We start from the raw sequence: 144,179 nt of genomic DNA on the forward strand, positions 1-144,179 counted from the left end.
ATAGAAAAAATGGTTAAATTGAGTTTTCTTTTTCCTTCTACACAAGTAAGTTGGAGTGGGGAGAGCAAAAAAAAGGTGATGGCAAAAAACCCCTAAAATTAGACACGGAAAAAACTACTACTGGAATACACCTTTAATTCTGATGGGAATAGGACATCAATCATACTTGAATATAGTAAGACCAGTCTAGCATTAAAGGCATATTGTCATCTCAAAAGATCCTATTCCAATATGTAGGAGGTATAATAATGTTAGCAAACCGCTACATTTATATTGCAATGTTCTGCACATGAGATGAGTGACATGTAGTAATGTTCTGATTTGCCATGTCTCTTACCTCATGTGCAGGGCATTGCAGTAGAAATGTAACTATACTACATTTCTAATTACAAGTATTATTACACCTACTACATATTGGGATAGGATCTTGGAGATGGGAATACCCCCTTTTAAAGGATGTTATCTAAACTTTCATATCATCCTTTTCCACCTACCAGTGTACATAAGCATGCAATCATATTCTAGAAGAAGTCACTCCATTGCATACGGCAGCATGCACAACAGTATTAAATGCATACAATTATGATAAAACAATATAATACCATTTATTCTGCAGTACAGATATAACATCCATCTGACTAAAAATAAAGTCCATTTTACTGAACAAAGAAATGAGATAATCTGGGTAGCCAGTGCGTCACTCAAGCAAGTTGCCAATTAATACAGCAACTTCACTGCGTCATAGTACCATTTTTCTCATGCTTCACTTTCAGGAACTCTGCCATGCTGGAAAAATATTTCTGATTCGCCTCAGCCACCTTCTTCTCTGCAGCTTGTGGGTTAACAATCTCCAGACCCTGAAGTGATATAATAAAATAAGTAGGAATACATAATACCTGAAACTGACCAACAAGAAACATCAGCATAAGCTGAAAAGAAAGTACCAGCTCCTATAGTGCTGGCAAAAAGCAGAAAAAGAGCAACCACTTACTCAAGACGAGAGTGAATGCACTTAATATAAATTAACAACAGTTGGAGGTTTTTTTTTTCCTCTAAGCCAGGGGTCCCCAACCACTGGTCCGCGGCCCATCACCAGGCCGTTGCAGTGCTCTTGCCGGTCCGCGGAGCTGGACACAAGGGGAGCCGGCGGCTGTAGCTTCCAGACCACATGGATACTCACCCTCAGTTCCTGCATCCCTGTCGGCGCGGCGGTTTCATCCAGCGCTGAGCGGTCACGTGGTACCGCTCATTTAAGGTCATGAATATGGATGCCACTCCTCTCCCATAGGTGTGGCGTCCATATTCATGACCTTGATGAGCGGTACCACGTGACCGCTCCGCACAGGAAGAAGCTGACGCACCGCGAGGTGCAGGGAAGTTCAGCGACGTGAGGGTAAGTATGATGGGGAAGGAAGGGGGGAGCCCAGCCATGCATACACGGGTGGGAGCGGAGCCATATATACAAGCGTGGGATGGTGGGAGTGGAGCCATGTATACAGGATGGGAGGGTGGGAGAGGAGCCATGTATACAGGATGGGACAGGGGAGCCATGTATACAGGATGGGAGAGTGGAAGCAGAGCCATGTATACAGGATAGGAGAGTGGGAGCAGAGCCATGTATACAGGATGGGATGGTGGGAGCGGAGCCATGTATACAAGATGGGACAGGGAAGCGATGTATACAGGATGGGAGAGTGGAAGCAGAGCCATGTATACAGAATGGGAGGGTGGGAGCGGAGCCATGTATACAGGATAAATGTTATATTAAATGATAAGTATGCACTGACGACTAATCTACAACCCTGTCCATAGCCCTGCCCCCTTATGACCAAAGCCCTGCCCCTGACACCTCCATCCCCGCCCTGCCAGGCCATGGAAGAATGGTCTTGCTTGAAGCCGGTCCCTGGTGCAAAAAAGGTTGGGGACCACTGCTCTAAGCCAATGTGGTCAAGGGTGGATGCAAAAATAAAAGGATATTTCTCTCCACAATTCTTTTCCAGACAGTGAACATCCAGCCTTACGGACTAGCAATGCAAAATATAAAGCGAAGATAATGAAGTTTAACAAAGCAAGGCTTACCTGAAGGGGCGTAAAGGCTACGCTGGAAGCAGTACCCGAAGATCTGTCCCTTATTGTGGACTTTCCTCCATAAACCATGCTCTGCTTCTGAAGTGTACGCTGTTTAAGACGAGAAGATTGGAGGGAACGGTGAATGCAATTGTAAGAAGGAACAATCTAACGGTAAATGCCTGCATTTCTCAGTTTACCTGTAATGTTTTCGAGATTCTGGCTTTGGTTGCTTCATTAACTTGTGCTTGCCGTATTCTTCCACTTCCAGACTTCCCAAGATGTCCTAAGCTGAAGCCCAAGTCTTCCTGATATGCATCTTCTTCAATCTATGAGAAAGTCAAAAATCACAGTTATGTATGGTTATATATCATAGTGAACATAAACAAAATTATTAGCATGGTATATTTAAGTGGTGCTGTGCATGATAATGCTCGCTATGAATACCAACAGGAGGTATAAAAATTGACCCTAGGATAGAGGTTAATATGGTGACTGGGCCACTGTGCTACACTCCATCATATGGTTGCTTACCTGGTCAACTTGATCTCATTTATCACATTATTAATCTGCAAATGACTGGACAATGGCAGGAGCAACAAGCTGGGAAGTGAGAAAAAGAAAGCACCAGCTCCTATAGTGCTGGTAGAATGCTAATAGAGAGTAACTGCTCACTCAACAAGAGTGGATGGCAAGTTAAGGAGCAGGAGAATATGCACTGTTCCTGGACACAGATTGGTGAGTGCATGAAAAGCAGTTTTAACTTGTGGATGAAGGCACAAATACCATGTTTTTCCACAGTTTTAGTGTAAAATAACAGGTCCACTTTAGGCTGTGTTCACACGCTTTGCATTTGTCGAGGACAAAGTGGATGGGTTTTAGCTTAATGCGCTATTCCCATATCCATCCATGCATAGAGTCAGATAGTCTTCTGCAATTTACTGCTTAATAATAGAAATGAGCAGATCACTTCACGCAACAGCGACCACCGTCCAGGTCAGTGCTCTCTGGCCATGGACAAGAGCTGTGCGAATCTCCTGACCTGCCGGCATCCCACGCTTACTTATGATTGGCTGGCCTGGCAAGATGTCACCAGAGGATATCATGCCAGGCCCAGTGAACCAAATGCAATGCCAGAGAACCAGGACGCTCATGCCCATCCCTGATGTCTAACTCATAAGCACGGCACTGTTTTTGAGACGTTTCACAAGTCTTAGATTCCCTTTAAGGCTGTCACCCATATTTAGTGATATCATGTAAAGATACCACTAAATTGTGCATCCCATAAGGATTCTAGTTGGGCTTTAGACTCCCCCCGACCCCGCACCTTTGAGGCATAAATACCTTTTTAGCTTGTTGGGGATGCATGCAAATTGCCGCGGTCCGATGGGAGTGGCTTAGTGGTCTTCTCCCCCCCCCCCCGGCTTGCTTCACGTAATCTTCGTCTGTGAATACCACAGATGCCGTTGGTTTCCGCACTTGCGCAATGTAAAGGCCCCCGGCGCCTGCGCAGTATGCTTTGTCCAACTGCGGGCGAAGCATAAAATCTCTACTGCGCAAGCGTCGGTATCTTCCAGCGTGGTCTATGCCCCGGAAGTGTGTCCTGCATGTGAAGACTTTTGGGGCATAGACCGCGCTGGAAAATACTGCGCAGGCGCCGGGGGCCTTTACATTGCGCAAGCGCGGAAACCAACGGCGTCTGTGGTATTCACAGACGAAGATTACGTGAAGCAAGCCGAGGAGGTGGGCGGGAAGAAGACTACTAAGCCACGCCCATCGGATCGGACAGCGGCGATTTGCATGCATCCCCAACAAGCTAAAAAAGGTATTTATGCCTCAAAGGTGTGGGGTCAGGGGGGAGTCAAAAGCCCTACTAGAGTCCTTATGGGACGCACAATTTAGTGATATCTTTACATGATATCACTAAATATGGGTGACAGGTTCCCTTTAAGGAACTGGGTAGCCCGCTCTCCCACTGTCACATTGAAACATCATTGTGGGTAATATGGCAAGTATCCCCATTGAAGATACCCAAAGACGAAATTGTGCTATCAAGCAGACAAAAAAAAGCAGGGCTCACAATAAGTGCTCACCTCTCCAAAGCTCATTCTATTAGCCTGTTTACGGATTTCTGTCAGTCCAAGTCGTTCTTTCATTTTACGGTACCTGGGGGGGGAACAAATATATAATAACTAGATGAAGAGCCTGGGCATAGTAACTAACTGTCCTCTCACTCTCTCCCTCCGCAGCCCAGCTGTCCACTCGCCATCCCGCTCTCTCCCTCCGAAGCCCAGCTCTCCACCCGCCGTCCCGCATTCTCCCTCCGCAACCCAGCTCTCTATCCACCGTCAAGCTCTCTCCTTCTGCAGCCCCACTCTCCAATCGCCGGCCCGCTCTCTCCCTCTGCAGCCCATCTCCACTGGCCATCCCGCTCTCTCCCTCAGCAGCCCTGCCATCTCCCTCCACAGCCCAGCTCTCTATCCACCGTCACGGTCTCTCCTTCCGCAGCCCCACTCTCCAATCGCCGTCCCGCATTCTCCCTCCACTGCCCCGCTCTCTCCCTCAGCAGCCCGTCTCCACTGGGCGTACCCCCCCCTCTACACCCGCAGCCCAGCTCTCCACAGGCCGTCCTGCTCTCTCCCTCCGTGTCCAGCTCTCCATACGTGTCCCGCTCTCTCCGTTGCAACTCCGCTTTCCACCTGCGTCCCGCACTCACCCTCTGCAACCCCGCTCTCCACGTGAAGTGGGCATGGCGTGATACATACACACACACACTCAGAGAGATATATATATATATATATATATATATATATATATATATATATATATATATATATATATAAATAAAATATACTGTATATTTTTTTTTTTTCTCTTAAAAAAAAAAAAAAGTGCACCACTTACCGGCGCCCACCACGTTTCTTTCGCTGTCCATCAAGAGGTGCTGGCAGAGGCTTCACCTGCTTGACAGGAGGAGGTTCTTGCCACTTATCAAACTTCCTTTCAATCTCCTCTTTTAGATCATAGCCAACCTGAAAAGAGGAAAATCCACGTGGTCAAAAGCTACAAAAGATTATATATCTGTACATAAGAAAATATAACTCATGACACACGAGGGGACACAGGCACAACTATTATAGTTTGACAGCAAGTCACAAACTATAATCAGACAGTGCTGCCACCATGACAAGGGTCTTTTGTCACAACGTCCACTCTGTATTACATGGATGTAACCAAGGGCAGGGGTTAATATAAGTGTAGTAAGTCCCTTTAATACCAACCTTTCCCTCGGTACTCTCATGAAAGCTATCTACTCGCGCGGCCAAGGTGCATTTTGCAGACACCAATCGTGCTGCCTTTCGATGCAAGTCCTAAAATGACATGAAGGCAAAATACGTTCAGCCTCGACCACTACAGCTATAGCACACAAAGCTTTCCATTTCTTACCGAGGGCAATAACTGGACGATGTCACTGTGGTAAATATAACCTGTATGAGGAAGGACAGAAGTGCTAGAAAAGCCAGATAAGGTTTTCCTCTGAGCTCCCAGGAGCATGACATTGCAGGCAGGCATTTTAGAGAGGTTTGTAAGACCACCAGCGATACCTGAAGAGGACATGATGTTAGTACATCTAAGGCTATAAAATTATGCACATACAGTTGAAACCAGAAGTTTACATACATGAAATCAGAATAAATCTTTCCTGCTTAGGCCAAGTAGGATTACCATAATTACTATTATTTGCCATATGCCAGAATAGTGAGAGCGAGAGAATGTTTTAAGGCATTTTTATTACTTACTGCAAAGTCAAAAGTTTACATGCGCTAAGATTACTATGCCTTCAAACAATTCTGGACTGCCCATATGATGAAGTCATGTGTTTGTTTGTCATGTGAAGACATACTGATATGGAATTTAGGTTGTGAGCCCCATCGGGGACAGTGAGGATAATGTGTGCAAACTGTAAAGCGCTGCGGAATATGTTAGCGCTATATAAAACATGGCTTTTTGTGATAACTCACCGTAAAATCCTTTTCTCCGAGACACTCATTGGGGAAACACAGATACTGTGGGGTGAATGCTTTTGCCGCTAGGAGGCTGACACTAAGTGAAAAAGAAAGGTTAGCTCCTCCTCCGTCGTATACACCCTCGCCCCTATTGCGGGCGGAACTCAGTTTGGTGCCAAAGCAGTAGGAGGACAACAAAATCAGCCTTAATACAGGTACAACATGTCCAGAAAAGGACCACCCTTATATCACATAAATGTGTATTAACTAAACAAAAACAGAGCCAACTGGCTAATAGGGTGGGTGCTGTGTCCCCCAATGAGCGTCTCGGAGAAAAGGATTTTAGGGCGAGTTATCACAAAAATCCATGTTTCTCCTTCGTCTCATTGGGGGACACAAATACTGTGGGACGTCCTAAAGCAGTCCCTGGGTGGGAGATTGACTCACCGATCCAAGCTACATGCACCTCTTGTCTAAAAGGTGCGCCACCGCTGCTTGGAGAATCCTTCTACCCAGGCTCGCATCCGCCGAGGCCTGAGCATGGATATTATAATGTTTGGCAAACGTGTGCAAGCTGGACCAGGTTGCTGCCTTGCAAACCTGTTCCATCGAAGCCTGGTGCCGAAGCGCCCAAAAGGTCGCCCACTGCCCGGGTAGAGTGCGCTCTGATCCCTGCTGGAATCGGCGTGCCTCTAATGCGGTAGGACTCCTGAATAGTGAAACGAATCCATGTGGCTATGGTCGATTTTGAGGCAGCGAGTCCCTTCCTGCGCCCTTGGGGAAGCACGAACAGCGTGTCCGTCTGACGAAAGGGTGCCGTCCGCGACATGTACCTCCGGAGGGCTCTTACCTGGTCTATCATGTGAAGAGCCTTTCCCACACAGTGCACCGATGCTGGACAAAATGAAGGCAAAACAACATCTTCATTAATGTGAAAAGAGGACACGACTTTCGGCAGAAAAGGAGGGGCTGGTCTGAGGACCACCTTATCCTTATGGAAAGTGAGGAATGGAGCTCAGCAGGATAGGGCTGCCAGTTCTGAAGCCCGCCTGATGGAAGTGATGGCCACTAGGAACACCACCTTCCAGGAAAGGTACCTCAAAGAGATATCCTGAAGCGTTTCAAATGGAGCTTCCTGCAGAACACTTAGGACCATGTTAAGGTCCCAGGCGTCCATAGGCGCCTTAAAGGGAGGTACCAAGTGGGAGACTCCCTGAATGAAAAGTCTTCACCTGCAAATTGGTAGCAATTCTGCGCTGGAACAGGACGGATAAGGCTGATATTTGTCTCCTGAGGGAACTTGGGGCAAAGTCCGAGTCTAATGTTCTACCGACTGAGCTATCCGGGCTCTCTCAGCCCGACTGGAGAAAAACAAAGATGTTGGGGATTGAGAATCTCAGCGGAGAAACACCGTGGCCTCGACACCAAGCAAAGAATACCTTCCAGGTGTGGTGGTAAATTCGTGCTGAAGCAGGCTTCCGGGCGCTAATCACTGTAGCGACCACCTTGCTCCCGAACCCTGCCTGGGTTAGAATCCAAGATTCAACGGCCATGCCATCAAACACAGGGTCCCTGAGTTCGGGTGGCAAATCGGCCCTTGAGACAGTAGATCTGGGCGCTCTGGCAGGCGCCAAGGAACGTCGGCGAGCAGCTGCATTAGATCTGCGTCCCACGCTAGACGGGGCCAGTCTGGGACCAGCAGAATCGCCGGCACCCGTTCTGTCTTGATCTTTTTGATGACTGTCGGAAGTAGTGGCACTGGGGGAAATAGATATGGGAGGCGAAACTGGGTTGATGGTAGAACCAACGTGTCTACAGCGAATGCCTGCGGGTCCCTGGCCTGAGCGACATATGTGGGCACCTTGGCATTCACTCTGGAAGCCATCAGGTCCACATCCGGAGCTCCCCCCACAGTTGACAAATCTTCTGAAAACCTTCGGGATGTAGAGACCATTCTCCGGATGCAAGACCCTGCCGGCTGAGAAAGTCTGCCGCCCAATTTTCCACACCCCGGAATGTGGACAGCCGAAATTACTGAGTGGTTTGCTTCGGCACACTGAAGAACGAGCCCCAACTTGCGCATGGTTGCTCTGCTGCGGGTGCCCCCTGATTTATGTAGGCCACTGCCGTGGCGTTGTCCGATTAAATCCGGACGGGGCGGCCTGCTAGAAAGTGATGAAACTTCTGCAGAGCCAGCCGAATTGCTCGTATCTCCAATAAGTTGATCGGGAGGCGTGCCTCCTGTGACGACCACCGTCCCTGGGTTGTGTGGTGGTGAAACACCGCTCCCCAGCCGAGGAGACTGGCGTCGGTTGTCACCACCAGCCAATGGTCTGGGGGAAATGGTTTCCCCTGGGTCAGAGAGGAACTGGTTATCCACTATCCGAGTGACTGCCTGACCCGAGAGGACAGACGACACTGCCGATCGAGCATGAAAGGGTTCTTGTCCCAAGCTGACAGGAGGGCGTGCTACAGGGGGCGAAGATGGAACTGGGCGAAAGGTATCGCTTCCATTGTTGCCACCATTTTCCCTAGAATCCTCATCCCAGATCGGATGGTATGAGGGACTGGTTGGCGAAGTGCCCGGACTCCCTGCCGGAGAGCCAGTACCTTTACCTGAGGGAGAATCACCAACCCTCGGCAAGTGTCGAAGATCATTCCTAAGAAGGAGATCTTCCGAGCTGGCACAAGGGATGACTTCTTTGCATTGCCAACCCTTAAGCGGGCAAGAGTATCTAGCGTGATGTTGACCTTTTCCTCACATGCCCATATTGACGGGCCTTTGACCAAGAGGTCGTCCAGATAAGGAAAGACAACTATGCCTCGAGAATGCAGTGTGGCCATGACAACTGCCATAACCTTTGTGAACACAGAGCCGTGGCTAGCCCGAAGGGTAGCGCTACGAACTGAAAATGTTGATCGCCGATGGTGAAGCGTAGAAACCTCTGATGAGGAGGAAACATGGGAATATGCAGATATGCATCCTGGATGTCTATTGAGGCCAAGTATTCTCACTACTCCATGGCCACTATGACTGAACGGAGAGAGTCCATCCGGAGTGGAATAGAACCCCTGAGCTCTTTCGTGTTCCGGCACTGGAAAAATGACTCCGTTGTGCTGGAGCGTTTTGATGGCTCCCAATAGAGCCCTTGCCTGGGTATCCTCCCTGGGAAGCCAGGAAATAAAAAAAAAAAACCCGTCTTGGAGGATATCTGACAAATTCCATTTGTAACCTGAGGCCACCCATTCCTTTCCCCATGCGCTGTGAGCGACATTGACCCAGACGTGGTGAAACCAGAGTAGGCGATCGCCCACCTTGCTGGTGTCGCCTGGTAAAGGCCTGGAGTCATTTGGCCGACGATCTTTGGGATCTGGATCCCCTCTATCTGGGCTGCTGAGTATGCCTTCTCCCCAATCGGTTGGCTCTATATGAGCCCTGCCGCTCCCTATCCTGGTTGGGGCGGCCTGAGCCGGCGGAATTGGCGCTATCGTCCACCCGGGGTTGCGAAAGGCCCGAAAACGTGCCTGAAAACGGGTGATGAAAAAGCGTTTTGACCTTTGTTGAGGGAGAAACCCGCTCTTTCCTCCTGTGGAGTTGGAGATAAGTTGATCCAACTTCTCCACAAATAGGTGGCCGCACTGATAAGGCAGAGAAGTCAAGGACTTCTTAGAAGTAGAATCGGCTCGCCATGTCCTTAACCATAGGGCTCTTCTGATAGAAATTGCATTAGCGGCAGCAAGTGCCGAGCAATTGCCCGCATTCAAGGACGCATTGATTACATAGTCTCCGGCCATCGCCATCTGACCTGCGACCTCCGAAATCTCTGCAGGTAGATCCTGCTCCTGCGTGACCTTGTTTAATGTTTCTGACCATGATATCATAGCCTTGGCCAAGTTGCTGCGAATGAGGGAGCGAGCGCGGAGCCTGACACCTCATATACTGAGCGAGCTAAGCTCTCTATAAGGCGATCCGTGGGATCCTTAATTGAGGAAACACCAGGGATGGATTGCAGGGTCTTAGTGGCTAGGCGCGAAACCGGAGGACCCACCATCGGGGATTCCATTTCCATCCATCTTTTACGGAGGTCCGGAGCAAACGGATACCTTGCTTCAAGTGCCTTTTGACCCGAGAAACGCCTGTCTGGACGCTCTCTGTGCCGCTGCACTATGTCCTCAAACTCCGGGTGAGAGGAAAAAATTCTGTGCGGGCACTTCACGCCCCGTAGCCGCTGCGGATCATCCTCAATCCCCAACGCCTGTCTGGACGCTCTCTGTGCCGCTGCACTATGTCCTCAAACTCCGGGTGAGAGGAAAAAATTCTGTGCGGGCACTTCACGCCCCGTAGCCGCTGCGGATCATCCTCAATCCCCAAGGTCTGAAAACGGGTGATGAAAAAGCGTTTTGACCTTTGTTGAGGGAGAAACCCGCTCTTTCCTCCTGTGGAGTTGGAGATAAGTTGATCCAACTTCTCCACAAATCCCCAAGGTCTGATTGACGGCTTCTATGAGGCTGTCCACTGTTTCACGTGACGCTGGAGTATCCAGGTCAAGGGGCTCGTCTGAGTCGAATTCTGAGGTCTGCTCGCTATTAACCACTGGTGACGGGGAGCGAGGAGCAGAACTTACAGATGCATGCCAAGGCACCAGATGGACTGGGCGACACCGTGTGGATTCGTTTCCCTTGGGTCTGCCTGAAGTGAGAGCGTCCCCTGCAGGCGAGAGGCTCTTGTGAGGTGGAGGTCCCCGCTAGGGCCGGCGAGCCACTGTCCCCCATCTGAGGCCTGAAGGGACTCAATTGCATGACCTAGACAGTGATAGAACCCACTCTGGGGGGCTTGCTTGGTCGCAGAGGAGGACGGACACTGAGGTTCTGCTAGGCGTCAGGCTCTGGGCGCTGCACAGCGGGAATCCCGAGCCTTGTCCTTTGCGGTCTGCCCACACCAGCTTTGTGGGTTCGATCGCAGGGGAGGGCTCCTGGGCGCGTTTGGCCGGCTTTGCATAATCGCTTGCTCTGCGCCCGACAAGAGATGCATGATGCTTCTTCGGACCTGCCTTCCTGTGCCCCCTACTGGGGATAGGGGGAAGGAGGTAGCACCTCGTTTTCCCTGTGGTCTCCCGGGCAGCACTTACCCCAGTCCTGTGCCCCCCCGTTCCTGGACGCCTCCACACAAAAATCGCGCGCCACCAGCTGTGGGGCGGACCGCCAGCATGTAAACCGGTCCCGGGGCGGTATTTCCAGGTCTGCGGCCTAGCCGCGCTCCGAAGCCGGGGGGGGGCGGCCACCGGAAGTGACGCGCGGCACGGAGGCGGAATTTCCGGTCGCAGCCTAGTTTCGGCTAAAGCCGCTGCCTCAATTTGTCCCCTGCCCGCGACGGGGGGGGGGGCATGGAATGGCGCCACAAAAAAACCGCGCTGCTTACTGGCGCGGGCTTCTCCGCACCGCTCTGCCCCCAGGGAAAGGATACGCGGAGGCAATACTCAACGCGTGCTCGCCCGTTGATGGTTTGGGGAAATCGGACCCTTTCAATAGGATCCGTTGCCCCCGTCTCATCTTCATGGGAAAGAAAAAAAAAAGAAAAAAAGAAAAAGTCTGGAGCAAAACCAGACGTGTGTGCCTCCATGGACACTAAGCAAAAAAACTGAGTTCCGCCCGCAATAGGGGCGAGGGTGTATATGACGGAGGAGGAGCTAACCTCTTTTTTTCACTTAGTGTCAGCCTCCTATCGGCAGAAGCATATACCCCACCATATCTGTGTCCCCCAATGAGACGAAGGAGAAAATAAAGATTATTATTATAATGTGTTTGGAAGCTTCTGGTAGGTTTTTTGGTAACATCTGAGTTAATTAGAGAAACATTAGTGGACGTATTTCAATGCACACCTGAAATACACTGCTTCTATGAGTAGCATCATTTAAAAGTGTAAGAAATCAGCCAAGATATCAGGAAGAGAATTGTGGACTTGCACAAGTCTGGCTCATCCTTGAGTACAATTTCAAGATACCTGAAGGTGCCTCGTTCATCTGTACAAACAATTAAGCGCAAGTACAAACAAGATGGGAATGTCCAGCCATCATACTGCTCAGGAAGGAGACGGGTTCTGTGTCCCAGAGATGGACGTACTTTGGTCTGACATGTACATATCAACCCATGGACAAAAGAAAAAGGCCTTGTGATGATGGTGGAACCTGGTAAGATGATGTCAATATCCACAGTGAAACGAGTACTGCAGCAACATGGGCTGAAAGGCCACTCTGCCAGGAAGAAGCCACTACTCCAAAAGAAACATAAAAAAGCCAGATTAATATTTGCTAATGTACAAAGGAACAAAGACCTTAATATTTGGAGACATGTCCTGTGGTCTGATGAAACTAAAATTGAACTTTTTGGGCATAATGACCATTGTTACATTTGGAGGAAAAAGGAAGAAGCTTGGAAGCCTAAGAACACCATCCAAACTGTGAAACACGGGGTGGCAGCATCATGTTGTGGGGTTGTTTTACTGCAGGAGGGGCTTGTGCACTTCACAAAATAGATGGCATCGTGACAAAAGAAGATTACTTGAGAAGTTAAAGCTTGGGCGGAAATGGGTCTTCCAAATGGACAATGACCCGAAGCATATTGTCAAAATGGAAACAAACTCAATGTTTTGGAGTGGCCATCACAAAGCACCAAGCTCAGTTACACCAGTTTTGTCAGGAGTAATGGACCCAAATTCCGATCAACTATTTTGAGAAGCTTGTGGAAGAATATCCCAAACGTTTGACCAAAGTCATTTGGTTTAACCCCTTTCTAACCTTGGACACAATAGTATGTCCAAGGTCAGATCCCCGCTTTGATGAGGGCTCCAGTGGTGAGCCCGCATCAAAGCGGGGACATGTCAGCTGTTTTGATAGGTATCGACCCGCGCCTATTAACGAGTTAAACGCCACTGTCAAAATGCTGACAGCGGCATTTAAACCAGCACTTCCGGCCTCCCAGCTGGAAATACGTGCATTGCCGACCCCAGTCACGTGATCGAGGGTCAGCGATGTGTTGCCAATACAAACCAGAGGTCTCCTCAAGACCTCTGGCTGTTGATGAGGCATTGCTATGAGCGCCACCCGGTGGTCGGCGCTCATAGCAATGCTGTAATTCTGCTACATATAGACAATCTGCTCATCGCCTATATGTAACAGAGCCATCAGGTTGTGAATGATTCTAGCCTCCCATGGAGGCTATTGAAGCATGCCAAAATTAAAAAATGTTTTAAAAAACATGGAAAAAAAAAAAAAAAAAAAAGTTTAAGTCACCCCTTTTCGCCCCATTCAAAATAAAACAAACAAACAAAAATCACACATACACATTAGGTATTGCCGCATTCAGAATCGCCCGATCAAATAAAAAAAAAAAAAAAAAAGGATTAACTGGATCGCTAAACAGCATAACGGGGAAAAAAGTCAAAACGCTAGAATTATGGTTTTTTGATTGCCGTGAGATTGCATTAAAATGCATTAATGGGCGATCAAAAGATTGCATCTGCACATAAATGGTATCTTTAAAAATGTCAGCTCGGCGCACAAAAAATAAGCCCTCACCCAACCCCAGATTATGAAAAATGGAGACGCTACAGGTATCGAAAAATGGCAGTTTTTTTTCTAGCAAACTTTGGAATTTTTTTTTTTACCACTTAGACAAAAAAGAACCTAGACATGTTTGGGGTCTATGAACTCGTCATGACCTGGAGAATCATAATGGCAGGTCAGTTTTAGCATTTAGTGAACCTAGCAAAAAAGCCAAACAAAAAACAAGTGTGGAATTGCACTTTTTTTTTGCAATTTCACCACACTTGGAATTTTTTTCCCATTTTCGAGAACACGACATGCTAAAACCAATGATGTCATTCAAAAGTACAACTCGGCCCGCAAAAATAAGCCCTCACATGGCCATATTGACGGAAAAATAAAAAAGTTTTGGCTCTTGGAAGAAGGGGAGCAAAAGTCTTAGTTACTCACCGGTTAACAGTATTTTTCGGAGTCCATGACAGCACCACCTGAGAGAGGGGATCCGGCCTTCAGGAACAGGAAACCTACAGATACCAAAGGGCGGCACCTCTCCCACGCATCAGTTGGATTACAGAGCACAAGAGGACCTCCAAGGTTAATGGCATGATTTATGTACAATACTATCACTACTTAATTATTTATCACCAGTGGGTATATACAAGAGGAAGACGTGCACACCCAAATTAAACTAAAGGGAGGGAATATACGGGTGCCGTCATGGACTCCGAAAAATACCGTTAACCGGTGAGTAACTAAGACTTTATTCGGTCGTCCATGACAGCACCACCTGAGAGAATTACAGAGAGTAATAACTACTTTAGGGAGGGACTACAGCCTTCAGCACCCTTATACCAAAAGAGCGGTCTGTGGAAGCACCCAAGTCTAGCCTATAATCACTATAAAAGGTGCTCGGAGAGGACCAAGTAGCCGCCTTACATATCTGGTCAATGGAGACTTCTGATCTCTCGGCCCACTAGGTCGCCATGGCTCTGGTGGAATGCGCCGGTCTGCCTTTTGAGGTGTATGCTATTGAAATTGCTTCTCTAATCCACCTGGCTAGTGTATTTTTTGACACTCTAAGCCCTTTCCTAGGGCCTTGATGGGAGACAAACAGGGCATTATCTTTCTTCCAGGGATCGGTAACTGCGAGATATTCTATGAGACATCTCTTAACATCTAGGGTATGTAGTTTCTCCTCTTTCTCGTTAGTTGGATTAGGGAGGTAGGATGATAGGACTATTTCCTGTGAAAGCTAGAAACTACCTTAGGTAAGTACGCTGGATCAGGTCTGAGTATTACCCTATCGTCCTTGAACTGTATATAAGGAGGACGCCTAGATAATGCCTGGATGTCGCTTACTCTACGAGCTGAGGTCAGAGCTACCAGGAAGGCTACTTTGAGGGACAGATTTTTTTATGGAAGCTGATGAGATGGGTTCAAATGGAGCTTCCGTCATAGCCGTGAGGACTAGGTTCAAGTCCCACGGCATGAACCTATCCTTCACTATTGGCCTGGATCTACCTGCTGCCTTAATGAATCTACTGACCCAGTAATTACCCGCGATGTTGCAGCTAAAGAGGGCCCCCAAGGCTGATACTTGTACTTTAAGGGTACTAGTGGAAAGCCCCATGTCCAGACCTTTCTGTAGAAACTCTAAGATTTGATTTATAGGCGCTGAACCCCCAGCGATTATCCCAGAGTTCTGAAGGAATTTCTTCCAAATTCTGACAAATTTTGGTAGTAACGGTTTTCCTACTTTTAAGTAGGGTGCTAATCAGGTCTGGGGAGAAGCCTTTATCTTTTAGCAGTGTCCGTTCAAACTCCACGCCGTCAGATGTAGGCCAGCCACCTGAGGATGGAAGACTGGGCCCTGGGATAGGAGATCCGGGATGTCCGGAAGAACCCAAGGATCGGACACAGACATTGTCCTGAGGCATGAGAACCATGCCCTCCTGGGCCAAAATGGAGCGATAACTATAACCCTTGCTCTGTCTCTCCTGATTTTCCTCATCACCAGGGGTAGTAGCAATAGGGGAGGGAAGGTGTAGGCTAGCCTGAAGTCCCACTTTATCAGAAAGGCATCTACCGCCAGCGGGATCTCTCTGGGATTTAGGGAGCAGAATTGTCTTAATTTTCTGTTTTCCATGGTGGCGAAGAGATCTACCTCTGGTTGTCCCCACTTTTGTACAATCAGGTCGAAGATGGAGTTTTTTTAGGGACCATTCTCCTTGCTTTAGCAGATTGCGGCTTAAGAAGTCTGCCGTGATGTTTTCTTTCCCTTTTATATGTAGAGCTGTTAAAGATAGAAAATGTTTCTCTGCTAGCCAGAACAACCGTTCTGCCACATTCATCAGGGGTTTGGAAAGAGTCCCACCTTGGTGGTTGATATAAGCCACGGTGACCTGATTGTCAGAGAACACTCGCACATGATGGCCCTGTAGATACACAAGTAGCTTCTTAGCTGCCTGCTCTACTGCTGTCAACTCTTTCAGGTTAGATGACATTTCTATCTGATGATGCTCCCATAGGTCCTGGACCAGGATCTCACCCATATGAGCCCCCCAACCGGAAGGGCTAGCATCCGTGGTGACTATGCGGCGTATGTCATACTCCCAGGGAACCCCTCTGGATAAATTATCCTTGTCTAGCCACCACTCTAGGGACTCCCTTGTGTTTCGGGACAAGATTAGCTGGCCCTCTAAGTAACCCCCAAGGATTCTTTGAGGCACTAAAACCTCACCCTGTAGTGTTCTTGCATGAAACTGGGCCCACTGGACCGCCGGGATACAGGACGGAAGAGAACCCAGAAGGGACATGGCTTTCCTGAGGGACAAGGTAGGGTTAATGGAAGCGTTCAGGACCTGATAATGGAGGTGAACAAGCTTCTCCTGGAGGCAGACGGCATTCCTGTTTCTCAGAATCCAGGATCAGGCCCAAGAATTGTTGGACTCTCATCGGCTGTAACCGAGATTTTTTGATGTTAAGCAGCCATCCTAACCGCTCTAGGGCAGACATTGCCCTTTGTAGCTTTTCCAAACAATGTTTTGCCGTTTTCCCTACAATCAGGAAGTCATCTAAGTAGGGGACTACTAGAATGTCTGATTCACGTAGATGGGCCATAACTTCCGCTACCACTTTAGTAAACACACGGGGAGTGACTGCCACCCCAAAGAGGAGGGCCGCATATTGGAAATGTTGAACTGACCCATCTAACTGAACCGCCACTCTGAGGAAACGCTGATGAGCTGCATGAATGGGTATATGGTAGTAGGCATCTTCTAACACAACCATAAAGCAATTTTGAAACAGCAATTTTATTGTTGAATTAATTGTCTCCATCTTAAACGGGCATATGACCAAGAATTCGTTGAGGGACTTAAGATTTATTATAGTCCTAAAGGAGCTGTCTGGCTTGCGGACCAGGAACAGAGGGGAGTAGAAACCTTTCCCCCTTTCTCCCTCTGGAACCACAGTTAGGACCTTCTTGCGGCAAAGATCATGCACCTCGGCCTCCAGGGCAGCTTGTTCTGATGTGGAAGACCTGAGTGGGGTGACCTTAAATCGATCTTGGGGAACCCGGGCGAATTCTAGTCGTAGACCCGCAGCTATCACCCCCAGTATCCAGTTACTACTAGAAAACATGGACCAGGCTGGGTAGAAGGCAGCTAGTCTCCCCCTACCAGAGCAACTAGTCATTGGGGCGGCTTTTTAGTGTCACGTGCTGGACCTTCCTGGCGCCCCCCTCCTCCGAACATGAATCCTGTACCTTTCCTTCTTTTGTCATCCCATCTGCCCTGATCCCTGGACGGCCTTCTACGGAAATATCCTTTCCTGGTAAAGGGACGTCTATAAGAAGGGTTCGGCAGACTGGGGAACTTCTTTTTATCATCCCCGGCTTTCTCTAAAAGTTAATCCAGGACGGGGCCAAACAGATATTCCCCCTCACACGGAATGGAGCAGAGTCGTAACCTGGCCTGGATATCTCCTGGCCAGCATTTTAACCAGAGAGCCCTTCGAGCTGCGTTGGATAAACCCGCGGTCCTAGCCGCCATCCTCGCAGAGTCTGCCGAAGCATCAGCCAAAAAAGCAGCAGCACTTTGGATGATCGGTAGAGTTTTTCGAATGGATGCTCTTGAGGCTCCGTCCTTCAGCTGGGAATCCAGTTGATCCAGCCAGACCATCATGGATCTGGCCGCACATGTGGCAGCTATCACTGGTCTTAGAGCGCCTGCTGACATCTCCCATGTTCCCTTTAGAAAAGAATCCGCCTTTTTATCCAGCGGGTCTTTTAAGGAGGCCATGTCGTCGAAAGCTATGGAGGATTTTTTGGAGGCTTTGGCTACTGCCGCGTCCAGCTTAGGGTCCTTATCCCATCTGCTTACAACTGGGTCATCAAAAGGGTACCTCCGCTTGAAGGCAGGTGGCAAGGAGCCCCTTTTTTCAGGTCTTTTCCATTCCCTATCTATCAGGCTCTGGACTTTGTCATTTAATGGAAAGGCCCTGCGCTTTCTGGGATCTAGACCCCCGAACATCATGTCCTGTGCCGAAAGTTCTGGCTTTGTGTCTGCTACCCCCATGGTGGACCTTATAGCTTTAACTAGCCTATCTATTTGGTCTAAGGGGAAGAAGAATCGGCTAGAGTCTTCCGAAGAAGACGAAGTGGAGGCTGGGGAATCTGAGGAATCATCGTTCCTAGGGGCGGCCGAGGACTCCGAACCCGAGAAACTAATTTCTCTCCTCCTAGAAGAATCCCCTTTAGATAGGGCCTTCATCTCTGTCCTATCTCCCTCAGGCTTGTGGTGAAGTCTGGCGTTTCTTCTGCTACCTGTATGGACGGGGGAGAGTGTAAGGGCCTGTCAATCTACCCCTGGGTCAACGTCCCCTTTCAACCCCTACCGTTTGTTGCACGCATGGCTGACAACTTTTTAGGGTGGCCATCTGGTAAGGGGCAACTACAGAGGGCACATTCCCTGTGCTTCTGTTTTCCCGTAGCTTTCCTCCCCTGCGAAAAAACATAAGGGAACACTGCATCAGGGTACATTCACGGAGATCTCTTACCCATGCAGATGAGGCAGGTACCGGATCACGGAGGGAGGCAGGAGGGTCCGTTAGTCTGGAGGAACTGCGGCTCTGTCCGCTCGTTCGTCTCGGTTTCTTCTGCTGGCCACTCGCATGAGGCTTCACCGTGGCCTGTTTCTGTGGGCGCTCCTGCACCTCGTCCTGCTGCTCTATGGGGGCTTCTGTCGTATCCACTGCTGGGCCTTCAGAAGCACCCCAGCAGAGTCACCTCCTGCCTTATAAGGCCTCCCGATGTCTGGGACAGCAGGGTTCTGGCCCGGCACCTCCCACCCGGGACCCCCCCGCGACCTCCCCGCCCATGCTCCGGCCCCTCCTTCCCGCCCCGGGCGCCATCTCGGACGGCCGCGCACACCGGAAAGCCGGCCGGCACCCGATTTCCGGTTTCGGCGTTCCCGGCCCCACCCCTTCCGCGCGGAAAGGAGCTGGCACGGCGCCCCCGGCTCAGACATGCCCGCAGCCCCCACGTGCGCCGCCCTGCGCCCGCCGACCGGGCGCAACCGCCGGCCCGGACGGAAAGGGAGACCGGACCCCGGGGGAGCGCACCAGGAGGGGCCCGGGGCATATAGTCATGGCCAAAAGTTTTGAGAATGACAAAATATTAATTTTTACAAAGTCTACTGCTTCATTTTTTCTAATGGCAATTTGCATATACTCCAGAATGTTATAAAGAGTGATCAGCTTAACAGCAATTACTTGCAAACTCAATATTTGCCTAGAAAATTAACTTTATCCCCCAAAACACATTTCAACATCATTGCAGCCCTGCCTTAAAAGGACCAGCTAACATCGTTTCATTGATTGCTTCATTAACACAGGTGTGGGTGTTGATGAGGACAGGGCTGGAGATCAATCTGTCATGATTAAGTAAGAATGACACCACTGGACACTTTAAAAGGAGGCTGGTGCTTGGCATCATAGTTTCTCTTCTGTTAACCATGGTTATCTCTAAAGAAACACATGCAGTCATCATTGCACTGCACAAAAATGGCCTAACAGGGAAGAGTATCGCAGCTAGAAAGATTGCACCTCAGTCAACAATCTATCGCATCATCAAGAACTTCAAGGAGAGAGGTTCCCTTGTTGCCAAAAATGCTCCAGGGCGCCCAAGAAAGACCAGCAAGCGCCAGGACCATCTCTTAAAAGTGTTTCAGCTGCGGACCGGGCTACCAGCAGTGCAGAGCTTGCTCAGGAATGACAGCAGGCAGGTGTGAGTGCATCTGCACGCATTGTGAGGCGGAGGCTCTTGGAGCAAGGCCTGGTCTCAAGGAGGGCAGCAAAGAAGCCACTTCTCTCCAGAAAAAACATCATGGACAGACTGATATTCTGCAAGAGGTACTGCTGAGTGGACTGAGTGGACTGCTGAGGACTGGGGTAAAGTCATTTTCTCTGATGAATCCCCTTTTCGATTGTTTGGGACATCTGGAAAACGGCTTATTCGGAGAAGACCAGGTGAGCGCTACCACCAGTCTTGTCTCATGCCAACTGTCAAGCATCCTGAAACCATTCATGTGTGGGGTTGCTTCTCAGCCAAGGGAATGGGCTCTCTCTCAGTCTTGCCTAAAAACACAGCCATGAATAAAGAATGGTACCAGAATGTCCTCCAAGACCAACTTCTCCCAACCGTCCAAGAGCAGTTTGGCGATCAACAATGCCTTTTTCAACTTGATGGAGCACCTTGCCATAAAGCAAAGGTGATAATTAAATGGCTCAGGGAACAAAACAGAGATTTTGGGACCATGGCCTGGAAACTCCCCAGATCTTAATCCCATTGAGAACTTGTGGTCAATCATCAAGAGACGGGTGGACAAACAAAAAATTCAAATTCAGACAAAATAAAAGCATTGATTTTGCAAGAATGGACTGCTATCAGTCAGGATTTGATCCAGAAGTTGATTGAGAGCATGCCAGGGAGAATTGCTGAGGTCCTGAAGAAGAAGGGTCAACACTGCAAATATTGACTTGCTGCATTAACTCATTCTAACTGTCAATATAACCTTTTGTTACTCATAATATGATTGCAATTATATTTCTGTATGTGATAAAAACATCTGACAAACACACACAAAAACCAGAGGGCAGCAGATCATGTGAAAATATAATATTTGTGTCATTCTCAAAACTTTTGGCCATGACTGTACATACCTCCTGGTGTCGGCACTCTGGAGGCGGCTGTCCACCGGACCCTCTGCTCCAACCACTGCCGTGGCGACCTACCCGGCCCCACCGTGGCGCTTCCAGGGACCCCGAGCTTGACCGAGGTAGGAGATCCCCCCGCTACCTGGGTCGGTCAGCTGGCCTGGGAATCCCTCGACGACTCCATGACAGACGATCTGAAGGAAGTCCCGTCTTCTAGGAACAGGAAACCAACTGATGCGTGGGAGAGGTGCTGCCCTTTTGTATCTGTAGGTTTCCTGTTCCTGAAGGGCGGATCCCCTCTCTCAGGTGGTGCTGTCATGGACGACCGAATAAAAACGAAAACACAAAACCGAAAAAAGCTGGGGTCATTAAGGGGTTAAGGGCAATGGTACCAAATGAAATGTATTTAAACTTTTGACTTTGCAGTAAGTAATGCAAATGCCTTAAACACACTCTCTCGCATTATTCTGGCATTTGGCAAACATTAATAATTATGGTAATCCATATTGACCTAAAATGGGATAGGTTTATTCTGGTTTCTTGTCAAATATTGCGAAAAACATGCAAATGTGTGTTTTTAAACAGTGTATGTAAACGTCTGGTTTCAACTGTATGTATATATGGATAATGGGAAAGTAGTACAAGACAAAAAGCTTCATACATTACCCATTATCTTGGCTGCAGTTGAGGCCCCAACAATAATGGAGAGATTTGGAGCAATGAAGGACATGCGAGATTCCACATACTCATAGATTCGGTGTTTGGACTGGTTCAGCTCCAGAGCCATGTCACATGCTTCTTCAATGCGTTCCAATTCCTCACAAGTCAGCTGCTGCCTGCGTACAAACCAGACATTAAAAAAATATGGCAGGAAGCACAGGATGGGGATACAGAAACAACTGCGAGTGTATGGGCTTACCCCTGGGTTGTGGAAGCTGTTACACTCACAACCATGATGGTGGCATTGGTCAGAATTTGCTGGAGATTCTCATTATTCTTACATTTATCCAGATTGTTTCCCAACTCCTGAAAAATAAGAGTAAAATAAGGTTCATGTTAGATGCAAAATCAGCTTTCATACAATGTCAGGGAACATTATAAATGGATTTACTCTGCATCCCCATCCTGAAGAAAAAAAAAAACAGAGGTTAGCCGACACCCTTTATAGTCTATGGGACTGACTGTTTACGGCAGTCCCATGGACAATGAATGGCGTGAAGGCCACACATGCACACCTCTACTCCATTCAGGATGAAGCTGCAGAGCCCGGTTCTCTGGATTGACAGGGGTCCCATTGAACAGCAAATTATCCCTCGGTCCCATCGACAGAAGAAAACTTCATATTTTGGGAATAACCTTTTAAAAAGGGATGTTGCAATTTTAGCAAATACATATTTGCAATTTATTTAGAATTTGTAGTGAAAAATGAGCAGATGTTACACACATTTCACCCTTTGCTGACATCCCTCAACATTCGGATGAGAGGTCAAGAAATTAAGTTTACAACATAGCTATTGTAATACGCATTGGAAAAGTTACTCTATAGCTGGATTCAAACATCCGTATTTCACTGTCTCTCTATGGGCAGTAATGCCTGGACTGGCTGTGGGTCTACTGACCTGAAATAACTCCCTCAAAAAGCATATATGACCTCCTGAAGTAGCAAGACAAAGACACGCTTCTAGGTGTCTGTGGTTGGTGCACCAGAGCATACAGGCAGCACGTCTTTAGGTAATATTAAACTTTTAGAGATGCTGGCTGTAATGTGGTGATGGCCATAGGCTTAGGTTGATCAGCTTTACAGGCCCACCAATATACATCCTTAATATAATCTTAAAGAGATTAAAGTCTTCAATCGCTCTGAATGTTGAATCCTGACAGCGTGCAGTGTTGGTGGCGAGAACGGGCGGTCATGTGGCGGGTATGAGAATTATATATTTCTGACTAATTGTGCAAGGCCTCACACAATGCAAGAGAATGGAGTGAGGCTAAGCACATCCAATTGGCACATGATGATGCCAATCGTTTACTTCTTGCCATATTATTGTCCGTTTTCGCACGTAGAGCGCATGCTGTCACGATTGAAAAGTCTGCAATCACAACCCAAACCTGGACAAGCCCTTTAATTTTCTGGTATAGGAATATTGTGACGATTTATAAGACAATATTGCTATTGGCATTGTGTTATATAATCAGAATTGTACGATATTCATATAGGGATCTGTCATTCGTAGTGAGGACATATTGTCATCTTTTGCCTTTTGTAGTGTTTATATATGAAATGTCCGCTATCACACACTTATTATTTGGACTGATCTAACCTTAAGTTATGATGTGTACTGGTTTGGAATATGTATCTGACCAGCCTTTTGTACTGCAGGTTTTCTTGCTATACTTGTGTTAATACATGCTCTTGTGATTTGCTATTTGATGCTAAATAAGATGAGATATATTGGTGAATATTCATCGCTTCGTTATTACACATGATACTGTTTGGGTCAGGAGCCCCATTATTGGTCCAGACACTGCAGTCTACTTACAAATATCTGAATTTATCCCCCCCAAAAAGTGAACCACGGATATGTGCAACTTTTTGCCCCCTCACATTACATGGCACATTTCACCACCTACCTTCACTGTTCTTATGTAGTCCAGGGCATTTGGAACCAGAGACTCCAGCTCAGGAAATCGCTTTGAATACTTGTCTCTGATGAACTTGTGGATAATATCTAAATAAATAAAAGAGAAAGTACCTTACAATTCATAAGCTGAATTTGGCTAAACTTGTGGCTGTATGAGTATATTAAAGGGGTTGTTCAGGACCATTTTTAATATGGACCTAAAAACTAACAGGCAGGTACTTAGAGGCAACCACCTGCCTGTTCTACTCGGCACCGGCTCAGAGCAATCACTGACTGCTCCACGTCAAAAGAACAGCTCTTCTCCAGGGCAGCTCTGATGATGGGGCATGACTGCTGAATGCAGCTTTCTGTCAATCAGCATGACGTTTCACGAAAGAGGAAAAGAAGCCGCTGCTCTGTTAGCGTGATTTCCGCAGAAGCCACTGAATTATCCCGGCAGAGATTGGCGCCGGGCACAACACACAGTTAGCAACTACCTGCATGTTAATTCTAAGGCCCATAGTAAAAAAAAAAAAAAAAAAAAAAAGGGGGATTTTTGGTACTTACCGTAAAATCTCTTTCTTGGAGCCTTCATTGGGGGACAAAGGTTACCATGGGTGTATGCTGCTGTCGCTAGGAGGCTGACGCTATGCAAATAAGAAAAAGTTAGCTCCTCCCCAGTAGTATACACCTACCGACAGGCCCAAATTAACTCAGTTGGTGCAAAAGCAGTGTAAGGAGCTACTATAAGAACTCAACCTATGTACCAACCAAAACAACGGCACATTGGCCAACACGGTACAATATTAAGGGAGGGTGCTGTGTCCCCCAATGAAGGCTCCAAGAAAGACATTTTACGGTAAGTACCAAAAATCCCTCTTTCTCGCTTCATTGGGGGACACAGGTTACCATGGGACTTCCAAAAGCAGTCCCAAGGGTGGGAAAGAAATGCTGAGAGAAGGGTACTTAAGTCGGCCGGTAGGAGACAAACGCATGCAGTATCTTCCTACCCAAGCCTGCATCAGCAGAGGCGTGAGTATCTACCTTGTAAAATCTCACGAAGGTATGGAGGGATGACCAGGTATAAGCCTTGCAAACTTGCAAGGCCAAAGCCTGGTGACGAACAACACAGGAAGCTCCCACAGTCCGGGTAGAGTGAGCCCTCACCCCCGGAGGAGGCTGTTTGTCCTGGACGCGGTACGCCTCCAGAACCGCTGAATGAATCCAACGCGCAATGGTGGATTTGGGGGCTGGAAACCCTTTCCGACAACCTTCAGAGACGACAAACAGGGAATCTGACTGACGGAAGGGAGCAGTCCTAGCAAGGTAGATTCGAATTGCCCTGACCAAGTCCAACTTGTGAAGGGATCTCTCCAAGGGATGAGCTGGAGAGGGACACAGAGAGGGGAGGACGATGTTCTCATTGATGTGAAAGGCGGAGACTACCTTTGGCAGAAAGGCAGGAACCGGTCTGAGGACTACCTTATCCTGGTGCAAAACTAGGAAAGGGGAACGGCAGGACAATCCTGCCAACTCCGAGACCCTCCTAATAGAGGTGATGGCGACCAGGAAGGCAACCTTCCACGAGAGGAGGGAAAAAGAAATATCCTGAATCAGCTCAAAAGGCGCATGCTGGAGGGCGCCCAAAACAAGATTCAGATCCCATGGGTTGACCGAAGACTGGTAAGGAGGTGCTATGTAAGCGAAGCCCTGAAGACAAGTCTTCACCTGAGGAAGAGAAGCCAGATCCCTTTGAAAGAGGATAGCCAGAGCGGACACCTGACCCTTTAAGGTACTGAGGGAAAGGCCGGAGTCAAGACCTGTCTGCAGAAAACCCAGGATGGAGGGAAGAGAAAAAGTCATAGGAAACAAACTGTTGACCTCGCACCACCGAAAGAAGGCTTTCCAACATCTCTGATAGATGCGAGATGACGCTGGCTTCCTTGCATTAATCATGGTCTGGATGACCTTGTGAGAAAAACCTGCGTCCCTCAGGACCGCGGCCTCAACAGCCATGCCATTAAATTCAGAGACCGAGAAATTTGGTGGAAGAGGGGCCCTTGCGATAGAAGGTCTGGACGGTACGGAAGCCTCCAGGGAACGTCCGAGAGCATGTTCACTAGCTCTGCTTACCAGGCCCTCCGTGGCCAGTCTGGAGCTGCTAACAGAACGGAGACCCCTTCTGCCTTTATCTTTTTCACTATTCTTGGGATGAGGGGAAGAGGTGGGAACAGATAAAGCATACAAAACTGGGACCACGGGATCACAAGCGCGTCGCAACCGACGGCCATCGGATCCAGAGACCTGGCTACGTACCGGGAAACCTTGTGGTTTGTTTGAGACGCCATGAGGTCGACATCCGTAACGCCCCACCTCAGACAAATTTGGTGGAAGACGGCGGGGTTGAGAGACCACTCGCCTGACACGAGCCCCTGATGGCTCAAGAAATCGGCTTCCCAGTTGTCCACCCCTGGAATGTGGACGGCTGATATAGTGGGAACATGGCTTTCCGCCCAATGCAGAATCTTTGCCACCTCCAGCATGATCTGCTTGTTGCGAGTTCCGCCTTGGTGATTTATGTACGCCACGGCCGTGGCGTTGTCCGACTGGATGCGAACCGGCTTCCCCGCGAGGATGGACTGCCAGCGGATGAGGGCAAGAAGCATTACCCTGATCTCCAACAGATTGATTGGGAGAAGAGCTTCCTGAACATCCCAGCGGCCCTGCGCTGTGAGGTGGAGAAAAACCGCTCCCCAACCCAGGAGACTGGCATCGGTTGTGATGACCTGCCATCAAATGGGAAGGATCTCCCGCGTAGGACCGAGGTGGAAAGCGTCCACCAGGTTAGGGATTGCCTCACCTTAAGAGGTAGAAGCACGGGACGGTCCAGGGAGATCGTTGTCCCAAGAAGACAGGAGGGCCAGCTGGAGAGGGCGTGAGTGAAACTGGGCATACGGCACTGCTTCCATGGAGGCAATCATCTTCTCCAGGACTCTCATGCAGAGCCGAAGGGGAAGAGGGACCGGGCGCTTTAGGGCTTTGATCCCCTGTCAGAGGGACAAAAATGAAGCGGATTGGTCTTGAGCAGTAGCATTTTCCTTTTTTATTTCGAGTGTTTGAACGATAGCCGAAATAAGGCCATCTACCATGTCCTGCGTTCTAGAGGTGTGATCTGCACCAGAATCAAGACTCTGACAGAGAGGCCACGTGTGACCCGACGTCTGCCTCCGAGAAGGGGGAACGGGCAGAGAGGGGAACCCTTGGTGCTGTAGAATCTGAGGAGGAGCTAGACAGAGTCCGCTTCCTAGTCCTTTCTCCTGATCTGTCCCTGTGAAGGTCGTGGTCAGGTGCGTGCGAATCATCGTGAGAGGTGAGAGCGCTGGTGGCGGTAGAGAGATGCAGCATACGTTCCAGGACCTGTACCAGGGACTGTGATATTTTAGTGAGGTCTGATATGGACTGAGACATGGCAACAGTCAGACCTGATACGGACTGGGACATGGTAACAGCCCACTCCGGAGGTGGAGGAGCGCTCTCACCCCGGGCGTTAGAGGTGTCCTGAGGGGCAGACATGGTTGGAGGATTGCAGGACGGGCAGAAAGGGGACGGCTGGCCTGAAGCTCACTTTCTCTTACAGCGGGCACAAGCATAGTGAACTACCGTAGGGATATAGCCAGAGGCCATGCAGGGTTGGGCATAGGTAGAGCCTAAGTGAAAACTGTAGCAGAACGCTATGGAGGCGATACTGCTGAGGGGAGCTAACAGATGGCCAGGGAAGAGCAAAGCAGAGCCTACCAGACACCCAGCGATGCAGCAGCAGTAGCGCAGGTAGCAGTGTCCACCTCCGGAACTCTGATCAGAAGGCAGGTATGAGTCACCCGGGAGAGAGAAGACGCTGCAGGAGCTCAAGATGGAGGCTGTGCACTCTGAGTCATGAGACACACTGAACGGTGGGTGGGGTTATCAACTTAGGGACTCCCTGTAATTGGCCAGTCAGGCTGAGCGCGCCGAAAAAGAAGGGGGAGTGCCCGGCCGAAGAAACTGAAAGCGGCGTCCCGATAGGCTGGCACGCCTGTGGGGGTGTAACCAGTCTGCTATGAGCATAATGCCAGAGTCGGGACCTACGAACAGGCAGGGGCGTGCCCGGCGCTGGAAAATGAAAGAAAGGCGCCGATTGGCTGACGCCGGCGAGAAAGCGTGCCCGAGCAGGGAAGAGGAGGCCGATGATAGGGGGGAATGCCGGAGGGGGCGTGTCCTAAACGGAGAACAGCCTGGAGGATGAAGGCTGTAAAAATGCCGGACAGCGAGCGCTATAAGGAAACGACACACATACTACCTGTTTCTTGGATCCAGCTTCTCTTCATGGCTGAGGATGACATCAGGAGCCCTCGGGATGGAGAGGGTCCTGGGAGTAACATCCTCCTTCCCGCACTGTCTCCTGACGGTGCAGAAGACGGCGTCACCCCTTAGGAATAAGCGGGATGGCCACCACCGGTGACCACCGTCTTCCTATCAGCCCTCTCTGAGGAGAGGGGTGAGGAGGGGATAAGGCAAGGACTGGCCACCGAGAGTCGCCCTGAAACACCCCAACGTGGGACAGGGGACAAAGTCCTGCCAGCGGGTCCGAGAGTGGGCGATGTGGGTGACACCACACTGCTCTCTCGGTCGCTTAAATGTGGGAAAACAGGGTGAGAAATCTGCACCCTGTTACCTGACGAGCTGTATCTGAAAAATAAAGGTGAAATGATTAATAAACACATACAAAACCTGTAAGGAAAAACACTGCGAATCTAGTGTCAGATCCAGGTCCGCCTCCTTCAGACACTAAGCAAAAACTGAGGTAATTTGGGCCTGTTGGTAGGTGTATACTACTGGAGAGGACCTAACTTTTTCTTATTTGCATAGTGTCAGCCTCCTAGCGACAGCAGCAAACACCCATGGTAACATGTGTCCCCCAATGAAGCAAGAAAGAAAAATTAAATGGTCATGGATAACCCCCTTTAATAGGCTGCACATGTGACCGCCCAGAATAAGCTGTCATGTGCTTACATGAGGAATAACGCTTTCAGGCCATTACATTACCGTATATACTCGTGTATAAGCCGAGATTTTCAGCTCATTTTTTGGGGCTGAAAGTTGTCCCCCCCCCCCCCCTCTTGGCTTAAACACGAGTCATATACCTGGGGGTCAGCGGGGGTGTCAGATCATACTTACCCCCTCCTGGCGCGGTCTCTCCAGCCTCCCCCTGCTTCTCCACGGTCTCCCTTCCTTCCTTCAGCAGTCACGTGGTACCGCTCATTAAACTCATGAATATGCGCATATTCATGAGTTTAATGAGCGGTAACACGTGACTGCTGAAGGGAGACCGTGGGAGGATCAGGGGGAGACTGCAGAGACCGCGCCAGGAGGGGGTAAGTATATTCGATATTCACCTGTCCCCGGTCCACCGCTGCTTGCTGCCGTCTGCTGTGTCCTCTGTCAGTGACGTTTAGGCAGTAGAGGGCGCAGTGACGTGGTTAGTGTGCGCCGCGCCCTCTGCTGTCTGAACGTCACTGACAAAGGACGCGGCAGACAGCAGCGATGGATCGGGGACAGGTGAATATCTCAGGTGCTGGGTCCTGAGCCAGCGGCAACACCGGCAGCTGTCCCCCCTAGTGCGCCGGTGTCCCTGCCTGCTGAGGACTCAGCACCTGGCCCCTAGGGACAAGAGGTGAGTATGTCATTTTTTTTCTTGCAGCAATATATGGGGCAAAATCTATTGAGCAGCATATGGGGGCAGCAAATGGTGGACATAATCTATGGAGCATCTTATGGGGCAGCATATGGGGGCATAATCCATTGAGCATCTTATGGGGCAAAACCTATAGAGCATCATATGGGGGCAGCATATGGGGTGCATAATCTATGGAGCATCTTATGGGGGCAGCAAATGGGGGCATAATCTATGGAGCATCTTATGGGGGCAGCAAATGGGGGGCATAATCGATGGAGCATCTTATGGAGGCAGCATATGGGGGCATAATCTATTGAACATCTTATGGGCCAAAACCTATAGAGCATCATATGGGGGCAGCATATGGGGTGCATAATCTATGGAGCATCTTATGGGGGCAGCAAATGGGGGTATAATCTATGGAGCATCATATGGGGTAGCATATGGGGGTATAATCTATGGGGCATTTTATGGGGGTATAATCTATGGGGCATTTTATGGGGGCATAATCTATGGGGCATCTTATGGAGCAGCATATGGGGCATATTATTCTATGGAGCATCTTATGGGGCCATTATTAACCTTTGTGCAGCATTATATGGGGCTCCTGATTCAATATGGATATTCAAAAACATTTAACCTACTGATGTCTCAATTAATTTTAACTTTTATCGGTATCTATTTTTATTTTTGAAATTTACCAGTAGCTGCTGCATTTTCCACCCTAGGCTTACACTCGACTCAATAAGTTTTCCCAGTTTCTTGTGGCAAAATTAGGGGGGGGGGGGTCGGCTTATACATGAGTATATATTGTACTACTAGCCTGCAATTTTTTTTTAAGTTCTCTTATTCTCTAGAAGCTACAACCTTTCTATTTTTACCCTCCAGTTTCTCTCCCTCCCTTTTCCATAGGGTTATTTAGCAGGAGTAATTTTATCCCTTGCTGCTGACAAATTTGTAGACATATTTGAGCAGTTTGAGAATGAATGATCAAAGCAGTAGACAGAAAATTATTATTAAGTGGGAGTAAAGAAAAAAAAAAAAGCACATTTCTCTAATAAGAGATTACCAAGCTTTATTTTTTCATCTTCACTTGTACTGTTCAATTATGTGGAAATAAATTAATATTTAAATTTGTGGCTTCATCTCTTAAATAAATATTTTAGGTCCACCCTGACAAACTTACTTAATTCATTTTCTATTTCCACAGTCAAATTGTTTGCATCCACGATCACTTTATACTCGGGTGCTGCTTCCACAGGTCCCATAACTGCAAGTCAGAAAAGAAAACCACATTAATACATAGATATAAACAATCGTAATATCAGAATGCTAAATCCTATTGAGCATCTTTGGAAAGAGATGAAACATGCCGTCTGGAAAGGGCAACCTTCAAACACGAGACAACTGGAGCAGCTTGCTCTTGAGGAGTGGGCCAAAATACCTGTCGAGAGGTGCAGATGTCTCATTGACAGTTACAGGAATCATTTGATTGCAGTGATTGCCTCAAAAGGTTGTGCAACAAAATATTAAGATAAGGGTACCATCATTTCGGTCCAGGCTTATTTCATGAGTTTTATTGTGTTAAAAATTCTGTGGAAGCATGGTTGAAAAGCAATGTCTGACTTTCATTTGTTCATATTCATAGATTTTTGATTATTACTTTTGTCAGATTCAAGTTATTTCTGTGACTATTGTGGGCTTTACTGTCATTAAACGAGGGGTACCAACAATTTTAACCACGTGTGTAATTCACACTGAATAGGAAGCAATAGCAAATCTTAAAATGCCATCACATCAGGAGAGGATTAAAGCTCGATCACCTTATATCCCCAACCTACTACAATGCAGGATATCAATAAAGGAGTTTTGTCAGCTTCGTCTGCAGGAGCACAGCTACTCCCCAGCCTCCTGCTCACAGACATCATCACATTACATGCACGAACAGTGCGCTCTAAGATGCGGCAAAAAGAAGCAACTTTACCTCTCCAGCTTCAGAAAAGTGCAGTCACAGAAGTTGACCGACTACAGAAATCAGAGGAGTGATTACAAGCTCTATAGAAAAGAGTTTACAAGCACTGCACACTCTGCCTATGAGTCTGGCCACAAATGACATTGCATCGGTGGCCAGTAACCTTGGGTACGAAAATAATCCGTCTGTTCTTGAGAATGAAGACCATCTTTAAAAGGAGTTGTCCGGTCCAATATGATAAGTTTGCAGTTACTCTGTGTGACTGCAGACTTATAAATCCTCCCAGTGTACGAGCTTCGGGAATTTGCTGGTTTCTGAGTCGCGACCGGAGAGTATGTTTGCATTATACATACTCTTGACCAAAACCCAACTAGTGGACGCGGCCTCACTCCATACACTTATATTGAGCCAAGCTTGTGGCCACTAGTCGGCCACGTCCACCAGACGGCTGCGTCTCCAGTTGGGGTGCGGTGTCGGATCAATACAAGTGTATAGAGCGTGGCTGTGCCCATTAGTTGGGTTCTGGCAGGGGGTATGTATAACGCATATATACCCTTTGGTCTAGGCTCAAAAACCAGCGAATCCCCACAGTCTGCAGTCCGTGTGCTGGGGGGGTGATTCATAAGTCTGCAATCACACAGAGTGACTGCAGACTTATTATTTTGGACCGGACAACCTCTTTAATAAGTACATTTCAAAGTTGCTTGTCTTTACAAGAGCTTTGCAATTGTCACCACTTATGATGTTGGGGATAACCATTTAACAATACCTTCAGATGCTTTTGGTTGTCTTTTGACATATTCATCGATCTTGTCAAGAATGTCTGAAAACTAAAAATATTAATCAAATTAGAATTCATTTTATTTTCAAACAGTTTGCTTTTAGTGGCTGATATTTTTCAAAGACAAAAAAAGAAACATCCAGGAGCCAATGGAACAAAAGTCACGGTATTTAAGGGTGTTTTCACATTCTTTAAAAACTTGCCCGAACGCACCAATAGAAATATTTAATATCCGCTGTCCCAGCTCAGGTCTTCCAATTGCCAGATTGCAGCAGTGCCATCTAGTAAACCTCATGCGATGGTCGAAGAAAATCACTGACCTCAGGGGTCTTGTGCCAAATACAATGAATGCAATTTTTGCTATTTTGTCAGTATTGGTGGGTCCATGGTCAAGCATTTTAACTTTTTTTTTTTTTTAAACTTGCTACAGTGAATCATGATGATCATTAATGGAAGTAGTTATTAATCTTGCACTGTCTGAAACACTAATGAAGTGAAAAAAAGTCTACTCAATAAATAGGTTTTCTGTACAACGCACAATTCTTCAGAGGATGGGCTGCCATATGCAGGCACTCTTCACTATGGTTAACAAAGGTTTAATCCGGGAGAGTCCCAACAATGTATATTGCACAGAGTTAGCCTATGGCTAACACCTTCTAAATCCACATCCAATAATCCAAAAAACGCTCACTATAATGTGGCAACTGCTAGGACTTCATCCCAGATTCCCTAGATAATTCTGATGGTCTAACTACCCGCATTAAAGCACCACTCTGTCGTTTTTTTCTTCTTCTCATGGCTGGAGTGGTGCTACTAATCTAAGATCCCTGACCTTAGTCTTCTACGTACTTCACCTTTTATCGGCGCCTCTCCAGCCTTGTGGAGAATTCTTTTAACCACAATTTCTGACTGCCTAGAATTCAGGAGTAACGGTAACAAGAACTCAATGTAAGAATATAAGCGCTAGAGTAAAGCTCTCATAGACAAATTGAAAAGTGACCTCTGGATCACCCAGCAAACACTGGAGCGAACTGGCAGGTCACAAACTGCTGGAGACAGAACGAAGCGGCGCCGATAAAAGGTGAAGACGGTGGCGGGTAAACATAAGACTGCGGCAGGGACCTTAGATCAGGAGTACCACTTCAGAGGTAAAATAAAGAAAACAAAACGCTGGAGTGGTGCTTTAACAGTGTAGAGAAGCATCTCAAACTCTCTCTTTCCAGTTATGCCCACTGGAGGGGCGAGGCAGTCTGTAAATCAGGGTGACAACTATCAAGACTACTACTGAGATTACAGTAACAGCCATTTGTCTCTAGTGCTATTGTAATGAAGGTAAGATGTGAGGGCAGAATAGGAGTGTTTGAGAAGGGGGCAGTCTCTGCCTCTGCCCCTCCACATGGTGGCTGTTGCCTGGAACAATAGGACTTGGTTTATAGAAGTCGGAAACCTTTATTCACTATGGTGATTATGATGAATTTTGGTTCTATAACTATATTCTGAGGTTAATGTAAGAGAATGAAATATAAACATAAAGGAAACTGTTACAATAGGCTGCATGTGCTTTAAACAGTTTATTATACAGTTCACACCAGACAAGTCTCATCAATTCCAGAAAAGGTTTATAATGGCACAGACATTTATAATCACACTTGCAAGTTTTGAGAAGGGCTCTCTGGTACACTTCAAAGAGAATAAATAGTAATGTGCAACATTTTTTGCCTTGTCCTCAATCTTATGCTGGGGGCCAGATGCACAACGTCCTGGGAAGGAAAGGGGTGGAGGTTGAAGGCCACATACTTCAAAACAGACCCTCTGCTCCTTGGGGGCAGCTGCGGAAAATAGTGGCGACTCATCAAAGCTTTCTTGCCAGATTTCTGTAGAAAAAAGGCTTTGAAATGTCAAATTTTTTTTTTTTTGCACACTGCGAGATTACCCAGCCCCAGATATGACAAAGGGAGCAGGGCTTGGGCAGAATGGAGTATGATGACCCCAGCCTGTCAGATTTAGGAGGAATGGCATCTTTTGCTACACCACAAATCTTACTCCACCAGAAGCACAGAGGTGCACGCCACTAAACGACTTGCCCAATTCACTGTGCGTCTCTTATTTGCTCAGGAGCGTCCGTCCCAATTCGCTCCCTGATCAAGTCCAGCAAGAAAATCACGGATCTTGATGAATCGGGCCCATTGCTCTGAGGCTTCTTGGTGTCTGGATATTGTATATGATGGTGCCCAAAGGAAAGCCCAAAAATGGAGAAAAATGAGCACGTGGAGTGCTGGTGTGACGCTCGTCACTTCTCATGTACAAGTCATGAGGCTGGGTAGTCAAGAGGTCAAAAACCAAGAGGATTCATCGTAATCAAAGGGACAAAACAAAGGCATACTCAGGTCCAAGGTCAGAATTCCTGAAAAGATGGTCAAAGGCAAAGTCCAGAGTCAGGCAACAAAGATCAAGTGCAGGAACACAGAACAGAGCAAGCCCACACCATTTGAGCAAAACTGCCCAACCTTGACATTTTGCCTTGATCCACTTCCTTCCCGGAAGTTTGACTTCGGACTGTGACCTGACTAAGCCTTTGCCCTGTCCCTTTGTATATGATGATCCCTCTTGGTATCTGACCCCAAACATCATGACTACCCAAGCCACAAGGGTTGTCCGTGAGTAATGACTAGCGTCACAGTTGGGACATTTACCAAGTGTTTTTCGGCTTTTCTGAGACTCACCTGTTTGCTATCCCATAACTTTGCTATACTTTTCACTGATTCAGCATTAAGATCCACCTGCATCTCTTCCTGCACTTCTTCAATGGTATCCAAGTCATCCTCATCTATTAAGTTGTCCTCTTCTTCCTCTGCAGCCTCCTCCAGATCAGCTAGCAATTCATCCGCCAGAGACATGTCTTATCACTGTGAAAAATGGCAAAATTCATAGCAGGATTAGGCGCTATAGCATTAATTCACTCATAGAAATTTTTTTTTTATCGTTATTGCTATGAATGCAGTAATACATCAGTAACCAGAATATACAGCTTTTATGTTACACAGAAACCCTACAAAAAGTGTCGCAGCACCACACATCATGTAGACAGTGCAGCAGCACCTCCACATGCGTCCTATAACCAGGGCAGCAGCACCTCCACACGCGTCCTGTAACCAGGGTGCTGGCGGCGGCAGCACCTCCACACGTGTCCTGCAACAAGGGCGGCGGCTGCACCTCCACACGCGTCCTGCAACAAGGGCGGCGGCTGCACCTCCACACGCGTCCTGCAACAAGGGCGGCGGGAACACCTCAACATGCGTCCTGTAACCAGGGTGGCAGGGGGAGCACCTCCACATTCGTCCTATAAGTTCTAAGTCTTATCCTCCTATATATTCAGACATAGCTTGGGGATAGCATTTATGCAGGGGGCATTTATGCACACTTTATCCAAGTACAGTTTATCAAAGTACTGGCAGTTATAACATGGCAGTTAGACAAGGCAGGAGACAGGTAAGACATTTATATACATCTACTCCCTGTACATTTGGAGTACAACAAATATATACCATATGCATTTGTGTAATTTTAATCCTGGCCGCTGCATTCACACACATCCACCGCCCTGGCATTAACTCTCTACACTCCATCCACATTGGCCCCTCGCTTCTTTCCTCTCCTATGTATAGCACTCATGCTCTTTTCACGTTGTTAAACTGCACAGATCCAGTCAGTCCCACCATTCAACAACAGAGACGCTCTCACAAATCACTTAACCATCTGCTCACTCTTTCTATCCTCCTTCTCCTAGTCGCAGGAGACATTGCTCCCAACCCTGGTCCCCCATGTTATAGAAAGTCAAACCTCCCGACTGCTACACTCAGAAACCCCTGTAATCTTATTAATATTCCCTGCATGCCATCTGTCTCTCTTAATTGTGCACTTTGGAATTCTCGCTCAGTGTGTAACAAACTCTCCTTCATTCATGACTTTTTCCTTTCTAATTCTCTTAACCTCCTGGCTCTTACTGAAACCTGGATCCAGCAGTCAGACACTACCGCTGCTGCTGCTCTTTCATACGGGGGGCTTCACTTCTCTCATACCCCAAGATCAGACAATAGAGCTGGTGGAGGCGTTGGTCTGCTCCTATCACCAAAATGTACCTTTCAGGTTATCCCTCAAGTACCCTCACTTGTCTTCCCTTCTTTTGAGGTCCATGCCGTCAGACTCTACACCCCCTTCTCCATGCGAGTGGCGGTGGTGTATCGTCCTCCCGGCCCCTCCCATCAGTTCCTGGATCATTTTGCCACTTGGCTTCCACATTTTCTCTCCTGTGACATCCCTACCCTCATCATGGGTGATTTCAACATCCCCATTGCTCTTCCCCTCTCACCATCTGCTACTCACCTTTTATCTCTAACCTCCTCATTTGGCCTTTCGCAGCTTACTAATTCTCCAACGCATGAAGACGGAAACTCCCTCGACTTGGTCTTCTCTCGGCTTTGTGCAGTGGATGATTTTGCAAACTCCCCTCTCCCGCTCTCTGACCACAATCTTCTTTCATTCTTTATCAAGAACTGCCATGCTCCTCAGGTCACCCCCACTGTCCATACTTATAGAAACATACAGGCCATTAACACCCAGAAACTTCTGAAGAACTTGCAGTCTTCATTGGCCCCTATCTCCTCCCTCTCCTGTCCTGATTCTGCATTGAAGCATTACAATGAAACACTTCAAAGTGCCCTGGATGAATTTGCACCCCCTATAAATAGAACACCACAACGCAGACGGCGACAACCCTGGCACACGGTGCAAACACGTTTCCTGCAGCGGTGCTCCAGGTGCGCCGAACGTCTGTGGAGAAAATCCAATCTACCCGAAGATTTCATCCATTTTAAGTTTATGCTTAGAACATACAACACTGCCCTTCACCTCTCCAAACAAACCTATTTCAACACCCTCATCACCTCACTGTCCAATAACCCGAAACGTCTCTGACACTTTTCATTCTCTACTCAATCCACCACGGAGCTCCGAGCTGACGATCTGGCCAATTACTTAAAAGAAAAAATTGACCAGATCCGACAGGAAATTATCTCCCAATCACCTCATACCATGCACTGTCCTCCCTCCCCCACTGCATCGAACTCACTCTCTGATTTTGAACCAGTCACAAGTAAGCAGGCTCCTTGCATCTTCTCGCCCAACTACTTGCACCAGTGACCCATTTCCGTCACAGCTCCTTCAGTCCCTTTCCCCTGCTGTCACCCCTCACCTAACTAAAATATTTAACCTCTCTCTTCTGGTATTTTTCCCTTCTCATTTAAGCATGCCATCATACATCCACTACTTAAAAAAACCATCCCTCGACCAAAACTGTGCCGCTAACTATAGACCTGTCTCTAATCTTCCCTTCATCTCTAAACTCCTGGAACGCCTGGTCCACTCCCGTCTTATCCGCTATCTCTCAGAAAACTCTCTTCTCGACCCTCTCCAATCCGGTTTCCGCTCTTTACACTCCACTGAAACTGCCCTCACTAAAGTCTCTAATGATCTGCTAACAGCTAAATCAAATGGTCACTACTCCATGCTAATTCTCTTGGATCTCTCTGCAGCATTCGACACTGTGGATCATCAGCTCCTCCTCACTATGCTCCGTTCCATTGGCCTCAAGGATACCGTTCTCTCCTGGTTCTCCTCCTATCTCTCCGACCGCTCCTTTACTGTATCTTTTGCCAGTTCCTCCTCCTCTCATCTTCCCCTTACTGTTGGGGTCCCCCAAGGATCGGTTCTAGGTCCCCTCCTCTTCTCCTTGTACACTGCCCCTATTGGTCAAACAATCAGTAGATTTGATTTCCAGTACCATCTCTATGCTGATGACACCCAATTATACGCTTCTTCTCCTGACATCACGCCAGCCTTTCTAGAAAACACCGGCGATTGTCTAAACGCTGTGTCTAATATCATGTCCTCACTATATCTGATACTGAACCTGTCAAAGACTGAACTCCTGGTGTTTCCTCCCTCTACTAATTCATATATACCCGACATTGCCATTTCTGTGTGTGGTTCCACTATTACTCCCCAGCAACAGGCCCGCTGTCTTGGGGTCATACTTGATTCCGAGCTTTCCTTTGCCCCCCACATTCGATCACTGGCTCGCTCTTGTCATCTGCACCTCAAAAACATTTCTAGAATTCGACCTTTTCTTACCTTTGACTCTGCAAAAACGCTTACTGTTTCTCTTATTCATTCTCGTCTCAACTATTGTAACTCTCTTCTAATCGGTCTCCCTCTTACCAAACTCTCCCCCCTCCAATCTGTCTTGAATGCTGCAGCCAAGATCATATTCCTCACCAATCGTTACACCGATGCCTCTACCTTGTGCCAGTCATTACACTGGCTACCCATCCACTCCAGAATTCAGTATAAACTTATTACCCTCACTCACAAAGCCCTCCATGGCTCAGCACCACCCTACATCTCCTCCCTTGTTTCAGTATACCACCCTACCCGCGCCCTCCGTTCTGCTGATGACCTGAGATTAGCATCCTCTATAGTCAGAACCTCCCACTCCCGTCTCCAAGACTTTACACGTGCCGCGCCAATTCTTTGGAATGCACTTCCCAGGTCAATACGATTAGTCCCCAATCCCCACAATTTTAAGCGTGTCCTGAAAACGCATTTATTCAGACTGGCCTACCACCCCAACACATTAACCTAATCTATCCCTGTGTGGCAGAGCCAAAAGTTTTACCATAACCAGGTTCCCCGCATCATGTTCCCACATGCTTTATGCCTCCATTAGCCCTCTGTGTCTGTACTGTTACACACTTAACATTATGACTGGTCCATACAATCAGGGTAACTGTTACCACCCACCTTTCGTGTCTCCCTCTTTCCTCATAGACTGTAAGCTTGCGAACAGGGCCCTCTTTCCTCTTGGTATTTGTTATAATCTACGGTATGTGATTATTGTTATGCTGTAATGTCTATTGTCTGTACAAATCCCCTCTGAAATGTAAAGTGCTGCGGAATATGTCGGCGCTATAAAAATAAAATTTATTATTATTATAACCAGGGCGTCAGGGGGAGCACTTTCACATGCGTCCTGTAACCTGGGCAGCAGCACCTCCAACGCGTCCTGTAACCAGGGTGCCGGCGGCAGCACCTCCACACACGTTCTGTAACAAGGGCGGCGGCGGCAGCACCTCCACACGCGCCCTGTAACCAGGGCGGCGGGAACACCTCCACATGCATCCTGTAACCAGGGCGGAGGCGGGGGGAGCACCTCCACATTCGTCCTGTAACCAGGGTGCCGGCGGCAGCACCTCCACACGCATTCTGTAACAAGGGCGGCGGCGGCAGCACCTCCACACGCGCCCTGTAACCAGGGCGGCGGGAACACCTCCACATGCATCCTGTATCCAGGGCGGCGGGGGGAGCACCTCCACATTCGTCCTGTAACCAGGGCGTCGGGGGGGAGCACCTCCACATTCGTCCTGTAACCAGGGCGTCGGGGGGGAGCACCTCCACATACGTCCTGTAACCAGGGCGGCGGCAGCACCTCCACATGCGTCCTGTAACCAGGGCGGCGGCAGCACCACCTCCACATGCGTCCTGTAACCAGGGCGGCGGCAGCACCTCCACATGCGTCCTGTAACCAGGGCGGCGGCAGCAGCACCTCCACATGCGTCCTGTAACCAGGGCGGCGGCAGCAGCACCTCCACATGCGTCCTGTAACCAGGGCGGCGGCAGCAGCACCTCCACATGCGTCCTGTAACCAGGGCGGCGGCAGCAGCACCTCCACATGCGTCCTGTAACCAGGGCGGCGGCAGCACCCCCACATGCGTCCGGTAACCAGAGCGGCGGCGGCAGCACCTCCACATGCGTCCGGTAACCAGAGCGGCGGCGGCAGCACCTCCACATGCGTCCTGTAACCAGGGCAACAGCAGCACCTCCACACACGTCCAGCAACCAGGGCAAGAGCAGCACCTCCACCATCATCCTGTAACCAGGGCAACAGCAGCACCTCCACATGCGTCCTGTAACCAGGGCAACAGCAGCACCTCCACACCTGTCCTGTAACCAGGGCAGCGGCGGCAGCAGCACCTCCACATGCGTCCTGTAAACGGGGGCAGCAGCACCTCCACACGCGTCCTGTAACCAGTACAGCCCCATATTCTGCCATGATAACGCTCTGAGGTTATATCCCACCAGCAGACAACAGCGCAACATTTACCAATAGCAAGAAACCTGGTAAAAGATGGCAAAATTTGTCGCACTTCTCTCTTCAAATAGAACCGGAAGTTGAGGCACCAAAATATGACGCCACTGCAGCGACAGCATCCGGAATGCTATCTGGCTTTCCTATTGGTCAGCACATGCGCATTTGTACTCACACGAACGCCGAGAACGATTCCATTGGCGTATCAATTGATGGTTTTCTTTTTGTATAGCATAACTTTATTTGTATAAATCAGTGTTGTTTCTATCACGCTGCACTTGGGAAGAAGGATAGACAATGTGAACAGGTACGCGCGGACACAGCGGAGGAGGACACGGTCTTGTCCTGTGATGTCAGGGTAATGAATGGAAGTGGCTTTTACCAGTGATGCTGCTCGTGTATATCACAGGGACGTTTGTTGTGTCTGGTTGTCACCCCGCTGATACATCTGTAGTAATATCCCCCCTAGTGCCACTGTTGAAGAACGTGACCCCATAAAAGTGTGTATGGATTGGAGCACGTGGGAGAGTAAGGATAGATCCGTACGGGATTATCACGATTCTCCGCATGGATCTGTACAAGAAAAGTCTGCAGTGGGTCCTGGTGCCGGCTAAGTAGGCGAGAGGGGTAACATCCGCTGTGATTACCAGGCCTGTGGAGTCGGTAAGCCAAACCTGCGACTCCGACTCCTCAATTTCCCTTACACCGACTCCGACTCCGACTCCCACACATATTGCTTATATTTAAATGAAAAATTTATTGTAGTACAATGTGAACCTCAGACATTTAATCATTTTTATGATCCAATAATCAAGATATTTAGATAGAACAGAATATATATTGGTGTACTACCCGGTTTTCATTCTTTTTGGTACAGATACGATATGGATAGACAGATATGGATAAATGGATAGATAGAGCAGATTTCTAATCTGCTTTTGCTATTGAAAACATTATCTATGAGCTCAAAAACCTTTCAGGTGATGCGGTTTTTTAAAAAGATGATCAGCTTTTGCAGCTGAAAAACGTATCCTCAAAAAACACAGGAAAAACGCTGTGTGTGAATGTAGCCTTAGATCAGGAATAGAACAGCCATTTATAGGACATTTCATAACTTTCCCAAACTCCTATGAAAAAATATTCAGCACATCCTGCATTGAATTACTGTACCCAATTTATTATATATTTTAGGAGTCGGAGTCGGTCCATTTTATACCGACTCCAACTCCGACTCCACCAAAATGAGCACCGACTCCGACTCCACGACTCCGACTCCACAGCCCTGGTGATTACCGCCACAAATCTGCAGCAAGATGTGAATTAGTGGCAGGATTCACAGGAGGATTAGTTGTGGATTCTTCCATTCTATTGGCGCCACAAGTAATGTCACCATGCACTGAACACATATCTGTGCTATTCCTTCATTTGCCTTAAGTCACACAGATTAGAGGTTGTCAGTCAAGCAGGAGGATATAGAGCAGGCGTGACAGAGGCTTCCGATCTACCGTAGCTCTTCATCCTCATTTGCATATCAATTCCAACTTTTATTTCCTCAGTAACTGAGGAACCATGTAAAGGTATCACTGGACTTGCCTTTAAAGGACTACATTCACATATAGTTTTGGAGGTGAAATCCTGCTAACAGATTCCCTTTAAATCACCAATTCACAGGATACTTACTAAGAGCATGATCACTTGGGGTCCAGCTACTCAGACCCCTGATCCCAAGAACAATGTCAATGAATGGGGTTGTCTGGTTACAACTTATCTCCTATCCACAGGAATGGTTGGCAACTTGCTGATTAGCTTGTGTCTCATTACTGGAATCCCCAACCAGAACAGGGAACTTTTATTCAGAGGTAAGATGCCCGACTGCAGCTCCATTCATTCTCTCTGAGGCTGTTGGAAAAAAGGTGAGTTCGGTGTCATAAAGAATGAATGGAGCAGCGGTTAAGCTTCCACACTGCCGATAAAAGTTCCCCATTCTATCAATAGGTGCAAGGGTCTGTGGATAGTTAATAACTTGTTTTCACGGGACCCCCGTTTTAAGTCTAGAAAATCCCTTTAATTGTTAAGGTGCAGGTGTGTCCACTGCTGCACTCACTATCGATTTAGACAATGAACTGAGCAGCTGTCACATATGCTCACTAAACTAAATAGATTCTGGTTTGGCTTTTATCCTAGGTCATGTGGCAAGGCTTCTTGAAGGGTCAATATTGATTTGTAGGATTGCTACTTCCAGTAGGTGGTGCTAGAGTTGTAATCCTCTTCCTCTCTTAAGAGGCAGTTTGCATATTTAATTTCCCAGAGGGGCATTGCATGGCCTATAAGTCTCCTTACTCTGACATGCCAGGCCTTGCTCTCTACACAAGGAGAAACCTTACAACTTAAATCCCAGTTCAGAACCTCTCACCTGGCCAAATCAGATCTCATACTTTGCATTGATGAGGGACAATACACCGAAACGTGTACAAATAGAGATTCTGATTTGGCTTTTCTTTAAAAATCACATGGCAAGGCTTGTTGAAGGGTTGATATTGACTTTTAGAATTGCTACTTCCAACAGGTGGCACTATAGAGTTCTAGTCCTCTTCCTCTCTGAAGAGTCAATTTTTGCATAGCACCTTTCAAAATCCAAATTAGTGAAGCCTTCAGGAAGATGAAGGTTGTGTTGGTCTTCGCACTGTATAACTCTAAAATTCCTTTTTTTAGTGTTTTAGAATTTCCTTCATGGCTGCTGTAAATTTCGAGGAGTTTTCTGTGCCACCAGGATCTGAGCTTGCGCTTCCACCTCTGTTTGGTGGTAATATATTAGAAAGTGAATTGGAGACAGAGGTTGAGTTTGTTGATGGTGGCCTGAGCGGCGACAACATACAAGACGAGGAGGAAGAGGAGGCGCAGCAGCACATGAGAGAGCTCAGTAGGCGAAAGTTCCTCGCCTTGAATCGCCGCTGCAAAGAAATTGAACAGGTTCGTACATGACGATGCTGTTGCTGCCGTCTTGCTTTAATTTAAATGTATTGATTCATCATTCGTGTATGTGTGTGTGTATATATATACACACTTGCTTCTCACAAAATTGGAATATCATCAAAACATTAATTTATTTCAGTTCTTTGATACAAAAAAATTAAACTCATATTAGTCATTACAAACAGAGTGATCTATTTCAAGTATAATATATATACAGTGCCTTGCAAAAGTATTTGGCCCCCTGGAACTTTTCAGCCTTTTCCCATATATCATGCTTCAAACATAAATATGCCAAATGTAAATTTTTGGTGAAGAATCAACAAGTGGGACACAATTGGGAAGTTGAACTAAATTTATTGGTTATTTTAATTTTTGTGGAAATTCAAAAACTGAAAAGTGGGGCGTGCAATATTATTCGACCCCTTTACCCCAAGGGTGGTTTGCACGTTCATGACCGCGCCAATTTTTACAATTCTGACCACTGTCTCTTTATGAGGTAATAACTCTGGAACGCTTCCATGGATCCCGGTGATTCTGACATTGTTTTCTCGAGATATATTGTACTTCATGTTAGTGGTCAAACTTCATTCATAAAACTTGCGTTTATTTGTGAGAAAAATGGAAATTTGGCAACAATTTTGCAATTTTCCAACTTTGAATTTTTATGCCCTTAAATCACAGAGATATGGCACACAAAAATTAATAAATAACATTTCCCACATGTTTACTTTACATCAGCACAATTTGGGAACCCAAATTTTTTTTGTTAGGAAGTTATAAGGGTTAAAACTTGATCAGCGACTTCTCATTTTTACGACACCATTTTATTTTTACGGACCACATCACATTTGAAGTCACCTTGAGGGATCTATATGATAGAAAATACCCAAAAGTGACACCATTCTAAAAACTGCACCCCTCAAGGTGCCCAAAATCACATTCAAGAAGTTTATTAACCCTTCAGGTGCTTCACAGGAATTTTGTGAATGTTTAAAAAAAAAAAAATGAACATTTAACTTTTTTTCGCAAAAATTACTTAAGGTCTAATTTTTTTTATTTTAAGCCTGTTTCACACTTCCGTTTTTGTGTCCGCCAAACGGATCCGTTTCCGTTTTTTTGACGGAAACGGATGCAAACTGATCCGTTTTTAAAAAAAACGGATCCGTTTTTTGACGGATCCGCGGTAACCGCTAATGGAAGTCTATGGGACCAAAAAAAACGGATCCTGCAAAAAATGGCGGATCCGTTTAACGGAAAACAACGGATTTTGACGGATTTGAAAAAACGGAAGTGTGAAACAGGCCTTACCAAGGATAACAGGAGAAATTGAACTGCAAAAGTTATTGTGCAATTTGTCCTGAGTACGCAGATACCTGATATGTGGGGGGGGGACCACTGTTTCAGCGCATGGCAGATCTCAGAAGGGAAGGAGCGCCGTTTGACTTTTTCACTGCAAAATTGGCTGGAATTCAGATTGGACGCCATGTCACGTTTGGAGAGCCCCTGATGTGCCTAAACAGTGGAAACCCCCCACAAGTGAGCCCATTTTGGAAACTAGACCCCCCCCCCCCCCCCCCCCAAGAAACTTATCTAGATATGTGGTGAGAACTTTGAACCCCCAAGGGCTTCACAGAAGTTAATAACGTACAGTCGTACAATTAAAAAATCATATTTTTTCCAAAAAAATGATCTTTTCACCCCCAATTTTTATTTTCCCAAGGGTAACAGGACCACAAAAGTTAATGTGCAATTTGTCCTGAGTACGCTGATACCCCACATGTGGGGGTAAACCATTATTTGGGCGCATGGCAGAGCTCGGAAGGGAAGCAGCGCCATTTGACGTTTTTGGCTGGAATTGAGATCTGACGCCATGTCGCGTTTGGAAAGCCCCTGATGTGCCTAAACAGTGGAAACCCCCCCACAAATGACACCATTTTAGAAACTAGACCCCCAAGGAACTTATCTAGATGTGTGGTGAGCACTTTGAACCCCCCGTGCTTCACAAAAGTTTATAACGTAGAGCCATAAAAATAATCATTTTTTTCCACAAAAATATTTTTGCCCCCAATTTTTTATTTTGCCAAGGGTAACAGGAGAAATTGGACCCCAAAAGTTGTGCAATTTGTCCTGAGTGGGCTGATACCCCATATGTGGGAGTAAAGCACTGTTTGGGCGCATGGCAGAGCTTGGAAGGGAAGGAGCACCGTTTGACTTTTTCAACGCAGATTTGGCTGGAATTGAGATCAGATGCCATGTTGCGTTTGTAGAGCCCCTGATGTGCCCAAACAGTGGAACCCCCCCCAACACACTCCTAACCCTAATTTCAGCCCTAACCCTAGGGAAAATGGAAATAAATACATTTTTTTTTAATTTTATTTTTCCCTAACTAAGGGGGTGATATAGAGGGGTTTGATTTACTATTTATAGCAGGTTTTTATGTTTGGCAGCTGTCATACGCTAAAAGACGCTTTTTATTGTAAAAATAGTTTTTGCATCACCACATTGAGAGCTATAATTTTTCCATATTTTTACCCACCGATTCATGTGAGGTCTATATCTAATATATAAAGCTCAATGTGGATGTGTATGTATGTCCGGGATTGGCATCCGCACCGTCGCAGCTACAGCCACAAAACTTGGCACAGTCACACGTCTGGACCCCGAGAGCGTCATAGGCTATGTTGTGAGGCGAAATTTTAACCCCGTGCGTTCCAGTTCACCAAACAATTTTGCCCATATCTACAGTTGTGGTAACTGAGGCCTATTATTATCGTTTCTATGGTGTTATCGTCCTTTGGTAAAGCTGGAAATAACACAATTTATTACCGTGCCAACACAGACCACCCTCTGACACAGACTGCAGGGGGAGCCCAGTATCACACAGGATAGGATTAGATACACGGCTCAGCAGTAAGTTTCACACAGGATAGGATCAGATACACAGCTCAGCAGTCAGTGTCACACAGGAGAGGATTAGACACATGGCTCAGCAGTCAGTATCACACAGGATAGGATTAGATACGCAGCACACAGTATCACACAGAATAGGATTAGATACACAGCTCAGCAGTCAGTATCACACAGGATAGGATTAGATGCACGGTTTTAATGTGCAATATAATCATTATAATTTGTTATAACTAACCACAGTTGGTTACTATGCCGGGCTCTTCAGCTAGTACTGTGTGTGTGTGTGTGTGTGTGTATATATATACACACACACACACACACACACACACACAGCTCCAGGATAAATTAAGGGACCACTGCAAAATTTTTAGTTTGTCTGATTTTTCTCTTTATAGGTATATTTTTGAGTAAAAAGTAAATGGCTCTTCTATAAACTACTGGCAACATGTCTTCGAATTTCCAAGCACTAAATTCTGTATTTTCAGAAAATGAGAAATGGCCAAAATAACGAAAAAATGCAGTGCTTGCAGACCTCAAATAATGCTAAGAAAACAAGTTCATAATCATTTGGAAACAACAATACTAATGTTTTAACTCGGGAAGAGTGCAGAAATCAGTATTTTATGGAATAACCATGATTTTTAATCACAGCTTTCATGCGTCTTGGCATGCTTTCCACCAGTCTTTCACACTGCTTTTGGGTGACCTTATGCCACTCCTGATACAAAAATTTAAGCCATTCTTCTTTGTTTAATGGCTTATAACTATCCATCTTCCTCTTGATTACATTCCATGACGCTCACTGTATCCCTCTGCTAGTAAAGCCAGAATTGAGCCCTTCTTTGCCTCACTCAAGACTTTTCTTTTCAACTCCTTTGGCATGGTTGTTATTTTTCATTCCTATTACTTTTGGGATATTAATAGCACTTATTTTGCCATCCAGCTTCTCCTATTGCAAGAGGATTGTGAACACCACAGCAGGGTTTTTTATACTTTCCTTCGTTAAATAAGATTTGTTTCAGGTGATCACCTAATCAGAAGCACATTAAGTAGAATGAGGTGTACTCTGGTAGGAATTCAACTGACACTGGAATGGAATGGCTGTCAGACATGTAGAGAAGCTGATTTTTATGTAACTGTGCAGTGGTCTCTTAATTTTTGCCAGAGGTGTGCACACATACACACCTCTGGCAAAAATTATTTGAGATTATTTTTTCGCAGGTTGATGAATTTTGTTGATGAATTTTTTTTCTTCCACTTTAATTTTTTTTTTGTGCCTTCTAGAACAAAAAAGTGACACGATCCTTTAGATTGCCTACTTGAAGATTAACATGTGACAAACATAAAACTAGACAGATATTTCTACTCCACTTGGGTATTGTAAAACAATTGTGCCAAAAAAAAAACAAATAGTGACATTTCAAAAAGAATGAATTAAGCAAAAAACATCCTTAAGGCTGTGTGCACACGTTGCGGATTTTGATGCGTTTCCGCAGCGTTTTTGGACGCGCGGAATTGCATCAAATCCGCAGTGTAGTGCACCACTAATGTTAATCTATGGGAAATGGAGATTTCTTTTGCACATGCTGCGGAAAAATACGCGGGGATTTGCAGCGTTTTATTTTCTGCAGCACATCAATTCTTTTTGCGGATCTGCAGCATTTCTGCACCCATTGAGTCAGGCAAATCCGCAGCAGAATCTCAGGTTTAAAAGATCTGCGGATTTGCTGCGGATGTGGGTGCGAGAAACACACTATGTGCGCGCGGGGGTCTGCGGGTGTGTGTCTCTATGTAGGCAGTCATTGTCTGATGGGACTACTAGTCCCATCCGGCTATGCCTGCTACAGTGACAGCTAGCCGATGATGGGACAGTAGTAGTCCCATCATCAGGCTAGTGTGTTCAAGTGTGAAAAAAAACCAAAACATATACACACAGAGTATACATACTCACCATATAGCTAATCCCCGACGCCCTTGATCACCTGTAAAAAATATAAAATAATAAAGCAATAGCAGTAGTAACGATTGGGAATGAGGGATGGTCACCACCTGAGCCTGTCCCTGCACTCACCTAACGCCCTGTGCGGGTCCTTCCCCCCCACCAAACTGAGGATCAGGCGACACTCATTACTGGTGGAAGAAAGGCGATTCCAGCAGCTAAATAGGAAAGGGTTCTGTGGAATGCCGACCACTAGAGGCAGTAATAGCAGACACTATAACAGCTGTTAGGAAAGGGCTGGATGTTTTCTCCCAATAAATGGCATTGTGGGTAATAAATCTATTGATACAGAATGTAGACCTGATGGAGAATGGTCATTTTTCAACCAATGTAAATAATTTCCACAGTAATACCCCTGATTATATAATAAGATGCTGTTTGGTTTTCTAGGTCAATGAGAGAATCCTGAACAGACTTCACCAGGTTCAGAAGATAACACGAAAGCTAAAACAAGAAAGGAGGTTGGTACTTTCCCATCACGCTAATAAGAGTAGACCCCGTACACACCACGCTGTATTCGTCTGTCCAAGAATAGAAGACCTCTGATGGGTCAAGGTCCTGCACACAGGTCATGTGTGAGGCAGATCTCGATTCCCTCCTGTCTTTCCATCTCCTCCTTCGATCCAGCAAGTCGTTATTTTTTTTCCCCCAAGTATGCTGAATTATTGATCCCACCACCCACAGAAGAGGGGACCCTTTTGGACACATTAGTGGAGGGCTATATTGCACAGATCTCATTCTCTCTTACTTTATACATATTTCAGATGTCTCATGAAAATCTTGGACTCCTATGGAGATGATTACAGACAGAGCCACCTCACCTTCCTACTTGAGGTATAACTTAATATGAAAAAGTGCATGCTTTATTTAAGCCATAATTAAGTGTTATCTGACTTCATCCAAGATAGCCACCGTCACCTGCAAACCATCCTAGGCATAAACAAAGACAAGCTGCAGCCTGAAGAAACAGCTCCAGATGTGTCTTGACATGTCAGGCAGAAGAGCAGCATTGCAATCTGATCTGCTCACTCCCAACTAAATAGGAGATAGAATGGCTTTTTTCCATCTCCTGGTCACTGTTCCCATTGTAACCCTGTCAGGTGGAGTGTGCAGATCTATTATTCTTGGTCACAATCTTCCTCCTTAGCCTGACAAGGAAAACACAGTAGTTTGAGCTGCAGCCTGTCCTAATGCATAACGGCTCCCCTCTGCACACGAGAGACCAGGCACATCAAGAATCCGGTTTTTCCCTCCCCCAGTACTGGATTCACATTTACACTGCTCAGTACTGCTGTATAATGTCCTAAATGCTGCTTCTCTTGTCTGTACTACAGAAGGAGGAATCCCTCTGTTTGCTGTGTATAGGAGACTTCTTCACTCCAATGCTGGATTCACAGCTAAGCTGTTCAGTACTCCCGTATAATATCCTAAATGTTGCTGCATCTTCTGTCTGCACAGCAGCAGGAATCCCTCTGTGTGCACTTTGCATAAGAGACTTCTTCATTCTAATGATGGAGTCACAGCTGCACTGTTCAGTACTCCTATAGAATGTCCTAAATACTGCTGCTCTTCTCGGTCTGTACTACAGAAGCAGAAGTCCCTCTCTGTGTGCTGTGCATAAGAAACTCCCTCATGACAATGCTGGATTCACAGCTACGCTGCTTAGTACTGCTGTGTAATATCTTCCTTGCTGCTGCTCCTCCTCAGTCTGTACTATTGAGAAAGAAGCAGGAGTCCATCTCTGTGTGCTGTGCAAAGGAAACATCATAGCAGCTAGTCCCATGCATTAGCTCAGAAAGAAAGAGCTGGAGCGCGCAGTGAAGATACAGGTGCCATTCAAGCCAGTAATCGTGTTTCTCTTCACGTACACTACAGATTGTTATAAAAAGTTATCGGAAAGTGAGGTGCTTTTTCAATTTTAAACTAATTAGTATTCGATTTCTATACATTTACTAAGTTAGCTTGATTTTTTTTTTTTTTTTTTTGCAGGATGAAGGCACCCAAGCCTGTAATACACCCACCCCAATAAACTCTGAAAATGAATTCCCAGATAATGAGGACTTATCGAGGTGTCTAAGCGGACCTCCCCTTGGCTTAGAGGCTACCAGTCCAGAAAGCTCATCTCTTGTAGAAGGACCACCAACTAAAAAAAGGAAAAAGTTCAAAGAGGAGAAAGACCATAGGAAAAAAATAAGTCCATCTCTTCTTCCATCAGAGCCACTTTTAGCGCAGGTAAAGCTTTGCATGGTATACAGTAGGCTTTCCCCTAAAAGAAATGTCATCAGAAAATCACTTATTGTTTACATCAGGTCTTTATATTGCATGTAGATTTTAACCCCTTCACGACATGACATATATTTAAGTCATATGTCGTGTTCCTCCCTCTAGCTGTCACGTGCAGGTAAAGATGTGTGTCCTGATTTAATCAGCTGTCATGTGCCTTTAACAGTCTCCACCCGTGCCTGTTAACCAGTTAAATCCCGCTGTCAATCTCTGTCAGCTGGATTTAACATGTGCCAGCCGGAAGAAAGTCATGAATCCCACCCTTTGGCGCCCGCGTCAAGTGATTGTGGGGCGCTAATGGGTTGTCTTGACAGCTGCAGGATCTGCAGAAGACCCCTAGTGCCTGTCATTACAATACTCCTGTGAATGCTGGCGTTCATAGATCGTAATTTTTGCTATGTATAGCAGTGCTGGAGCACAGGTGATTGGATGAATGTAGATTCAAGTCTCCTAAGAGGACTATTAAAGTTTAAAAAATTGTTTTTTTTCAAAAATATGAAACAGAAATGTCCAGTCTATCCAAATATAAAGTAATCAGATTGGTAAATGCCGAAACAAGAAAAAAAAATTAAATCGCCAGAATTATGTTTCTTTTGGCCGCCGCAACATTGCAATAAGAGATGATTAAGAGATCGTATCTACCCCAAAATGGGATAAGTGAAAACATTGGTTCAGGGAGCAAAAAATAAGCCCTCACACAAACCCATATTCCGAAAAGTGAGAACACTACAGGTGTCTGAAAATGGAGACAAACGCAAAAATTTATTTTCTTTATTGCTTCATTGGAGGACACAGAGAACCATGGGTGTATGCTGCTGTTGCTAGGAGGCGCTGACACTAGGCAAAAGGAAAAAATAGCTCCTCCCCAGCAGTATACACCCACCGACAGGCACTAAGCTACCCAGTTTAAGCTTAGTGTCTAGGGCATCACGCCAGGCGAGTGGTCGCTCACCACCACCGTCTTCAACCAAATATGTCAGAAATAGGGCACCTCGGACGTCGACCTCATGGCGTCTCGGGAGAACCACAAAGTTCCACTCTTCGTGGCCAGGTCCCGAGAGCCTTGGGCTGCGACGCCCTGGTGATTCCATGGTCCCAGTTTCACCTCCCCTATCTTTTTCCGCCTCTCCTCTTGATTCCGAGAGTCTTAAAAAAAGATAAAGGTGGAAGAAGTTCCAGTTCTTCTCATTGCTCCAGACTGGCTAAGACAGGCCTGGTGTGTGGCGCTAGTGAACATGCTCATGGACGTTCCCTGGAAGCTTCCAAACCTTCTCTCGCAAGGCCCCCCTCTTCCACCCGAGTTCTCGGTCTCTGAGTTTAATGGCATGGCCATAGAGGCCGCAGTCCTAAATGAGGCCGGTTTTTCTTCCAGGGTTATCCAGACCATGATTAAGGCGAGGAAACCAGCATCCTCACGCATCTACCACAGATGTTGGACAACCTTCTTCCGGTGGTGCTAGGATAACAGTTTGTTTCCAATGTCCTTTTCTCTTCCGTCCATCCTTGGCTTTCTTCAAGCGGGCCTTGATTCTCATCTATCGCTCAGTACCCTTAAGGGTCAGGTATCCGGTCTGTCAGTCCTCTTCCAGAGAGATTTGGCTTCCCTTCCTGAGGTGAAGACTTTCACTCAGGGGGTTGCCCATCTGGCTCCTCCTAGCCATCCTCCTGTCGATCCATGGGCTCTCAATCTTGTTCTAGACGTCCAGCGAGCTCCCTTTGAGCCCATCCAAGATATCTTTCTCTCTCCTGTCTTGGAAAGTGGCCTTTCTAATCGCCATTACGTCTATCAGGAGAGTTTCCGAGCTAGTGGCACTGTCGTCTTGTTCTCCCTTCCTGAATCTGCACCAGGGCAAGGTAGTCCTTCATCCTGTTCCTTCCTTTTTGCTCAAGGTGGTGTCTACCTTTCACATCAATGAAGACATCGTCCTTCCCTCTCTATGTCCTTCTCCTGTTTATCCACTGGAAAAGTCCCTCGACAAACTGGATCTGGTCAGAGGTATTCGGGTGTACCTTTCTCAGGCCTCTAAGTCTATGACTGCCCTTTGGATTCGCTCAACGATACTGGAAGCATACAGTGTTCAGGGCAAACAGCCTCCTCCGGGAATGAAGGCTCACTCCACCTGGGCTGTAGGTGCTTCCTGGGCCGTTCGTCACCAGGCTTCGGCCTTGCAGATCTGCAAGGCCGCAAGCTGATCGTCGCTACACACCTTCGCAAGATTCTACAAGGTTAATACCCAAGCCTCGGCTGATGCAGGCCTGGGTAGGAAAGTTCTGCAGGCGGCAGTTTCTCACCCGCCAACCTAGGTTCCTTTCTCTTTGCTTATATTTTCCGTTTCCCCACCCTTGGGACTGATTTTGGACGTCCCATGGTTCTCTGTGTCCCCCAATGAAGCAATAAAGAAGTTTGTATGAAAAGAGGGATTTTTGGTATTTACCCTAAAATTTTTCTTTGAGCCTTCATTGGGGGACACAGCACCCTCCCTGATTGTTTGTACTATGGTTGGCCTACGTGCCGTTGTTTTGAGTTGTTACATATGTTGATCTTCTGGTTGTTTCTCCTACTGCCTTAACACCAACTGAGTAGCCTAGTGCCTGCCGGTGGGTGTATACTGCTGGGGAGGAGCCATTTTTTTTCCTTTTGCCTAGTGTCAGCGCCTCCTAGCGACAGCAGCATACACCCATGGTTCTCTGTGTCCCCCCACTGAAGGCTCCAAGAAAGAGATTTTATGGTAAGTACCAAAAATCCCTCTTTTCATACAAACTTGGGAATTTTTTTCACCACTTACCATATATACTCGCGTATAAGCAGAGATTTTCAGCCCATTTTTTGGGGCTGAAAGTCCCCCCTCGGCTTATACACCAGGGGGTCAGCGGGGGAGTGGGAGCGGGGATGTCAGATCATACTGACTCCCCCGGCGCGTCTCTGCAGCCCTGCCGCTTCTCGCACGGTCTCCCTTCTGCGGTCACGTGGTACCGCTCATTAAAGTCATGAATATGCACATATTCATGACTTTAATGAGCGGTACCACGTGACCACCGAAGGAAGGGGGACCGTGGGAGAAGCGGCAGGGCTGCAGAGACCACGCAAGGAGAGGGGTAAGTATAAGCAGTATTCACCTGTCCCCATTCCAACGCAGCTCGCCGCTGTCTGCTGCGTCCTCTGTCAGTGACGTTCAGGCAGCAGAGGGTGCGATGACGTGGTTACTGCGGGCCGAGCCCTTTGCCTGAGCGGTCACTGACAGAGGACCTGGCAGCGAGCAGCGTTGGACCAAGTACAGGTGAATATCTCAGGTGTCGGGGTCCTGAGCCAGCCGTGACACCGGCACCTGTCCCCCAGCAACGAGAGGTGAGTATGCCTTTTTCTTTTTAATTGAAGCAGCAGCATCTTATGGGGGCAATCATGAACTGTATGGAGCATTATATGGGGCTCCTGATTCAATATGGATATTCAAAAACATTTAACCTACTGATGTCTCAATTAATTTTGCTTTTATTGGAATCTATTTTTATTTTTGAAATTTACCAGTAGCTGCTGCATTTTCCACCCTAGGCTTATAAGCGAGTCAATAAGTTTTAACAGTTTTTTGTGGCAAAATTAGGGGGAGGGTCGGCTTATTCACGAGTATATACGGGTAAATAAAAAATAAGTATACATATTTGGTGTCTATGAACTCGTAGTGACCTGGAGAATCATAATGGCAGGTCAATTTTATCATATAATGAACATGGTAAATTAAAAAAAAAACCTGAACGATTGTGGAATTCCACTTTTTTTTGCAATTTCACAGCACTTGGAATTTACCTGTTTTCCAGTACACTATATGCTAAAAGCAATTGTGTCATTCAAAAGTAGAACTCATCCGGTGAATAGTAAGCCCTCATACGGCCATGGCATGAAGGGCTTAAGTTTTTATTTTCCATATCACAATCTGGATTAAAAATAAAAGTAAGACACTGCAGTTTTCACGCCGACCACTAGGACTATTAGACTTCCTGTCTTTAATGAATATGTTATATTAATTAGACATTAGTCAGTGTCCCCTACCAGTCTCAAGAACAGTAGAATCCAATCTCGCTTTCAATGATAAGGATCTACAGGACTAACTCCTTAATGACCCAGTGATTTTTCTGTGTTATTCTTGTGCTTTCATCTTTCTCTTCCCTATTTCAAAGAGCCATAACTATTTATATCTTTCCTTCAACAGCCATACAAGGGATTTCTTTTTTTTTACAGGATGATTTATAGTTTTCAATGACACCATTCAGTTTAACATCTCCCAAAAATTCCAAGTGTGATGAAGATTGTGGAAAATAAAAACCCAAAAACCTACAAATAACATTTTTACATCTCATTTTAACTTGTCAACTTGATACTCTAGTTGAGGACAATGATAGCGATTCCAAACTTTTAGGTTTATTATTTTAATTTAAAGGGAAAACTTTTTCATTACATGCACAGTTCTTACCATCCTTGAGTCCAGCTCTGAATCTCTGCCGCTGCCCCAATGTCCACTGTGTGGAGACCCACTAATGCACGTACTAGTACATCCAATGTCATTGTTGAGAGATGCCTTCCATTCTGCACAATCATTGTCATTTCGATCAAGAAGAACATATCCAACAGTGGCGCCATCACATGATAAAAGGATGGACGTAGAATAAATCTCTATATATAAGGCCGGTTTCACAATTCCTGATATTTCTGGTACCAGAAAAAACGGTACCGGAGTCATCCGTGTGTCAATTTGTCACATGTGTGGCATCTGTGAGCTGTTCGTGTCTTGAAACAATTTGTTTCAATGTTAACCCTATGACTTTTGAAACGCACACGGATGGCCATCCGTGTGCGGTACGTGTTTACATGGACCCATTGACTTGTATGGGTCCGTGCTGTTGCTCAAAAACGGACGTCAGCGTGTTTTGCACATGGACACACGGTTTGTGAAAACACGCTGACATCCGCATAGACCCATTCATTTGAACGGGTCTACGTGTGTCAGTGTCTCCGGTACTTGAGAAAACTGTCACCACACATCCCGGAGACACTGACGTGAGAAACAGGCTTAAATGTCAGATTATTGAATAAGTAGTCAAGTTATTCAAGACTGGACTCATCCTTTCTTACCAAAACCACTTGATTGACCAGTGATCTTAAAGATTAGCTGCAGCTTTTGCCTGAGCCAATTAAACAGTAATATGGGTTTGCTCATGATGGGGTTTTCAGTAACCCTCAATTCTGCCTCGCAGAAGTTAACTTGTTTACACTGGTGAACCCCTTTATCGCCTATCCACAGCATAAGTGATAATTGAGTGGTCGGTGTGGATCTGCTCCAATCGGCAGAACAGGGAGCTTTTATCCCTGTTGCAAAAAGTTGGATGCCCGACCGCCGCGTCATTCATTCAGTGATTCTGCCAGAAAAAGCCACACATTCCATAAAGCAGCAGTCGGACATCTAACCTTTTGCAATGGGGATAAAAGCACCCTGCTCTGCCGCTCAGCGCGGGGCTCAGAGGTCAGACACCCACCAAGCAGTCTGAATAGGGAGCGTTAATGCATTATTTCCTTCCTCCAATCCTCCTGTCTATATCGCTCTGTTCCAGGTTAAGATTGAAGAGGATTATTTATGTGATGGAGAAGAGGAGCTTAATCTTAGTTGGCGTCCTCTCAGCCCACGAGACAAGATTCTGCAATACACAAAGTTTTCCAGCCCGGATTTCGATTGATACATAAATCTACAATGTGATTACTATAGAAGTTGTGCCTTCAGCCGCCCGGCAGCCATCGTTCAGACTGGCAAGATCAGGCGGAATTCTGAATTAATGAACGAATGCGCTAATTTCTAGAAGTCTGTGGTCGGCGTCTCTGTACCCGGATTATATATGGACGGTGTCAGACAAGAGAAGCCTCCAACGCCTCGTTGTGACGTCTGTACATAACTGATCCCCTGCTGCCCCTCCAGATACATTTCACTTCCGATGTGCCCTGTTATTTCAGCCATTTATCTGTCCGCTATTTCAGTACTATGAGAGGGGATCAGTGCGGTGCAGATCCGGCTTTTATACTTTTCTATGTGGATGTAAATGTTTTCTGTGCAGTAAATGTAGAGCGTCCGTGTGCGCACATTTCATGGTGTCCAATCTTATTTCTGTACATTGCGACTTCCCTCCTGGTTTAATGGCCATACATCACTATGCAGAACATTTTCTTATAACTACCGTATATTTACAGAAAGTCATGACGCTATAAGTACAGAGATTAGAGTCCTTATACTATATAACAAACCTCACGCAGCCAACTGTGCATTAAAGGGGTTGGCCGCAATTTTTTTTTTTACTTAATTGCAAGTATTTGAGGCAACAATTCACTTTTGCAATTGGGTTTGATTAAAAAAAATTTTTGTACCATTTGCCTTCTATCGCCGCTGTGTTGCACTATTTATTTCTCACTGCAGAATGAGGTAACTGAGAATCCATCAGTGAGCTCATTCTGGCAGTCCAATAAGAGAATTTCTAGCTTTTTTTTTCCCCTCAAATTCTCAGCTGATTCATGACCACAGACCACATCAAAGTTGTGTCCAAACAGCAACTGAAGGGAAAATGGTGCAAAGATTTAAGTAAAAACCCAACTGCAAAAGATTTTTAGGCCCAACTATAAATAAGTTTAAAAAAAAGTTATAATCCATCAGTAGGTTAGGTGATTGGTGGGGGTCTGACCTCTAGGGTCTGTACCAATCAGATTGTGGATTTGTATCCCCATTATAAAAAGGAGCAGTACAGAAAAAAAAAAAAAGCTGAAAATGGATGAATGGAGCAGTGGTACATTTATACCTTTGAATGCAATGGTCCATTTGTCTAATGGATGGATATTAAACAAGTTTTCAAAGAGTGTCTGTCTGGAACAATCTGACCAGGCTGAAAAAGCCCTTAAACTAGCGCAAAGGGTACATACACAGAGGATTTGATTAAAGCAATTAAAATGTTTAGAGATGAGCAAAACCAAACTAAAATTCAAGGGTTGTGCCAGACAGCTAGTGTCTGCTGCTGAACTCAATCCCAAAAAACGGTTTTACTGTTTGGCGTTCCGGGACGAGAGATTCCGCTTTGTTGGCAGCTCCCTCGCCCTTACTGTGACCATTTTACAACACCAATGTTTGGGTCTCCTTTGACTTTTATGGGGTTTGGATTCTGAAGTTCTGGTACCAGAACCAAAATTTGCACTAAAGTTCAGTCAAACCTGAACTTCAACGGGTCCGCTCATCCCTATAAACGTTAAGTCTTCCAGTGTAAAACCACTTCAGTGAACGCTCCTCTTTTGGGAAGTTGTTTTTTTTATCCTGAAGCATTTCGGGAAGTTCTGGATGATGTCTAGCTTGGGACGGAGTCCATCAGGAGCCGCTTCAAAAAAGAGGGATATGTACTTTGTTTTCTCCCACCAGGTATTTTTCAAAACAGGAGGGGGGGAGGGCAATGAAAAAAAAAATTAACATATGACCAGCAATTTTTAGGATAATATGAGGCGTTTAAAGGGAACCTGTCACATCATTTGTAGCATCTAACTGTCCCCAGTGTGTTGTTAGTGATGTAATGTTCATAGTCGGATCGTACCGGCTCATTTAGTCATAGGGATGTGGCTTCATTTTCGTTCAGTCATGGGCATTGTCACCTCCCACGCAATTTGATTGATGTTCCGGGGGCGCCAACATCACTCGAATCCGCTGTAAAATCCTGCACTTGTGCAGTGTGGAGCTGCACTTGTGCGGTGTGTAGCAAGCACGTCTCAAGGCTCAACACTGCACAAGCGTGGCTACAGGAAAGAAGGCTTGTATTGCCTTGCATACAAGCGTGGCTAAACACTGTGCAAGCGCAGGATTTTATAGCGGATTTGAGTGACATCGGCGCCCCTGGAACGTCACGTTGCGTGGGAGGCGATGATGCCCAAGAAGCACACCCCTATGACTAAATGAGCTGGTACAAACTAATAAAGTGCTTTTTGCACATGATTACAGTGCCGTTTTTAATTAGCAAAAAAGGTATTAGTGATGCACATTGCATCACTAACAAAGCACTGGGGACAGTTCACATGCTAAAAATGACGTAACAGGTTCCCTTTTAATATTTTTTAAGGATTTTTCAGGCTTTTTATTATTTTGAAAGGCACCAATCCTATAACTCCTGAAAAAACTGTGTGCACATTCACTAATAAGAGATTTGAAATTTGGTTTAGAAAACCCAGACAGTCCAATGAATGAAAAGATGCTACCACATTCACACAGGCCAAAATGGATTCTTAAGATCCCCCTCCCCCATACATAATAGGCTAATGTTGGCTGCACCTGTATGGGAGCCTCAAACAATTTATTGTTGGGGGAAAAATTGATATGTCTGATTTTGGACTGCCGATCATATTGTCTCCCAGACATAAGCCGCTGCCAGATTTCGCTCCTGTATAAGGGAGAGAGAGCGGGTCAGCGATGGATCGTCCAACAGCAATGTAATGTATATGGAGGTCTATAGAGCATACACACGTCAAAATTGTTGGTACCCCTCGTTTAATGACAGAAAACCCACAATGGTCACAGAAAAAACTTGAATCTAACAAAAGTAATAAATAAAAAATCTATGAAAATGAACAAGCGAAAGTCAGACATTACTTCTCAATCATGCTTCCACAGAATTTAAAAAAAATAAAAATAAAACCCATGAAATAGGCCTGGACAGAAATGATGGTACTCCTGAAAATAATGTGACAGAATGGACATGTTAAATCACGGTGTGTCCACTAATTAGCATCACAGGTGTCTACATTCTTGGAATCAGTGAGTGGGTCTGTATATAGGGCTACAGATACTCACTGTGCTGTTTGGTGACATGGTGTGTATCACACTCAACATGGACGAGAGGAAGCGAAGGAAAGTTGTCTCAGGAGATTAGAAAGAAAATTATAGACAAACATGTGGAAAACTGATAAATCAAAGAGACGGATAATACGAATGGTAACAAAAGAGCCCAGAAAAATTTCTAAACAGATTAAAGGTGAACTTCAAGCTCAAGGAACATCAGTGTCAGAATGAACCATCCGTCGTTGTATGAGCCAAAATGGACTTCATGGGAGACTACCAAGGAGGGCACCATTGTTGGAAGAAAAAAAAAAAAAAAAAAGCCAGACTGGAATTTGCCAAACTACTTGCTGACAAGCCACAAAGCTTCTGGGAGAATGTCCTATGGACAGATGAGACAAAAATTGAACTTTTTGGCATGGCACATCAGCTCTATGTTCACAGATGGAAAAATGAAGCATGTCAAGAAAAGAACACTGTCCCTACTGTGAAACATGGAGGAGGCTCTGTTATGTTCTGGGGTTGCTTTGCTGCATCTGGCACAGAGTGTCTAGAATCTGTGCAGGGTACAATGAAATCTCTAGACTGTCAAGGGATTCTAGAGAGAATTGTGCTGCCCAGCGTCAGAAAGCTTGGTCTCAGTCGCAGGTCATGGGTCTTGCAAAAGGATAATGACCAAAACACACAGCTAAAAACACCCAAGAATGGCTAAGAGGAAAACATTGGACTATTCTGAAGTGGCCTTCTATGAGCCCTGACCTAAATCCTATTGAGCATCTTTAGAAAGAAGTGAAACATGCCGTCTGGAAAAGGCAACCTTCAAACACCAGACAACTGGTGCAGTTTGCTCTTGAGGAGTGGGCCAAAGTACCTGTCGAAAGGTGCAGAAGTCTCATTGACAGTTACAGGAATCGTTTGATTGCAGCGATTGCCACAAAAGGTTGTGCAGCAAAATATTAAGTTAAGGGTACCATCATTTCTGTCCAGGCCTATTTCATGAGTTTTATTTTCTAAAAAAATTCTGTGGAAGCATGGTTGAAAAGCAATGTCTGACTTTCATTTGTTCATATTCATAGATTTTAGATTATTACTTTTGTCAGATTCAAGTTATTTCTGTGACTATTGTGGGCTTTTCTGTCATTAAACGAGGGGTACCAACAATTTTGACCACGTGTGTTTAATATAATAGCACTCCAGAGTAAAACAAAAAGTGCATTCTATTGGGAAAGTAGATTTATTGTGTTAACGATACCACAAAGGTAATTCTGGAAAACCGTATGTCCTTTACACATCGTTCTTCCAGAAGAATAATTTACTCATTTCTACATTCCTGGCTGACGCGTTGCAATGTGTGACCATCTGATGTGACAACAAGCGAGAGTTCATAGAAGATTTCTGATGAGACACAGACTGGGTCTTCACAATTACAGGTTCTTCAGCCAATCCAAATTAGGCCCAACTTTGTCACAGGGATGGCTGGGAATATCCGGCATGTTCCCGTCATCCCGAACTGGAACTGATAGAAAAGTACATTAATGAAACAATTATGTTCATGTTTGAATCTTACGGTATCCCTGCAATAAGGCGATCTGGTCTTGTAGTTGTATGATAAGTCCAACACCAAAAGTTTTCTTTATGCAGATGCCTGGGAAGCACATTAAAGTGCATCTGTCAGTAAGATCAGGCTGTCTATATAGGCATGCAGGTCATAGGGAGCTAAATAAAATGACACCTTGATATCGGAGATCCGATGTCTTATTCCAGGGAAATCCATGTTTTTCTTAATACGTAAATGGGATGTTAAGATCTATGGGCCAGACATATTCTTGGGTGCTGGTGCCCTTAGTACTGTCCATCAGTCAGAGACATGAGACCTCTTACCCGGGTAACTGTAGGGTACAGCTCTGTTGTACATGGAGGCGTATTTCGTATAAGGACTGACGAAAGGAGTAATAGCGGCTGCAATGACAAAGATGACAAGTTATTGTCTGGTCAGGACATGGCACACTCATGTACAAGGGCAGTATGGGAAATACTGGAGCACTGACAAGCCCCCACACCTGAAAAGAAAGGGGTTGCCCTCTTTTAGAGACAATTTTTTTTTATTAAATGCATGCAATTGGGGCTACAAATCCTTTTTGCAATTTGGTTACATTCAAAATTTTGCACCGTTTACTTCCTATAGCCTCTGTACTGCATTGTCTATGGCTGGCTGTAGAAGGAGTTAACCAAGAATCTGTCAATGAACCCACTATAATGGTCTGCAGGTAGTGTTTAACTCTTGTCAGTCTATTCTTGAGCTGATTTGTCAACACAAACTGCATCAGGGATGAGTTTGTGGCAAAAAAGAAGAACGGTGGAACATTTTTAATGAAATCCAACTGGCAAAATGACTTCTCCCTAAACACATGAATTTAGATATAAAAGAAAAAAAAAAAAAAAAAAGGAGGGAAAGAAAATTTGTCCCCATAAGTGGAAAAAAAAAAACTTTTACAGACAATCAATTGGGGCACACCAAGAGGTCTCTTTCTTTTTTTTAATACTCTGCTATTGTTAGTAATCCATGATAGAAATGCCAGTGGCGTTCACAGAGTTCAGCACCACTAATGATATGACATCAAACTCTTATGTTTAAAAGACAAAAAAAAAAAAAAAAAAACACACCTTAAGATGTCAGTAAGATGAACCCCCTGCAGCCCCTTCCAAACTGCATATATGGTCATTCAGGTCTTTGAAATGTAAATCTATTGATACCTTTATATCTTCTGTTGCTGTATTCCCAAATAACTAGTGTTTTCATTCATATGAATATGAAGCTTTAAGGCTAATGTGCAAACTTGCGCAATTGCGGAAATTTCCGCGGCAATTCCGCAACTCCCTGCCGCGGGAAAGACGCTAGAATTCCACATGCGTAATTCCCGCAAAAAACTAGTGTTTTGCAAGCGTAATTAGCTTAGAATCATGGAATCGTAGAGTTGGAAGGGACCTCCTGGGCCATCTGGTCCAACCCCCTGCTCAAAGCAGGATTCGTTAAATCATCCCAGACAGATGTCTGTCCAGCCTCTGTTTGAAGACTTCTATTGAAGAACTCACCACCTCTCATGGCAGCCTGTTCCACTCATTGATCACTCTGTCAAAAAGTTTTTTCTAATATCTAATCTGTGTCTCCTCCCATTCAGTTTCATCCCATTGCTTCTAGTCTTTCCTTGAGCAAATGAGAATAAAGATGATCCTTCTACAATGTGACAGCCCTTCAGATATTTGTAGATAGCTAATAAGTCTCCTCTCAGTCTTCTCTTCTGCAAGCTAAACATTCCCAAATCCTGCAACACTTCCTCATAAAACAGGGTTTGCAGATCGGTCACCTTCTGGTCGCTCTTTTCTGAACTTGCTCCAGTTTGTTGATTTATTTTTTAAAATGTGGCGCTCAAAACTGGACACAGTATTCCAGATGAGGTCTGACCAAAGAGTAGAGGGCAATAACGACTTCACGTGATCTAGATTGTATGCTTCTGTTAATACATCCTAGAATTGCATTTGCCTTTTTTGCTGCTGCATCTCACTGATTCATATTCAGTCTTTGATCTATTAGTATACCCAAGTCTTTTTCACATGTGCTGTTGCTTAGCCCTATTCCTCCCATTCTGTATATGCTTTTTTCATTTTTATTGCCCAGATGTAGTACTTTGCATTTTTCCCAGTTAAAAATCATTCTGTTTGCTGTCCACAGCTCCAATTTATTTATATCATTTTGAATCTCATCTCTCTTCTCTAGTATTAGCTATCCCTCCTAGTTTTGTGTCATCAGCAAACTTAATCAGTTTACCCTCAATCCCTTCATCTAAATCGTTGATAAAGATGTTGAACAAAACAGGGCCCAGGACAGAGCCCTGTGGTACCCCACTTGAGACATTCTTCCAACTGGATGTGCAGCCATTTATAACCACTCTTTCGGTCCGATCACTAAGCCAGTTATGAATCCACCTAACAGTTGCCTTGTCCATTCCATACTTAGCCATTTTTTCAATAAGGATTGTCTGAGATACTTTGTCAAATGCTTTGCTGAAGTCAAGATATACTATACAGCATTTCCCTGATCCACCCAGTCAGTGATTCTGTCATAGAAGGAAATTAAGTTAGTCTGACATAACTTATTAGCTACAAACCCATGCTAACTGTTTAATTACTTCATTCTTATCCAGGTACTTACATACATGTTGTTTAATAATTTGTTCAAAGATCTTTCCTGGTATAGAAGTCAGACTCACCAGCCTATAGTTGCCTGGGTCCACTTTCTTCCCCTTTTTGAAGATAGGAACAACATTTGCTCTTCTCCAGTCTTCTGGGACTTCTGTTCTCCAAGAATTTTCAAAGATCATGGAGAGGGGTTCCAAAATTTATTCTGCTATCTCCTTCAGCACTCTGGGGTGTAATTCATCTGGACCTGGAGACTTGAATTCATTTAGGTTAGCTAAGTGTTTCCTCACTATCTCTATTTATAGATATCCTGGATTCTTCTATTCCCTTTATAGGACAGTGAAGAACAGTTGATGTTACATTTCCTTTCTGAGAGAAAACAGATGCAAAATAGGAATTTAAAAGTTCGGCCTTCTCAACATCCATTTCATCATTTTCAGCCTGTAAAAATCCTATAGCATCTTTGACTTTTCTTTTAGTTTTGACATATCCCCAAAATCCTTTATTATTGCTTTTAACATCTCTTGCAAGCCTCAATTCATTATCAGCTTTAATAATCTGATTTGTGCCCTACAAGTTCTGCAGACAGCATTATATTCTTCTTTAGATATGCCTCCCTCTTTCCATTTTATAAACATTTCTTTTTTCCTTTTTAGCATGTGCTTAAGTTCTGTGTTCATCCATCCTGGCTTCCTTAAATGCTTCCTATTCTTCCCTCTTTTTGGAATTGTTAACAATTGTGCTTTGAGAATTTCATTTTTCAAGATTTCCCATCCTTCCTGGACATTTTTGTCTTTAAGGATATCCAGCCATTGGATCCCTCCAATTCTCTTTCTGAATCCCTTAAAATCTGCCTTTCTGAAATCTAACCTTGACGTCTGAGTCTTCACAGGTCTTCCTCCTCTAGTTATCCAAAATTCTAAAATAGCATGGTCGCTACCTCCTAGGGTCCCAGCCACTTTTACCTCCTCAACCATTTCCTCCTTGTTTATAAGGATTAGATCCAAGATAGCAGTTCCCCTTGTTTTCTCCCCTACCTTTTGGAAGATAAAGTTGTCAGCAAGAGAGGATAAGAATTTCCTTGACCTGTTAGTTTTGCCTGAGAGAGATTCCCAACAAATGTCTGGATAGTTGAAATCTCCCATGACAACTATGTCATATTTTTTTTTTGAGAATTTGGCCATTTGATGCATAAAGAGTTCATCCATATCTTCAGCTTGCACAGGCGGCCTGTAGTAAATGCCTACAATGGTGTCCTTTCCATTGTTCTGTCCTTGTATTCTTACCCAAACAGTTTCCACAGAACTCCCAGTCTCTGAAGCTTCAATCTCTATGCAGATATACGCGTTTCTAATATACAATGCGACACCTCCTCCTCATTTATCAAGTCTGTTTCTAGCAAATAAGTTGTATCCTTCTATCCTTGTATTCCAATCATGTGTATTGTCCCACCAAGTTTCAGTGATTCCAATGATGTCATTTCTTTTCCTGAGTTAGTAGTTCCAATTCTCCTTGTTTGTTGCCCATGCTTTGTGCATTAGTATAGAAACATTTTAGTTTGTGATTGGTTTCTCTTTCCCCAATATTTTTATTAATTAGATTCTTTCGTCTTTGTTCTTCCTTTCCACTTCTATTAGCAGAGTTCTCAATAGCATTTGTCAGGTGTATGGCTTTTTCTGGCCTTTTGCTTCCCTTCCCATATTGTTCTAGTTTAAAGCTCTCCTTACAAGTGTAGCAAGGCGACTTCCAAATACATGTTTTCCAGTCTTCGTAAGGTGCACCCCATCTCTAGCAAGTAGTCCATCGTATAGGTAGTTCACTCCGTGATCCATAAATCCAAACCGTTGCTGACGGCACCATCGACGTAGCCAGTTGTTCACCTGCAGAATCTTATTCCACCTCCTTGTTCCATGGCCATCCACTGGGAGGATGGAAGAGAAGACCACCTGCGCTCCCAGTTCTTTCACTTTCTTACCATAGTTTTCAAAGTCACTGCAGATGGTTTCCAGGTCGTTTTTTGCGGTGTCATTTGTCCCCACATGTATTAGCAGGAATGGGTAGTCATCAGTATGTCTGAAGAGTCCTGATATCCTGTCAGACACATTGTTGCACCTGGAAGACAGCACATTTCTCTTGAGGTTATATACGGTCTGCAGATAGCGGCCTCTGTTCCTCTCATCAGGGAATCCCCCATGACCAGCACTCTCTGTTTCTTCTTCACAACATTTTTCTTCCTCCATCCAGGAGGATTCTGAAGGCGTACAAGGTTGCTGTTTGTGGGCAAAGTCTTATCCTGAAGTATTTCTTCATCGTTCTCCTGTGTAAGAGCCTGGTACTGGTTCCTTAGCAGTATGGGCGCTGACCGCCTCCCGATCCTCCTGCTTCTCTGGGTCACATGTTTTCATTCCTCTCTTTCTTCAGGTGCACTTCGAATTTCTTCTCTTTCTGTAACATGAAGAGATAATTCTGCTCTGTCTAAGAACTCTTCACCTTCCTTAATGAGCTTCAATGTAGCTAACCTCTCCGAGATTTTGCAACTTTTCCTCCAACAGGGACACAAGCTTGTATTTGTGGCATGTGAAGTTTGGCTTTTCCACTCGTAAGTCTGAACATGTAGCAAGAAATGCAGCTCACCAAATGGCTCCTGGCCTCTTCCATATTGTTATTGTGAAAGATTTCAAAGCGATGAAAAATGAGCCAAAATACTCGCGCCAATACCGATTTCCTCTTTCCAGCTGCAACGGCCAAAATCCAGCGATCGTTGAGCTCGCGGAGACTCTTCACTTATCCCAGAAGGCACTGGGAATATGCAAATTCTCTCCTCAGGACTCTTCCCCTGAGGAGAGTATTGCAGAATACTAGCATTTTCCAAACGATCTGTAGCATCGCTTGGAAAACTGATTGACAGGTTGGTCACACTCTTCAAACAGTGTTTGACAAGTGTGACCAACATTTTAGTACACTCCCTGACAGAAGTTATGTCGCTTATCCATGTTATGTAAATAAAAACTTATAACTTGACATTAAATTCATCCATTGGTTGTATAAATTATTCTTTTGAAAGCTGAAACCCTCCAAAATGTGGTTTAGGTTTAGAAAATAAATTGCCATCAATGCAGAAATATTGATCATTTAATGGACACAGAATGGTCAGATTTTGGCAAGACAGAAGTTTTGTCGCCTGGTCATATAATGCACCTGTCATGAGCCATACTGGATCATAACAGATAAAAAGCACTAGTAACCTTCATTTTTTCCTTAAGCTGGTGGTTTCAGTTCTATCCCCGGTGGCCATTAGGGTCATTGCACTTGATGTTTTCTTTGCTTTGCCTTTTGCCCCCGGTGGTCACTGGGATTATAGCAGCCTTTAGCACCTGATCATTTGACCATTCCCTTTTCCTATATAGGGTCACATGGTCTATGAGCAGGTGTTGGTGATAGCGTCTTTTTGGGATTCCAACCACAGTGAAGGGAGCAGCTGGCTGAGGTCTGCAGAAACCTGGTGAAGTTAGCAGCTAGCTTGAAGGTTGGAGCCACTGCTGAAACTGGTTTTGAACTCTGGCTGCCCGGTTTCCGCAGCAGAGTGAGATGGTTAAGGTGGCAGCTGGCTCTGAGGTGTCGAGCCACTGCGAAAAGTTAATCCGGTGATGCACTCTGCTGCTTGGTGCTGCAGCAGAGCAAGATAAGTCTTTTCCAGGACATCCCTCCTGACAGCACCAGGGAGGACGTCCCTCGCCTCCTTGCAGGGACAGGAAGAGCACACAAGAGGTTAAAAACCTCCACCCCCATTCCCTCAGTGTTTCTTCCTGTCCCTGCACGGAGGGACGCACAAAAGGAGTCGGCTTACCGGAGGGGTCCAGGGGAATCGGGCGGCCCTGCCAATCCTTCCTCCTGTGAAGCGGCCCCGAAGCTGAAACCCTCCTGGGTAGGGGTCCCTCAGTCACAGAGACCAGGGGAGGACGAGCGCCCTGGGTAGAGCTGCTTCCTCCCGCAGCGGAGGCTCTCGGCTCCGACGCCAGCAGCAGTGCGGGGACCGGAAGTCGCGTGCAGAGAGACCGCGACGCACTTCCAGTGACGTCAGAGCGCCGGAAATACAGGCCGCCGGCGGGCGCTGTGAAGGAGCAGAGCGCGGTATCAGACAGACAGGCAGCACCCTCCTGTCCTGACCTCGCAGAGGCTCTCAACAGCGATGGAGAACCAGGGCAGAATTGACCCGGATGGGGCAAGTGCGCATAGCGCAGACCGACCGACTGACACCCAGATCAGAGCCTGACTGTCCCTCTCTTGCACTATGCAGGAAAAGGCACAACCGACAGCGCCCGTTCCCACGACCAAACAGGCGGAGAAAGACCCAGGGAAGCCCAATAAGTGTCCCGTATGCAGAGTTAAGCTCCCCAGCAAGCACAAGAAGTTGCTGTGTGACAATTGTACGGCCAAAGTAATCAAAGGCGAACAGCCGTCCCTCCTATCGGAGATGAGATCGCTGATTCGAGAGGAGGTCCAGGCTTCCGTGGCCACCTTGTCCTAGCCACAGCCAGCCAGTCCAGGCCCCAGTGCTAAGCAAACCAGACAGGAGATGGAGCTTAGTTAGGAGGAAGGTTCCTACTCCTCAGAGTCGGATCAGGAAGAAGGCGAGAGTATGGGAAAAGATACCTCTTTTCCTCGGATGATACAATCTAGTTCAGGCGGTCAGAGACACAATGCAGATTGAGGAGGTCCAGAAACCTCAGTCCAGGCAGGACATGATGTTCGGGGACCTTAGGGCGCAGAGGAAAGTAGTATTTCCAGTGAACGACCATGTGCGAGCTATGGTCCTGGAGGAATGGGAGGAGGCGGAAAAACGTCTCGTGATATCCCGGGACTTTAAGAGACGGCTCCCCTTCGACCCCGAGGACATTAAAGAATGGGAGGTAGTTCCCAAAATTGATGTCCCTGTGGCAAAAGTAGCCAAGAAAACAACGAAACCTTTTGAGGACGCGTCTAGTCTGAGGGACCCCATGGATAGGAAGGCAGATAACCTACTAAGGCAGGCCTGGGAAACATCAGCAGCCTTAATTAAAACAAATGTAGCAACTACTTCGGTAGCAAGGTCTATGTGTTTATGGTTGGGCCAGTTAGAGGAACATTTAACTAACAAAACCCCAAGGGAGGAAATTATAGATTCTCTTCCGATCATGAAGTCAGCCACAGCCTTCCTAGCAGAAGCATCGGCGGAATCTGTTAGAATTGCCGCCCGGAATGGCTCTTTGTCAAATTCGGCACGCAGAGCCATCTGGTTAAAGACCTGGATGGGTGACGGAGCCTCTAAAAACAAGCTCTGTGCCCTTCCCTTCTCTGGGTTAAAAGTCTTTGGCCTAGCATTGGATGATATATTAGAAAAAGCATCTGATGTAAAGAAAGGGTTCCCTGAGGAAAAGCCGCGTAGGGACCAGCCCTTTCGTAGACCCGGGGGATATAGAAGGCAGCAGTACTATAGGTACCAGGGGAGCTCTCAGAGGGGTTCCTTCGGTAGCACCCACTTGAGCTGGAAGATCTAGAGCCCCCCCTTCTGGATCACGTACTAGATCCAGGAGAACATGACTATACCAACATAGGGGGTCGACTCAGAGAATTCAGTTCCCAGTGGTCTCAGATCACAAAAAAATCAGTGGGTACTAAGGACAATAGCAGAGGGTTACCAAATAGAATTTTCATCCCCTCCCCACGAAAGGTCCATTTCTCCCCGCAGAATAAAAGACGACTCCCAGATGTGGGTTGACGTGACAGAACTGGCAAACTTAGGGGTGGTAATTCCGGTTCCCCAGGCAGAAATTGGGGCGGGCCACTATTTGTCCCTATTTGCCATCGCGAAGCCATCCGGAGAATCCCGTACCATTATAAATCTGAAACCCTTAAATGCCTGGGTCACGTACAAAAAATTCCGAATGGAGTCAATCAGATCCACAGTCCATCTGATAGACAAGAATGCCCTGATGTGTACCCTGGACCTGAAAAGTGCCTACTATCAGGTGCCAATTCACCCAATGTCACAGAGATTCCTGAGGTTTGCAGTAAGACTTCAGAATCGGACCTGCCACTTTCAATTTCAGTGTCTTCCTTTTGGTCTGGCCTCGGCACCTCGAGTCTTTACGAAGCTAATCGCGGAAGTGGTGGCGTTCCTAAGAAATCGCAGAAATCATCATTCCATACCTAGACGACTTCCTGGTGGCGAGATCGGCAGAAGAACTACGGCGACACAAGGAGAAGACAATAGAGGTTCTAGAGTTTCTGGGCTGGATCATAAACAAAGAAAAATCGAACCTAGTACCAGAAAGAAGAAAGATTTTTTTGGGGGGTACTATTGGACTCCAGAAGCAGAACTTCCTTCTTACCACCAGAAAAACAGACAAGGATACAGCATGAAGGAACTTCAAAAAGGCCGCGTTTCCATCAGAATAGCCATGCGCGCTCTGGGCCTCATGACATCCTGCATCCCTTGTGTCCGATGGGCACAGTTCCAAGCGAGAACCCTTCAAAAAGAAGAACTGGCAGCCTGGGATCGTCACCAGACCTCCCTAGACAAGAAAATGGCCTTGTCTCCAGCAGTAAAAAGATCCCTGGTGTGGTGGATGCAACGACAAAACCTGGATCATCTCCCCATGCGTCAATCACTACAGACGCCAGCAAATAGGGCTGGGGGGGGCTCATCTAGAAGGCAGAATGGCCGGCAAACATGCGGTCCACCTTCTCCAATTACAAGGAACTTTACGCCACATAGGAGGCCCTAAGAAAAAATCAGGACAAACTAAGAAATCAACACGTCAAAATTCTATCGGACAATGTGACGGTGGTATTCTTCCTCCGGCATCAAGGTGGAACAAGGCACTGGGCACTCCAGGACCTGGCAAAAAAGATCTTTTCCTGGGCTGAAAATACGGTTGTCAGTAACAGCCGTCCACCTCGAAGGGTCGCAAAACACAGTGGCAGATTATTTAAGCAGGCAGAAGATCTGTCCCACGGGAGTGGGAGCTGAACACCGATCTTTCAGAACTTATGCCAGCGCTGGGCAAGACCGCAGATAGACCTCTTCGCAACCAGAAAGAATACGTAGACGTACAGGTTTTTCTCTGTGAATCCGTTGGACTATCCAGAAGGGGTAGACGACCTAAGCCAGAAGTGGGGGCAGACTCTCTCATATGCATTTCCCCCCGATAGCTCTCATTCCAGCCATCCTCAGGGAGATTCAGGAGGATCAGGCAAGAGTGCTACTGATAGCACCTTATTGGCCAAAAAGGAGCTGGTTTCCACTCCTGGGGATTATGGCAGAAGATCGACCACTCCTGCTTCCACAGAGGGAAGACATCATTCACCAAGGGCCGGTGCTTCACCAAGATCCAGGGAGACTTCATGTGTCAGCCGGGATCCTGAATGGCAGATCCTGAGGGCTCGAGGCCTGTCAGACCAGGTCATATCGACTATTGAGGCCAGCAGAAAACCCATAACTTCTGCGATATACCACAAAATTTGGAAAAGATTCTGTCTGGATTGTGGCAGGCCCGACTCAGCAGAAGGAAAGCCAGACATCCCAAAGATACTGGATTTTCTTCAGGCAGGCTTTAATAAAGGACTTAGGCCTAGCACACTGAAGGTCCAGATTTCGGCCTTTCTTGACTACCCCTTGGCCTCCCATCCCTGGGTAATAATATTTATCAGGGCAACTCAGAGGTTACGTCCCACAGTCAGGAGGTCAGTCCCTCCCATGGGATCTTAGTCTTGTCCTGCGGTCCCTTTGCTCAGATCCCTTTATCCAGAGTCAGGAGATACCCATCTCACATCGAACCATGAAGGTAGCATTCTTAGTGGCGATCACCACTGTAAAACGGATAAGTGAGATACAGGTGCTATCTATCCGAGACCCATATCTCCGAATCTGGGAGGATCGAATAATCATGAGATTAGACGCCACCTTTTTGCCCAAAGTTCAAAACTTAGACCCGGAAATAATTTTACCTTCCTTTTGTGAGAACCCCTCAAATGACAAAGAAAGGGCCCTGCACGAATTAGAAGTACGCCAGGCAGTTATTGATTACATCAGGGCCACGCAGGGTTGGAGACAGGACCATAACCTATTTCTACTCTTTGGGGGGGAAAAAACAAAGGGAGAAAAGCCTCAAAAGCCTCCATCGCGAGATGGATAACATCGCTAATCAGTTTAGCCTATGTCTCTCAGGGGGTTCCTCCCCCAGAAGGGTTAAAAGCTCACTCAACACGAGCTTTATCAGTTTCCTGGGTGGAAAGAGCAGGGGCTTCAGTAAACCAAGTCTGTACGGCCGCAACCTGGTCCAGGTTGGACACATTCTGTAAGCATTACAAATTAGATTTGTTATCTAACCAACAGACTGCTTTCGGGAGAATGGTTCTCCAGGCAGTCATCCCACCCTAAGGGGATACTTTGGTATTCTCCCTGGTGCTGTCAGGAGGGACGTCCTGGAAAATAGGCATTTGACCTACCGGTAATTACGTTTCCAGGAGTCCATCCTGACAGCACGGATAGTTCCCTTCCCGAATTAATGATGCCATATGTCGTAATATGTTTCTGTAAATAAAGTGTTCAGTTGCATCATCCATGGTGTGGTACTTGGATAAACACTGAGGGAATGGGGGTGGAGACTGTTTTTAACCTCTTGTGTGCTCTTCCTGTTCCTGCAAGGAGGCGAGGGACATCCTCCCTGGTGCTGTCAGGATGGACTCCTGGAAACAATTACCGGTAGGTCTAATGCCTATTTTTGTGTTTCCCCTGGTGTGTATTAGTACAGCGGTGGGGCCAGTGCCTGCACCACCCAGCTCCCTAGCAAGGGATAGGTGTAGGGTGTGCTAGGGTGACAGGTATCCGGATCGGCGACAGGTGAGGAGCCTGTATGGGGAGCGTTAGGAGTGTGAGGGACACTGATTCAGGGGAGTGCAGGAGGTCGCCACGTCCCCGTTCCCTATCGCAGGGCCCACCATTGTAATTGTTTCCCCTTCCCCCCATGTGTTGCTGTTTTAGTACCGGCCTGCTGGCTGTGTCACACAGGACAGTTACACGTGCCATGTCTTGTTGTCTGAGTTACCGGCCTACGGGTCGTGTTACACAGGACGGGTCCACGTGACAGCACCCAATCCTAGTTTACATCCTCACTTGCGCTCAGTAAATGATCGGTTAATTAGTGGGTGTGTATAAAAAGAGACCCAGCACCCTAGACCTTCACTTGAGCTCTGATAACATGCCAAAAATCCACCCTGCTACCAAAGCCTGGATTATCAAGAGGCTGAAGACCAGATCCACTGCAGAGGTGGCTGGCACCTTTAATGTGTCTGAGAGTAAAGTACAAAGAAATTAAAAAAAGATTCCAAGAGACAGGAGATGTGTTTGACAAGCCCAGGTCCGGCAGACCCCGCAAGACAACTGCTCAGGAGGAACATTTGTTGGTTAGAAAATTCAAAGCAAGCCCTCTTCCACTGCAGCAGAGCTCCAACAGGTCTGGTCACCTCAAGTCCCTGTGTCAACTAGAACAGTTTGTAGGATTCTGTCTCGAAATGGCCTTCATGGTCGAATCAGTGGCTAGAAGCCAGCACTAAACAAAAGGCAAATAAAAAACCGTGTGGCATTTGTAAAGTCCCACAGCCTGCTAAACAGATGGATGCTGCAAAAGTGGCAGAAGGTGGATTTCTCTGATGAATCTTCAGTAGAATTACACCACAGCCACCGCAAATACTGCAGGAGACCTAATGGAGCCCGTATAGATCCAAAATACACCCAGAAAACAGTTACACTTGGTGGAAAGATCATGATCTGGGGTTACATTCAGTATGGGGGTGTGCAAAACATTTGCAAGGTGGAAGGCAATATCAATAGCCTAAAATATCAAGAAGTATTAGCTACCTATTATATTCCAAATCATAAAAGGGGTCAAATTCTGCCGCAGGATGGTGCTCCATCTCATACATTCATCTCCACAACAAAGTTCCTCCAGGCAAAAAAGATCAAGGTGCTCAAGGACTGGCCAGCCCAGTCACCAGACATGAACATCATTGAGCATGTTTGGGGTAGGATGAAAGAGGAAGCTTGGAAGACAAAACCAAAGAATCTAGATAAACTCTGGGGGCATGTAAGACTGCATTCTTTGCTATTCCTGATGACTTCATTAATAAATTGCATGAATCATTGTTGAACCGCATGGATGCAGTCCTTCAAGGTCATGGAAGTCACACAAAATAATAAATATGACTCATAGCACCACAACTTCATTCACCAATGTTATGCAGCATACATTTTTGTATTTTAAGTTAATTATTTGTTTGAATATCACATTACTTTCTGTGGCCGACAAAACTTTTGTCTTGCCAAAATCTGACCATTCTGTGTCCATTAAATGATCAATATTTCTGCATTGATGCCAATTTATTTTCTTAACCTAAACCACATTTTGGAGGGTTTCAGCTTTCAAAAGAATAATTTATACAACCAATGGATGAATTTAACGTCAGGTTATAAGCTTTTATTTACATAACATGGATAAGCGACATAACTTCTGTCAGGGAGTGTATTGAGGCTGCCTATGCAGCATCAGTAGTAAAAAGATATAATGTTGCTTACTTTGCGCATGGTGGGTATAGCTACTTGCGGAAAGTAAGCGGAACAATGCATTCCTATGTGTGCGGAATTACCGCGAATCCGCAAAAAGAATGAGCATGATGCGATTTTACCACGGAAAAATACGCAACATTAGCACAGCATGTGTGGAATGCCATTGAATTCAATGGGCTGCTTAAGTTATGCGCTTTCGCGGTGAATAAACGTGGCAAAAACGCATAAAATCCTCGGGAATTCTGGACGTATGCACATAGCCTTAGTGCTCTGGGCGTGACAGAGCACTTCCAGAGCACCAGCCTCTAGAGATTGTTTCCCCACCCAGCAGCAGCCCCTTTAGCTGGATTGATAGCTCACAGTCTGTGCAATGTCAGGCAAGGGAATCAGACTGTGAACTATCAATCAAGCCAAAGATTCTGGTACTGGATGGGGAAACAACCTCAGAAGTGCTCTGTCACGCCTGGAGCACTTAAAGCCACATTTGCATTAAAACGCGGATTTCTGAGGAATGCGGCAACAGATAGAAGATATAAAAAGTGTTGACGGATTTACATTTCAAAGACCTTCATGTACATATGTGCAGTTTGGGGATGGGAGAGGGGGTGCCCTTACTGACAGATTGCGTTTAAATCTATAGTAATAAACGTCCAAAAATGGGTTCCAACTTTAATAGAGTTTTATCTCCTGCACACAAAGTTTTAATTAATACTTGCATTTCCCACGAAATGCTGACTTTGGGGCATCTTTTCCAGAACTCTGCCAAGTGCTATTCCTCTGTTATTATTCCTGGTAATGTATCAATGAATTGACAGCTGGGCACTCCCAGTCCCTTTGTGGGTAGGAGGAATCCTTAGGCTATGTGCCCATGTTGCAAAAATGCTGCGGAATCATCCGCAGCATTTCTGCAACTCCCCACCGCGGGTAAAACACGAGCGTTTTAGCATGCAGAATGCTATCGCTTTTCCAAGCTATTTGATGCATCGCTAGGAAAAGTGATTGACAGGTTGGTCACACTTGTCAAGCATAGTGCTTGACAAGTGTGACCAACTTTTGACTATCGATGCTGCCTATGCAGCATCAATAGTAAAGGATAGAATGTTAAAAAAAAAAAAAATAAATGAGATATATATATATATATATATATATATATATATATACACACATACACAGTTACCCTCTGTCAGCCCCCGGTCCTTTATTGCGCTGGTGGCAACTTCCGTTCCCAGGGATGCCTTGCGCGAATTACCTCTGATGACGTAGTGGTCACGCGACACCGCTACATCATCAGAGGTCATTTGCGCAATGCATCACTGGGACCGGAAGATGCCGGCAGTGTGGTGAGGGGTGGGAAGGACTCCGGGGGCCGCCAGAAGATGAGTATATCCCTATTTTTTATTTTAATTCTATTTTTTACAGGAATATAGTACCCAGGGCATGGAGGAGAGTCTCCTCATGAAGCGCTCACTTTACGCACGGTGAGCGTAGCCACATGCGTAAAGTGAGCGTTTCAATGCAATCCTATGGCGGCGGAATTGCCATGATTACACAGTATTAGTGGACATGCTGCGGATTTTACCGCTATGCGATTCTGCAGAGGTAAAATCCGCAGCATGGGCACAGCAACTGCGGAATCCCATAGGATTGCATGGGAATGCATTTTGTTAGTGGTTTTTAAGCATTTCTGCAGCAGAAACGCTTAAAAAAAATGCAACGTGGGCACACAGCCTTAGACTCTGCCAGCACTGTTTGGACCGTACCTGCGCTATTCTAGAGCAAGTCCCTTTACACTCAGCCTTTTTAATTGCACGCCAGAAGATCTTACCCAAAATCCCAATGCCGACGGACACGGTTACGACAGGTTCTTTGTTCCAGGCATTTTTTAGGAACGCTCCCACTCCTTTAAAAAACAAAAACAAGGAAGGAAAAAAAAAAAAAAAAAGACAATGAAGCGATTTACAGCAGCTGTAAAAGGATGACACCAAAATTCAGTATGTTCAATCATATGTGAGATGGCCTTCATACTCGGATCCTGGTCATGGACTACTGATGGGAACCCTGCAGGCCACTTCCTGCCTCCAGGCATTCGTGGGTCCTCATGATTAGCTGGCGTGTCCGCAACATCATCCTAGGAAGATGAGGAACACATGACGTTCCACCAGGCTGACCAATGAAGAGAGAGGACTCTGACAAGTAGAGGGAGGTGTGCAGGGCTCCCATCCTGCGGGCACGGAGTACTGATCGGGCCACTGCACCAGGATCCTGGGGATTTATCTGTTCATCTTTCCCTCATACATATATTTAAAAATAAAATAACATTTAAAGGGGTTGTCCGAGTATGGGCGAATGCCTTTAAAAACGCTCTTCCTCACAAACTTATGTGTAATCTATATCATAGTGGTGCTAAAATTAATTGTTAATAAAGCTATTACAAAAAAAACGCTATTGAGGGGAGACCCTGCTGCTGTCAGTGCAGACAGACGGGCAATGACATGACGTCACAGAGCCCTCTCACCCGGTGCCCGGCCGTGTACGAGCCCACACCTGCGAAGCACAGGAGTCTCCTTGACCCACACTTACTAGAGAACACGGCCATCTTTTTCTGTGGACGGAAGCGGAAGTGCGGCGCGCTATGACTGGCGGGAATTGTAGTAGTGTGTGTGTAAGAGGGCGGGGCTTATTTCCGGACATAACCTGCAGGTCCTGGTAGCTAGTGATGGGAAGTTCGGCTCTTTTTGGTGATCCGGCTCATTCGGCTCCGCTCACCATAAAGAGCTGGCTCTTTTGGCTCTTTAAACGGCTCTTTTTTTAAATAGATATCCGTTTTCCGCAGTCTTCGTTCTAGGTCTTTGCCTGTGAAGTGAGGGCCTCATTCTCCCCGTGTGACGCAGTGTAGACTGTTATTCAGCATTGCTGCTTCCTCAGATTGTCAGCTCTTGTGATCAGGCCCCGGCTCCTCCTCGGTTGCAGTCTTAACATGTATTGCGGCATTTTTTGTTAATGTCCTTTGTGAATTAGTAAGTGCTGTGATATGTGTTGGTGCACCTGATGCATCCTGATCCTGATGCAAACACAGGTCCGTGCGTCCCTATGTTAAGTATAGGGATCTAATCTGGATCAGGATGCATTAGGATTGCTACACATCACAACGCACTGTACCAAAACACTAGTGGGCTGTATCATACCATGCTGGGCTGTATCATACCATGCTGGGGGGGCTATATACCAAGCTGGGCTGTATCATACCCTGCTGGGGGGGCTATATACCATGCTGGGCTGTATTATACCATGCTGGGGGGGGCTATATACCATGCTGGGGGGGCTATATACAATGATGGGGGGCTATATACCATGCTGGGCTGTATTATACCATGCTGGGGGGGCTATATACCATGCTGGGCTGTATTATACCTTGCTGGGGGGGCTATATACCATGCTGGGCTGTATTATACCATGCTGGGGGGGCTATATACCAAGCTGTGCTGTATTATACCATGCTGGGGGGGGCTATATACCATGCTTGGCTGTATTATACCATGCTGGGGGGGCTATATACCATGATGGGGGGCTATATACCATGCCGGGGGGCTATATACCATGCTGGGCTGTATTATACCATGCTGGGGGGGCTATATATCAGGCTGGGCTGTATTATACCATGCTGGGGGGGGCTATATACCATGCTGGGCTGTATTATACCATGATGGGGGGGCTATATACCATGCCGGGGGGCTATATACCATGCTGGGCTGTATCATACCATGCTGGGGGGGCTATATACCATGCTGGGCTGTATTATACTATGCTGGAGGGCTATATACCATGCTGGGCTGTATTATACCATGCTGGAGGGCTATATACCATGCTGGGCTGTATTATACCATGCTGGGGGGTTATATACCATGCTGGGCTGTATTATACCATGCTGGGGGGCTATATACCATGCTGGGCTGTATTATACCATGCTGGGCTGTATTATACCATGCTGGAGGGGCTATATACCATGCTGGGCTGTATTGTACCATGCTGGGGGGGCTATATACCATGCTGGGCTGTATTATACCATGCTGGGGGGGCTATATACCATGCTGGGCTGTATTATACCATGCAGGGGGGGGTATATACCAAGCTGTGCTGTATTATACCATGCTGGGGGGGGCTATATACCATGCTGGGCTGTATTATACCATGCTGGGGGGGCTATATACCATGATGGGGGGGCTATATACCATGCTGGGCTGTATCATACCATGCTGGGGGGCTATATACCATGCTGGGCTGTATTATACCATGCTGGGGGGGCTATATACCATGCTGGGCTGTATCATACCATGCTGGGGGGGCTATATACCATGCTGGGGGGGGCTATATACCATGCTGGGCTGTATCATACCATGCTGGGGGGCTATATACCATGCTGGGCTGTATTATACCATGCTGGGGGGGCTATATACCATGCTGGGCTGTATCATACCATGCTGGGGGGGGCTATATACCATGCTGGGCTGTATTATACCATGCTGGGGGGCTATATACCATGCCGGGGGGCTATATACCATGCTGAGCTGTATCATACCATGCTGGGGGGGGCTATATACCATGCTGGGCTGTATTATACTATGCTGGAGGGCTATATACCATGCTGGGCTGTATTATACCATGCTGGAGGGCTATATACCATGCTGGGCTGTATTATACCATGCTGGGGGGTTATATACCATGCTGGGCTGTATTATACCATGCTGGGGGCTATATACCATGCTGGGCTGTATTATACCATGCTGGGCTGTATTATACCATGCTGGAGGGGCTATATACCATGCTGGGCTGTATTGTACCATGCTGGGGGGGCTATATACCATGCTGGGCTGTATTATACCATGCTGGAGGGGGCTATATACCATGCTGGGCTGTATTATACCATTCTGGGGGGGCCATATACCATGCTGGGCTGTATTATACCATGGTGGGCTATATACCATGGTGGGTTGTATACCATGTGTTGCTGGGCTGTACACTATGCGGCTGTGTTATATACCATGGGGGTACATTTTACATTATATTCTATAAGGGTAGGCTGTGTTATATAATATGGGGGGCTACATTATATTCTATGGGGAGGTGGGCTGTATTATATTCTATTTGGGGCTACATTATATTCCATAGGGGGCTGTATTATATTTATTATATTCTATGGGGGCTGCATTATATTCTATGGAGGGGCTACATTATACTATGTAAGGGGCTGCATTATATCCTATGAGGGGGTTGCCATATATTCTATGGAGGGGCTGCATTATACTATATGGGGGGACTGCATTATATTCTATGGGGGGGTTACATTATATTCTATACAGATATTATATCCAGCCCTGCATAGACTCAATATTAGATAACAAATAACTTTGTTGTCCTATGAAGGGGGGGGGGTATTTCTTGCACAGGGGCCGACTACAGTCTGTGTCCGCCCTTGCACTAGTGTGAACGCAGTCCCACTCCTGCAGCCCCTAACCAGGAGCCCCCATACATGCTCCCAATACATTTTATTATCATTACCACAGCATAGCACAGGGCACAAGCCCTTCTAGTGAGGCAGGAAAGATCACTGTATGACAGAGCAGCATGCGGGCATAGTCTATATTACGTCTGCAGACTGGTCCCATTCAGCATCTCCCTCGCTTCCGAGCATGCTCAGTGCCGCAAAACGGATTCCTGCACACGGAAGCACATGGATCCGTGTTGTCCTGGATCCGTGCTCCATAGAACTCCATGTTAATTCCAGACGTGTAGCTGCGGATCCGTGCGTCTCCCTGTGCCTCGTGGTTTTCAGATGACACAAAACTGCAACAAGTTGCGTTTTTGTGCAACTGATAAAATATGCAGACATGCGGATCTGTGGGGAAAACGGTGACACTCGATGCACACGCAAGTCCCATCTGTCACCACTGAAAGTCAATGGAGACGAAAACGGATCCGTGTGCAGCCAAAATGTGCAAGTGTGACACCAGCTTAACCCTATATAATGATTGGGGCTGGACCGAGATCTCTCCACAGGTTTTACCTAAAATCACTTTATATTACTTCCCCTACCCTTAGGGCTCATACTCACTAGCGAGAGACTCGGACGATTCCTGTGCGAGTCTCACGCATGAAAACCTGGCACTGCCGCCGGCACTGGGACCGGAGGGGGCGGCTGCATAGAAGTACATGTAACCACATGCTCCGGTCCGAGTGCTGGTGGCAGTGCCGGGTTTTCATGCGTGAGACTTGCACGAGAATCACGTGCGTCCCTCACAAGTGAGTGTAAGCCATTAGCAGCAACAACTGCCGTCGTCTATCCTCCTCCCTGTAGTGTTGTCCTGAATCCTCCTGGCCCTGCGTTCAACGGGATCGTTACATAGCGGCACTAACGCTGTAACGGATGAGGTAACGCACCCATTGGCCGCAATGCTACTAACGTATCCAAAATCGGCATTATGCGTTACTTCATGACGCACCCACAAATGCTGCAGACCGCGTTCAAGGGTGCGTCATGAAGTAACGCATCATGCTGATTTTGGATGCGTTAGTATCATTACGGCCGATGGGTGCGCTAACACATCTGTTACAGCGTTAGTGCCGCTATGTAACAATCCCGTTGGACGCAGGGCCATAAACGCAATGTGAACCTGGCCTAACACTATGAGATGATATACCAAACAATATGCGGAGTCTCTCCTCCTACACAGACCATATACTGTATGTATACGCCAGGGATGAGGGGCCAGGAAAGTAGATCTTTATTTGGGACTAAAGGTAACGCACAGGTCATTGTAGATGATGATGATGACAAACAATGTCCTGCGTCCCTCCTCTTACACATAGTCACACACCATATATGCCATGGAGGAACTGGCAGGATATATTTGGGACTGAAGGGTTAACTCGCGTGCATTTATCCACATCTCCTCCTCTACTGTACTGACCGCTCCTCCCCCCAGATGAGTCACAGTCAGGATTCACTGCTTCCAGGCACCAGAAAAAAAAAAAAAAAAGGCTCCTTCACCCTGCAGAGGCGGCTCATTTCGTTCACAGCAGGGAGCCGGCTCTTTGTATCGGATTGTTCACGAACGACACATCACTACTGGTAGCCTAGAGGAGAAGAGATGTGTCCTGACGATGGGGTCCTGTAACATCCCCCTTTAAACAGGATTGGATCCAACAGCAAAAGTTCCTGCAAAATGACCAGCAGTGGATTTGGTACCAAAACCTGGTGTCTCCACAGTGTGCTGTAAAAGTATTAGGCCTCTTTCACACATCAGGTTTTCGCCGTCAGGCGCGATCCGGCGCTTTTGACAAAAACCGGATCCGGCGAAATGCAATGCCGGATCCGGTTCCCCCCCCATTGACTTGCATTAGAGCCGGATCGAGCCGGATGGCCATGCGTTTCATCCGGTTTTCGCCGGATCCGGCAATGTGTCGCAATCCGGCGTCTGGAAAAAACGGCTACTGTAACGTTTTTTGTCTCCGGCGAAAAAGCCGGACACGCCGGATCCGGCGTGTCCGGCTTTTTCACACAATGAAAGTCTATGAGCGCCGCAATGCGCCTGATCCGGCGAAAGCCGGATCCGTTTTTTTTGGTCTGAGCATGCTCAGTAGCTCTGCCCACAAGACATATATAAAAGCAAGACAGTGGGACCCTCAGCCACACCCAACATGCCACCCAAGCCAAGAACCAGGAGCAGGAGAAGGCAGGAGACATCTGCACCACCACCACGCCAATTGGAGCAGCATGCTGAACAACGGGAGGGGAGTCCAGCAGCAGATGAGAGACGGTAATTATCAAATCCCCCATTCCTCCAAACTAGGGCCATGGAATATCAAGATATTCATTGGCCCTTTGTTTCTCTTTATTCAACAGCCGCCCAAGAGATGCAGCAGCAGCAGCAATGGCAGCAGCAGGAACACCACCCACAGGCATGGAGTCTGGCCAGCAGGAAGACAGCACATCATCTTCTGGGAGCCCTCCCTCGCATCGTCAGCGTTTGACGGTAAGTTTTTATTTCCAAAATCCATCATCTCTGTAATATATGTCTATTCATTGCCTTTTATTTCAAAACAGGATTCACAAGATGAAGAGGAGCTCCCAGAAGAAGAAGGAAGGGGTGGACAGACACCTGGAGTGGGCTCACAATTGGTAAGATTTTTGCATCAAACGCAGAAACACAACATCACACTACACACAACACATAGAAAACAATGTTCTGCAGACCACACACAGCAAACAAATGCCTACATCCAAAGACATAACATTTTTTGTTTTCTTCTCTAGTCTTCCCAATCTGGTGCTCGGCCAAGAGGTCCTCGCAGTGCCTCCCAGGGTCGTCGGCGACAGCAACGCGGCGGTCACCAGCGTGTAAGTATAAATATTTTTGCTTTGTTTTTTTGCACTTTTTATTTCATTTCTTTTGTGGAGGCTAATTATGTTATTTTTGTCTTTTTCTTTAACAGCCTTCACAGCGTGCTCCCGACTCTGACGGTGAGGATGGAGGAATCGATGTGGACCACCTCATCGATCTCGTCAGAGAAAGGGAGCCGCTATGGAATATGGCTGACCGCCGCCATGCTGACCTTATCGTTACCCGACGACTCTGGGAGGAAATCTGTTCGCTCCTTGTGGACCGCTGGGAGGACCTCGATGCTCGGGCCCAGATTAAAGAGCGTAAGTATTGTGAGGTAGCGCTGTCATGTAAGTAAGGGGTTCTCGCTTGCAGCGATCAAAAAACACATCTGGCACAGGATTTTCCAACAAATCATAGTCTATGAGGTTTATTCATCCTTCATAAACCTCCAGCAGCAATATACACAGCATTACAGGAGAGCGTCCATTATACAGGCTATTTAGCCCCAGGGTTATCTCACCCACGTCAGGGTTCCCATATGGCTGTTTCTCCAGGCCGCAGAAGTCCACTCACTCCTCAGGGACTCTCAGATACTGGCCGCCATTACACACACAGCCGCTCCACAGGCTGCTGTTAGTGAGGAGATCCTTCTCCTCACGGGACCTTCCAAACTGGACCAATCAGGTCCCAGCATTCACTCCATGTGACCTAACCTGGCCACATTATATGGTCCATAGCCACGCCCACCGGGTCACATGACTATGACCTCACCACAGGTCCTTCACACAGACATATACTTTACAATAGCATTCATAAACAAACATATGTCTCTATCTCAAGGTCACACACCTTGAGATACATAATGGCTCTTCAACCACTCACACTCTTGGGACATCCACACAGCGCCCCCTCGTGGACACAGTGGTCATTACACCACATACCTCCCCCCTATGTTCAAACTTGTGGGGTTGAACACACAACATCACACCAGGGTCTCGAGACCGGGCACGTATTGCACCTTGCCCCACAGGTCGAGAGAACTGTCTCCATTTGTCATACGGCCTCATCTCTACATTAGGCCTCCCCCGCCCCCAGCGGTCATAATACCGGTCATTGTCTTTGACCCTCCAGTCACGGTCTGTCTGCATCATCAGACACTGTTTAGTCACCACACTGTTACAGTGCCCCTTGACACCTGATCTTTCTCTCATTGACCGTCTCTCTCGGTTGGTGCGGTCATAAGTCTTAGTCGATCCTGCTGTCTGGCACGAGTCTGACTCAGTCAACGTCTCACAGGAACTACAGCCCTTCAACCTCGTACGGTCTGTCGAATTGCCACTCGCTGACATTCTTCGGCCATCTGCCATGTCACTTCTTGGCGGTACCCCTGGGGTCCTTACATCTTGGTATGAAGGCGGCCGCCACCTGGTGTTCCGCACTTCTTTATTAATCCGCTGGCGGTCCAGCTTCAACTGTTCAATCTCTTGCAGGTACCCCACTCTATACTCCAAGAGCAATTGAAAGTTCCTCAGGCTTTCCATGGAGCCAACCACCATCATGGGAATCCTTCCCACTTCACCAGACACCTGGTCTTCGTCATCAGGAGGGATCCTCACCCTCACCACACCGGAGACATTCACAAGGTCCTGCATCACCTTCCCGGACCTTCCAATGATTCTCCCAATCAGAGCTTTGGGTACCGGAACCACATCTTTCCTCAAACCCAACCGATCCATAGCCTCTCTTGCTATCTCTAGGCGTCGAGCAGCCTTCATATTACTCCGCCTAACCAATTGTTTGACACGTAGACACTGCAAATGCATCTCTTTCAGGACAGCTACTCGGTTTGATGTGTTTTCCCTAGCTGATACTATCACCAACTGCCGAGTCTCAGGTGCCCAGTGCACCTTACACGCTTTGACCGCCTCTTTGAAAGCCTCATGCACACCTTCCTCAGCACAGGCTTCTTGCATGTCTTCTGGTACATCAATTACAACTTTGAAGGTCGTGGACTTGCTCTCATCCTGGACAGATGGCTCTGGGTTCCCCACGGACACTTCCCTCAAGATATCTGTCATGACCGGATGACTGTCTTGTGCAGCTCTTGGCTCACCATCTTCCTGAAATTTACAGTCTTCAGGACCCTTTTCCAAGATGGGCTTTGTCAGTTCTGCCTTGCTATCAGTCGGGGACGGCCGCTGTACATCTTCGCCCATCCACTTCTTCTCCCACAGAAGACCTTTTACTACTCCACTGAGTTCTTGCAGAACTTTATCTCGCTCCTCTGCCAGGTAGCGACGCTCATCCTCTCTCCTGAGAATCTCCTGTTGATGCTTCTCTTGGGTCTCTCTGAGCACCTCCATATCCTTCACTATAGCTTTGTTCATAGTTTGACACGCTGACAGGTGACCCCTGAGCTCAAAGACTTCCTTCTCCAGCTCATCCACTCTGTGCTCAGCTGTTTGTCTCAGGCCTCTTTCTTGTTTGACACATTCATCCACCTCCTCTCTGAGGGCCTTATTCAGTCCTTGCCACGTTACCATGTGGCCTTTGAGCTCAGAGACTTCTTTCTCTAGCCCTTCTATTCTGTGCTCCCTTTCTTTCTCAGAGCCACAGTCACCCCCAGAGATTAAGTCATCCCTCCAGTTACTCACTAACCGTGTGACTACTTCCGCCGTCTTACCCACCAGGTCAGCGTCAGTTTTGTCACGAGATGTCAGGTCCGTCCGTTGGGCTGACATACCCCTTTTCACAGTCACTTCCACCTCTGACCTCTCCCTGTCAGGAACCGTCACCGTCTTAATATCTGTTAGCCCAACTATAGGAACGTCTCCCTCCTCGTACCATAGGTCATCCAACATGACAAAGTCCCGGCCGCCCTCCAAGGTATACACCAAGTCTGGTGGTATCCCGCCACCTTGGCACTCACTGCCTCCAGGCCCCTCAAACACCACTCTGTCTAGCATATAGTTCACCGTGACCCCATGTTTACAGCGAACCTGGGCCATTTTCTTGGTCAGACAGAAAGTGAGAGGAGTTCCTATCAGAGTCACCTGACTCTTGGAGTCCAACCGTCCCGAGATTCCTTCCCGGTGCAGCATCACTGTACACACTTGCGGCCCGTCATGCTCCGGAAAGTATATCCCACATTCTGGAAACGACATACACGTACACTGCAGTTTCCCAGACATACCCACTGAGTCACCCAGTGCTGTCACTTCTTCAAACTTGGCCCCTTTCTGGACCACCACCTCTTTTTTGGTTACCACCCCCATTTGGGACTACACCCCCTTTTGGGCTACCACCCCAATTTGGGTCACCGCCCCCTTTTGGGACTCCACCCCCTTTCGGGATCTCCCCATGTCTGTTATACCGGTCTTCTCAGACCACAGTTCACACCACACAGTTTATGTCTCTCACGATACCAGACAAGTCCTTGTTGGCACCACCACAGCTCCTGCTGTCACCGATCACTGGCACCACCGGCTGCTGTTCACACACACAGCGGCTGGAGTCACTGCAGCTCCTGCTGCGCCGTCTTCATGGACCCGCCGATCCACCGGAAGCCGCTTGTCACCTTCGTGACCCCACTGAGCCACATCAAGCCGCTTGTCACCTTCTTGACTCCCACTGAGCCACCGCAGGCTGAGTCGAGAAAAAAGAAAAAAAAACACACCACAAAAAAAACTCACGTGTCCTGACTGTGCGCTATTCAGGACGCTCCTGTCTCCACCTGAGACCGTCCAACACACAGGGCGCACCGGGTGAGATTCAGGGAGCGACCCTACTCCTAGGGTCTCCCCACACACCGGCCTCACCAGGTCCAGGGGCTCAGCGGGTGCTATTCAGGACATCCGTCTCGGCCTGAGACTGCCCAACACTTAAGCCTCACCAGGTCCAAGGTCCTACCATGTGCTCCAGGGCTCTTCCCAACACTGACCCTCCAGGACCTTGCTCACTGAACCCTCCAGTAACACAGTCTTTACCACTGACCCAGGTCAGTAAAACACTTTTTTTTTTTTTTTTTTCTTCTTTCCCGACCGGCACCTGCTGGCCGCGCAGGTTCTCGGACCTCTCTACCGCAGAGGTATCCTATAAGTCTTTGCCACTGACTCCTGTCAGCACATCACATGGCTTTAAGACCGTCAGCCCTCCTGGCTCAGCGTTGCCCCCAGCAACCGAATCTGCAGTCCTTTTCCGTTGCCCCTAGCAACAAGGCTACAATATTGCCCTTTGCTCGCATTCTCCACCATATGTGAGGTAGCGCTGTCATGTAAGTAAGGGGTTCTCGCTTGCAGCGATCGAAAAACACATCCTGCACAGGATTTTCCAACAAATCATAGTCTATGAGGTTTATTCATCCTTCATAAACCTCCAGCAGCAATATACACAGCATTACAGGAGAGCGTCCATTATACAGGCTATTTAGCCCCAGGGTTATCTCACCCACGTCAGGGTTCCCATATGGCTGTTTCTCCAGGCCGCAGAAGTCCACTCACTCCTCAGGGACTCTCAGATACTGGCCGCCATTACACACACAGCCGCTCCACAGGCTGCTGTTAGTGAGGAGATCCTTCTCCTCACGGGACCTTCCAAACTGGACCAATCAGGTCCCAGCATTCACTCCATGTGACCTAACCTGGCCACATTATATGGTCCATAGCCACGCCCACCGGGTCACATGACTATGACCTCACCACAGGTCCTTCACACAGACATATATACTTTACAATAGCATTCATAAACATACATATGTCTCTATCTCAAGGTCACCCACCTTGAGATACATAATGGCTCTTCAACCACTCACACTCTTGGGACATCCACACAGCGCCCCCTCGTGGACACAGTGGTCATTACACCACAGTATATACAGTACCAGTTGCTTGATTTAAACCAGTGTTTCCCGAACTCCAGTCCTCGTGGTCCCCACGGATCATGTGTTCAGGATTTCTATTTACTTTGGAAATCCTGAAAACATGACCCCTGGGGACCATGAGGACTGGAGTTTGGGAAACACTGATGTTGTATACTAACCACTTTGTCCTTTCTCGTTTCAGGGGAGAGAATTGTGAAGCGGTGGCGGTCTGTGAGGGATCGTTTCAAGAAGGAGTTCAATAAAGAGATGCGGGCCCCGAGTGGATCTGGAGGACGCAGGAGCAAGTACAAGTACGCACGAGCCCTGTCGTTCCTCCGGGATACAATGGTCACCAGAAGGTAAATATTACTCACCACATGTGACAAAAAAATGTTTAGATGTAACTTTTTTTTTTCAGCCAGGGCCATACCATGTCACTATTTTAATTGTTTTTTTTTCTCTTTATTCCACAGCACGGTGAGCAGCACTCGGGAGCCTGCACGATTGAACCCTTCTGAGGCGATCCCTGAGGAGACCGGCACCGAGGGACACTTCGACCGCCCCGGTACATCTGCACCTTCCCAGCCTTCCCACACATTCGACCCATCTGTCCCATCCACCAGCACAGGAGCATCGTGGCCGCCTACATTACATGAAGCTGCTGGTGAGGAGATCGCTTTCCCTTTACCCCACCCTTCTGCCCCTGCCACCTCTAGTACACCTGCGGGTACTGGGCGGCAGAGGGGTCAGGAAAAGACTTATGCGCCAGAGTTCTTGCATCTGAATGCATCTTTCCAGAACTGTCTAAAAGTCTTGTCAGAGCAAATCTCCGCAGGCTTTCAGCAGATCAACTCCAGCATTCTGGAGGTGAAGACACTTCTGCAAACCATGCATTCAGAAGCAAGATCTTTGCCAAACCACACCTTTTTCAGGTCTGTTGTGGAGCGCATGGAAACGCTCTCTCCTACCCAGCAGATGCATGTAATGCATTCATGCCACGGTGCTCTCCAACAAGTTACCTCCCAACCTCCTCCTCCCACCACAGTAGTTCCTCCACCTGCACCCCCTCCAGCCACTTTCCATCCTCCCCCTCCTATTACATACCAGCAACCTCCCCAGCACCAGCAACCTCCCCAGTACCAGCAACCTCCCCAGTACCTGCAAACTCCACAGTACCAGCAAACTCCCCAGTACCAGCAACCTCCCCAGTACCAGACATCTCCCCACTTCCAGCAACCTGCCCCGTACCAAACTCCTTCCTCATACAACTTGCCATCAACATCATCTGCTCCTACAGTCCCTGCCCAACCCTCCACTCCACCGCCCACCACCTCTTCTGCCTCCCACATGTCCACTCATTCTGTAGCTTTTTCCACACCTTCACCTCTAACTGTTCCTTCCCCACCACGATCCCAGTCCTCTCTCCAAACTCCCAGTGTCGAAGTGTCCCGCAGCCCCTCCAGCAGTATTTCCACCCCACACTACACCGAGTTGTAATGTTTTTTTTAATAAAAATGGCCATTTGTTTGTTTTCAAACATTTATTCAAAAAGTTTTTTTTAACTTTAAAAACATTTTACAAAAAAAAAAAAAAAATTTAAATAAAAGTTAAATTACTTTTACAATGGTTGTCTGTCATTTCTTTCTGCGGCGAAATATGTTTACAAAAAAAGGTTAAATAATTTCAAAGGTCAAAAGGTATTCAAAACCAGGTATATAACTGTGTGTAAATTTTAGCTTTTTGCCACAGTTGTGTTCCTGGTTGTGTTTGAAGCAAAGTATTTCACCTAAAAAGTTGTGTTTATTGTTGGTGATTTCCTAACAATGTACACAACTTTTGTTAAAAGGTGAAATACTTTGCATAAAACACAACCAGGTACACACCTGTGGCCTAAAGGTAAAAATAGTAAGACCATGACAAGATAGCCAACTTTGGTTGGCAAAGGTATATACTGTTGGTACACAAGTTTGGTTAAGGGCACAAATCTTTCACACTCTGCCATCCTGCCAGTGTACTCTGCCTTGAGGTGACATAAAGTATAGTGCAAAATTGTCCCTCATTACTGAAACAGTCACAGAACTTCTAGTGGTAATGTCATGGTAATCTTGCAAGGTGGTTTCTTCAGAGGTGTCCTCAATGGAAATGGGTTCCTTGCAGATAACAAAATTGTGGAGTACCACGCAAGCTTTGATCACCTCGTCCACAGTTTCTGTCTTGAGGTTGATCGCAGTCAATAGGACCCGCCATTTGGCTGTCAGAATACCAAAGGTACATTCAACCATTCTTCTTGCTCTTGTGAGGCGGTAATTAAAAATGCGTTTTGTTCTTGACAATCCTCTGCTAGAGTACGGTTTCAAAAGGTGTTCTGACAGCTGGAAGGCTTCATCCCCTACACAGACAAATGGCATAGATGGACCAGATGTTTGCAGCAGCGGTCTAGGGGGTGGGAACTGGAAGGTGTTTCCATACAGTTTACGCCCCATGGCAGACAGTTTGAAAACTTGAGAGTCATTGGAGCGGCCATAGGCCCCAATATCAACAGCAATAAATTTGTATTCCGCGTCAGCGATGGCCATGAGGACAATGGAAAAATATTTCTTGTAATTGAAATATTCCGATCCCGATCCGGCTGGCTTTACAATGCGGATATGTTTCCCGTCCACAGCGCCCAAGCAGTTGGGAAACTGACATATCTGTTGAAACTTTTCTGAAATTTCAATCCACCTCTCTGTTGTGGGCTCTGGTAAAAACTCTTCAGCTAAGGAGTCCCACAGTGCACGGCATGTGTACTTCACTATTCCAGATATGGTGGAAATCCCGAGTCTGTACTGGAAATTCAGTGACGAAAGGGATTCTCCAGTTGCAAGAAATCTGTGGGGAATTAAAAAACAATCAATTAGTTTAAAATCACAGCATTACATACCAAAACTCACCTGGAGATACAAACTACCACCAACAAGATTGCAGTGAAAGTGTGCTCTGATGCGAGCACATCCAATAAATGTGGCTTACCTTAAAGTCACCATCAGACGCTCTGCGGGTGAAACGGAGAAGCGGCAATAGGTGTCCGCTTTTCTTATGAGGTGTGCAATGCGCTCCACCAAGTAATCAAAATTCTCCATTTTCATCCTAACATATCCAAAAAATTTCTCCGGGTTTCGTCTAAGGTCCATGCAGAGTGTAGAATAGACCCCACGCGTCATTCTCTTGGCTGTGATGGGGTGGATCCACAAACGTCGTCTACGATGCCTGATGCGCTGCTGTCTCGCTCTCTCCTTCTCCAGAACAATCACCCTCAAACGATTCGCCTCCGCTGTAAAATCCGCCAAATTCTTCAAAATATTTCCAATCACAACATCCATCTTCGCCAGTAACTTGCGCTTCTCTCCAACCTGCACTTTCTCCTCTCCAACCTGTCAAAGAAGGGCTGTAGGAACATGCTATATAGTTTTTCAGTAGCCAATCCCGTTCGGAAGGCCACAAGGGGCGATTTTAAAAACCGGATCCGGCGTAATCCGTCGAAAAACGGAACAAAAACCGGATGAACCGGATGAGACGGATCCGGTTTTGTCTGTGAAGAACAAGACGGATCCGGCAGAAAAACGGATCCGTCACATCCGGTTTTACGAAATATTTGCCGGATCCGGCGCTCCGGCACGACGCCGGATCGCGCCTGACACCGAAAACCTGATGTGTGAAAGTAGCCTTAGGCTCTATGTGCACACGTAGCAGAAAATTTCTGCTTAAAAACCGGACTCCCTTCCCAGAAACCGCGCGTTTTTTCTGCGAAATTAATGAGCATGCTGCGTTTTTTACCGCAAAGCGTTTTTTTCGCGGTAAAAAAAGTATCAATATGCACAAAAAGTGCAAAATGCATAGAAATGAATGGGAAGCTTATTTTTAGCGTTTTTATAGCAAATTTATTGGCAAATCCACTAAAAAAAAAACACAGTGTGTGCACACAGCCTTAGTGCATCATTAGAAATGACAATGCTTATTAATAGCACTACTTCATCAAATATTGAAAAACTTCCCAAAAATCCAGTGTATAAGGCTGTGTTCACATTGTGTTCGCTCTCCATACTGACAGAAAGTGGACGATGAGCAGGCCAAATCTCACAAAACATATTTTTGCCATCTAACTGAAGATAGTCTGGCAGAAGGTCACTGAAGTCTGGTCCTGCACCTGCTCAGTCCAGAGAGCCTCGTATCACATGGAGCCCCTGGACAAAAATGGTGTTCCGCTAATGGCAGGAGACCATGTGACCGCTATTGGGGCCATGAATCGTGTGCCCAGTACCAGCAACGGGACTCCCCCGGCCGTCATCCTGGAGCGGTTTGCTCCTTCCTCCATCATTCTTCCTCGGTGTCTTGACTGTGTCGGGCTGCAGATCACACGCTATGGAGACCTGAGGTGAGGGGAGTATTTTATTTACTTTTTTTTAATCTATGAGAAAATTGTGGGGTCCATTATACTGTTTGGAGTGCATTATACTATATGGAAGGCATTGTGGGGCCTATTATACTGTTTGGATGGCAATGTGGGGTCCAGTACACTGCTTTCAGGACTATGTGGGGTTCAGTACACTGTTTTCAGGACTATGGGGAGGCCATTATGCTGCATGGAAGTCTATGTGAAGCCCCTTATACTGTATGGAAGGCTATGTGAGGCCCTTTATATTATATGGATGGCTATGTGCAGCCCCTTATACTATATAGAGAGCTATGTGGGAGTCATTATAATATTTGGAGGGTTATGTGGGGGTCATTATACTATATAGAAGGCTATGTGGGGGGTCATTATACTATTTGTAGGTCTATATGGGGGCCATTTTACTGTATGAAAGACAGTATGGGGTCCAGTATACTGTGCAGAAGGCAATATGGGGATCATTATATTATATGGAAAGTTATGTGGGGCACTTTATACTATTTGGGGGGGCTATGTGTGGCCCATTATACTATTTGGAGGCCTATGTGGGGGCCATTATAATATTTAGAGTGAGATGAGTTGTGAGATGCACTCTTCTGTGATCCTGACAAATTTTATTAATATATTTTTTTTTGTTATTGAGGGGACAATTAGAACTTCTGCTATGGCGCCCCATGATTTGTATGTATGCCCCCTGTGTTAGGGCTGGCGGAACGCGCCAAATAATAAAGATGGTAATAAGGTGCGTTCGCAGCCCGGGGTCCACCGTGCAGGGGTGGTAACCTGCTGCTCAGTAATGGCGGATGCTATATGGCGGTATACTATAAGAACACACGCGGGTTAACGTCACCCGGTGTGTACAGGGGCGGACTCTGTTGCTTCACAGAGCCGCACTACCACTGAACATAAACGCCGGAGCCTGTTTGTGCTCACAGAGCTCGGCTAAAAGAGCGCACAGGGTACGGCCACAGAACTCTACCCCAAGGACACGGGGTTAGAGTCCTTCTAGGCCCACTGAACGTGCGGCGTCGCTGCCGCGAGTGCCGCTATAGACGCTGGCTATGGAGCACGTGCACTGAGGCGTGCCGAGTCCCTGGTGAGGCCTGATGCCTGACTCAACCTCAGACCTACCTACGCCTAAGCCTGGGTGCTAGCAGGCTAGGCTGCCCCACACATGCGTACCAAGGGTAGGGGTTTCTTAATGAGTCATTCACCAGAGACATTCATACGTGCATACATCACTCACTCCACATAGTCTGTAAATACAGTCTATCCTAGCGCATGGGCGAGCGGACATGCAAACCTTTTATAGCCACGGGTGTCCGGGACTTACCAGGCTTCTCGGATGGGCCAATCCGAACACGAGCAGGACCTGAGCACGTGACCCTCGATCTCCAATGGGAGATCATTCCACGGACATGCTCAGTGGCCAGACATGAGGACTTAGTCCCTGGAGAATCTCGCTGCTGAGCAGCATGCATTGTCATAGCTGTCAAAGCCAAAAAGTATCCGGCACCGTCACTGGGAAATGATCCCCCGTATAATCTCTTGCTACCGCAATCAGTATAACACCAATCCCTTATAGAACGGGTGCTCAATCCCATGTGAAGAAAACATGAGTGTCATATTGAAAAAGAAAAAGGAGTGCACTCACCATTCTTGTAAAATGATAATCCTTTATTCCATATTAACCATGCATAGGCGTTGGCACAGGAGAGATGTAAAAAGACGGACAACAGCCGTTTCGTGTGCAATGCACTTCAACAGGGACCTGTTGAAGTGCATTACGCACGAAATGGCTGTTGTCCGTCTTTTTACATCTCTCCTGTGCCAACGCCTATGCATGGTTAATATGGAATAAAGGATTATCATTTTACAAGTACGGTGAGTGCCCTCCTTTTTCTTTTTCAATATTGTCATAGCTGTGCCAGAGGTGGCAGCAGCAAGCAAATCCACGGAGTTGGCCTGGGCAGAGCGCCGGGACCGATGAATCTGCTGAGCAATCTCCACTGCGGCTGAAGAAGAATGGGAGACCACTGTGTGCAAGGCTCTGGATTCCTGCTGTGCAGTGGCAGGAACCCGACGCCTAACATTACCCCCCCTCCTAGGGCCCCCTCCTGAGCCTCGCTACACTCAAACGCCGCAATGAGGAGCGGAGCATGGATGTTCTCCACTGGTTCCCAGGTCCGAGCCTCTGGACCATGACCCTTCCAATCCACCAAATAAAACTTTTTGCCCCGCATCACCTTGCATCCCACAATGGCATTGACCTCAAACTCGTCCGAAGACAAGTCTGATGTCCCGGCAGATGACTCGGGGAACCGGGACAAGTGAACAGGCTTAAGGAGGGACACGTGGAATGTATCAGAGATAGCCAAGTGTGGTGGAAGGGCCAGACGGTAGACCACAGAGCTGATCCGCTCGAGGACCTTGAAGGGGCCAATGTAGCGCGGTGCGAACTTAGTGGACTCTACCCGCAGCCTGATGTTTCGGGCGGAGAGCCACACCAAGTCGCCAGGGGCAAAAGTCGGAGCAGGGCGCCGGTGTGCGTCAGCGGAGGTCCTCATTCTCTCCTTGGACGCCCGGATAGCATCCTGGGTGCAATCCCAAATGTTGCGTGCCTCCACCGCCCAGTCTTCCACCCTGGAGTCGGTGGATGACACGGGCATGGGCACAGGGACGAGCGGATGCTGACCGTAATTTAGGAGGAATGGGGTCTGACTGGTGGAGTCGGCCACAGCATTGTTCAAAGCGAACTCTGCCCACGGCAGCAAGGATGCCCAGTCGTCCTGCCTGGCCGAGACAAAATGTCGAAGATATGTGATCAGGGTCTGGTTGTCTCTCTCTACCAACCCGTTCGTCTCGGGATGATAGGCCGAGGAGAGATTCAGCTCAATGCTGAGCAGGGAACAAAGCTCTCTCCAAAACCGGGACGCAAACTGAGGACCCCGGTCACTGACAATCTTGTCCGGCATGCCATGCTGGCGGAAAACGTGCTTAATGAACAACACTGCCAGGCCCCGCGCAGAAGGTAACCGGGATAGAGGTACCAAGTGCATCATCTTAGAGAAATGGTCGGTGACAACCCAAATGACCGTGCTGCCACTGGACTTGGGTAGCCCCACCACAAAATCCATACCGACCATCTCCCAGGGCCTGTCTGCTACCGGCAGAGGAAAAAGAAGCCCAGCGGGCCGCTGCCGAGAGGACCTATTCTTGGCGCAAGAGATGCACGCCTGAATATAGTCCCTGACGTCACGGGCCATATGCGGCCACCAGTGTGTCCTCGCCAAAAGCTCAGAGGTCTGTTTTGTCCTGAAATGTCCACCCACCCTGGACGAATGAGCCCAAGAGAGGACCACCGGTCACAGATGGGCAGGGACAAATGTCCTGCCCGGATGTACTGACTCAAGGGCAACCGGAGCCACAGTCCTCAGGCTCTCGGATGGGACGATCAGTCGAGGCTCCTCCTCCTCTTCCTCCAATGACACCACGGAGCGGGAGAGAGCATCGGCCCGGACGTTCTTCTCCCCGGAGAGAAAATAGAGGGCGAAGTGGAACCGGGAAAAGAACAAAGACCATCTGGCCTGGCGAGAGTTTAGCTGCTGGGCTGTTTGCAAATACACCAAGTTTTTGTGGTCAGTAAACACCTGGAAAGGGTGGCGAGCCCCCTCCAGGAGGTGTCTCCACTCCGAGAAGGCCAACTTCATCGCTAGCAACTCCCTGTCCCCTATGGCATAATTCCTCTCCGCCGGTGTGAAGGTCTTGGAGAAAAAGAAGCATGGGTGCTTCCGATCTTGCGTGTCCTTCTGAAACAGGACCGCTCCAGCACCGACGGAAGAGGCATCCACTTCCAGAATGAAGGGCTTATCTACATCGGGGCGATGTACAATGGGAGCGCTAGCGAAATGGGACTCAATGGAGGAGAAGGCCTTGGAGACCGGTTCCGACCACAACTTGGGATTTGCACCCTTCTTGGTGATGGCTACCAAAGTTGAGAAGTGAGGGATGAATTGGCGATAGTAATTTATGAACCCCATAAAGTGCTGCACCGCTTTGAGAGAATGAGGTTCCTGCCAATCCATCACCACCTGTAGCTTGGCAGGATCCATGGCCAATCCCTGGGCGGAGATGATATAGCCCAGGAAAGGCAAGGACTCCTGCTGAAACACACACTTCTCCAACTTGGCATAGAGGGAGTTTGCCCGCAGACGATCGAAAACTTTGCAAACATCTCTCCGGTGGGAGTCAATATCTGGAGAGTAGATGAGAATATCATCCAGATAGACTACAACCGAGGTGGTAAGCATATCCAGGAAAATATCATTCACAAAGTCTTGGAAGAGGGCTGGGGCATTACAGAGGCCGAAGGGCATCACCAGGTATTCATAGTGCCCATCCCTGGTGTTAAATGCCGTCTTCGATTCGTCCCCATCACGGATGCGAATCAGGTTGTAAGCCCCCCGCAGATCAAGTTTGGAAAACATCCTCGCTCGCTGTAGCCAATCAAACAGCTCTGATATCAGGGGCAGAGGATACTTATTCTTAACGGTGATGGCGTTAAGACCCCTCTAATCAATGCAAGGACGTAGTTCCCCACTCTTCTCCTGGACGAAGAAGAATCCCGCCCCTGCTGTTGACACTGACTTCCTAATGAATCCTCTTGCCAGATTCTCCCTGATGTATTGAGACATGGCCTCTGTCTCCAGGAGAGATAGGGGATAGACTCGACCCGAGGTCAATAGGACAGTCATAGGGGCGATGCGGTGGAAGGGTCTCCACCGCCTTTTTGGAGAACACGTCCGCATATACTGTCGATAGTGTTTGGGGAGCGAGGAGAGATCAGCGGGAACCTCGGTGGAGGCAACCTGAACGCACTCTCTCAGACATTTACCCTAACATGATTTAGTCCACCCAATAATCCTCCCTGAGGACCATTCTATATGGGGGGAGTGGTACCGCAGCCAGGGGACCCCTAGAAGTACCTGGTCAATACCCTCGGGCATGACGAGGAGGGATATCGTCTCCTGATGAGTTGGAGCCACTGAGAGTAACAAGGGGACGGTCTGGTGGGTTATCTGTGAGGGTAGAGTGGCGCCGTTCACCACTCTGACGGTGACTGGTGTAGACATCATAACAGGGGTATAGCGTGCCATTGAGCGAAGGCTGACGACATAAAATTGCCCTCTGCCCCGGAATCCACGCAAACCTCCATGGCCAGAGTGGAAGAATCAAACTCAAGTGTCCCCTTAAAGGACAGCTTGGAGGAAAACGTCGCTGATTATAGTGCGCCGCCTCCTACGGTCACTAGGCGCGAGCGTTCTCCCAGCTGCTGTGGGCACCGGTTGGCAAGGTGACCGGACTGCCGGCAAACATGACAGCTCACAGGAGCTCGAGCGAACCGGGGCCTGGATCCCTCACGGGAAGACCCCTGACGCTCGGACGCCCGATCGGAAGATTCCAGAGGTTTAGCAAAACTAGGTGCCAACCTAAACCTCTGCCTACACTGGTCCCGCGCCAACCTTCGCTCGGCGAAGCGAAGATCTATATGGGTGGAGACAGTGATAAGCTCCTCCAGTGTAGCGGGAATCTCCCTGGTGGCCAGAGCGTCCTTCACATGGCCAGCCAAACTGTTCCAAAATGCCGGAATGAGGACCTTATCTGGCCACTCTAACTCAGAGGCCAGCGTCCGGAACTGGATGGCAAAGTGGCTGACCATGGACGAGCCCTGTGACAATGCCAGCAGCCGGAGCGCGGTGTCATGGGTGACTCGTGGTCCCAGGAAGACCTGCTTCAGAGTGTCCACGAACCGCGAGACACTCTACACCACATGATCACCACACTCCCACAGCAGTGTGGCCCACTCCAAAGCCCTGCCCGACAAGAGGGAAATAATAAATCCCACTTTAGCCCGCTCAGAGGGGAATCATGCGGCCAGCAGCTCCAGCTGTATAGAGCACTGGCTTACGAAACCCCTACAAGAAGCACTATCACCCGAGAACTTCTGGGCAGCGAGAGGCGGGACAAAGTCGGGGCAGGGATTGCTGAGGTCACACGGGAGACAGCCTCTGTGGCTGCCTGAACAGCGACCGCAGTAACATCCACAGCTGAGGCTGAACGCTCGAGAGCCGCCAATCTGCCCTGCAGCTGCCGGATGTACTGCAGCAGTCGCTGTTCGTCCGCCATTACTAGCCAGACCCTGGCGCTAGGATAATGTTAGGGCTGGCGGAACGCACCAAATAATAAAGATGGTAATAAGGTGCGTTCGCAGCCCGGGGTCCACCGTGCAGGGGTGGTAACCTGCTGCTCAGTACTGACGGATGCTATATGGCGGTATACTATAAGAACACATGCGTGTTAACATCACCAGCTGTGTACAGGGGTGGACTCTGTTGCTTCACAGAGCCGCACTACCGCTGAACATAAACGCCGGAGCCTGTTTGTGCTCACAGAGCTCGGCTAAAAGAGTGCACAGTGTACAGCCACAGAACTCTACCCCAAGGACACGGGGTTAGAGTCCTTCTAGGCCTACTGAACGCGTGGCGTCGCTGCCGTGAGCGCCGCTATAGACGCTGGCTATGGAGCACGTGCACTGAGGCGTGCCGAGTCCCTGGTGAGGCCTGATGCCTGACTCAACCTCAGACCCACCTAAGCCTGGGCGCTAGCAGGCTAGGCTGCACAACATATGCGTACCAAGGGTAGGGGTTTCTTAATGAGTTATTCACCAGAGACATTCATACGTGCATAAATCACTCACTCCACATAGTCTGTAAATACAGTCTATCCTAGCGCATGGGCGAGCGGCCATGCAAACCTTTTATAGCCACGGGCGTCCGGGACCTTCCTGGCTTCTCGGATGGGCTAATCTGAACATGAGCAGGACCTGAGCACGTGACCCTCGATCTCCAATGGGAGATCACTCCACGGGCATGTTCAGTGGCCCGACATGAGGACTTAGTCCCTGGAGAATCTCGCTGCTGAGCAGCTAGCTGTGCCAGAGGTGGCAGCAGCAAGCCAACCCACGGAGTTGGCCTGGGCAGATCGCCGGGACAGATGAATCTGCTGAGCAGGCTCCACTGCGGCTGAAGAATGGGAGACCGCTGGGTGCAAGGCTCTGGATTCCTGCTGTGCAGTGGCAGGAACCCGACACCTAACACCCTGCCTAGGAAGTGTTATAATCTGTTTAGTTTGACTATCCACCATTTTCTTGTAGTGTTCTGGCTTCTGGTCTTTTTCCTCTGGTGCTGGGTTTGTCTTAGGTCAGGTGATTGTATCACCCTTTATTAACCTGCACCAGTCTCACAGTCCTTGCTGGACAACAGTGTTAATCCACTTGAGTTCTGGCTTGGAGCTTTGCTTTGCCTTCTGTGTGTTTAATTTGTGCAGTGCTGGGACTCTGGTTCTGCTAATCTTAGTTTCTGTTATCAGTTTGTTTCTGCAGCCTTCTCTTTGTTTTTCTATTAGGAGGTGACCCATTTTTGTACCCAGTCCTTAGATCTTTCAAGGACCCCTTCCCCCTATTTATAGGTCTTCGCTTGAGATTAACCTAGGATAGTCGGTGGGTCTATTCACTAGGAATGGGTCGCCCACTCCATCGTAGGGCATCAGCCTTGTCATAGTGCAGGGTCAGTTTTCCCCCTCCTACCCTAGTCCTGTGTTGCAGTTCCGTAACAGGAAGTAGAAAAATTATACAGAACCGCCGCACTTTATAAGGTAGAGGACAGGAGAACATATCAGATTGTTCATGACCCGGATCTTTAAAACTGATGACCTATCTATGGCATGAATATTATGCTAGGTGGGTATAACTCAGTGCCCCTGTAGAGCATTGGTGCGATTTGAAGTGGCTGTGTCATCCTGGTAAATTGCATATTTCTTATATGTCCTACACAACGTCATTGTATCATTAGTGGCCATTCTTGTGTGTTTGTCATATAGAGGTGAATGGGATGTAAGGTGCACAGGGCGGTAGACATGGACGAGGGGCTGCTGTGTTCCCACACCCTAGCACCCTACAACTAAACAGTGTCCCGTGTTCTGTGCGTGTTGTGCAGTACACTCATGTTTTGGCCACAGGCCTCCTTTGTCTCCAGGCTCCCGGATCCAGGACCATCCGCACACAAATCAGGGGACACTTGTTTCTTATCAAACAGTTCAACTTTACTTAGCATCTTGAGGTAATTTGCAGTCACAGCACAGTACATTTCCAGATTCTCTGTTTGTTCTGCCTGAGCTATCCCTTTTCTCACTGGCATCTATGGCCCCTGGGATACTCTGTCCAGCTTCACCGGTTCTATGAGTCCCATCCTGTCTCCCTCATCGTATCCTTGTCTGGCTTCCACTTGTTGGAAGGGAATAAGACACGCTTCCCAGTGCCTAGTTCGGGCCGTAGGCCCCGGACATTACAGGAATGTCTGCTGAAGATCGATGCCGACGTTCTCATACTGAAAAATTATCCATACTTCTCGTGCCATCCAACCCTCTGGCCTTGAACTTCTGCTAATACTTTATCTCAGATTTAATCTCCAGCTTTCATCTTTCTCACTAAAACCAGTAAGTGTTTCCCTTATTAACTGACCCTGTGGGCTGGCCCAACCATATTAACTGTATACTAACCTGCAAACCCACTTCCTATATCTAATATGTCAGCAACTGAATCTTTCCTAAACTCTGCTCTATCCTATGTCTGATACTCTAAACTTAATTCTGTACTTTCCCTATATGCTACACATCAATTACATTATATAATTACGTTAATCATGTACTTTAGTGCCTATGAAACTATGCAATTCCACATCTTAATACAGTTACAAAAATACAATAAAATCACACACTTTGTATAAACACTTTTGAGAGGCATATAACAGCCCTGTCGCACCCTTACAGGGACACAACTGCCAATACCAAGAACTGATACTTCTAAACCTGCAGTACAGAACAGTCACAGCGACTTACAACAGTAGATTTAGGCTATGTGCCCACATTGCAGAAATGCTGCGGAATTGTCCGCAGCATTTCCGCAACTCCCCATCGCCGGTAAAACGCATGCGGAATTCGCATGCGTTACCCGGAAAATACATGCGTTATGCAAGCGTTTTTAGCTTGCGGAATTCAAGCGCTTTTCCAAGCAATTTGAAGCATCGCTTGGAAAAGTGATTGATAGGTTGGTCACACTTGTCAAGCATTGTGCTTGACAAGTGTGACCAACTTTTTACTATTGATGTTGCCTATGCAGCATCAATTGTAAAAGATAGAATGTTAAAAATAATTAAAAAAAAATAAAACATATGGATATACTCACCTTCTGCCAGCCCCCGATCTCAGCGGCGCTCCCGTTCCGTTCCCAGGCGTACTTTGTGAGAATGACCTTTGTGACTTTAAGCGACCGTGTCGACGCAAAGGTCATTTTGTCACAAGGCACGTCTGGGAAGCACCGCTGAGGACCGGGGGCTTAAATTCTATTTTTAACAGGAATATGGTACCCAGGGCATGTGTGACGGACTCAGCTCCTGCTGAGCCCATTTTTTGAGTGGACCCTCTGGGTCGTGGCACCCACCCACCAAGGGTGAGCTGACCTTGTGAGAATCCATCCCCTATACAGGGAGTGTCAGGGGCAAGACCAAGGGGGTGAGCCACCACGACTGCTGGGACCAGAAGGCCGGCACAGGGGGACACTATGGGAGTGCCTGACGACCAGAGACAAGCAGGAAACAAGACAAGACAAGAGGTAAGTGCAAGGTATCTTCATTAAGATCTTCAGGATCATATTCAGTGCAAACGTGAAAACAAGCAAAACGTGCAAGGTGCGCGCTTGAGCACGCCAAGGTCCATAGCATCGTACGTGCCAGGTGGCACGCCTAGGTACAGGTAAAGGCAATATGGCATCGGACTCCGGACCGCTGGTGACGATAGGCATGATCAAAGCATCAGGCTGCGAACATCAGCTCCGGACATCAGGCCGCAGTCATCCAGCTTACGATCTCTGGCAGCGATCGGCAGGTTCCGGGCATCCGGCAGGCAAACCAGGGTTCAGGCAAGGAGGCACGACAGATATCCAGGCATGGTGCGTGTTAGGGAACACGCCAAGGTCCAAGGCTAGGTGCGTGTGTAGGGGACACGCCAGGGTTCAAAGCGAGGTGCAAAGCAAGGTGCGTGTGTAGGGGACACGCCAGGGTTCACAAAACGAGACAGGGTGCGTGTGTAGAGACACGCCAAAGCACAAGGTACAAGACAGAGTGCGTGTGAGACACGCCAAAGAACAAGGTACAAGACAGAGTGCGTGTGAGACACGCCAAAGTACAAGGTACAAGACAGAGGGCGTATGTAGAGACACGCCAAAGCACAAGGTACAAGACAGAGTGCGTGTGTAGAGACACGCCAAGGTCAGGGTTCGAGGCAGGGTGCGTGCTAGGAGCCACGCCAGGGTTCGAGGCAGGGTGCGTGCTAGGAGCCACGCCAGGGTTCAAGGCAGGGTGCGTGCTAGGAGCCACGCCAGGGTTCAAGGCAGGGTGCGTGCTAGGAGCCACGCCAGGGTTCAAGGCAGGGTGCGTGCTAGGAGCCACGCCAGGGTTCAAGGCAGGGTGCGTGCTAGGAGCCACGCCAGGGTTCAAGGCAGGACGCGTGCTAGGAGCCACGCGGGACGCACACCTCACTGGCCAGTGCACACAGCTGTAACGCCAGCACGAGGCACGACCTTGGCACAGGAGGCGGGCAAAGGAACTTTCGTGCTAGGAGCCACGCCAGGTTCAGGGCAGGGTGCGTGCTAGGAGCCACGCCAGGTTCAGGGCAGGGTGCCTGCTAGGAGCCACGCCAGGGTTCAGGGCAGGGTGCGTGCTAGGAGCCACGCCAGGGTTCAAGGAAGGGCTGCGTGCTAGGAGCCACGCAGGAGGCACGCCACACTGGTCAGTGCACACGGCTGTACACAAACACGAGGCACTTACCATGGCACAGGAGACGGCCAAGGGGAACCCACGCCGGGGTTCAAGGCAAGAACAAGGCAAGTCTAGGCAAGAAACAAGGTATGGAACACGGAGCGGAACATAGGCAGAAACAGAGCCAGGTCAGAGCGAGGACAGAGTCTAGCAGCGGAGCGTAGCCCGAAACCCAGAGCCAGGCCAAGGGAGAACCTTGGGACTAGACTTGGAAATGTGCAAGAGAGCACCAGAGGACAGAGTGTGGAAAACCAGGCTGAGACAAGAACATGAGAAGTACTACAAGGCTCAGAATAGCAAAGACCAGACATGGCGAAACAGGCAAGGCAGAGAACAGAGGAAGGACTACAAATCAAAGAATAGCTAAGGCGAGACATAGCAAAACAGACTAAGACAGAGAACAGCAGAAGGACTACAAGGCAAAGCAAGGCAAAGACAAACATGGCACGAGAGACAACACAAGACATGGCACAAGACAAGAGACGGAATACGAGCACGGAGCGTGTGCAGAGATGCACTACAGAGCAAAGTGCAAGGGCACAGAATAGAGGGAGCAACCCCACAGACCAAGAGCCGTGCAGGGAAGCAACACAATAATCAGTAGTGATGTGTCGTTCATGAACGATCCGATTCAAAGAACCGGCTCCCCGCTGGGAACGAAATGAGCCGGCTCTGCACTGTGAACGAGCCGGTTCTTTTTTTTTTTTTCTTTTTCTGGCGCCAGGCAGTGGCAGTGATTTATCTGGGAGGAGGCGGAGCTGTCAGGAGACAGAGAGAAATGTGTGCTGTCTGTGCTGGAGTGAGTAGAAATATTTAAAGTGATATACTCCTCCTAGCTTCAGACATGCATGCATGGCATACTGTATATGGCATGTGACTGTAGAGGGGTTAAATTCAAGTGACAGCAAATTGGTCTCATGTAGACTCTCAGATATACTATAATATAGCATACTATTAGTTAAAGTCAGCCGACTCAGCTCAGCATCAGCAGCAGTGCAGCACTGAGTGAGTGAAGAGGATACAGGACAGTCACACAGGACAGGAACCCTACAGGGAGAAGCGTCAGTTCTTGCTGAGGGTAGGGTAAAGCTGGAGTCACACATAGCGACTTACCAGCGATACCGACACCGATATCAAGGTGTCAGGATCGCTGGTGAGCTGTCACACAGACAGCTTCACCAGCGATCAGCACAGCGATGCCGAGCGCCCGGCATCGCTTGCCGTCCCTGTAAAAAATAGAATTTAAATAAAAAATATAGTTATTCTCACCTTCCGACGTCCCGTTCAGCCATCCTGCCTCTCTCTACGCTCCTGGTCCCAGTGATCCTTTGCGAGAATGACCGCGAGAATCTCACGGTCTCGCGGGAGCGCGAAGTCTCGCGGTCATTCGTGCAAAGGATAACTGGGACCGGAGCGTGGAGAAAGGCGGGATGGCTGCACGGGACGTCGGAAGGTGAGAATAACAATATTTTTTATTTAAATTCTATTTTTTACAGCTGATCGCTGGTCTCCCGCCTGTCACACGCAGCGATGCGTGCTTGGCAGCGGGAGACCAGCGACCAAAAAATGTCCAGAGGTTTCTTCCAGCGATCAGCGATACCGGCAGGGGGGCCGCTCGCTGATCGCTGTCACACACAGCGATCTCGCTGGTGAGATCGCTGTTACGTCACAAAAGTTGTGACTCAGCAGCGATCTCGCTAGCGAGATTGCTATGTGTGACTCCCGCTTAAGGGTAAGCAATATAATAAAGTGATTTCAGGCAAGACTGTGCAGAGATCTAGGTCCAGCCCCAATCATTAGGCCATGTGCACACATAATTTTTGGTGCTGCGGATTTGGAAAAATCCGCAGGTAAAAAAGATCTGCGGATTAGCCTGCGGTTTAGCCCTGCGGTTTCACACCTCTACAATGGAGGTTTGAAACCGCAGCGGATTCTGCACAAAGAATTGACATGCTGTGGATCTGAACCCGCAACAAATCCGCATGGAAAAATCTGCAGCATGTGCACAGCGGTTTTCAGTTTACCATTGAAAACAATGGCACTGTACAACGCACCTAAAGCTGCTGCAGAGCCTGAAACGCTGCGGATCCACAGCAGAATCCGCACCGTGTGCACATGGCCTTATAGGGTTAAGCTGGTTTCACACTTGCATATTTTGGATGCACACAGATCCGTTTTTGTCTCCATTGACTTTCAGTGGTGACGGATGGGACTTGCGTGTGTATCCAGTTGTCACCGTTTTCCCAGAGATCCGCATGTCTGCATATTTTATCAGATTCCTTAAAACGCAAGTTGTTGCAGTTTTGTGTCATCTGAAAAACACGCAGGCACAGGGAGACGCACGGATCCGCGGCTACACGTCTGGAATTAACATGGAGCACGGATCCAGGACAACACGGGTCCGTGTGCAGGGATCCGTGTTGCGACACTGATGCTCGGAAGTGAGGGATGTGCTGTATGGGAAAGTGATGAAACTGTATGGGACCAGTCTGTAGACATAATCTAGACTATGTCCGCATGCTGCTCTGTCATACAGTGATCTTTCCCACCTCACTAGAAGGGCTTGTGCCCTGTGTTACAGTGTGGTAATGATAATAAAATGTATTGGCAGCATGTATATGACATGGGGGCTCCTGGTTAGGGGCTGCACGAGTGGGGCTGCGTTCACACTAGCGTTGTGGTACGGTGCGTTGTGAAGCGTAGCAATCCTGATCCAGATTACATCCCTATACTTAACATAGGGAGGCACGGCCCTGCGTTTGCATCAGGGTTTTCCATGTTCTCCCAAAACGCAGCTTGTTGCGAATTTTGGGTGTTAAAAAAAATCTGCAGACATCCTGATATGTGTCAGCAAAAACATATGATTTTCAATGTAGACGCACCTGAATCCGGATGCCTGCGTCCAATCTGCATGTGGATTTCATACTGCGCAGGCTCCCAGCCCCATTTTCTTTTTTTCACCAGTCTCTCTTTCTCTCTCCTCTCTCCCCCTATCCTCTGCCCCAGAAGTCAGAATTTCACATTTCCAACCAAATCCTGATTAGGGCGCAGTTCCATGCGTTTTCATCCATTTGCAGAAAAAACACGGATGCGAATAAATCGTGTCCAAGAGGGAATGACTACAGCAATGAAGGTGCGGACTCCTAGTCTGGGGGAATAGACGTCCCGCTGGGCTACTAATGGTTAATTGTCAGATCACCAGTGCCGATATGAAACTATTTTTCCTGCACATGACTTTATTACAATGCAGGAATAGGGGAGTCTGGAGGAAGGGTGCCAGTGGGGGAACATGAAGGATCTTTTCAGTGTAATATGGAAACAAAACTGGCCCTAGTCCAAATCATTTTGCAGGCTTCAAATAAGCGCACAAGAGAGGTTGTCCATAACTTTAATGCTGGCTGACCTTAGGATAAGTCAGCAATGTCTGATCAGTGAGGGTGCGACACCGAGCACCCCGGCCAGTCAGCTGCTCTTAGTGTCTGATTTTACCATTCACTATGCTTTGCTTACATATTTTGGAGTGTGTGTGTTGGCACAGTGCTTCCAACATACCTTTTACGGATTAGGCCGGGGTCACACTAAACGACGCAAAATACGGTCAGTATTTTACATGCGTAATACGGAAGAATGGCCCCTAAACAATGCTCCGTATGTCATCCGTAATCAAGGTGTGGTCGCGTATTTTGCGCATGTAAGCATCCGTATGTAATCCGTATGGCATCCGTATGGCGAGATTTTCTCACAGGCTTGCAAAATGGAGATATAATGGAGCCCTATGACAGGGTTTCTAACAGAAACCAAAGAATAGATATAGACACATAGAATGTATATATGTATATATATATATATATATATATACACTCACTGGCCACTTTATTAGGTACACCTGTCCAACTGTGTGTTAAGACTTAATTTCTAATCAGCCAATCACATGGCGGCAACTCAGTGCATTTAGGCATGTAGACATGGTCAAGACAATCTCCTGCAGTTCAAACCGAGCATCAGTATGGGGAAGAAAGGTGATTTGAGTGCCTTTGAACGTGGCATGATTGTTGGTGCCAGAAGGGCTGGTCTGAGTATTTCAGAAACTGCTGATCTACTGGGATTTTCACGCACAACCATCTCTAGGGTTTACAGAGAATGGTCCGAAAAAGAAAAAAAATCCAGTGAGCGGCAGTTCTGTGGCTGGAAATGCCATGTTGATGCCAGAGGTCAGAGGAGAATGGGCAGACTGGTTCGAGCTGATAGAAAGGCAACAGTGACTCAAATTGCCACCCGTTACAACCAAGGTAGGCAGAAGAGCATCTCTGAACGCACAGTGCGTCGAACTTTGAGGCAGATGGGCTACAGCAGCAGAAGACCACACTGGGTACCACTCCTCTCAGCTAAGAACAGGAAACTGAGGCTACAATTTGCACAAGCTCATCGAAATTGGACAGTAGAAGATTGGAAAAACGTTGCCTGGTCTGATGAGTCTCGATTTCTGCTGCGACATTCGGATGGTAGGGTCAGAATTTGGCGTAAACAACATGAAAGCATGGATCCATCCTGCCTTGTATCAACGGTTCAGGCTGGTGGTGGTGGTGTCATGGTGTGGGGAATTTTTTCTGGGCACTCTTTGGGCCCCTTGGTACCAATTGAGCATCGTTGCAACGCCACAGCCTACCTGAGTATTGTTGCTGACCATGTCCATCCCTTTATGACCACAATGTACCCAACATCTGATGGCTACTTTCAGCAGGATAATGCGCCATGTCATAAAGCTCGAATCATCTCAGATTGGTTTCTTGAACATGACAATGAGTTTACTGTACTCAAATGGCCTCCTCAGTCACCAGATCTCAATCCAATAGAGCATCTTTGGGATGTGGTGGAACGGGAGATTCGCATCAGGGATGTGCAGCCGACAAATCTGCGCCAACTGTGTGATGCCATCATGTCAATATGGTCCAAAATCTCTGAGGAATGCTTCCAGCACCTTGTTGAATCTCTGCCACGAAGAATTGAGGCAGTTCTGAAGGCAAAAGGGGGTCCAACCCGTTACTAGCATGGTGTACCTAATAAAGTGGCCAGTGAGTGTATATATATATATATATATTCTATGTGTCTATATCTATTCTTTCATTTCTTTATTAAACCTGTCAGTGTGAGTTTACTGTATAGCGCACTGAATTGCCGGCTTTGCTAAAAGACACCGGGTGCGTATTTCTCGCAGGTCACATGTGTGGTCCGTGTGTAATCCGTATTTTTTGTGCACCCACAGACTTGCATTGGGGTACTACGGGCGTAGTACGCTGACAATCGCAGCATGCTGCGATTGGCACGGAGAGTAGAATACGGATGAGAAATATACGCTGGTGCGAGGGACCCCATAGAGAATCATTGGTCCGTGTCTAATGCGTGCTTTTAGCGCCTCTCACTCGGCCGTATTCCTCGCCAGTGTGACCCCGGCCTTATACAGCGCCAACACAGATTGCAGCACTTACTAATCCAGACAGGACATGTACAAAAAATGCCACAGATTAGAAAGGAATACATGGTAAGACTGTCTGCAACCAAGGAGCAGGGGCCTGACCACAAGAGCTGACAATCTGAGGAGACAGCAATGCTGAATAACAGTCTACACTGCGTCACTAGATCGTTATATAGGTGGAGAATGAGGCCCTCACTTTACAGGCAAAGACCTGGAACGAGGACTGTGGAAAACGGATTAATATTAAAAAAAGAGCCGTTAAAAGAGCCAAAAGAGCCGGCTCTTTATGGTGAGCGGAGCCGAATGAGCCGGATCGCCAAAAAGAGCCGAACTTCCCATCACTAATAATCAAGCCCAGAGCAAAGGAAGGAGTGGTCTGATATAGGGCACAGCACCTCCACTTCCGGGTCAGGACCAGGGGAGAACTTCCTAGTTCAGATGCTCCAGGATCACAGAGCGCAGTCACATGATCAGGGTTTCAGACATGACGAGATGATCACCGAACCAGACAGTGCAGGATCCTAGGAAGGACACATGATCAGGGATTCTAGACATGACGAGATGATTGCAGAACCAGACAGTGCAGGATCCTAGGAAAGGTCACATGATCAGAGTTTCAGACATGACGAGATGATTGCAGAACCAGACAGTGCAGGATCCTAGGAAAGGTCACATAATCAGAGTTTCAGACATGACGAGATGATTGCAGAACCAGACAGTGCAGGATCCTAATCCTGCTCCCACCTGCTAACACTTTCTCTGCTCCTTCTCACTGCTGGTGATATCTACCCAAATCCTGGTCCTCCACACCACATTCCCACAGTCATTTCTACCTCCCATCCACGCTCTATCACAACCTTCCGTAACCTCTCCAACCTTATACCCATTCACCCAGCCCCCACTTCCCCAGTCCCACTAACAGGAGCTCTGTGGAACGCTCGCTCTGTCTGCAACAAGCTTTCCTACATCCATGATCTTTTTGTTACTACCAAACTTTCCTTCCTCGCCATCACCGAAACCTGGCTCACCCCTTCTGACACAGCCTCTCCTGCTGCACTTTCATATGGTGGCTTCCACCTTTCTCACACCCCCCGCCCCAGCAGCAAACATGGCGGAGGAGTTGGTTTTCTCCTGTCAGATACCTGCTCCTTCACCCCAATCCCACTGCCACCCTCTGTTACCCTCCCTTCCTTTGAGGTGCACTCTGTGCGCATCTACTCCCCCTCCAACCTCCAACTGGCTGTCATCTACCGCCCCCCAGGGCCAGCCACCACCTTCTTTGACCACTTCACCACCTGGTTACTTCATTTCCTTTCCGCGGACATCCCTACTATCATCATGGGCGACTTCAACATCCCCATTGACACTTCCCTCTCAGCTGCCACTAAACTCCTATCTCTCACTTCCTCCTTCGGCCTCACTCAATGGTCTTCTACAGCCACCCACAAAGATGGCCACACACTGGACCTCATCTTCACCCGCCTCTGCTCCCTATCTAACCTCTCTAACTCACCTCTTCCTCTCTCTGACCACAACCTTCTCACATTCTCTTCCCTCTTCACTCCATGTCTACAATCCCCACCCCACAAACTCTCACACCCTCGCAGAAATCTTAAACACCTTGACCTACACTCATTCTCTGAATCCCTTCTCCCTCTCACAGATATAAGTTCCTTACACAATGCGGATGACGCTGCCGCTCTATATAACACCACAATAGCTGTAGCTTTGGAATCCGCTGCCCCACTTACACATACCAAAGCTCGCAAAATCAACAGACAGCCCTGGCACACCAGCCTGACCAAAGAGCTGAGGCGAGCTTCCAGGGCTGCTGAGCGCAGATGGAAAAGATCCCACTCCAACGAGCACTTCATCGCATTCAAACAGTCCCTCACTACTTTCAAGACCACACTCGCCACAGCTAAACAAACCTACTTCTCATCTCTCATATCCTCCCTGTCTCACAACCCTAAACAGTTATTCAACACCTTCAATTCTCTCCTCCGCCCCCCAGCACCTCCTCCCTCCCCACTCATCTCAGCTGAAGACTTTGCCTCATTTTTCAAGCAGATTGATAACATCAGAGAAAGTTTTGGTCAACAACCCCCAGAACCCTTCCTCCCGACTTCCCAGCCCTCCACCTTCAAAACCAACTTCTCCACCATTACAGAAGATCGACTCTCCACTCTACTCTCAAGATCACATCTCACCACCTGTGCACTCGACCCGATCCCATCCCACTTCATACCAAACCTCACCACAGTCTTCATCCCAACCCTAACCCATCTCTTCAACCTATCACTAACAACTGGTGTTTTCCCCTCAAGCTTTAAACATGCCTCCATCACACCTATCCTCAAAAAGCCCTCTCTTGACCCATCCTCTGTATCTAGCTATCGCCCTATATCACTTCTCCCCTACGCCTCCAAGCTACTGGAACAACACGTCTACCTTGAACTGTCCTCCCATCTCTCTTCTTGCTCCCTCTTCGACCGCTTACAATCTGGCTTCCGGTCACACCACTCCACTGAAACTGCCCTTACTAAGGTCACCAATGACCTCTTAACCGCCAAGAGCAAGCGACACTACTCTGTCCTCCTCCTCCTGGACCTGTCGGCTGCCTTTGACACAGTGGACCATTCCCTATTATTACAGACCCTCTCATCCCTCGGCATCACAGACTTGGCCCTATCCTGGATCTCATCATACCTAAAGGCCCCGTCACACTAAGCGACTTACGAGCGATCCCGACACCGATATCAAGGTGTCAGGATCGCTGGTAAGTCGGTATGTGATCGCTGGTGAGCTGTCACACAGACAGCTTCACCAGCGATCAGCACAGCGATGCCGAGCGCCCGGCATCGCTGGCCATCCTGTAAAAAATAGAATCAAAATAAAAAATATAGTTATTCTCACCTTCCGACGTCCCGTTCAGCCATCCTGCCTCTCTCCACGCTCCGGTCCCAGTGATCCTTTGCACGAATGACCGCGAGATGTCACAGTCTCGCAGGATAACAAAGTCGCGCGGTCATTCATGCAAAGGATCACTGGGACCGGAGCGTGGAGAGAGGCGGGATGGCTGAATGCGACGTCGGAAGGTGAGAATAACTATATTTTTTATTTTTTTTATTATTTTTTTACACCTGATCGCTGGTCTCCCGCTGTCACACACAGCGATGCGTGCTGGCCAGCGGGAGACCAGCGACCAAAGAAATGTCCAGAGATTTCTTGCAGCGATCAGCGATACCGACAGGGGGGCCGCTCGCTGATCGCTGTCACACACAGCGATCTCGCTGGTGAGATCGCTGTTACGTCACAAAAGTTGTGACTCAGCAGCGATCTCGCTACCGAGATTGCTTAGTGAGACGGGGCCTTAACAGACCGGACATTCAGCGTCTCCCACTCACACACCACCTCCTCACCTCGCCCCCTATCTGTCGGAGTCCCACAAGGTTCAGTCCTTGGGCCCCTGCTGTTCTCTATTTACACCTTTGGCCTGGGACAGCTCATAGAATCTCATGGCTTTCAGTATCATCTCTACGCTGATGACACACAGATCTACATCTCTGGACCAGATATCACCTCCCTACTAACCAGAATCCCTCAATGTCTGTCCACTATTTCATCCTTCTTCTCCGCTAGATTTCTGAAACTCAACATGGACAAAACACAATTCATCATCTTTCCCCCATCTCACGTGACCCCCCCTACGAACAATTACAGTAAATGACTGCCCACTCTCCCCAGTCCCACAAGCTCGCTGCCTCGGAGTAATCCTTGATGCTAATCTCTCCTTCAAACCACATATCCAAGCCCTTTCCACTTCCTGCCGACTTCAACTCAAAAATATTTCACGAATCCGTTCATTCCTCACCCAAGAATCTGCAAAAACCCTAGTCCATGCCCTCATCATCTCTCGCCTTGACTACTGCAACCTCCTGCTCTGTGGCCTCCCCTCAAACACTCTCGCACCCCTCCAATCTATTCTAAACTCTGCTGCCCGACTAATCCACCTGTCCCCCCGCTATTCCCCAGCATCTCCCCTCTGTCAATCCCTTCACTGGCTCCCAATTGCCCAGAGACTCCATTACAAAACCCTAACCATGACATACAAAGCCATCCACAACCTGTCTCCTCCATACATCTGTGACCTCATCTCCCGGTACTTTCCTGCACGCAACCTCCGATCCTCACAAGATCTCCTTCTCTACTCCCCTCTTATCTCCTCTTCCCACAATCGCATACAAGATTTCTCTCGCGCATCACCCCTACTCTGGAACTCTCTACCACAACATATCAGACTCTCACCTACCATCGAAACCTTCAAAAAGAGCCTGAAGACCCACCTCTTCCGACAAGCCTACAACCTGCAGTAACCACCGATCGACCAAACCGCTGCACGACCAGCTCTACCCTCGCCTACTATATTATCACCCATCCCTTGTAGATTGTGAGCCCTCGCGGGCAGGGTCCTCTCTCCTCCTGTATCAGTTATGATTTGTATTGTTTAAGATTATTGTACTTGTTTTTATGTATACCCCTCCTTACCTGTAAAGCGCCATGGAATAAATGGCGCTATAACAATAAATAATAATAAATAATAATAAATAAATCCTAGGAAATGTCACATGATCAGGGATTCTAGACATGACGAGAAGATCACAGAAGGCAAAGCAGAAACGCAGGCATCTTGCAGCTCAGCAGACATGAGGTGAGTGTGCACCCTGCTCTAGGGAACAAGCAGGATAGCAGACACAAGGTGCGCGTGCACACCGCTCCAGGGGTTCATGAGGCAAAACAGACATGGCGGACGTGACAGCATGGAGGAGAGTCTCCTCTCTTCCAGACCCTGGGTACCATCCGCACATGAAACACTCACTTTACGCATGATGGTATGGCGGCAATTCTGCAAAATTAATGGACATGGTGCAGATTTTTCCGCATTGCAATTCCGCAGCGGAAAAATCCGCAGCATTGGCACAGCAACTGCGGAATCCCATAGGATTGCATGGGATGCATTTTAACTAGCGTTTTTTAAGTGTGTCCACGGCGGCAAGCCCACTTAAAGAACACAACTTGGGCACACAGCCCAAAGGGGATCTCTGGTGACACGTTATCACTTACCTTGGGAATAGGTGATAATTTGATAATCAGTTATACAACCGCTCAGACCGTCACCAATTGGCCGATCGGGTAACTTTTATTTCGTTGGAATGGCAATGAGCGAGCTACACCACCACTCCATTCTTATGCATGTGTTTGGCTTTTTCCAATAGCCCTGTAAAGATTAAAAGTACCAGTTCTTGGGGAAAAAGTATCCCCATTCTGCTGATTGGTGCTCGTCTCAGTCAGACACCCTCAGATAATTAGCTTATCACCTCTCCTACAGCTCAGGAATAACATTTTCACTGGACAATCTGCTGTGGGGCGAAATAAAGTTGGCCAAAAAGATTACCAGGACCTTAGTCCATGGGCACAAGACCAGACCCTGTGATGCTCTATGACACCATTTTTTGCCAAAAACCCAGGCTCTTCGTTTGGTTATAAGTCAAGGTTGCAGCTCATAGAGCTGGCTAATCAATTTCACAGCCATTGATTTTGGTAGGTATGTGGAGTTTTGGACGACTGTAGTTTGATGGCCATGGACTAGCACTGTAGCCACTGGTCCAGAGTTCTGCAAATCTTTTTGGCCAACTCTAGCGCTGAGAGTCAGAAACCATCGGTATAATATAACTGCCAAGGTTTTATCATTGACTGTGGCCGAGGGTCCCTGTGAGTGACAGCTAGGCCGCCCTATGGCATCTGGAGTGGGCTGGACTGTCAGTTTTGTCCAGTCATCCAATCTGAGTGCTGGGCTGTCAGCATTTTGATTGGCAGCCCTGCTGCTCAATCTGGTCTAGCCTGCAGGTGTTTCCCCAGGTGTCTTCAGTCCTTAATCATTTGCAAGCTATTTAGCTGGCTAGCTGTGAGCAGTCCAGTGTCAGTTGTAGCTTAGCTTTGTTAGATTTGTGAGCTTAGCCCTGTGGCTCGTACCTCTGATCTTGTTGCCGGACGTAGGATTGGTCGTAACTATTCTTGTGAATTATCCCTTTTACTCCTGACACTCTCTTACTTCAGGTATCTGATCCCGGACTTGGCCACTGACTATCCATTTGTTTTACTCCCTTGTCTTGACATACCCTCCTGGCTTTTGACCCCAGACTGTTTACTGACCACGTCTTTGTACTACATGCCCTCTTGGTATCTGACCTTGGATCTCCTGACTACCCTGTCTCACAGCTTGTCCGTGAGTAGTGACTCAGCGTCACAGTATCTCTAATTGGACGATGGGAAAAGAAGTTGCTTAGCCTCCAGGGAGGTCCTTCTAAGGGCCCATAATATCAAGTCACTTCATTACCAGTACTAGCTAGTCTGTAAGAAGATCTTTCTTCAGGAACTACTAGGAACCCATACAATACATTGTATAGTCTATAGGCAGGAGATCTTACACTGAGGACTTACTAGGAGTCTGAAGACCTACCAAGAGTTCCTACAATAAGGACCTGTCTCTTCACTAGTGAACTAGCTAGAAGTACAGAGAGGACTGACAAGGAGTACATACATTCAAGTCTCTTCATCTGGGCCAGACTGGCCATCTGGCAATTCTAGCAATTCCAGATGGGCTCGTACCTGCACTGGGCCGCTATGTTACTTGTATTTTCAGCTGGGCAGAGATCAACGCCATACACTTCTCCCTCAAGTCCCACGTGGTCTCCTTTTCTTCACATTATGCACGTGAAGGATGAAATAGGAGATGATGCCTCATCCAGTCAGCATAATCATTACCAGGGGTTAGAGTCCTCTTCATCCAGCAGTGAGGTTTAGGCAGGGGTGGACACTGTCAGCTTGGGGCTCCTGCGCAAGAATTGCGTCTGGGCCCCTCTCCTTCTATGGCAACAAAGCTACATTATATATGTATATACAGCCACACACACATACATGTGTGACGACTCCTGGAGTGGACCCTCTGGGTCATGGCACCAACCCTCCCAGGGCGAGCTGACCTAGTGAGGACCACCCCCTATACAGGGAGCGTCAGGGGCAAGCCCAAGGGGGTAAGGTACCACGACTGCTGGCACCAGGTGGCCGGCTCACAGGAGACACGAGTGAGTGTGTCTGCAGGAACGTGTAAAGCGTGGACACAGGGACACGTGGTGTACAGGACGGTATAGTGTGTACTCGGGAACACAAGGTGTGTAAACGGGAGTGCGCTAGATACAGGATAGTGCAAGACGGGTACACAAGAGTACGTATGGCGTGCAGCGACTAGTATGTCCGGGTGTGAGCAAAGCAGGACGCGTGCAAAGGAGCACGTCAGAGTACTGAGTTAGGCAGCAGGTATGCCAGGAGGTGCAACAAAGTACAGGAACAGAGTGTGTGCCAGGAGGCACAACTGAGCATAAGACAGAGCACAGGATCAGAGCGTGTGCCAGGAGGCACAACTGAGCATAAGACTGAGCACAGGATCAGAGCGTGTGCCAGTAGGCACAACTGAGTATAAGACAGAGCGCAGGATCAGAGTGTGTGCCAGGAGGCACAACTGAGCATAAGGCAGAGTGCAGGTTCAGAGCATGTGCCAAGAGGCACAATAGAGTACAAGGCAGAGTACAGATTCAGAGCGTGTGCCAAGAGGCACAATAGAGTACAAGGCAGAGTACAGGTTCAGAGCGTGTGCCAAGAGGAACATACAGAAACATACAGGCCATTAACACCCAGAAACTTATGAAGAACTTGCAGTCTTCATTGGCCCCTCTCTCCTCCCTCTCATGTCCTGATTCTGCATTGAAGCATTACAATGAAACACTTCAAAGTGCCCTGGATGAATTTGCACCTCCTATACATAGAACACCACAACACAGACGGCGACAACCCTGGCACACCCTGCAAACACGTTTCCTGCAGCGGTGCTCCAGGTGCGCCGAACGTCTGTGGAGAAAATCCAACCTACCCGAAGATTTCATCCATTATAAGTTTATGCTTCGAACATACAACACTGCCCTTCACCTCTCCAAACAAACCTATTTCAACACCCTCATCACTTCACTGTCCAATAACCCTAAACGTCTCTTTGACACTTTTCATTCTCTAATCAACCCAAGAGTACAGGCTCCTACCACGGAGCTTCGAGCTGACGATCTGGCCAATTACTTCAAAGAAAAAATTGACCAGATCCAACAGGAAATTATCTCCAAATCTCCTCATACCATGCACTGTCCTCCCTCCCCCACTGCATATAGCTCACTCTCTGATTTTGAACCAGTCACAGAAAGAGAAGTAAGCAGGCTCCTTGCATCTTCTCGCCCAACCACTTGCACCAGTGACCCATTTCCGTCACATCTACTCCAGTCCCTTTCCCCTGCTGTCACCCCTCACCTAACTAAAATATTTAACTTCTCTCTCTCTTCTGGTATCTTTCCCTCCTCATTTAAGCATGCCATCATACATCCACTACTTTAAAAACCATCCATCGACCAAAACTGTGCCGCTAACTATAGACCTGTCTCTAATCTTCCCTTCATCTCTAAACTCCTGGAACGCCTGGTCCACTCCCGTCTTATCCCCTATCTCTTTGATAACTCTCTTCTCGACCCTCTCCAATAAAGTCTCTAATGATCTACTAACAGCTAAATCAAATGGTCATTACTCCATGCTAATTCTCTTGGATCTCTCTGCAGCATTTGACACTGTGGATCATCAGCTCCTCCTCACTATGCTCCGTTCCATTGGCCTCAAGGACACCGTTCTCTCCTGGTTCTCCTCCTATCTCTCTGACCGCTCCTTTACTGTATCTTTTGCTGGCTCCTCCTCCTCTCATCTTCCCTTACTGTTGGGGTTCCTCAAGAATCAGTCCTAGGACCCCTCCTCTTCTCTTTGTACACTGCCACTATTGGTCAAACAATCAGTAGATTTGGTTTCCAGTACCATCTCTATGCTGATGACACCCAATTATACTCTTCTTCTCCTGACATCACGCCTGCCTTTCTAGAAAACACCAGCGATTGTCTAAACGCTGTGTCTAACATCATGTCCTCACTATATCTGAAACTCAACCTGTCAAAGACTGAACGCCTTGTGTTTCCTCCCGCTACTAATGTACTTTTACCCAACATTGCCATTTCCGTGTGTGGTTCCACTATTACTCCCCAGCAACATGCCTGTTGTCTTGGGGTCATACTTGACTCTGAGCTTTCCTTTGCCCCCCACATTCGAACACTGGCTCGCTCTTGTCATCTGCACCTCAAAAACATTTCTAGAATTCGACCTTTTCTTACTTTTGACTCCGCAAAAACTCTTACTGTTTCTCTTATTCATTCTCGTCTCGACTATTGTAACTCTCTTCTAATCGGTCTCCCTCTTACCAAACTCTCCCCCCTCCAATCTGTCTTGAATGCTGCTGCCAGGATCATATTCCTCGCCAATCCTTACACCGATGCCTCTACCTTGTGCCAGTCATTACACTGGCTACCCATCCACTCCAGAATCCAGTACAAACTTATTACCCTCACCCACAAAGCTGTTCATGGCTCAGCACCACCCTACATCTCCTCCCTTGTTTCAGTATACCACCCTACCCGTGCCCTCCGTTCTGCTGATGACCTGAGGTTAGCATCCACAATAATCAGAACCTCCCACTCCCGTCTCCAAGACTATACACGTGCTGCGCCAATTCTTTGGAATGCACTTCCCAGGTCAATACGATTAGTCCCCAATCCCCGCAATTTTAAGCGTGCCCTGAAAACTCATTTATTCAGACTGGCCTACCGCCTCAACACATTAACCTAATCTATCCCTGTGTGGCACAGCCAAAAGTTTTTACCATAACCAGGTTCCTCACATCATGTCCCCACATGCTTTATACATCCATTAGCCCTCTGTGTCTGTACTGTTACACATTTAACATTATGGCTGGTCCATACAATCAGGGAAACTGTTACCACCCACCTTTCGTGTCTCCCTTTTTTCCTCATAGATTGTAAGCTTGCGAGCAGGGCCCTCATTCCTCTTTGTATATGTTATGATCTATGTGATTATTGTTATGCTGTAAAGTCTATTGTCTGTACAAGTCCCCTCTGAAATGTAAAGTGCTGCGGAATATGTTGGCGCTATAGAAATAAAATTTATTATAAAATTTATTAAGAGGCACAATAGAGTACAAGGCAGAGTACAGGTTCAGAGCGTGTGCCAAGAGGCACAATAGAGTACAAGGCAGAGAACCCGAATACAGCGCACAGCCAGGCAGGGACACGGCAGACCAAGCCAGGAAGTACAACAATAATCAGGCACCTCCCATAGGAAGAGGTAGCCTGATATAGCACATGATCACTAGGACTTCTGGGTCAAGTCCTCCAATACCATAGGGAGGCCAGGCCTGGAGACAGAGCTGAGAAGAGCTCGCGTGCTCACACAGAACATAGTGCACACAAGAATCTAAGCACGAGAGGTGCGCGTGCGCACGCGACGGGACCCCCGGAGCGGCCGCGGCTCCGGAAGAGGTGATGGTGAGCACGGCGTGACAGGCGGCGTGACAACATGTGTATATATATTGCATAGTCTCCTTTATTATGTATATTGCCGTCCCTTATTATACAGTGCCCTCTCTTTTGTACAGCACCATCCCTTACATATCGGATTATATAGAGCCCTGTTTTTTATTACATACCATCCTGTCTTGTTAGCTGTATAATGCAATGATGGCTGATAGAGCATGGGAAAGCTTCTTTTCTAATGGAGGAGCTGATGGACTGGTAGTCTAGCCACCGGGTCCTCCATCAGCAGTCATTTTATATCTAACAAGAGAGGGGACTATGTAATACAAGAGGGCTGTGTGAATACCAAAAAAATCATGAATACAGTATGTAAGAGACAGCACTGTACATAACAGCAGAAGAAACTATATAATAAGGGACGGCATCATAAAAAGTGACTACACTATATACTGAGAGATGGCGCTATACATAAGCGAGTACACTATATACTAAGGGACTGTGCTATACATAAGTGAGTAGGGGCTGTGATATGTATAATAAGTGAGTACACTATATACTATGGGACTGTTAGACATAATAAGCGATAATTTCTTCCTCCACCTCCCCCTGTTCCTAAATTCATTATAAATCCCCCTTCCTCCCATCCCAGTCTCCCACACCTCTCATTGTCCTCTCCCCGACCCCAGTCATTGCCCTCTTCACCACCTCCATCATTGCTTTCTCCCCCACCACCCCATCATTGCCCTCTTCACCACCTCCATCATTTCCTCCTCTCTCACCAGCCCATCATTACCCATTCCACCACCTCCATCATTTCCTCCTCCCCCAGCACCCCCATCATTGCCCTTTCCACCACCACCATCATTGCCTTTTCCCCACCACCGGTGAATTTTATGCAGAAAGGACATTCTGTTAAAGGGATCCTGATGTCAGATGCATGCGACCTAGGGGCAGCATGAATCAGACACTGCACAATTGCAAACTGGAAGCTGTACCTTTAAATGCTGCAATATTTCAGAGTAAAAATGCTTTAAAAAGCCAGCAATTAACTACTTTTCTTGGCTGATTGGTCTGATGTGCTCCCTGTCGGGATAGTCCCAGCGTCGATCACTTTAACTGACAGTTCTCTCCCTTTGATTTCTCCATAGGAAGAGATTTGTTTTTTAACTGCCACGGGGGAGCAAAGAGGCCTGCCAGGGACTGCCTCGGACTATTCACATAGTTCCCAGCTGGCTTTTTGGACTATGTTTTCTCTTAAAAGCTGCAGCGTTCCAGAGTAATAAATACTTGGCTGCAATCACACAGCTAGTGTTTGATTCCTGCCATTCATGGTTTGTACAGGATGAATCTGATGACAAGATTTCTTTATCATATGTTTTATTAATGATAGGCTATAGGTATGTCCACTAGTACATTGGATGAGATGATGCATCAACCTCATTTCAGTTTTTATATAAAGTGGGGTGTCACCATGGGCGGACATACCGCATGTGCAGCCTGTGTTACTGCACAGGGGCCCAGAGGTGGAGGGGAGCCCCTGCAGGACAGCTAATAATGAGTGCAATGCAGGGAGACTACGGTACACAAGATGAGGTGCAAGCAACAAAGGGTTAATTTATTTACTGGCAAGGAATGCAGTGTTTAGGAAAATGCAGAAACAGGGGTATGCTATGGAAACAGACAATTTGCAAGGATAATATTCTTTAGCTGGGCCTTCAAACAGCACGGAGCACCAACTATAACAGCTCAGTGTATTTATCCAACTTGTTATGAATGGGTCACCGAGGAGAAAAAAGCAAAACAAGCTAAGTCACAGAAAACCAGAGAGGTTGGTAACGATGCAGATTGCAGATCCCTGATCCTACCACACAACTAGCAGCAGCCGTGGAGCGTACCTACGTACCAGCAACTGAATAGGCCGTCGGCTGTCTTAAATCCAAAAACGGTGGACTCCCTCCTCCGGATTCCTTTCTTGTCTTTTCTTCGTGGCTCCTCACGGCAACACAAGAAAGCCACCTTGCTATCCCCAGAATAGTTTACAAATTCTCCTTCCTGCAGAAATGTCTCCTCACACACAGAAAAGCAGCCCCTCCTGTTATGAATGGGTCACCGAGGAGGAAATCTAAGCAAGCTATGTCACAGAAAACCACAGAGGTTGGTAACTATGCAGATTGCAGACCCCTGATCCTAACCACACAACTAGCAGCAGCCGTGGAGCATTCCTACGATGAATCTAGACGCCTCGTCACAGCCGGAGGACTAAATAAGCCTAAAGCAAGAAAAGGGGAAAACTAACTGCCCCAGAGCAGACCCCAAAGGAATAGACAGCCCCCACACATGTATTGACAGTGAAACAAGATGAAAACACAGGCAGGAAAATAGGCTGAGCAAACGATGGGGCCCAAACTAACTAGAAAGGACAGGAAAGGAAAGACACTGTCTGCAATCTGCCCAAAAAACCCTACAAAAATAATGTCCAACACTTCTGATAACAAAATTAACCCTGAAGTCACTAGACTTCTCCCACTATATCAGCACTCTGAAATTTTCTGAGACAGAGCAAAAAAGAGGCCAATCTAATAAGGGACAAAAAGCAAATTGGCAAATACAGATAAATAAGAGTGGAAATTCAGCACAGCCCCAGCCGGGGCTGGCTGACCACACAAAAAACAATAGACCAACAAAATCAAGTATGAACATTAGCAGAAACACTTAGCTTGATATGACTGGAACAGAGCTGAAAACCAAGACCTGAAAAGCCAGAAGGAATCACCAGCACTAGAATAGGGCATCGGCTGTCTTAAATCCAGTCTGAGATTCCAGAGATCAAATCGTTATCCTCATCATCAGGTGGCAGATCTCTACTAATTAAATCAACCTTACTACCTCCTGTTACCACCAGAGGGAGCCCGGAAGGAGAACTCACAACTGGTAGACCAGAAAATGAGTTCACAACACCCTCCCCTCTCTAGTGCTGGCAGACGAAACCAAACAGTCTTTACAGCAGGGAAACGCAGAATGTCCCACTGCTCTAACCAAGGGGGTGCTGTCTCTTAAAGTGGCAGCTTGTCTCTATGGTCCATAGCAACGCCATTCCCTTACAGAGGTGCAGAGGGTCGTCCACTGCAGAGCATCCCATCTGTGACCTGCTGCACTCATATGGCAGAAAAGGAAACAGGGAATAAAATGCAAAATAAATGGGATTTTACTATCTGTCCATATATCTGTCCGTCGCTCTATCAATTATCTATCTCTCATATCTATCTATTATCTATCTATTTATCCTATATCTATCCCATACATACTGTATCTATCTATCTATCTATCTATCTATCTATCTATCTCTCTATCCATCTATCCCATATCTATCTATCCCATACCCATCTATCCCATATCTATCTATCTATCCCATACCTATCTATCCCATATCTATCCATCTATCCAATATCTATCTATCTATCTATCTATCTATCTATCTTATACCTATCTATCTATCCATCTATCTATCTATCTATCCCATATCTATCTATCTATCTATCTATCCTTTATCTATCCATCTATCGATCACTCTATCTATTCCATATCGATCTATTATCTATCTATCTATCTATCTATCTATCTATCTATCCCATATCTATCTATCTCATATGTATCTCTATATCTGTCTGTCTATCTCTATATCTATCTATTATCTATCTAACTATCTTCCCCCAACAATGGCAGCTCCTGGTGTGCTTGCAGTCTTGGAATGGAGACTCACTGGACCAGCAGTGAGACTCACACTAAAGGCCTCTGTGCCCATTAGAGAGAAGTCAACACAATTTGATCATTTTTGGAGGTCCAAGAGAGCAATTTATGTATAACCGGACATCCCGAATCTCTCCAGAGGTGGAGAAAAGGATCAGGCTCTTTGAACGTCAACTAGTGATCCTCTTCCTCTCCTGTGAGATAATCCACCATCAGTGGTATTGACTTACTCCCCACACCTATTGGAAGCGCGTACGTTCCTAGGGGAGCTGAGTGTACTGTGAGAATCATGTGGGAATAGTGGATGAGGGCAGGTATATCTCGCCCAGATTCCTTTCCTATGTGGCCTAGTCTGGTCAGTATCGCACCTGCTTACTAATGGATAATGGGAGGTGGATATAAAAGGATGCAAGGTGGTTGTGTGAGTGTCTCAGCCTGGGAACACAGAGAGCCTGTCTGTGTGAGAGACACACGTGAGTGGAAGCAGTGCCCATTGCAACTGTGGTTTGGCTGGATGGGAGAAGCCCTCCAGTTGGTAGTTAGGTTGTCCATTGTTTAGTTAGTGCCGGACAGGCAAGGATTTGTTTTATGTTTTATTTCCTTTTTGCATTGCTTTCACCGTTAATAAACCTGACTCAGGGTCAGTTACACCCGAATCCCAGCTCTGCGCCTGAGTTTCATGCTGAACGCACTTGACCTTTGACCCCAGCAAAGGCGATCCCGGAGTGTTTTATCACAGTACATATATGGCCGGAATCACACATGCGAGGAATACGGCCGAGTCTCGCATGTTATTACCCGGCACTGCCGCCTGCACTCGGATCGGCTGCATAGAAATACATGGAGCTGAACGCTCCTCTACTGAGTGACGGCGGCAGTGCCTGGTATTAAAATGCGAGACTTAGCCATATTCTGACTGGAAAACATGTATTTGGAAGTCGCCTTGCTACACTTGTAAGGAGAGCTTTAAACTAGAACAACATGGGAAGGGAAGCAAAAGACCAGAAAAAACCATACACCTGACAAATGCTATTGAGAACTCTGCTATTAGAAGTGGAAAGGAAGAACAAAGACAAAAGAATCTAATTAATAAAAATATTGGAGAAAGAGAAACCAATCACAAACTAAAATGTTTCTATACTAATGCACAAAGCATGGGCAACAAACAAGGAGAATTGGAACTACTAAGTCAGGAAAAGAAATATGATGTCATTGGAATCACTGAAACTTGGTGGGACAATACACATGATTGGAATACGAGGCTAGAAGGATACAACTTATTTGCAAGAAACAGACTTGATAAACGAGGAGGAGGTGTTGCATTGTTAGAAACGCGTATATCTGCACAGAGATTGAAGCTTCAGAGACTGGGAGTTCTGTGGAAACTGGGTAAGAATACAAGGACAGAACAATGGAAAGGACACCATTGTAGGCATTTACTACAGGCCGCCTGTGTAAGCTGAATATATGGATCAACTCTTTATGCATTAAATGGCCAAGTTCTCCAAAAAATATGACATAGTTGTCATGGGAGATTTCAACTATCCAGACATTTGTTGGAAATCTCTCTCAGGCAAAACTAACAGGTCAAGGAAATTCTTATCCTGTCTTGCTGACAACTTTATCTTCCAAAAGGTAGGGGAGAAAACAAGGGGAACTGCTACCTTGGATCTAATCCTTATAAACAGGGAGGAAATGGTTGAGGAGGTAAAAGTGGCTGGGACCCTAGGAGGTAGCGACCATGCTATTTTAGAATTTTGGATAACTAGAGGAGGAAGACCTGTGAAGACTCAGACGTCAAGGTTAGATTTCAGAAAGGCAGATTTTAAGGGATTCAGAAAGAGAATTGGAGGGATCCAATGGCTGGATATCCTTAAAGACAAAAATGTCCAGGAAGGATGGGAAATCTTGAAAAATGAAGTTCTCAAAGCACAATTGTTAACAATTCCGAAAAGAGGGAAGAATAGGAAGCATTTAAGGAAGCCAGGATGGATGAACACAGAACTTAAGCACATGCTAAAAAGGAAGAAAAAAATGTTTATAAAATGGAAAGAGGGAGGCATATCTCAAGAAGAATATAATGCTGTCTGCAGAATCTGCAGGGCACAAATCAGATTATCTAAAGCTGACAAGGAATTGAGGCTTGCAAGAGATGTCAAAGCAATAATAAAGGATTTTGGGGATATGTCAAAAGTAAAAGAAAAGTCAAAGATGCTATAGGATTTTTACAGGATGAAAATGATGAAATGGTAAGACAGGATGTTGAGAAGGCCGAACTTTTAAATTCCTATTTTGCATCTGTTTTCTCTCAGAAAGGAAATGTAACATCAACTGTTCTTCACTGTCCTATTAAGGGAATAGAAGAATCCAGGATATCTATAAACAGAAAGATAGTGAGGAAACACTTAGCTAACCTAAATGAATTCAAGTCTCCAGGTCCAGATGAATTACACCCTAGAGTACTGAAGGAGATAGCAGAAGAAATTTTTGAACCCCTCTCCATAATCTTTGAAAATTCTTGGAGAACAGGAGAAGTCCCAGAAGACTGGAGAAGAGCAAATGTTTTTCCTATCTTCAAAAAGCGAAAGTTGGTGGACCTAGGCAACTATAGGCCGGTGAGTCTGACTTCTATGCCAGGAAAGATCTTTGAGCAAATTATTAAACAACATGTACAGTTGTGGCCAAAAGTATTGACACCCCTGCAATTTTGTCAGATAATACTCAGTTTCTTCCTGAAAATGATTGCAAACACAAATTCTTTGGTATTATTATCTTCATTTAATTTGTCTTAAATGAAAAAAACACAAAAGAGAATGAAGCAAAAAGCAAAACATTGATTATTTCACACAAAACTCCAAAAATGGGCCAGACAAAAGTATTGGCACCCTCAGCCTAATACTTGGTTGCACAACCTTTAGCCAAAATAGCTGCGACCAACCGCTTCCGGTAACCATCAATGAGTTTCTTACAATGCTCTGCTGGAATTTTAGACCATTCTTCTTTTGCAAACTGCTTCAGGTCCCTGATATTAGAAGGGTGCCTTCTCCAAACTGCCATTTTTAGATCTCTCCACAGGTGTTCTATGGGATTCAGGTCTGGACTCATTGCTGGCCACCTTAGAAGTCTCCAGTGCTTTCTCTCTAACCATTTTCTAGCACTTTTGAAGTGTGTTTTGGGTCATTGTCCTGCTGGAAGACCCATGACCTCTGAGGGAGACCCAGCTTTCTCACACTGGGCCCTACATTATGCTGCAAAATTTGTTGGTAGTCTTCAGACTTCATAATGCCATGCACACGGTCAAGCAGTCCAGTGCCAGAAGCAGCAAAGCAACCCCAAAACATCAGGGAACCTCTGCCATGTTTGACTGTAGGCACCGTGTTTTTGCTTTGAATGCCTCTTTTTTTCTCCTGTAAACTCTATGTTGATGCCTTTGCCCAAAAAGCTCTACTTTTGTCTCATCTGACCAGAGAATATTCTTCCAAAACGTTTTATTCTTTTTCAGGTAAGTTTTGGCAAACTCCAGTCTGGCTTTTTTATGTCTCGGGGTAAGAAGTGGGGTCTTCCTGGGTCTCCTTCCATACAGTCCCTTTTCATTCAGATGCCGACGGATAGGACGGGTTGACACTGTTGTACCCTCGGACTGTAGGGCAGCTTGAATTTGTTTGGATGTTAGTCGAGGCTCTTTATCCTACATCCGCACAATCTTGCGTTGAAATCTCTGGTCAATTTTTTTTTTCCTTCCACATCTAGGGAGGTTAGCCACAGTGCCATTGGCTTTAAACTTTTCGATGACACTGCGCACGGTAGACACAGGAACATTCAGGTCTTTAAAGAAGGACTTGTAGCCTTGAGATTGCTCATGCTTCCTCACAATTTGATTTCTCAAGTCCTCAGACAGTTCTTTGGTCTTCTTTCTTTTCTCCATGCTCAATGTGGTACACACAAGGACACAGGACAGAGGTTGAGTCAACTTTAATCCATGTCAACTGGCTTCAAGTGTGATTTAGTTATTGCCAACACCTGTTAGGTGCCACAGGTAAGTTACAGGTGCTGTTAATTACACAAATTAGAGAAGCATCACATGATTTTTCGAACAGTGCCAATACTTTTGTCCACCCTCTTTTTTATGTTTGGTGTGGAATTATATCCAATTTGGCTTTAGGACAATTCTTTTTGTGTTTTTACATTTAAGACAAATTAAATGAAGATAATAATAACAAAGAATTTGTGTTTGCAATAATTTTCAGGAAGAAACTGAGTATTATCTGACAAAATTGCAGGGGTGTCAATACTTTTGGCCACCACTGTATGTCAGTATCTGGATAAGAATGAAGTGATTAAACAGAGTCAGCATGGGTTTGTAACTAATAAGTCATGTCAGACTAACTTAATTTCCTTCTATGACGGAATCACTGATTGGGTGGATCAAGGAAATGCTGTAGATATAGTATATCTTGACTTCAGCAAAGCATTTGTCAAAGTATCTCATACAATCCTTATTGAAAAAATGACTAAGTATGGAATGGACAAGGCAACTGTTAGGTGGATTCATAACTGGCTTAGTGATCGCACCCAAAGAGTGGTCGTAAATGGCTGCACATCCAGTTGGAAGAATGTCTCAAGTGGGGTACCACAGGGCTCTGTCCAGGGCCCTGTATTGTTCAACATCTTTATCAACGATTTAGATGAAGGAATTGAGGGTAAACTGATTAAATTTGCTGATGACACAAAGCTAGGAGGGATAGCTAATACTAGAGAAGAGAGAGAGAGGATTCAAAAAGATATAAATAAACTGGAGAAGTGGGCAGCAACTAACAGAATGGTTTTTAACAGGGAAAAATGCAAAGTACTACATCTGGGCAATAAAAATGAAAAAAGTATATACAGAATGGGAGGAATAGGGCTAAGCAACAGCACATGTGAAAAAGACTTGGGTATACTAATAGATCACAGACTGAATATGAGTCAACAGTGTGATGCAGCAGCAAAAAAGGCAAATGCAATTCTAGGATGTATTAACAGAAGCATATAGTCTAGATCACGTGAAGTCATTATTTACCTCTACTCCTCTTTGGTCAGACCTCATCTGGAATATTGTGTCCAGTTTTGGGCACCACATTTTAAAAGACATCAACAAACTGGAGCAAGTTCAGAAAAGAGCGACCAGAATGGTGACCGGTCTGCAAACCCTGTCTTATGAGGAAAGGTTGAAGGATTTTGGAATGTTTAGTTTGCAAAAGAGAAGACTGAGAGGAGACTTAATAGCTGTCTACAAATATCTAAAGGGCTGTCACATTGTAGAAGGATCAACTTTATTCTCATTTGCACAAGGAAAGACTAGAAGCAATGGGATGAAACTGAATGGGAGGAGACACAGATTAGATATTAGAAAAAACTTTTTGACAGAGTGATCAATGAGTGGAACAGGCTGCCACAAGAAGTGGTGAGTTCTCCTTCAATGGAAGTCTTCAAACAGAGGCTGGACAGACATCTGACTGGGATGATTTAGAGAATCCTGCTTTGAGCAGGGGGTTGGACCAGATGGCCCAGGAGGTCCCTTCCAACTCTACGATTCTATGATCCTCACATGTGTGATCCTGGCCTATAGTAGAGAATTGGAATAGCTGAGGTCCTAACAAATGTTTGACTGATGGTAACTTAAAGGGGTATTCCCATCTTCAACATGCTATCCTAATATGTAGTAGGTACAATATCAGTAATATTAGCAAATACCTCCAATTAGAATTATAGTATAGTTCTTCTGATTCTCTATGTAGCTTACCCCATATACAGGGCATTGCAATAGATTAGGTATCCATGGCTATGCCCACTAATCACTAATCTGCTATTATATGAGTGGTTGTAACCATAGATATCCAAGCTACTGCAATGCCCTGCACATGGGGTAAATAACGTAGCAAATCAGAAGAACTATACTTTATTTATAATTGGAGGTATTTGCTAATATTATTATGTTACACCTACTACTTATTGGGATAGGATCATGGAGATTTATACACATGTTATTAGATATAACGTGACACCCCACTTTATATAAAAACTGAAATGAGGTTGATGCATCATCTCATCCAATGTACTAGTGGACATACCTATAGCCTATCATTAATAAAACATATGATAAAGAAATCTTATCAGATTCATCCTGTACAAACCATGAATGGCAGGAATTAAACAATGGCTGTGCGATTGCCAAGTATTTATTACTCTGGAACGCTGCATCTTTTAAGAGCAAACATAGTCCAAAAAGCCAGCTGGGAACTATATGAATAGTCCGAGGCAGTCCCTGGCAGGCCTCTCTGCTCCCCCGTGACAGTTAAAAACCAAATCTCTTCCTATGGAGAAATCAAAGGGAGAGAACTGTCAGTTAAAAGTGATCAGCGCTGGGAATATCCCGCCAGGGAGCACATCAGACCAATCAGCCAAGAAAAGTAGTTAATGGCTGGCTTTTTAAAGCATTTTTACTCTGAAATATCGCAGCATTTAAAGGTACAGCTTCCAGGTTGCAATTGTGCAGTGTCTGATTCATGCTGCCCCAAGGTGGCATGCATTTGACATCAGGATCCCTTTAAACCCTTCCCGACCTTTGACGCCACATAGGCGTCATGAAAAGTCATGCCAATCCGACCCATGACACCTATGTGGCGTCATGAATTCAAAGCCCCCCTGCGGGTGGGGTTGTTAAGGGGAGAATATATGGCATATGAATATATACAAGAATCAAAACTGTACCACTATATAGACGCTTTGCTGAGTATTGGGATCATGTTGCTTTAAGATACTTCTGATTTTCTGAGAATTGTTTCTGTATTGTATAACCCACCTAGGCTTCATGCAATACTGGGTGGACTAGGGTGGATCGGGCTAGAAAACAATACTTATGTACATAAGTATTGTGTAGCGATATGGGAACAGTAAACAGTAACTTGGAAATGTACCCATGATGTAACACCATGAGATAGCACAATATCTGTTATAAAAGCTGCACACTTTGGATTAAAGACAGAGAAGAATCATACTGACATGATACACCTTGTCTTGTCTTGTGTATTCTTTTCTCCGTGCACATAAAATCTCTGCCAGAGATCCAATTCGGCCACAGACAATTAAGACGGGCCACACCCTAGTGTGGCAGAATCCATAGCAATCAACAGTTGGCGCTCAAACAGTGGGGCTCAGGACGATACCAGACGATCACAGCCGCAACAAAATCTCCCCCAAGGACGGCCGTCTTTCCAGCGGGATGAGACTGCAGCTCGAGACCTGGTGAGAAAATATATCATCTTACCTACCCTTCTGTATTCACGTCCGGCTGGGAGGAGATAGTTGGCTGTCTTCTCTGAACCCTTAAACTGACCACGTTTGAAAGTCCTGAGCCTACGGACCCGGTCAGATATATAATTCCTTAATTGTCTGTGTGTATTGTCCGGTCTAACCAATTCGGAGGGTGTGTCTAGAATCTGTCTAGTATCTGTTAAAAAACTATTACATACTGCAACTGCACTAGGGCTACTAGAAATAACAGTGCAGAGTACAAAGGGGGTGTTTCCACTGGGCTATCACCCTGGTTCCGACCTTAGACGGTTGAAGAAGTTATAGGTATATATATATATATATATATATATATATACATATAGGTGCTCACGTCCGGCCATACGCCCACAGTATAAACTGGACCCGGTGACCTGAATGACACGGCATATACATATTTTTTAAGGAAAGAGGTGATTACTATTCTTCCCCCTCTGCTGAAGTATCAACCACCTATCTAGAGGTGATTACCACTATTTACTACACCTAAAGTGACAAAAAGCCCAGCCCTAGTTGCCTTGGTAACAAAAGAACAGTGAAAGGGATAAGGAATACATTGATTATTTTATTGCTATTCATAATAGCACCTGCACCGCACAAACCACCTCCGTATTCTCCAGAGGGGTGGACATGTGCAGTCTGCCAAAATCAGAACCCAGATTGGAGGGACACATGTGCCGTTTGTGGGGCACCACGCCCACGCAAATCTACCTCCTCCTCTGTGCTAACACTCTGACAGAGGCTCAGACAGAGTCCATCTCCTTACTACAAGTCCTAGCACCAAAAACCCACCCTGGTCACGATTTCCTTAATTGTCTGCCTTATCTGCTTTGCCTCTCTGCTTTGCTGTTTTGGTTGTTTGCATACGTGATTGTTACCTCAGCCAGCCTGAAAAGGAAAAAAATATAGATAGGGAGACGTACTGAGCAAATTCACTGTCACTCTGGTTCCGGTCCTGCTCTCGGCTTGACCGATGATCGCAGAAGTCTGAACTGTGTCTCTTCCAGTGGGCAAGTGGGAGTAGGGGCTTGATTACTCTGAGTGATTTTCCAACCTCTAAGTGGTTGATGACTTCTTGCGGGGTTCCCACCGGACATCACCTGGCTAAGGTGATGGTGTTTTAGTTGCAGCATAGGTTTATAGGTTTTATTCTAAATGGGTGGAAGGGTAATTTCAATTACCGTGTTGATGTGACTGAGTGATTGCTCTCTCCCTGAAAAGTATGGTTTGCCTCGGTGTAGATTTTTCACCTCTACAAATCAGGCTGGCATATGGATAGGTAAATTGTGAATTGTTTTGGTGTCAAGGATTCACAGTATTTGATATCAGTACCAGTTTTAAATTCATTGTCTTTTGTCTTTTGTAGTGTATGATTTGCCGGCAGGAGGCGTACTAGCATGTGGTTAAAATTTTTTGAATGCATTCTATGTGTGTATATATATATATATGTTGTGAAATTAGAGAATTGGTTAAACTAGTATTGTTCTGCATACTATAATTATAAGGTTAGTTGTTAAAATTTGTTCAGGTAGAAAGAGAATTGCTTAAATGGTAATTGCTTTGATTTGTACAGATATCTCTGTGAGATCCGAGGTCTATTGTTACTTTTTAGTTATTATTTTACTAATGTCACTACATTTCTCTATGAGATGGTTTTCTTTGAAATGTTTTAAAGCAAAAGTTTTGAGGAAACAGAAATTTTAACAATTTATTAGGTATTTTTAGACTATGCAGTTTCTGGATACACAAGATTTGTGAAATACTCTGGTGTTAGTTGTTGGTTAATTCCCTATATTACTGTGTTCAAGATAGCTAGACATCACTATGTTCACTGAAGACCCCTTTACTCAGACATAAGGAGTACATACAGCCTTTACAGTCACATATCCAACTGTTTATAATCCCGTGAGAATTTGTTTCAAGACGCACACATACATATGTTTTTCAGATATACTCAGAATTCAGATGATAGAATGGGTGGGAGCAGTCAGTCGATATCTATAAGACAGATATGACCCATAGTGGAGTGAGAAAGAAAATGTACATTAAGAAACCCTCCGATCACGAGAGGAGGAGCATTAAATAAGAAGTGATGGAAGAATGTGTTAATGAGTAGAGAGCAGCGTCCCAGCCTCAGGTATTATGAGGTGTTACAGGACCCTGAAGCATTTTATAAGATGGCAGAGGAAGTTAGGAAAAAAGGCATGAGGAGAGGAATATAACAAGGTTGCTGAATTTTATGCAAAACAAATATTTACACAGGAAGATGTGTCAGTTGCAATATCTGCATTACATTCATTTATATATTCCCGATGACTGGACGTGTGCCAGCTGTCAAACGCAGAATGCAGAATATCGTGAAACTTGTTCTGACTGTCAGATGACCAATCCAAGTAGTCTTACCCTCTGTCCAACTATTTATATAGACGGCACGTCTTGTGCTACATCCTGTCCAGCATCCATTATAGTTTTATTAATTAATGTAGTTTATGAAAAGAGTAATGAAGAAAAAGATGAATATGACATGGAGGTATATAATTAAACAGCACAGGAAGAGACAGGAAATAAATAGCTCAGACTGATAATCTACAGTATTTATCGTTATATGGTGGGGGGAAATAATTATCATCATCATCTTTTAAGCCTCAAAGCTCATACTTTTGTACACAATCTACTCCACGCAAGGACTCCTGGAAATACCAGGAGACAGATACTCTAGTAAGCAGCTTGCCAGACCCCCATTCTCCAGGATGTCATGCAGGGAAAAGGAGAACCTGTGGATAATTTCTTCCACCAATGTAACAAAAAGTTTCTGGATCTCAGATTTAAAATGCAAATTAGTTCCCAGTTGGAAGAAGCTTGACACCCACCAACATCGAGCTCCAGATTTTAATAGGGTATTGGCATACTGATTCCACAACCCATGAAAGTACGTATACTCTTACAGCCCCCCCCCCACAAAAATACAATAGAGAAACAACATCTCTCACCCAGACAGAGGTTGAGGATACTCCTCTCAAATTCCTGGTGGGTCCCGATGCAATCAGAAGAGTAATCAGGGACATTGATCTACTTGCTAAAGAAGTATGTAGTCTTTTCTTTTTTACAGGACACATCTGTAGATCATGTGGACATTGAACTAATGGCACTGATCCCAGACTCAATATTGGCAGGCTGAAAATCCAGTTTGTAAAGGTGTGGCTGAAGCTAGTAGCTTTGCTGCCAAGGAAATTGCAATATTCACCCTCCATTTCATAATTTGTAATTATTTCTATGAAGTTATGGATGATACATGATTTGTGTGCTGTCAATGAAGTTATAGTACTAAACACATCTATGGTGCCAAACCCAAACAATTCTATTTATTTTTCTATGGTTTACGGTAATTGACCTGGCCAATGCTTTCTTCAGTTTATTTCTACATGCTGCAAGCCAGTACCTGTTTGTTTTTACGTATGATGCCAGCAATATATTTGAACTATGATGCCTCAAGGGGCACAGTATAGCCTCTCTATGTTGACCCGAGCCATGACCACGGTCCTGGAGCCCTGGAAGAGGATACATCCCACAGCCACTTTTTTTTACAATACATATGGATGACCTCTGACCCTGACTGAAGACAGCCAAGCCAATACTGCTCTTCTACACATACAACCTTTTTATAACTATTTTAAGGTTAACCAAAGAAGGCATCAATGCGTTTTATATGCTAAATTGCAATCACATTTTCACAGCTCTAGGACTGCCAGGCTATACCGAGCTGTTTTGTCTGTTTGTCATGAAGAAGCCTGACCATGTAAATGGAGTCCTAACACAGCTTCACGGAGGAAGACAAGGCCCTCCTGGCTTCTACTCTCCAAGACTTGACCAAGTGGCTCGTGAAGTCCAAACCTGCATGAGAGCCGTGTTTGCAACCCACCTGTGCTGGATAAAGCTTCTGATATTTTTATGGGTCACCAGTTGAAGGTCCTGGCCCAAAGCACCTGTCTGCAATGCCCTACTCTGCTCCCGGACAACGTCACCATCTCCAGATGTGCTGTCCAGCTACTCTTCTACCTCTGCCAAAGGGGGGAGGAAGATGGAGGATGAAAACCACATCTCTGACACATTAGTGGAAGAGGTAGTCGACTCTGAAATGGCTGAACGCGATTGTCTTGCTGTCATGAGGCAAGAGAACACCTGGAAGATCCTGACCTGACGCTCTTTCTGGAAAGACCAAGGTATGCAGACCAAGAAGGCAGTTTGCACACTGGTATAGCAGTAGCTACAGAAGATACATGCTGCCAGCAAAACCACTGCCTATATCCAAAAGGCAGGACTGCGGGCCTTGACAGAAGTATACGAGAGGTCCACTCAACATGAAGCTATCAAGATCAATCTGGAGGGAAAGAGACTTCATCACAGCTAACGGAACGCCAGTCAGACACCACAAAGCCATACAAGAATGAATGGAGTGCTTGTTGATGCCAGGAAGAGTTGCGGTGGTAAAAGTAAAAGCACACACACTGGAGACACTTCAAGGGAAGCAGTGGGCAACAGACTAGCTGAAGTAACAGCAAAAGAAGCAGCAGTAATACCGGTTGACACGGAAACAGAGGAAAAGGGATAACCCTGGAAAAAGATGTTCTGACACTCCAGAAACAAGTATCCAAGGAAGAAAAGAAGAAATGGACCTAAGATGAAGTTATACAGGATGAAATACGCCTAAGGATGAACAAGGAAAATTTAAGGCCTCGAACAAAACTCTACATACTTGATGCTATACAGGAAACAGGGGAGTCATAGCATGAGTTTAGTCTTTCCCTTGGGTCACACACACGCACAAATACACACACATAATAGCAGGTCCAACCAAACTCAGTCCTATAAGATCCTACTTGTAAATATTCACAGTTTAGGATTATATTTTGTTCTTTATAATTGCCTATATGTAGACTAAGTTTAAAAACATGTGACTAAAATGCATTTTCGAGTCTTTTCATCCATCCCAGATCCTGAGGACATAGGAGCCCACCAGATCCTGCCTGGTGACTGAGTCCTCATCACCAAGAGGTTCAACAGACGTACCCTTGAACCTAGAGATGACAGCCTGTTCCAAGTCCTGTCAACTATTGCAGCAATCCATGGGTCCACGTTTCCCACTGCAAGGAGATGCCGGATCCAGAGTCCAGTAGCGGCTGCCACTCTTCATCCATCTGGCACTTATCCTTTTCCTAACTCAAGGCATAGTCAGTCACCAAGGGGTAGTCACTCATGAGGAGGGCATACTGACTTTCTGGTATAATGTCTCCACCCCAAGAGTAACATATCAATTTGACTACTGTCTCACAATAAGAATGTCCAGGCCCCATGGCACAGTTTCATATCGGGTTAAATACACAATTCATCTGTGTCACTACTGCTGAAATAGGGGAAGGTTCAAACCTTGAGGATTAGTCACTTGTTGGGTGGCACACTGGTGAAAGTGACTGGAGACATCAACCAGCCCAGGCCCTACAGCGAAGGGACAAATGGGTAATAAGCCTATTTAGCCGCATGACCCTGTCCAAAGCCCATTTTAAGGGTCAGAGTGGCCTTCCAGATTCAATACTCCCTGTCACTGCCGCTCACTGCCCCAAGGAGGGATGCATAGTTCTGTACCGTACTATTGACAACCCTTCAGAGAATGAGCAAGGGTTATATGTACTAGGCTCAAGTACTAAACTTGGGAGGGAAAATGGTGACAAAAAAGGTGAATTTTGGCTAAGAAGCATAGATACCAGTGGGGGCACACAGGGAGTACCTGACAAATTCAAAGTCGAGAACGAGACAATAGTTGTGTTTAAACCCACCATCCCCGTAAATAAGAATGCAAAGCGGATAAACTATTTATACAATAATCAACAACGGTTTATAAAATATACTGGGGATGTCATAAAGGCAATTATTGACCTATTAAGTTTGCAAAAGTTATTTTATGTCCTTTGATCATATTTTCCTTAATTCTATGCTGCATAGCTCCATGCCTTAAGAAAATGATGATGAAAACTATGGAAACCACAGTGATGACCATGCATGCCGATTTTGAAGATCCCCTGTATGAAAGATGTCCCAATGAAAACATGCAAGCACCACCTCCGGAATATGCCTGCCTGAAGCAAACCAACAAGGGAAAGTCCAGGATCTGGCTTCCTCCTGTGCAAAGTCCGTTAGGAGGGGGTCCATCTACTAGAGATGGGTCGTCTCGTGTATACGGTGAAGATTAGTTAGTTAGGTTCCAGCATTGTCGAGATAGGTAGGCCGGGAGGACATATCGATAGGTTCGACGAGATTAGGATTTTGATTTTGCATATTTCCAAAGGAGGGACTGTTAAGGGGAGAATATATGGCATATGAATATATACAAGAATCAAAATTGTACCACTATATAGACGCTTTGCTGAGTATTGGGATCATGTTGCTTTAAGATACTTCTGATTTTCTGAGAATTGTTTCTGTATTGTATAACCCACCTAGGCTTCATGCAATACTGGGTGGACTAGGGTGGATCGGGCTAGAAAACAATACTTATGTACATAAGTATTGTGTAGCGATATGGGAACAGTAAACAGTAACTTGGAAATGTACCCATGATGTAACACCATGAGATAGCACAATTTCTGTTATAAAAGCTGCACACTTTGGATTAAAGACAGAGAAGAATCATTTTGACATGATACACCTTGTCTTGTCTTGTGTATTCTTTTCTCCATGCACGTAAAATCTCTGCCAGAGATCCAATTCGGCCACAGACAATTAAGACGGGCCACACCCTAGTGTGGCAGAATCCATAGCAATCAACAGGGTGACCGGGGTCACTGAAAGGTCACCCAACCCGCGCGCGCACACACAGGACCCTTTCTTTTTTTTTTTAAATCAGATAAATTTTTTATTGCATATCAAAATACAAAACAACAAACATTCAATCTGTCAACAGTAGACAAGTTATGAATTTTTCAATGTCTTCCCCATTTCTTTCCCCCACCCCCCTTCCCTCTACAAAGCACATATATAATTATTCAAATAAAAATACACATACACAGTAATGCAGCATAGATCTTCCGAGGTCAGCACCTCCCCGCCCAGGGATTCCATATTGTTTCAAAGGTACCAGCCCTTTTCCTTTTAGCGTATATAATACTCTTTTCTATATCCATAATGTAGTCAGACTGCCTATAGAACTCCCGCATTGTCGGTTGTTCTTCACTAATCCAACATCTGGCAATCAATTTCCTCGCAATATACAATAATCTAGTTATTGCTAGTTTATGGCAACTCGATACCCCAATCTCCTCAACATACCCCAAAATTCTACAGTTATATACCCTTCCAATAGCGGCCGTCACTTCCACCCAAAACGCATTTAATTTTGGACATTGCCATAGCATGTGAACAATCCCTTCCCCTTCGGTCTGACACCTCTGGCATTCGGAGGTTTGTCTCAACCCGGCCTTGTATAGCCTATCTGGAGTCCTATACGCTCTATGGAGCACATATAAGTGTGAAAGTCTGGCCGGTTCGCTCAGTGATAACTTAGGTATATACTGTACTTCATTATTGTTTCCCATTTATCTTCCTCTATGTCCCCTACCTCTTTTTCCCACTTCCCTTTTGCTTTAACCCCTTTCCTACATTAAACGTACTATTCCATCCATGTGCCCTGGGACCTAAGTCCCAAAGACGGAATAGTACGTCTAATGCGATCAGCTGCTCTCACGGGGGGAGCGCAGCTGATCGCGGCCAGGTGTCAGCTGATTATCACAGCTGACACCCGGCACAATGTGTCAGGGGCGGTCACGAACCGCCCCCGACACGTTAACCCCTGGCACCGCGATCAAACACGATCGCGGTGTACCGGGGGTTAAAGGGAAGCATCGGCAGGGAGGGGGCTACCTCAGTGCTTCCCTGAGACCCCCGCAGCAGCGCGATGTGCAGCACTGCTGCGGGGGCCTCTTCCCTGCAGGTCCCCGGATCCAATATGGCGACGAGAACTTCGGGGGCCTGCAGGGAGCTGGCTTCCTCAGTGCCTGCAAAGCGCAGGCACGAGGAAGACTGCAGCAGTGCCTGTGACAGATCGCTAATCTGTCACAGCTCAGCGATCTGTCACAGGACAGTGATGTCCCCCCTGGGTAGTGTTGAGCCATACCTTCCAATATCGGGAAATATTGGATTGGATCGGACCGATACTCCAAAAATATCGGATATCGCCGATTCCGATACCGGAAACCAATGCAAGTCAATGGGACACAAATATCGGAACGAAAATAAACCCTTACTTTCCTTGTAGGTTAATTCTACATGAAGGAAAACAACTAAGAATAATGTAGAATATTGGGGGAGGTGGAGGAGACATTAAAGGCATAGAGGTTTAGCCCAATCAAATGGAATAGCAGGAATTAATTTTTTTTTTTTAAGACGTTCGGAGTTACAAAGATATTGACTATGTTAAGCTTTTTTATATTTTGTCAGATATTTATATTTCACTACTTCCATGCTCTTCACCTTCTTTTTTACTTCTCCCACACTTTCTCCTTCATCATCCTCAGCAGCAGCATCTTTTTCATCAACTTCTTCTTCACCTTATTCATCTTCTTCTTCACCTTCTTCCTATTATTCTTTTTTTTACATTCTTCATATTCTTCTTATTCAACTATTATTCTTCTTCATATTCTACTTCTTCGTCATCATATTCTTATTTGTGACAAGCATTCCTGTAGTTACTGTATATATAAAAGTTTGAAGATTACACCTTCCGTTCTGCCTGTCACAAAAGATTTACAACAGGATTTGTCTGCGTTCAGTTTTGCCTGCAGCAGCAGGTATTTTCCAGGGGCACCACGAGGAGGAAGGAACTCACCCCCATACACTGCTTAGTCTTCTTCTGCTTATAATTTAGATAATATCTTTTGCTCTGATTTTTAGTCTTATGTTTAATGTTCTTCTGCTTTTTGTTCTGCAGCTTCTTGTTCTTCTGCTTCTTGGTCTTCTGTCTCTTGTTCTTCTGTATCTTGGTGGTTGTCTTCTTGTTCTTTGTCCTCTTGGTCATCTTCTTCAGGGTCATCTTCTTGGTCTTCTTCGGGGTGGTCTTCAGGGTCGTCATCTTCTTCGGGGTGGTCGTCAGAGTCGTCGTCTCCAGGGTCGTCTTTTTCGGGGTCGTCGTCTTCTTCGGGGTGGTCTTCAGGGTCGTCGTTTTTAAGGTCGTCATCAGGGAGATCCAGAGTGATTACCAAAAACCATTTCAAAAAGCTTGAACTTGGAAATGTAGCAGAAGGTACAAGAAGGCTGAGGAACTGCTGAGAACCAGCTGATGATACTGGAACCTGGATGGGTAGCCGAAGGTACAAGAGCTAATGGAACTACAGAGGACCAGCTGATGGTACTGGAACCCAGTTACTAAGCAGGAGGTACCTGTGCCAGAAAGCACTACCAAAGACTAGCAGACGTTGGTGGAACTCGGATACCGAGAAGGAGGCATCTAAGCCAAAGGCTCTGCCTGGAACCAGCTGATGTCACTGGAATCTAAGGGGATATATTCAAGATTGACTTCCAAAGAACCAGCTAATGGTACTGGAACTCAGATAGGCAGCAGAAGGTACGCATGAAAAAAAAAGTTGCAAGGGCGCGAGCCGGCCGGAGTTACCGAAACCCAGAGTCCTACAGGGGGAGCTTGTCCTATTGGCACTACGGAACCAGCCTTCATTGCCAGATCCCGCAGCCCACATTGGAAGCACCTAAACTGCAGGCACCATAGAGTCGGCTAACCCGACCACAACACGACAGTACAACGTATTGGAGGCAAAGTGACGTTGACACTACCCGGAAACAGATGGCGTGCTGGAACCAGGCTGGGCAGGAGGGAGTACCCGTGCCAAAGACATTTCTGAGTAGCAACTGGTGGTGTTGGAGTAGAAACAGAGTGTAGCCAGAGGCCTAATTGGAGCAAGTTTAATATCTGTAGTAGTGTGAATGTGGACAGAGCAGGCGAAATTGCCGGACACACAGCAGGGGATCAGCTGACGTTACTGAACCCCAATAACACTGGAGCACATGTTGACTGTACAGACGGCACTTCTGAAGAGCAACTGGCAGTGTTGAAGCCCAGGGATTACAGGAGAAACAGAGTGTAGCCAGAGGCCTAATTGGAGCAAGTTTAATATCTGTAGTAGTGTGAATGTGGACAGAGCAGGCAAAATTGCCGGACACACAGCCGGGGATCAGCTGACGTTACTGAACCCCAATAACACAGGAACAAGTGTTGACTGTGCAGACGGCACTTCTGAGCAGCAACTGGCAGTGTTGGAGCCCAGGGATTACAGTTAAAGTGGTAGAAACATGAACACAACAGGAGACCTGGATACTGTTGCCAACCAATTATTTAATCTGGAAGAGGACTGGCAAATTCCTGCGAGATCCAGGCCTTGTTCATTTTCAGAAAAGTAAGCCGGCCAACGTTATCAGAGGATAGTCGCATGCGACGGTCTGTTAGTACACCACCTGCGGCTCTAAAGACGCGTTCCGATAATACACTAGCAGCAGGGCAAGCCAGCACCTCCAATGCATACTGGCTAAGCTCTGGCCATGTATCCAGCTTAGAGACCCAAAACTTGAAGGGGGAAGAGCCGTGTGGGAGAACACTGAGATGGCAAGACATGTAGTCTGTCACCATCTGACGGAAACGTTGCCTCCTGCTGACTTGATCCGTCTGTGATGGTGTAGACATTTGAGGCGGGGACACAAAACTTTGCCACATTTGGGCCATACTGGTCTTGCCTTGTGCTGAGGCACTGCTTCTGCTCCCTCTTTGTGCAGAGCTTCCTCCACTGCCTCGACGCACTGAGATGCTTTGTAAAGCACTAGCAGCACTGCTCTCGGGTAGAATGAAGAACATGATGGAACGCACCAGTGTGTCTTGGTACTCCCGCATTTTACGCTCCCGGTTCAGCGGTGTTATGAGGCTTTGTAAGTTGTCCCGGTAGCGAGGATCTAGGAGGATGTACACCCAATAATCAGCCGTGTTGAGAATGTGGGCGATGCGGCGGTCGTTTCTCAGGCACTGCAGCATGAAATCAACCATGTGCTGCAGACTGCCAACTGCCCAAGAAACGCTGTCCCCTGCTTGAGGCGTCATCTCTGCCTGCTCTGCATCACCCCACCCTCGCTCTACATACTGACTATTAGAGTGATAAGAACTGAATGAGTTAAATGAATTCTGCTGAACTTTATCTTTTCTTCGGAGATGTCTCAGACATCTCCCTTGTGAACCAAGGTCAAATATTTCCTGCTTACATGGCAAAGCTGTTGTAGATGTAACTATTTTTCTTTTCTTTATTGCGCATGTCTGTAAATGTCTAAATTCTTTGCTATAAAAGATGGAAGCCTAACTGATAAGCCAGAGGCGTCTTGGCAGGCATCCCGAGTTGTATTATATAGCTTATGTCTGTGTTATTCTTCTCGACGGAGCAATCAATTAGAGACATATGGTGCCTTACACCCAAGAACATCGGTCCTTCAGATGAAAGAGATATCTGAGGGATCCCGACAGTTTCCTGGCGCCCGAAACAGGGACCTGATATAGGCACCTCTCCAAGACTACCCGATCTACAGACCACTTCAGTTACTGATGAAATTGTGAACAGCAGACCTAAACACCTGGCCAGGTAAGAGATCAATTTTTCTCTTCTCTGCTCTTCATAATGTATCATTATAACTAAGGTCCGTATAAAGGGGAATCTAGTAGAGGAGGGGGCCGTAAGATCAGGTCCATATAAGAACTCTGAGGAAATCGGGTGTGACACGCATATGTAACTTCTGCTCGAATGAGAGGTTATTGTAGATTCTGCCTGTATACTGCTATCTTTAGAAAAAGAGCTGATGCAAATCGAAATGGGAGAGGTCTGACATTACGGAATATAAGGCTGGGTGAACAGTTCATGCTGCAAAGCCCCGACGGACAAGTTCTCCACAATAGAAGATTCCATGTTAGGAATCAGGGAGGTTGTTGAATGGCTGCTTTGATTTGAAAGGTTGTGGAAAGTAGAAAAATAAGCTGCACAGTAGGTATTCGTTCAAAGAGTGGTGATATTGCCTAACTGGGTTATGTGACAGCGTCCTTTCGGGGAGGTCACCGCCTAAGCTTAAATCAACACCCTTTACGAATAAACCTTGTGACAGATAAGAGTGTGACCGAATGAGCACAGGACCACGAAATGAGCCTGTGACAGGATATGACTGAAGAACCCCGATAAATGGATACTTTGTTTACAATCCTGTGTGTTGTGGGAGTGTTACTGTTCGGATGCTACCTAGCATATAAGTACACGAGACACGTAGTACAAGGAGGAACAGACACCCCGTTTAACCTGTTGGCACCTTAGGAAGAAGGTAACGAGGTATAGTAGAGCCTAGTCTTGAGCTTACCCAATACACCACCTAAGGAAGAGAGGATTAACAGGAAAGAAACAAGAAAAACAGGATAAGAATAAAAGATAAAATGGGGAACAATCAGGGAAAGACACCTGAAGAAGGAGACCGGTTATGTGATATAATTGAGGATAGATATGGAAGTAGTGCAGCAAAGAACCTGGAAAAAGTATTAATCAAATCCAAAGTGCAAGATAGTCAGGCTGTGTGAATCCTTGTATATATGTCTGTGAGAACCTCTGAATAAGATGAAAGAGGAGAAATTGAGTATAAAAAAAAAAAAAAAATCAGTGAATGAGCACGTATGAATGAATCATCACACATCATTTTTGTGTCAAGAGATTTGTGACCTTTCTAGTTGTGGTGGAATCCCGGACAGATGCGTTATAGATATTTCAAATCTACATCTGAGACTGAATGAATTGAGTAATGATATAGTTCGTGTTATATGTGGCATTACATTGTAAAGTTTCCTGAATGCATTTGGCCAGAAAAAGGGCAAGGCATGGTTAATCTCATTATACAGTTATCTGCCCTTACAGTGAAATCCCGTGATTTTGAGTTTCTTTGTAGAAATTGATTTTGATAAGTCTAAAGAACTACAGAATTCTGTGAAGGACGACGCTGCATTCTGACGGGAGGGGGGAAGGATGGCGCTGCGCAGTTTTTCTTCTCCCTTCGCTCTTATCTCTGCTGAGTGTGAGCTGTGCTCAAAATTCTCTGTAATTCTATCCGTAAGGTACGCGCTGAAAGATTTGTGCATTTTAAAGCAACAGTACTTAATTGAAGATTGGAAGTTAAAAGTAAGATATGGTGCCTAATTTAGAAGGTCATTGTAAGTGATTGCTTGGTCATTAATGTGTTTGAACCTGCTTCTAGTTGTGTGATTGATTTGTATAGCAAATTGTGTCAAATTACAAAAGACAGAGAAGGAAGGAAGCAGTAAAACAAGTGGGACAGATATTGAAAAAGGCAAAAATACCAGAGTGTGAATGTTTGGATGTACAAAAAGGCACAGACAAGGGAAGAAAATAGCAAGTGAATAAATGATGCTTGAGAATGTGCAGCAGTATGGAAGGTGTATTATGAATGTTTGATTGACAAAGTGTAACCAGAGACCCAGACAAAACAGATGGACTTGTAAACACTGTGGTCAGACTCAGACAAACCCAGACTGAATAGCTACTTGTGTGACCTGTGCTACTGACCTAAGCGAATTGCACTAAATCCTATCCAGACAAGATCATAAGAAGCTGACATAATAGTGTGGATAGTGGGTAGTGGGGACATTGGCCCTTGAGGAGTAAGCTGACAGTAGACATCAGACGACCAACCCCATCAGGACCTAGAAGTGTGACTAGAATAAGAAAGATACAGGTGTATTATCCCTGGAGCCCCTCTGACCAGCTAGCTTTGCTGAAGCAGCTGCCTGACCCTGAAGACCAACCATTCCCGTTTTACAGACACATAAAGGAAGTACAGCAGACATATAAGTGTACCTGGGCAGACCTAGAGAGATTGGTGAGTTTAAAGGCAGGTGACGCACTAGATCATATAATTAAGACACATACAGATGTGACAAAGAATCAGGCTTGGGGCATGGATGATAAATCTGCACGATCTGGGGAGACGTACTGTGAGTCACTAAGACAATGGGCTGCAGTGGAACAATCAGAGCAGTCTGTACTCCTGACTAATGTGACACAGCAAAAAGGTGAGAGTGTAGAGATGTACTTTGGACGGTTACAGCTGAAATGGGCAGACATGGGGTACATTTGCATAAACCCACTTGATGTTAGAATACTGGTGAATGCATTCATTGACGGTATGAACAAAGACTTAAGAGACGCAGTACAGACAGCCAGACCTGAATGGAGACATGTAGATCCGAAAGACCTCCTTAAGGTAGCTAAAGAAATTGAGCAAACAAGGACAATAAGACGACCTGTCATGTATGCTGGAGCACAAGGAGAAAAGTGGAGACGTAATAGGGAAGGCATGTGAGATCACACTGACGTTTCTTTTGACAATCTATTCCCCACATGACATCCTGCCATACTCCTACAAGTTCAACCAAAACATCTGTCTATGGCCAGACAGCTCCGACTTGAGTGTGCTCTACTAATTCCTGAGTATGTC

The 144,179-nt window shown here is 46.6% G+C and overlaps 4 protein-coding genes across 12 annotated transcripts; 2 read left to right on the forward strand and 2 right to left on the reverse strand.

Annotated features, from left to right (window-relative positions):
• Positions 1 to 580: 580 nt before the first annotated feature.
• On the reverse strand, positions 581 to 41,821 carry PRPF31 (pre-mRNA processing factor 31). Of its 4 annotated transcripts, none has more exons than XM_073571061.1 (14): positions 41,801 to 41,821; positions 34,641 to 34,823; positions 31,906 to 31,966; positions 30,351 to 30,434; positions 23,462 to 23,559; positions 21,750 to 21,856; positions 21,497 to 21,666; positions 5,515 to 5,672; positions 5,349 to 5,438; positions 4,972 to 5,099; positions 4,161 to 4,233; positions 2,268 to 2,396; positions 2,080 to 2,178; positions 581 to 857 (listed from the first exon to the last, which is right to left on the reverse strand). In XM_073571061.1, exons 2-14 carry the CDS (start codon positions 34,812 to 34,814, stop codon positions 732 to 734), a joined length of 1,497 nt encoding a protein of 498 aa, XP_073427162.1. In that variant the 5' UTR covers positions 34,815 to 34,823; positions 41,801 to 41,821; the 3' UTR covers positions 581 to 731. The 4 variants fall into 4 exon arrangements, with proteins under 4 accessions (XP_073427162.1, XP_073427158.1, XP_073427159.1 ...); XM_073571057.1 differs by lacking the exon at positions 41,801 to 41,821 and adding an exon at positions 40,136 to 40,282; XM_073571058.1 differs by lacking the exon at positions 41,801 to 41,821 and adding an exon at positions 40,150 to 40,263.
• TFPT (TCF3 fusion partner) lies at positions 40,285 to 56,408 on the forward strand. Of its 4 annotated transcripts, none has more exons than XM_073571062.1 (6): positions 40,285 to 40,427; positions 42,833 to 43,090; positions 48,393 to 48,463; positions 48,767 to 48,836; positions 49,992 to 50,234; positions 55,887 to 56,408. In XM_073571062.1, exons 2-6 carry the CDS (start codon positions 42,851 to 42,853, stop codon positions 56,007 to 56,009), a joined length of 747 nt encoding a protein of 248 aa, XP_073427163.1. In that variant the 5' UTR covers positions 40,285 to 40,427; positions 42,833 to 42,850; the 3' UTR covers positions 56,010 to 56,408. The 4 variants fall into 4 exon arrangements, with proteins under 4 accessions (XP_073427163.1, XP_073427164.1, XP_073427165.1 ...); XM_073571063.1 differs by having other exon boundaries at positions 40,342 to 40,478; XM_073571064.1 differs by lacking the exon at positions 40,285 to 40,427 and adding an exon at positions 40,657 to 40,783.
• Positions 56,409 to 60,337: 3,929 nt separating this feature from the next.
• Positions 60,338 to 76,647, reverse strand: NDUFA3 (NADH:ubiquinone oxidoreductase subunit A3). 3 transcript variants are annotated; one of them, XM_073571068.1, is made up of 4 exons: positions 76,506 to 76,647; positions 75,751 to 75,825; positions 61,004 to 61,081; positions 60,338 to 60,638 (listed from the first exon to the last, which is right to left on the reverse strand). In XM_073571068.1, the coding sequence occupies exons 1-4, from the start codon at positions 76,519 to 76,521 to the stop codon at positions 60,547 to 60,549; spliced, it is 261 nt and encodes an 86-aa protein (XP_073427169.1). In that variant the 5' UTR covers positions 76,522 to 76,647; the 3' UTR covers positions 60,338 to 60,546. The 3 variants fall into 3 exon arrangements, with proteins under 3 accessions (XP_073427169.1, XP_073427168.1, XP_073427167.1); XM_073571067.1 differs by having other exon boundaries at positions 76,470 to 76,536; XM_073571066.1 differs by lacking the exon at positions 76,506 to 76,647 and adding an exon at positions 75,951 to 76,026.
• A 10,676-nt stretch (positions 76,648 to 87,323) lies between these two features.
• On the forward strand, positions 87,324 to 88,955 carry LOC141084956 (uncharacterized). The gene is made up of 2 exons (XM_073569894.1): positions 87,324 to 87,523; positions 87,638 to 88,955. The coding sequence occupies exons 1-2, from the start codon at positions 87,432 to 87,434 to the stop codon at positions 88,659 to 88,661; spliced, it is 1,116 nt and encodes a 371-aa protein (XP_073425995.1). The 5' UTR covers positions 87,324 to 87,431; the 3' UTR covers positions 88,662 to 88,955.
• The last annotated feature ends 55,224 nt before the right edge of the window (positions 88,956 to 144,179 follow it).

Source organism: Dendrobates tinctorius, unplaced genomic scaffold (assembly GCF_039654945.1).
Source record: "Dendrobates tinctorius isolate UK_male_01 unplaced genomic scaffold, ASM3965494v1 ptg000028l, whole genome shotgun sequence".
Lineage (NCBI taxonomy): Eukaryota > Metazoa > Chordata > Amphibia > Anura > Dendrobatidae > Dendrobates > Dendrobates tinctorius.

Coding starts and splice junctions, on each gene's coding strand:
- NDUFA3 (XM_073571066.1), bottom strand. CDS start 76,011: ATGCCTGGAGGCAGGAAGTGGCCTGCAGGGTTCCCATCAGTAGTCCAT. Junction 61,082..75,750: donor CGTCGGCATTGGGATTTTGG/GTAAGATCTTCT, acceptor TTGTCATTGCAG/CCGCTATTACTCCTTTCGTC. Junction 60,639..61,003: donor TGTACCCTACAGTTACCCGG/GTAAGAGGTCTC, acceptor CTTTTCTATCAG/TTCCAGTTCGGGATGACGGG.
- LOC141084956 (XM_073569894.1), top strand. CDS start 87,432: ATGCGGGCCCCGAGTGGATCTGGAGGACGCAGGAGCAAGTACAAGTAC. Junction 87,524..87,637: donor GATACAATGGTCACCAGAAG/GTAAATATTACT, acceptor TTTATTCCACAG/CACGGTGAGCAGCACTCGGG.
- PRPF31 (XM_073571061.1), bottom strand. CDS start 34,814: ATGTCTCTGGCGGATGAATTGCTAGCTGATCTGGAGGAGGCTGCAGAG. Junction 5,673..21,496: donor AACTGCAGCCAAGATAATGG/GTAATGTATGAA, acceptor TGTCCTCTTCAG/GTATCGCTGGTGGTCTTACA. Junction 2,179..2,267: donor GAATCTCGAAAACATTACAG/GTAAACTGAGAA, acceptor CGTCTTAAACAG/CGTACACTTCAGAAGCAGAG.
- TFPT (XM_073571062.1), top strand. CDS start 42,851: ATGGCTGCTGTAAATTTCGAGGAGTTTTCTGTGCCACCAGGATCTGAG. Junction 43,091..48,392: donor GCTGCAAAGAAATTGAACAG/GTTCGTACATGA, acceptor TTGGTTTTCTAG/GTCAATGAGAGAATCCTGAA. Junction 48,464..48,766: donor AAGCTAAAACAAGAAAGGAG/GTTGGTACTTTC, acceptor TACATATTTCAG/ATGTCTCATGAAAATCTTGG.